We start from the raw sequence: 144,179 nt of genomic DNA, 5'->3' as shown, positions 1-144,179 counted from the left end.
TTATTGCATTAACGTGACATTTTCTAATCTTACATTATATGCAAATGCTGCAGCTTCTGGTTCGTTTTGAGGAAAAAATGATTACTAATGTCTATTTCACACAGAATTAAGACTCAAAAATTCACTTTTTGCCTTAAAAATACGATGCAAGAAAATATTTAGTAATATTTACAAATGTTTTTGATGTGCTCTAGCAAATGTGCTTAGAGAGGCACAAAGGATGTGCACCCTTCTTACACTGTTTACAAATGTATCTGGTCTTTTTTTCCATTTACCACCTTGACTAGTACTAATCTTTCTGAATATGGAGCAGTTGCGTTCTTTTTTTCGGTAAAATATTAAGGGGTTCGTTACCCGCCCGCGGGAGATGAATTGCCGCTTGGCCACCAAGCCACTTTTCAGCAAATTCCTCAACTAAGCTTATTGTATAAACTTGGAAAGTATTTTTCCGGTGTTTGTAGACTGAACCCCGAACATCAGATAAATCGCACTTTGGCGGTTAAAGGGTTAAGGCAGTCCAATCGGTGTGTTTCACACAGTGGTTGTACGACATGGATCCTTAATTGGATCAATGTGACCTGCGACTATGTCATGGACCGACATCTAAACTTCTAATTTACTTTACAGTCATTGTGGATGATGACCGCAAGTAAAATGATGCTATGGTGGCATATGGCCTTAATCTCAGTCACTAAGGTTGATGACCCCATGACCATCCAAGTTTCTAAGCTGAAGGCTAAACCCAATTAAGTTACATCGGTTGATGACCAAAGTTTCCACTTTACTAATCCCAGCACATTTAATGCTCAATCAATCAAAGTCAACTAATACAACAAAAACAACAACAACGCTCACAATACTTTGTGGCAGTAAAATCTATTACCTTCGGACTTGTCCCCATAAGCGTTACGTTAATATTTGAACTTTCCCAGAAAAATAAACTAAGATTTCCAGAATGCACCTTCAAGTTATTCACTTGGTTTTAAGTTATTTCACAAATACGGTTTCCACTGAGTTTAATAATTTAATAGATTTAAATGATTTTATGAATCTTAATTAACAACAAATTCTATCTCCGCAAACGAATGGTTTCTTTAACAAGTCCCTACTCAAATTTTAACGTAATTAATTTTAATTCCTTCAATTTTTATCGTCGTTTGTTATCGTGCAGCATGAAGAAAATTTACATAATTTATTTCCAGTATTATAGAGTGTTTCATGACATCACACTGTAAGTTTACTCTAACACAAGCAATTATTAATACTTGGATAACCCTAACAATTAAGTACAAAACAAAAATCTGCATAAGAAACTCGCCGTAAAATGTAAGCCAATTACTACGTCATATCCCACCATGACATTTTCATAAAGCTTTGCGCACCCCTCAAAAATAAATCAATCACTACTACCAACATTATATTTTGGATACCCTGAAATTGGCTAGCTTCGCTCATTATACTCTATTTTAGTGGTTTCAAATGTACATTCAGACCTCGGTTAAACGAATTAAAATTACCGAATAACCTACACGTTGCTCCCGGATAAAAATTTCAAATAGTTCTCGCACATTTAAAATCTCCTATCTAAAGAATAGAATCTCATTTTCAACATGTAAAGGGCAGCACAAATAGCGCTATCTTCGCGCAGCAAACCTGAATCACCTGGCGGCATCGGACACAAGCGACCCTCCTTGTCAGCTTTCGTTCACGCTTAACTGGTGTTGAAAGAATGAAATCTTCGACTTTGCAAATAGAATTATAAATACAACATTCCTAACACAAACAGATATGCACAGAGATTTACTTTTAAGATGTCATTCAAATTATACACATCGCAAATTAACACTTACGTGGATTCTCTCACACTTTTCCATCTCAAACATTATACAAATATCTTCCTCGGGCTCACGCAGAAATCCCGACATCATTACAGGCTTCCAATCACCTGACTCACAAATCCTACCCGATTGAAACTGTGTAACCACGGATATCTTGCACCACCTCCATCAATTCAAACATAACATTTTTACGTCAGATAAAAACATCTTAACTTGACACAACAAAATACAGGCAATACATTCACGGAAAAGACGATCTACTTTGGACGTGATATCACTTCGTAACCCTCATTATTGACAATTTACAACACGTTACATGGCACTCGTAATAATTTATAAAATTTATCCAAGCGGAAAAAGAAAACAAATAATCCTTCGTCATATTTCTGTCATTCACGAAACAAATGGGTGATCAAACTACGTCATAAATACCATTTACAAATACATATAAGTATGACATCATAAAACATATACCTAAAGGCGGCGAGATGCATTACACCTACCTTAACTGCGCGTCAGCTTCCATTTTTGGCTCACCAGCAACCCTCGGATATTTATTTAGACATTTTAATACTCCCGGGATCACATTTGGTTTCACTCATGTTTCTTTCCTGAAAAATAAAGCCAAAAAATGCCCTTCACTCAGTGTTTTCGCAAATCGCACTCGAATGAATGGATTTGTTGCCCGCACACGAAATAATTTTTTACAGCACTGTATTATATTATAATTTCACCAATACTACTTTGGTGTCTTGACTGTCTTTACATCAGATTAATTCTGTGATGAACAACTACCTCCACTTGGAGTCAAGACCCCGGCCACATCGGCCAATAATCTATGTTTGCTGGACTTAGTCTGTTTCTCGACGATCGATTTACTCAACAATACAACCCTCTCTCGTTAGCTTCAATCATACAATATAGGGTGATTTCAATATGGCGTCCCCTTTTACTTATAGATTCTGTCCCCCCTCTCAGGCATTTTTTCTTGCCGCCAAGAAAATTTGCGTACTTTTTCCGACTTTGTGGAAATGTATTTAAAACAGTTTTTGCTGTAACCAAGTACTTGCTAACCTGCTAGTGACATCGCTCATGATAATTTAAAATTATCTCATACCAAATTAACTGGTTAATTGACCTCAATTGATAGGCACTATATTCTGACGAGTCGGCGTGGGTAAAATCGACACGCGCGTCCTTCATGAAATATCCACGGAATGGCTTAGCAATCTCAAATCTGTCTTCCTAAAGACCAATTGTCTTACAGATACTTAGAGGACAGTCATTACACTACGTTCAGTGCTAATTCCTTTATTTAAATATACTTATTTAACCAAAACGTTTTCTGTATCCATCCACCTTCGACACGTGCGGATGACGTCACATCTCATAGCGTGGGAAAGAAAGCAGCCATCTTCTTGCCTCGTGTCGCCGCTTATCACTTCATATAAGACTGTACACACGCTTAAAGTGTGGTGGCCGTGAGCGACATAAGTTCGGCTGAGGCAGCTACAGTAGCTCAGAGTACAAACACCGAGCGTTCGATCTTAGTTTATTAGAGAGACCCTGTAGTGTAGATAGTATGCAATAATATTCACACATTTCCTATTATAGTCTACTTAGATTTCTGAAAATGTACATTTCCAAATATTGAGAATTTTACTTTTTTAAATGAACATGTCCCTTACCTAGGAGCGTTAATTATTCAATGGAAGCAATTTTGGCTCTCACTTCGGTAATTATTGACAGTGGAATAGTGCGTTGTAGTGAGAAGTACTTTACGTTGATCGGTATTTTGGGGGCTTATATATATCAGTATCGCATCGGTAGATTTATCTGCATGCAAAAGTACCCTTGTGGAGCAAAATTCTGACACCTTGGAGTCTCCGAAAACCGTAAAAGCCGGTTGAGGCGCTGACCTTCTGACCCCAACTTGGCAGGTTCGATCCTGGCTCAGTCTAGTGGTAATTGAAGGGGCTCAAATACGTCAGCCTCGTGTCGGTAGATTTATTGGCGCTTAAAAGAACTCCTGCGGGACTAAATTCCTGCACCTTGGCGTTCCCAAAATCCATAAAAGTAGAGAGTGGGCCGTAAAGAAAAGAACATTATTATTATTATTATTATTATTATTATTATTATTATTATTATTATTATTATTATTATTATTATTATTATTATTATTATTATTATTATTATTATTATTATTATTGAAGCACTTCGGGGAATGGTTGTATATTTACACTAAGATGTAACTAGCACGTATCACTAATATTAACTATGCAGACAAAAGTAATTTCAGCCTAAAGCAAGTTTATAAAACAATTTGCGTATTTGAAAGAGGATTTACTTTAAATATATTTTGTTTATTTAGGGCGCTTATGAAAAGCTGCACATTCAGTATGCAGGCCTTCGCGTACGTAAAGAAACACGAAACCTAAGCAATCTCTGGTACCACATAAAATGGTCATTATATTCTAAGTTTTTATACGATTACAATAAAACAGAAGCAATCAGCAAACAGAAGGTTATTGACAATAAAATACGTAACCTAAGGAATAAACAGAAAATTTCAGTAAACAATAACCGAGAAAAACTCGCTAATTTTCACCCTAGATTAATTAACAGATCAGACATTATATATATCAGTATCGCATCGGTAGATTTATCTGCATGCGAAAGTACCCTTGTGGAGCAAAATTCTGACATCTCGGAGTCTGTATTATTATTGTTGCTGTAGTTTTAAGGTAAAATAGAACTATATGGTCATCTTACCTGTAATCGAGTCCACCGGGCTGAGAGGCTCAGACGGTTGAGGCGCTGACCTTCTGACCCCAACTTGGCAGGTTCGATCCTGGCTCAGTCTAGTGGTAATTGAAGGGGCTCAAATACGTCAGCCTCGTGGCGGTAGATTTATTGGCACGTAAAAGAACTCCTGCGGGACAAATTCCTGCACCTCGGCATCCCCAAAAACCATAAAAGTAGAGAGTGGGCCGTAAAGAAAAGAACATTATTATTATTATTATTATTATTATTATTATTATTATTATTATTATTATTATTATTATTATCATTATTAATGAAGCACTTCGGGGAATGGTTGTATATTTACACTAAGATGTAACTAACACTTATCACTAATAGTAACAAAAATAAATATTTAAGCCTAAAGCAAGTTTATAAAGCAATCCGCGTATTTGAGAGAGGACTAAATTTAAATATATTTTGTTTATTTAGGGCGCTTATGAAAAGCTGCACATTTAGTATACAGGCCTTCGCGTACATAAAGAAACAGGAAACCTAAGCAATTTCTGGTACCACATACAATGGCCATTATACTCCAAGTTTTTATACGATTACAAAAAAACAGAGGCAATCAGCAAACAGAAGGTCATTGACAATAAAATGCGTAAACAAATGAATAAACAGAAAATTTCAGTAAACAATAACCGAGAAAAACTCGCTAATTTTCACCCTAGATTAATTAACAGTTCAGACACTAACTTTCCAAAGAATGAAATAAATCTCCTAGAGAAGGGCCTCAAATAAAAATTGCCAGGAACGACATAACTAAAACAACACAAAACAGCTCATCACTGACGTAGAATTTACTTGCGACAAAATCTACTCTCCACAACTAGAATAAAAAACGTAGCCACCAACGAAGCCTTAAAGATAATCGCACAAGAAAATTCCATCTAACAACCGAATTGTGACACTCAATACTCGATATTAAAAACAGTTAAGAACAAAACTAAACACAACAACAACCTAATCGTCACGAAAGTGGATAAAGGGAAAAAACAGTCATAATGAAGAAAGACGTGTACATAGAAAAAACAATACAATTCATCAACATCAGCGGAATTCAAGAACTACAACGCGACCCTACAAATAAATGTCAAAATGGAATAAAGCAAGCTATCCAGGAAACTGACTTTATTCTCAAGAAACAAGAAAAAGAAAGCCTCACAATCAAAAATACCAATCACTCTACACTAAGAGCCCTCCACAAAATACACAAAAACTCGTGTCCCATTAGATCAATAGTAAATTTTAGAGATGCGCCAAGTTAAAATTTAAGCAAACAATCCAGCCAAATTCTAAAAGAGAAAATCTCACTTAAAGAAGACAGATCAATTAAAAACGGCCTAGAACGAATTAAAAAAATTAACTTAAAATAACAGATTGCTTTACGTTCAACGACAAGATTCATTGTCAAAAATAAAGGGTTAGTCATGGGGTCAACATTGTCAGGTTTAATAGCGACACATCACTAACATGTACACCAACATACAAATAGATGAATCCATTAAAATTATCGCAAAACTTCTTAAAGAAAATACTTCACTACAAGAAACCAAAAAAATTATTGGCCTTCTTAGAACAACGCTACACTAAAATTGCTTTACGTTCAACGACAAGATACATTGTCAAAAATAAAGGGTTAGTCATGGGGTCAACATTGTCAGGTTTAATAGCGAACATTTTTCTGAATAACTCCGGGAACATCTTCTTAACAGACCAGCCTTCGAAAGGAATCATTCATTGGAGCAGATACGTAGATGACGTGATATGCATATATGATAATGACATCACTAATGCACACCAGTTATTAAACGCACTTAATTCTTTACACAAGTCTATCAGGTTCACAATGGAGCCAGAAACTAACAAGGAAAGAAATTATTTACAAATCACAATCAATAGGAATAATGACAACCTGTCTTACGAGATATACAGACAGCCCACTCAGACGTCGCACACTATTGACAAGAGAGTCGAACCACGAATACAAACACAAGATAGCAGGACTAAATACAATGGTACGCAGAGCTATTTCCATATCAATGAGAACAAGGATTTCAATGAAGAGATATAAATCATTAAACATATAGCGAAAGAAAAACAACCACCCTCCGGGCACAGTAGATGAGCTATTCAATAAACGTAAGAAAAATTCCCGGAAAACCACCACACATGACAAGGAAAAATGCGTGGTTCTCAACTACGTTAACAAGAACAAATAAAAAGTAGCCAATATTCTAAAGAATTAAGGTTTAAAAGTAGCCTTTAGAACTAACAACACACTGCAGAGACACATCGGCAAGTGCAACCTAAACAAACAGTACCCTTTCTCAAAGTCAGGAGTCTATGAACTCAAGTGCCACGAATCTATCTGCAATCAAATACAGTAGAGACAATACGCGAAACTTTCGGATTTAGCATTGTTAAAATGGGAGACAATTCGCAAGAGGCGCTCCTAGTGGCGTGACCTGAAAATTCGCGCTAAATTCAAATATCATTGGAAATTTATATATGGAAATGGATAAATAAATTACGTCTGGTAAGAAAGTGTTGCTAAAATATTAACTTCAAAGTTGCTAAAGCAATTCTGGATACATGAACGAAGAATTATTGAACAGGTTATTATTTAAAGACTGAAATTAGACATATAATCAAGATGTGAAATGGACTGCTGTGAAAGGGCTTGATCTTTAATTTATGGATTACTTTTATAGCTTTAGCATACCTGCCTAAACTTTCACGGCTAGATTTGTCTTTTTTCTCATTTAAAAGCATTGTACGTCACATTCGCACACTTGTCAATAAAAATATTGGCACATTCCGTGCACACATGATTCAATGAATTTATATTTAAGAGCTGGATAATTTTCCTTTTAATTTGAAGCCTACTAACAGAAAGAAAATCTATAAATTTAGCCGCAAAAACATTCAAAATTTCCCTATAAACAGTACTTGCCATTATATTAGGGTAAAGCTAATTTGCATCATCATCACATTTCTTAAATCACCCATATTTTCTTCAGTCCTTGACAACGCATTACGGCATTCCAAATCGGGTAACATGGAACACAACCAGCCACAAACATATGAACATGCATTTTCCTGAATTAAATCAAAACCCACAGATCACACCTACAACAGCACATCGGTATTGAAGGTTAACTGCTGCACTAATACAATAAAATATGCATAATATATTTTAAGCCAGTTAAAATACGGGTCGCGCAGGTCAGAAGTTTAGGAAGTAGGCCTTTTATAAAAATTTCTTTGTAACTGGAAATATATATATGCAAACTCAGTATTTACTTACATTTTCTTGTCACGAAGGAAACGGAAGGCCGTGAATCCTTCTGCACTTCGTAGTTATTGCAGCCAAACAAGCACATATCTTTCCACTCGTATTGACAGGAGATATAAAAGAAAGACACACGCTACTATTTACTTATGTCAACTTAATGCAAAGGCATAAATAACCCCATAACTTTCACAAACAAATACACGTGCTCTTTTGGCAGAATCAGTAACTCTCAGGTCACTCCGCTAGACAGAGCTCTAATCGCTGCACGTCGATATCTCGCAGAGTGTCGCGTATTGTCTCTACTGTATTTGCAGCAATGCCACATGTATAGGTCAAACAAAACGTAATTTTCATCCAAGATACAAAGAACACTAAACTCGATCAGATATAATCAGCATTCAGCCTTCGGGAAGCACATATACGACAGTTCACACCATTTCAGAGACATCAACACTGAAGTAAAAATTTCACACGTCGAAAATAAAAGTAAATCTTTGAATATAAAGGAAGCGTGCAATATCGTGTGCATATTATCAAGGCATTCTCGCTCTTCATAATGTATGTGCTGCGGGTCAGTATATCTCCAAAACATATTATCACACAGGAGGTTCTGTCCCGGCATCGACGATATATTCTCTACTTCAATTCCATGCTTTATTTACCTAAATTCATTAACTTGCATTTATCCAGGTTAATAACCTTCTCTCCCCTCTCTCGTGTTGAAAGAACGTTCCACAGAGCTCCATTAACTCATTCCTAATTCCCCCCTCCTCTCCACAGTACAGTATACTAGATTATAACATCCAACAGGAAGGATGCACAAGGTTCCACACGCTCCTCTCGTGCTTCTCCTCCCCTCTCCGCGAGCAGTTTGCTATTCCCAAAACTTTCCATTTGCCTCTCTATGACCACAGTCCTGAAATAGTGTTTGGTAACAACGGCCTTAGCATCGGCAGTCTAGATAAGTACAGAAGTTTCTTCATTATGTTAATAGTCGTAAATTCATTATTTGTCAATATAATTGTTCATATTATTACTAAACTCTCCATCATTGACAAGTTTACGCAACGTAAACAATACTGTAGATATATACCCATGTTTAAAGTGATTTGATATAATCTGAGGATGTTCTTGCAGAACAAAATATGCCTTTCTTCGTATAATAGTATATACGTTTTAATGGTATGTTTATGGTGTTGTAATTTACATTGAAATTGTTGTGTGTTTGACAGACTGGAAAGTTTTTATGTTACATTTAACTCTGTCGACAGTGGAAAGAATGTCATCATTCTTAACAAGAAAAAAAGAATGAAATGGCTCAATTTGAAAAATTGGACGAAATAGTTAGGGAACAAATGGGGTGAGACTAAAGGTCACTCTGTACCCTGAATATAGTGGATGAGTCCGATAAATGAGGCGAGTTTTGAAGTGGACGACAAGGATTGGTCCAAATGTACTGTAACAACGATATGCCTGAAAATGACAGATTCTTAAGCCTTGCAAGCCGAATACCGTCGGGGTCAAATGTGAAAAAGAATTGATCAAACATGGTCGGACAGTAAAGGTGAGAGCAAGTAGCCTAACGAATAAATGGAAGTAAAACCCCATTACTCTTCCAGTATGAGAATACCTCGTTGTAATTACAGACTGACGAAGTAATGAATTCTAATGCTATTGAGTTCAGGAGTTTAGTCTTACTGAGCTGCAGGGGATACTCAGGTCTTAAATGTGAGTCGAAGTTACATTATATGATACTTGACGAATGATGGAATGCCTTTCTTCAATTGACAAAAACGAGATTTTCAGAGTAAGAATGTGTTCCTTTAACAAAATGTTAGGCTCTATATTAATAAACTTCATTTTAAATTCGTTAAACGAAAGCCACCCGTCTAGAAAGCAAAGAATAACGGCCGAGAGAATTAGTCGTGCTGACTACACGACACCTCATAATCTGCAGGCCTTCGGGCTTAGCGGCTGTCGCTAGGTAGGCCATGACCCTTCCAGTCTGTTGCGTAATGGGTTTAAAGAAAAATGAAAGCCAACATTAAGAGTGGAAGAGAGCTTAGCAAGCTCCGAAGAGGCCTGGTGCAGGTCTTCCGAGTAGACGCCGTTTAGGTGACCTGAGCATCTCTGAGGATGGAGCCCTACTTAAGATGAATGCTAATGATGAAGACGGCATACACGTTCAGCCCCCGAGCCATCGGAGTTAACCAATTAACCCGACCCAGCCGGGAATTGAACTCGGGACCCGTGGACCAAAGGCCAGCACGCTAACCATTTAGCCATGGAGCCAGACACTTGAGGGAGAAATGAATGTTTATGATATTTAAGAATTAACAGATCTTCAGACGCTGAGGGAAAAACACCTTTCAATATTGTTACGTACACTTCAGTAAATTAAGTTATTCTCTTACACGGTGTAACTCACGTTAAGAGATTAAACATTTCCTGTTACTGCATGAGCTGAAGATTGAAAGGCGATGAAGGAATAAATCTCAGATACAAAGAATGTACGGCTTCTTTGTGTTCCCACATATTTTAGAAAATTATGTAAGATCAGAGCGTGGGATTAAATAAGCGGCAGAGCCTCAGGGCTGGACGAGGTATTTAAGAGAAAAACAGCAAGTCAAAATTTGATAGATTAATTAATGAAATATAAATATTTAACAATAACAATTCATTAATCATCTGAATAGAATAACATTTAAATAAAATGACGTCAAGATTATCAAGAACAGAATATTCGCCAATATTAATTTGGAGGTTCAGCAACCCGCCTTACAACAAATCAAAATAAGAATGCGAAACTAAAGCTCACAGAGAGATAAAAGGTCTGGTAAGAAGAAAACATTAACATGAAGTGGGCCCTCCTAGTAGAACTGGTATATTCATGTACGGGAAGTGAGGTTCAAGTATCAAATTTTCGGTAGTTTCAACAGGGAATCATGAAACTAGTTCCAGGTCACATGAATCCTAATTGGGATCTGAACCGAAGAAACGAGAGCTAATCTCAGTCTATATTCCTGACCAGAGGAAAATTTAACATCAAACTAGAATAAAGGCCGAAAATATCAAAAGTATAAGGGTTTAATATCAAATGAAATCCCCAAAGAGAGACATGAGAAAATAAATCAATGGGGCAGAAGCGTCCAACAGAATCACGGGATACGTTTTCAGCAATTGAGAGAAGGATGGTTAAACTCCAAAACGGTTAATGAAGGTTCAAATGTTTAAAATGCCACTGTAGTTGCAGTAAAAGAAAGGTGGTGTGAATACCGACGGTAAACCACTGAAACATGCGGTTCAAATCCTAGCACCTACATTTAGGGACGCATGGCAACGATAAATTTGCCCCACTATTTCCTAAATAGCATGCATATTTTCTACATAAGTTTATTTTAAAAACTCTAATGTCTACGTGATTACTACAAATTTTAAAGTCCATAAAAATATTTCTCAACTAAGGGAGGAGTCACGTCGAACGTAGAAGTTCTTACATTTTGAAGTTCGCGTTTCTGTTTCACATGAAGAAGAAACCGAGAAGATGACCACAGAGTCAATGGTTCAGGCTACAGCCGATTGGACACAGTTAGTGCCATCTTAATAATGTATAAAGAGGGGGCACCAAACTCATATCAAATATAGCGTTCGGAAAATCGCTGTTAGATGGCGTGTCTGATCACTCAATATCTGAGGAGTTACTAACGTTGTGACAGCGGTAACACGTTAGAAACTCGGAAATAAAGGCCTAAGGGATTATTTCCGTTGACCACGCGTCACCTTGCAACATGCAGGCTTTTGCGCTGAACAGCAGTCGTCTGGAAAGCCAAAGTCAATAAAGCTGTAGCACCATACAGTGGTTTAAATGTTTAAAAATCTGTATTAAACACCACATGTTCAAATTCGTTGCCGACAATGAACACACGTATAGATTTCTCTTCATATTTCCTACCGATCGACTTGGCCATGTGGTTAGGGGCGCGCAGCTGTGAGGCTGGATCCGGAAGATAGTAGGTTCGAACCCCATTGTCAGTGGCCCTAAATATGGTGGATTCCCATTTTCACACCAGGCCACGGCCACTTCCTTCTCACTCCTAAGCCTTTCCTGTCCCATCGTCGCCATTAGACCTATCTGTGTCGGTGCGACGTAAAGCAACTAGCAAAAAAAAGAATCAGATTTTAAGAAAAGGCTTCATATTTCCGGGAATCATGCAGCACCAATTATGTTTAAATTATGTCTACTGTTTTTAGGCTTTGTGAGACATGGTCCATTTTAGCATACGAATAATCTTTTGGTTTATTATTTAGACTAAGGACATGTTTGTTCTTGGCTCATATTATATTACAAATAAATATAAATGAGTTTAAATCCTCGATTCCTGTAGATTTTTGTACCCAATAACCTCTTTCGTACCTGACAAGTCATGTATTGTGGAGCGGTCGGCTATTTGTTCATGGGCTGCCAATATCTTTCAACTCGCTATCTTGTCCGGGCGCCCACGAATTTCTTCATACGTCTTCTTTTTGTTTCCTTATTGGGAACAATTTTCCTGTGGAGAGCTGACCTACTTTCTCGAATGTAAGAACCATGAAAACTAAAACTACTGCGTCGTATGTACTGCTGGGATTCACATCAATATGGACTTAAGGTAGAATTGATCGTGATAATTGTCAGTATAATTGCAATGAAAATGGCTAGCACTTTATTATTTTACCTTCTACGAGGTATATGTGATAAGTTATTCTTCAGTGTGCAGTTGACTGCGTAATAATAATAATAATAATAATAATAATAATAATAATAATAATAATAATAATAATAATAATAAGCGAATAAGCCCATGAAGACTACGCAAAGTACTTGGAGGCATGCATTTGTCTTCCTTTATGTCCATAATCCTTTTATTCTTTTACTGTGGGCTTCCTTTCTGCCCTCACACCAGGTTTCTCCAGTCTTCTTCTTTGGTCTTTCCTTTTGGTGATTTTGCCATTCGTGAATTTTGTATCTGTCGATTACCCTGTTTAGGACATCTGCTTGTGTAATTCTTGCCTGTTTCAAATCGGTTTTTAATTCGCCAATTCATTTCATTGCGTCTGTTTTAGTTTTACTCGTGTTTTCATAGAATCCGACAATTTCTTTGGTAAGTCTGTCTGGATGAATTCTTTTAATATGTCCATAGAACCTTAGTCTGCGTTTTCTAATGTCAATGTGAATATTTGTGTATTGTTTGATTTCCTGTCTGCCTCTATGTCGGTATTGTCCATCACTGAGTTTTGGGCAAGCGCGGGGAGAAGGGAAACGTGCGGTGGCGAACCAATTGGAGCGTGGAGGGGAGGAGGTGCAGAGGCGTGTCTCCGAGTACGCAGTGTGCCAGCTTAGCATTGGCCAGCAGGTATTCATCGCTGATCGCGCGGAATTTGAAATGTCGCAACTTTCATGCCCCGTAGTTAACGCTCTAATGAATGTTGGCACCCAAAATTGATGCCGACATCATTTTTGCGTGTACCTCCATGTGTTTTTCAAGTTTCATCGCGATCGGCGACTTACCCATTGCCGATGTTCCCTTGTTAGTTTTTGTGCTTGGGTATACTTTTTTGTTATAAATATTTTAGGTTAGTCGATACCCAGTTTCCATCTTTTGGCATCTAATTTCATTGGTTTTTTGTTTCGAGCGAATTTTCCTGAATTGCTTCGACGAGATACTGAAATTTAGATACTCGTTTAATTTTGAAATATTTTGTCTCCATGAATTTTGGTGCTTGTTTTCTGCAGGTCATGTGTTCTGTCTTATCTGAAGATACTTGCAGGCCTACTTTTTCCGCAGCTTCTTTCAGAAGTTCAATCTGATCTTCGGCTGTTGAAATGTCTCGGGTTAATATTGCTACGTTGTCCGCAAATGCTAGGAAATCTATCGCTAATTTCTCCCTGCCTACAGTGATTGTTTGGTGAAATTTTAGGACCAATTTCTGTTTGTGCCATTCTTGTATCATTTTTACAAGGACGCAGTTGAAGAGTAGAGGTGAGAGTTCATCTCCTTGTCTTATTCCCGTTTTGATTTGAAAGGGATCTGATGTTTTCCCAATGAATTTAACCTTGGACTTCGTGTATGTCAGCGACTGTTTTATGATTGCTAGTGTTTTCAAGTCTAAATCTTTTTCCTTTAATATTTGGAAGAGTGGTTTACGATCAACTGAATCATAGGCTTCTTTGAAATCAATTAATGTGCTGACAAAATTTTTGCTACAATTTATCTGATGTCTTAGGATTACCTTTAGATCGAAGATTTGTTCTGGTCACGATCCGCCTGGTCTGAATCCTGCCTGATATTCCCCGATTTGTGGTTCTAGTTGTTGTTATTATTATTAGTACTAATAAGAGTATTTAACATTTAAAATTGGTTATACGCTCCGCGAACTTCCTTTACGAATTTTCGACCCGCCTAGGTGATGATAGTTTGTCCCACAGGATTTCTTTTACATTATTTTACATTTACCAACTCGTAGCTGGTATATATAAGCACCTTCAAATATCTTAGGACTGAGCCGAGATCTAATCCATCACCCTGGGTTTGTGTGTGTGCCGTCTTCGCCATTAGAATTCATCATAAGTAGGACACCATTCTCAGATAACTTACGCGCAGGGTGGCTATTAGGCATCAGCTCGAAAGACCTGAACCAGGCCTCTCTGGAGGCTACACGCATTAAATTGTATTATTATTATTATTATTATTATTATTATTATTATTATTATTATTATTATTATTATTATTATTATTATTATTGTTGTTGTTGTCCAGTTCCTTGGTTGAATGGTTAGCGTAGTCGCCTTCGGCTCATACGGCCGTGGATTCCTTCTTTTTCACAATTGGCTTTACGTTGCGCCGACATAGGTATGCTTAATGGCAATGAAAGGAGAGGAAAGGGCTAGGTGTGGGAGGCAAGCGGTCGGGAGTTTAATGAAGATACAGCCCCAGCATTTTCCTGTTCTGGAAATGGGAAACCACAGAAAAGCCTCTTCAGGGCTGCCGACAGTGGGGTTCGAACCTACTAAGTATTTCCCGAATGCAAGCTCACAGCTGCGCGCCCCTAATCGCCCGGCCAACTCACTCGACCCCGGGTTCAAGTGGCTGGATTTGTGTGATCGTCTTTATACACATAACACAACACACTACCAAACACAATAGAAACACATGCAAAATAAATAAATACACCTCTCCACATAGGGTTGGCATTAGAAAGGGCATCCAGACCATACCATTGTAGGATGTTGTTTGCATGGCGAATTTACGCATTCATACAGTATAATGAGTTTAAAGTTCAGTTTTCCTTACAAATTAACATAGGAAAATTACTTTGATGGACTACATATAGATATCGATGGCTTACTTCTAAAACCTCGTATGTCCCAATGCTCGTCCTATCCATTATATGCCTTAAGACTGGTCACGCCTCCCAGGATCATATTTATATGCAGTCCATCGGAATAATTTTCGTTGTGTTCATTTTCCTGTGCTAATGTGTAAAGGAAAATGGACCTTACCGTACCGTATTGTAGGGATGTTGATTGAAAGCGAAATTACGCACTCCTAGAGAATAATGTATTTAAGGTTAATTTTCCTTTACACACGCCCATAGGAAAATGAGCACAACGAAAATTGTTCTGGTGGGCTGCATATACATATGTGGCTGGGAGGCGTGACCGATCTTAAGGAATATAATAGATAGGAAAAGCACTGGGACATAGGCCTACGAGGTTTTAGAAGTAAGCCGTCGATATGTGGCTGGTAGGCGCGACCGGTCTTAAGGAATGGAATGGGTAGGAACAATACTTTATTGGGACATACGAGGTTTAAACGAAAGCCCTCGACGTGCTACTGCAAAACCTAAGCCGATGTATGTAGCTCCAATACTATTCTCTGTTAGCCAGGTTTCCGGCCGCTGCTCTTGAGTAAAAAACACACAAGGCCGAAATTTTTAACGATAGAAGAAAACTTCGACTATTGCTGCCTGGAATTATTACTACGTAACAAAACGTGTTCGATGTCATCTCTTGCCCGTTTGGTATTTGTTGAAAATATATTGTGTGTAATGCACGTTGAGAATTTACAGAAACATCTAATCTCGAATATAAGGAGAAACTTTGGGTAAGCAGTAGTTAAAGTGAGCACCGAAGGTCATTGTTGTATGTGTTTATCGAACTAAAATTCATATAGAATTCTGCTGTACAAAGGTAATCTAGTGCACTCTCTGTTATCACAGTCAGAAAGATTAGCCTCGTGAGGATCCGGTGCTGCTCATACTTCACGACAAACTAAGGTTACCTTACCGTCCACAAATCATTTCAAATTGACGTGATTTTATGGCAGAAATTATTATCGTTTCGGTATAAACTGTAGTCATCAGCAAACTCGTCTTCTTGTACTCAGTGTTTTATTTAGAATAGAATTTTTGCAGGTACTCACCTCACTATAGTATCGTATGTGCTGTCACCGTCTATTTCACATTTCAAGTGTACAGTTGCGTCTGCTGACCTCATTCTCTTTAAAAGTCACGTACGGACATAAGGGGCTGGATCGAAAGTAGTCATAGGAGGACCAACAATAAATCACTGGCTCTATCAATCTGAAATGGAACTCCTCGTTATCACTCCATTCATTGCAATGAACGACATTTCCCTTCCTGTAGTAGAAAACACAATTGTGTGAATATTATTTAGTAATGTTTCCCGGTCAAAGTATGAAGGCTTTCACGGCCGGTGTCAATGTAATAAAAATCTTCCGGGCTATTATGCCGTGGTCCACTCCCCTCAATTCGTCCAGACGTTTCGACTACTGCTTTGCGTTTGTTGTTTATGTTAATTCAGTCCTTAAAATAGATCATGAAAGCGATTTTACACAATTTGTTAGATGAATTTGAACAGCATATGTTACTATACGAATCTCGGCCCATGTTCAAACCATTCAAATTTTTCTATTAAGTATCAGCCGGCAAGTTGGAATCTTGGTCTCCGTAAGTCGTCAACATACATAAAAGCGAGTTGAAGTGGAACGTCTCCTAGAATAAGTGTTTTCAATGATTTTTGAAATGATGTTATTGATTTCGAAACTAATTCAGTGTACTCAGATTATTTCGGGAGACGTTATCGATGGCCTAATTAGAAAAGCTCGAATCTCCCAATGTTCTTCCTATCCATTATTTCCCTTAAGACTGCTCATGCCTCACAGCCACATAGGGATATGTAGTCCATCAGAACAATTTTCGTTGTGTTCATTTTCCTATGCTGGTGTGTAAAGGAAAATGAACCTTAAATACATAATATCGTCGTTGCCGGGACAAAACCTCCTATGTGATAATATTTTTGGAGATATACTGACCCGCAGCACATACATTATGAAGAGCAAGAATGCCTTGACGATATTCACACAATATTGCACCTTAGATGACAGAACCTTACCGGCCAAAGTTCTAAGCTTAAATATTTCACATAGGAGGTTTTGTCCCTGCAGCGACGATATGCACTGTAGGATTGCGTAAATACGTCATTCAAACATACATTCCTATAGTGAGATATGGCAGGGTTCATTTTCCTTTACACGTCGGCATAGGAAAATGCACCCAACGAAAATTGATCTGATGGAATGGTCATGCCTCATGACGGCTAGTTTTAAGGAAAATAATTGATAGGAAGAGCACTGGGATTTACGAGATTTTCTAGTTAGGCCACCGGGCTGAGTAAACCAGACGGTTAGGGTACTGGCCTTCTGACCCCAACTCGGCAGGTTCGAACCTGGCTCCGTCCGGTGGTATTCGAACGTGCTAAAATACGTCAGCCTCGTTTCGGTAGATTTACTGGCACATAAAAGAACTCCAGCGGGACTAAATTCCGGCAGAATTATTATTACTAATTAGGCTATCGTTATGTTGTACCGGTCAGCACCTTTGCCCCGATAATCTGAAGTAAAAATAAGTTCTTCCCTCCATGGCCTACCGCTCCGTACTGGCTCAACACAACTGCATTTTGTACACTTCCACACATATTTCTATTTTCATGTAGTATAATGAGGGGCAAAGGATATTTTATGATAAACCCCAAGTCACACGCACACAAACACACACATACAACGTGCACATGCTGAAATATCACTTTTCAATTTTCACAGTTATGGCTATGCACGGTGGCAAGACTGTCAGGACATTTGGTCGGACCTCCAACAAGTAGGAGCCACTTTACATTTCCAAGTGGCTCAACCAATGTTTTGCGATTCCAGTACTTGCACCACTTTAGGTAGCACTCAGTGTTCACAAGAAAAATATTTAGTTTACGGACAGTCATTTGGCCACCTAAACTGATTTATATTACCTCTCATTGCGCAGAAAAATTGCTGGCTGGACAATTAACAGTCCCGCGGAACTCGCGGTTTTACTCTTTCACTTGGTGTGTGGCTATTTTCGAAATCCTCTTTCGTCAACGCTCATACATCTCCGTCTCTCAGTGAACGTCGCCTGCCCGGACGTTGTTCTATTTCCATTGTACTTTCACCTTTCCACTTCAAAATCATGCCCTCGAAAGTCCAGCAGGCAACTTGAGAAGAATGAATTGAAATGTCCTTGACAAATCTATCACTGCTGCGGCATGAAAAAATGAAATGGCGTATGGCTTTTAGTGCCGGGAGTGTCCGAGGACAAGTTCGGCTCGCCAGATGCAGGTCTTTTAATTTGACTACCGTAGGCGACCTGCGCGTCGTGATGAGGATGAAATGATGATGAAGATGACACATACACCCAGTCCTCGTGCCAGTGAAATTAACCAATTATGGTCAAAATTCCCGACCCTGCCGGGAATCGAACCCGGCACCCCTGCGGCCAAAGACCAACAATCTAACCATTTAGCCATTGAGCCGTACACTCCTGTGGCAACCAAAAACTATTACACACTCGAAGTCACCGAGTTCTCGTAGTCCACTCGTTCTCATGAAACTTCTTATTGGAGAACAAAACACATTTCTCAGCATTTTCTATAGCAGTAATGGGGTCGTATTGGCACTAAAGCTCAGAGAAGTGTCTGGATACATCAAATCTGATATTGTACACGAGTTATACCGTAACGAACCACTTCAGTGCGTGGAAAATGGTAGTTTCTCTCTCCTTTATACTTTCCGGACCCACGTGAGAACAAGAAAAAAGAAGACACGTCTTCTCGCCGTTACTGTACGTGCTTGCCGCGACTCCTCTTTCCGGGATCGGAAATGCCGAGCCACCAAAGTTCAAATCGATCTCCAACTAACGGTCGAGATGAATTGAATTAGCCGAGAGGAGCCTGTAGAGGTATAATGGAAATGTTTCTTCATTGTGCACTTACAGTTTTGTAAAATATTTCAGCGTTAGTACTTGCCAGTTCAACGTGAAAAGTAAATTGCAATGTTAACAGATTACATCTTCTAAACGTACATCACTACGCTCAAAGTTTCCATTCTCTCTTAGGACGTAGATTACATCTCCAACTCTTCTATGGACAAATAATTGCTTAGTCCTTCCATTGTCACTTCCAATCTATATTTTAGCATACCGGACAAAAACAAATCCCATGGCACAAGAGCCCCGAAATGCCATAAGCCTACCAAGCGACAGCTGCACAACCCAAAAACGTGCAGATCACGTTGTGTCGTGCGGTCGGCACGACTAATCCTCTTGGCCATTACTCCTGGCTTTCTGAACCGGGGCTGCTATCTCAAGGTCAGATAACTCCTAAATTGTAATTACGTAGGCTGCGTGAATCTGAATACAGCCCTCAGATCCGGGTAAAACTCCCTGTCCTGACCGGTAATCGAACCCGGGGTTCCTGGTCGGCCTCTATTTTAGAATAACCACTGGTAAATACGTCAAATGTCAATGGTATGTGACATATTCATACATAATTATTAATATTTCAAATGTCATATTTGCACATAAATGTGTGGTCGGTAACGTCCTGTTGCACATACTACCGTATGGGCCATGGGGACGATTCTTGATCAACTAGATACGTATTGCTTCCATTTCCAAGAACAATTAGCCCAATTTCCATTTTGTCAACACATCACGTTCGTCCATTGCCTTTCTCATCCACTCCTAAATTTTCCCACACATTTCTTCATCCAATATAAATATTTTATTCGAAGTTTTCCACTGTTTAATTTTGAGTATGTTAGTAAGTTAATTATGTGACAGATTTCTGTCATTTTAAGCATGTGTATGCGAGTGAATGATTTCATTAGTCGCGGAGAGTGCGTTCTGAATTTCAGTTTTTCCACATCTCCAATACCTTATGTCCCCATTTTCACTTTTAAAGTCAGCATGGATTAATATAGTTTTGGCACATTGAGAGGCTCCTGCTGTAGCCGTATATTTAATCAAAGGACTATTTGTTGTGGTGAAAAGGTTGATCATTAACAATTTTTTTTTAATTTATAATATACTAGACATTCACCGTGGACCAATAAATGATATTCATAACGTGTAATCTCCATACAAACCATGAAAATGAATGTTGTTGTTCATGTTTCTATTATACGAATAAAGGGAATCGGGCAGTTCAGAACAGGAGACAAATGGGTAAATTTTAAGTAGACGAAATGTGTGAACCTATTGTCAGTGGAGGAAAAAAATTGGCAAAACGTTGTTTCCTGCACAAGCTCACATGGACAAAATACTACTACGGATGAATTTCACGTGGATTGAATGAAGTTGACATAATATCGGCGACATACAAAAAGTAACACGAAATGTCCCTGAGGCATTACTTCAGGTCATGACATTTCTCTGTAAAGGGCCGAATTCCGACAGAAATATATTGAGGACTAAGGATGTTGTATACTTTGTGTTAAATACTTATTATGGCTTCACCTCTCTATTCTTAAATATAAGTGATCTAGTAGAAATTCTATGAAAATTTAAGTCATCAAAGAACAATAACATGCAGATTCTTGAGACTGAATTTATACTATAGTATTTAATTGAATAATTTGTATTTATGATCAGAATGGTTCACACGGTTGAACATTTAGTACAATGTCACCAACCACTACTGTTTTACGTATATAGAGTAAAGCAATACCTACCGGTAGTTCAGGTCTCTAAAGCACAATCTACATATATATATAATAGCATGTCCTGCCTGCCTGCCTGCCTGACTGACTGACTGACTGACTGACTGACTGACTGACTGACTGACTGACTGACTGACTGACTGACTGACTCATCATCGCCGAGCAAAAACTACTGGATATGAAGAAATGAAATTTTGAGGATACATTTATAATAGAGCATAGGTGCTCACTGAGGGAGGAGTTTTTGATATTCCTTTGCTAAGGGGGTGAAAGGGAGGGGGTGAATTGTTTAAATGAGCGTATCTATATCTCAAAACATAAACATTGTTACAGATGTAATAAGTGGAATTTAGAATATCATTTAAAAATAAAGAAACCCGTATGTAGCGTAGGGATATGGCGGCCCCATCGCCCAGTGGAAAACAACTGCAATCAGCCACCCGGGCATTGGCGGGAAGACCATAGCTTGTTGGGTTTGGAGAAAATCCCAGTCCGAAACCAAGACCGTGAACATCTTCGGTAAACAATGGCCCAAAGCGTAGCGCCTGGCAAGAGTGGGGTGGACAGGGCTCCTTAGCTGTAGTGAAGGGGTGAAAACCCCGAATAATAAGCCTCCCAAGCTAACAGCTTGGGTAGTAGCTTGGACGGTGGCTCTCCACTGTCCCACGAAGAATGATCTTCCGCTGAGCATGGAGGAAAATTTCGCTGAATGCGCTACCCCAGGTGGTAAACAATCCACAGTCGCCCATCGTGACGTTGGCGGACCTTCGTATTCTGGGGAGTCCGCACCGACATGCTTTAAGGATGATCTGGAGCATCCTGAAATCACCGGAGGTAAACTCAGATCAAGACGGCAGGAGTTTCTTCGCAACATTTAAAGCAAACTCACTGCTAAAAGTGGGTAAACTGAAACATCTGACTGATTCACTAACACAACAAAACATAGTACTGACAGCAGTACAAGAAACCAGACTTACGGACGAGCATTCCTTCACAGAATACTCAAAGGAAACGTTGGTCAGCGGGTAATGAAGAACGTACCTCACTTAGGTACAGGATTTTTAATCAATCACAGGATACTGAATTCAGTCATCGACTTTACCTCCCCGAGCAGTCGTGTATTCATCCTCTCTCTCAAATGTGCTAATTAGGGCTACAGTGTGACAATGAACATGCCCCAACCAACCAGGATAACAGACGCCATCCAGACAGAACGGACAAATTCTGGGAAGACTTAGATGGCATTCTCCCTAAACTTACCGAGAGGCACACCGTCATACTGCTTGGTGACTTTAATGCCTAATTGGGAAGAGAGAGAAAATGCAGATGCATAGTGGGCAATTATCCAGCGCATAAGCGAACCAACCGCAACGGAGAACGCTTGGTGGATCTGTGTAGGACTTTTGAGTTGGTCATGAAGTTAACAGCCTTCAAACACCTGCCAAGTAAGCAGAAGACTTGGATTTCACCTAATACCAACCTGAATGAAATCCAGGTAGATCATGTGGCCATTTCACGAAAATCTCAAAAGGAAATACGAAACGTGAAGGTACTAAGAAGCGCCAATCTGGACTCAGACCACTACCTCTCTAAGGTCAAAATGAGACTCCAGCCTAGAAACACTAGATTACACAGGACCTCTAAGATGGTAAGATTTGACGTAAAGCGACCTAAGAACAGTCAAGAAGTAAGTCAGAGACTGAACAATACAGATCTCAACAGCTGGGACCAACTGAAGGAGACCCTTGCCAAGGCGGCCAATGAACTTTCCCCCTCACTAGAAGAAGGAAGCATCTGTGGTGGACTGAATACTGTGATAATGCAATAGCCCAAAGACAATCAGCCTGGGTGAAGTGGAATTCTAAAAATACAAGAAAAATTTGGAGAAATTTTTGAAACAAAGAAAGCCTACAGCCAAGATAATTCGAGGAACCAAACGGACCTTCACTCAAAGCCAACAAACCGAAATCGAAGAGAGCTTTGCTAAGAAGAACTCCAGAGATTTCTACAGAATCTTCAGCAGACACTCAGAAAATACACTCAGCAAAGCCTCCACTTCAGAGACCCAAAAGGCAAACTGTCTTTTAAGGAAAAGGAAAACTGCCACGTTTTAGCTCAGTACTTTAAACATCTACTAAACTTTGATCCACCCAGCAAAGACGTCGAATACAAACAATCCACACCAAACCAGGACTCGCTGCCTCCTTCATTGGCAGAAGTTGACCAAATCATTCAACTTCTTAAGAATAATAAGGCAGCTGGAGAAGACTAACGTTGCTGAAGTGTGGAAATGTGCTGGAAGGAATGCCGTGAGCAAGCTCACCGAGATCATCCAGGACATCTGGGAAACAGAGAAATTACCACCTGATTGGAAATCGGCTCCGATCCATCTGCTTCACAAAAAGGGAGATTTTGCTGATCTAAACAACTACCGAGGAATTTCCTTCGCCCCGGTGACATACAAGGTTCTCTCCAAGGCGTTACTAACAAGGACAGAAAACTAGCTGGATAGTCAACTGGGAGAGTATGAGGGAGGCTTCAGGAAAACCCGATCCTGTGCTGAACAGATCCTCAACCTTAAAACTGTACCTGCATACTGCCAGATGAGAAACCGCAAAGTGGTCGTCAGCTTTGTCGATTTTAGGAAGGCCTACGATTCCGTTGGTAGAGAAACGCTTAACAAAGTACCCAGGAACTAGGGCTAGACAACAAAACCCTCAGACTCATCCTAGAAACATTGACCAACACCCATTCCAAGGTTACATTTAGAGGCGAGATCTCAGAAGGCTTCGAAATAAAAACTGGAGTGAGACACGTGGATGGACTTTCCCCACTTTTCTTCAACTGTGTCCTTGCAAAGGTTGTGAGAGAATGGCGCAAGGAACTGATCAAGTTAGGTGTTCAGAGTGGTGTTTACTTGGGCCATAAGAACGAAGGACAGGTTGTAGATTGCCTGGCCTTTCCAGATGACGTGGCACTGAATGTTGATTCTCTTGAAATGGCAACAGTGTAGGTAAATTGCCTCAGGAAACAGGCTGCCAAATTGGGTCTTCAAGTATCGCTGGAGAAAACAAAATTATTCACCAACATCAAAGAAGATAACATCAAATGGACTGAGAAATTGAAATATTTCGGCGAATGGATTGAACCTAACTTATCAGAAAGAGCATCATTATCCATGAGAGACAACACGTTGGAAGTAGCCTATCGACTGACTAAGAACACTTAGAACGAGAAATTCCTGTCACGCAACCTTTAACTAAAACATTACACATCAGTCATACGACCAGAAGTCCTGTATGCCATGGACTGTCTTCCCTTGAACCGAAGAGGTCTGGTAGAGAAATTGGAAGTCAGAGAGAGGAGAATCCTCAGGAAGATCCTAGGCCCGGTAAAGGAAGCTGAAGAATTACGAAGGCGACATAACTCTGACCTCTACGAACATATCGTGAGTCTTTCTGACTGTGCAAGGAAAAGAAGGGTACCTTTCTATGGCCATATTGCAAGATTGCCTCTAAACCGACTGACCAACCGTCTGTTCACCTTCTGGCAAAACAAGAAGGTTCATACTGCTTGGTTGAAGAGACCGAGAAGGATATTAAAGAACCTGGAGTAACAGATCCCCAAAACAGACAGTCTGTGAGACGCACCTGGAAGGAAGTCCGTGGATTTCAGGAAAGACCCCGAAGGAATGGTACGCCCTGGACAGAAGGGAGAAAGGAGTTACACCAGCAGAAAATGCTGCAATATTGGACAAAGGTCAAAGCCCAACAGTTCAACAAGTGTGGTCCAAAGTAGGCCCATTCGAAAGGAGAAGAAGAAGAAGAAGATAGAAACATGCATTTCTTTGTTTTCAAAAATCCCCCTAATGAGGGTAAAAAAAGAAAAACCGTTTGAACACCTTTTATGAGGATAATTATATCTTTAAAAAACTGAAGATGTTACAGACATGAAAGTAGGTGTGTGGAATCTCCTTTGAAAATAAAGAAACACGCATTTTTGGTTTTTTGTAAAATCCAATTAGTGTAGGGTGAACAGGAGTGACAAAGGAGGTGAGTTTTTAAGATTACTACTGTGTATCTAAGTAACGTGGTGGTGGGGGGGGGGGTTAAAAAGGACTGTAAAAGTGGTTGAATTTTTTTATGTTGATACTTATATCTCGAAAATTGATGATATTACAGACATGAAAATTGGTATTTGGAATCTCCTTTATAATAAAGAAACACGTATATTTTGTTTTCTGAAAATCCACTTAAGGGGGTAGGGTGGGTGAAGAGAAGTGGACTTAGTTCAATTCTTTTATGGGGATAATTATACATCAAATACTGAAAATGTTGCAGACGTGAAAATTGGTATTTGGTATCTCCTTTAAAAAAAGGAAACAGTATTTTTTTGTTTTCGGAAAAATCCTGTAATGGGGGTGAAAATATGTGAGAAACGGAATACCTTTTTTGAGGATACTTATATCTCAAAAACTGAATATGTTACAGCCATGAAAAGTTTTATTTGGAATCTCCTTTAAAAATAAAGAAACTCTTATTTTTTGTTGTTTTTGGAAAACCTACTTAAGGAAGGGTGGATCGAACAGGACTAACAATGGAAGTGAATTTTTAAAATGAGCATATCTCAAAATCGGAACATGTTACAGACGTAAAAAATGGATACTTTTAATCTCTTTTAAATATAAAGTAACACATAAGTTATATCTTTATTTGATTTCGTAAAAATCACTTGGGGAAGTGGGGTAAAAAGGACTGAAAGATGGGTTGAAATATTTTCATTAGGATACTGCTATCTCAAAATCTGAAGATATTACAGACGTGAAAACTAGTATTTGGAATCTCCCTTAAAAATGAAGAAACAGTTTTTTCTTGTCTTCGTAAAACCCACTTAACGATGGTGCAAAAAGGACTGAAAAAGGGTTAATTTTTTTTTATGGGGATACTTACCTGTATATCTCAAAAACTGAAGATGTTGCAAACATGAAAATTTGTATTTGAAATCTTCTTTAAAAATAAAGACACATGCATTCTTTTGTTTTTCGGAAAATCCAATTAAGGGTGGGTAAATGAATTGAAAAATGAGGTTAATTATTTGTATGAGGATACTTATATCGCAAAAACGAAGGACATTACGGACGTGAAAATGGGTATTTGGAATCTCGTTTAAAAATAAAGAAATACGCATTTTTTGTTTCAGAGGGAGGGAATCAACTTAGTTTGTTGTTTCTTTGTTTTTTTGTTTGTTTGTTTGTTTGTTTGTTTGTTTGTTTGTTTGTTTGTTTGTTTGTTTGTTTGTTTGTTTGTTTGTTTGTTTGTTTGTTTAAAGGGGCCTAACAGCTAGATCATCGGTCAGGAAACAACTTAAGGGGGTGTAATAAGAGTTGAATTCTTTTTTATGATGATACAAATTAAAAGTGGGCTTAAAACATTACACCGCTAGGGGGTTTTTATTGTCGGATGAGGAATGATGAAAAAAATATACGTTTATATGAAACCGTTTGAATTACGAAGTTGAAATGTCTAATTATATTATAGGTGTTAAATAACGCAAGGTCTGGAACTTATTTAACCCCTCGATGAGTTGAATGGCAGTTATGATCCGAAAACAAATATATTCATTCCTTCCCCCGAAACGATTTAACATACGAAGACAAAATTCCAAATAGCGGTATATATTTTAAATCCTAGGTGTGATATAGGAAATATTTTTAAACGTTCCGCGGCTAAAGTGTCAAATGAGTTTAGCTCCGTAAACTAAATTTTTCATCCCTCCAAAGCCGTTGGGCGTACGAAGTTGTAATTTTACGAGAAGGGTCTTCTTTTATGTTCTAGTTTCAAAATACCGTATACTTCAAAACATTTCTCCCGTAAGATGTTTATATGGTAGTTGTCTTTCAAGAACACAATATCCATTCTTCCGAAACCGTTCCAGGCACGAACATACCTTTTTTTATAAAGAGTGGTCTTCTATATCCTAAATATTAATAAATATTTCAAAACATTCACACCTTTAAAATAAGTATTCATTCCTCCATTACTGTTCGACGTACAATATCAAAATTTCACGGGTTGGTCGCTTAAACGTCCTGGGTGTTAAATCAGATATGGTTTAAATCATTCAAATTCTTCCGTACGAGGGCCAAGTGATTGGTAGATTATAAAATAAATAATTATTCCCCCAAAACCGTTTGACGTACCAATTGAGGACGTATTTTACAGACTCAGCTGACAGTGGACTCTTCAAAACGTAAAATTTTGAATAATAACTTTAATTTTAAATCCATAACGAAGCACGGATATCTTGGTAGTATCAATGTATTGTCAAGGATATCTTCTAGACAATCTAATTCACAACGAACACAACAAAGTATTTGCGCATAAATAAGTTAATTATTTTTTAAGAATATAGTACTGAGAGGTCAGTTTTCATACCCCTTAGAGTGCTCAGGTGAAGTAGCTCACGTTTGCAGTGCATTAGTGCGAAAATAATGGGAAGTTATATGGAACATATTTATCGGACAATTAAATTAATATTTTGTCTCTGTACAGGAACTCTGGCAGCCGATTTGCAAGGTCACTGGTTTGCAACAGATATCAACGCTAGTGCGATATTTGAATGACTATACCATTCTTGAGATTCGAATTTTATTCCTCATAGCCATGCTTACGATATCAACAGTCACGTAAAACCAGAAGTTTCCACATTTTCATGTCTGAATAGTTATGACACTTGGAGATAATACTGTATATTCTAATCGTCTTTTAATTACTCCAACTACAACGGGATATGCGGTCGTTAACATACGAGCGTCCAAGGATTAGTCATTCACGAGTACCAATTCCCAAATTTCAATTTTTTGATACAATTTTCATTATTACATGTTATAAACTACAATTTTCCTGTTTGTCCAACCCGTGTCCCGTTTCCGTATAGGGACGGGTATGAGATGAGATGAATCTGACGTGGCGGGTCAGAGGAGTTAATGAAATGAAATGAATGGCGTGATATTATGATAGTAGGATGAGAGAGGTTGAAACCCGGTGTCGACACATAGCTTGCTCCTGTCGAATAGCACCAAGGGGTCTGCTCAAGGCTTAAGGTCCCAACCCGACGGACGAATCATCATCAACAGCATCATATACCCTCGTTCCACATGAGCACTGCGGAGAGGTTTGGAATTTAATCCCGGCTTTTGGCACGCAATCTAGTGATTATAAACTGTTTCCCACCTCCTACCCTAACTTGCCGTCCAACATTCTGATAGTGACTTTTTTTCGACCCACGGGACTCGAACCGACTAACCACTGTGTCAGACCTTTTAGACTTCAACGTCTTAACGAACAAGGTCACCAGGCGGACTCTTCTTCGAGACCTTCTATATTCAAAATTATTAACATATTTTCCTTTGTTTGTGCATCTTTAAAATCGACTTAATTTATATTTATGTTTTTCAAATATGTTGTAATTAAACAAAATATCGTACTTATGTCTCCTTCTTACCTTCAATGTTTCCTGGCTTCTCACTGCCCTTCCTGCTCATTCCATCAGTTTCTTCTACCCTTTCCTTCACAAGTTCCTAATTTCCTTCCACATTGCTTATTTTCCCTCCATTTCTTCCTGCATTTCCTTCCTCCATGTCTCACCTTCTGAACTTCATTCTAACATTGTATTCTTTTCCTTTCTTCCTTCCCTCCTCCTTATGTCAAATTCCCTTCTACTATATACACACATAATTGGATTAAAGTTGAAAACTCACAAGAAACAAACATTTAATCCCAACTTCCTTTCATTGGACATGGCGGAAATTTCGTGGCAACGGGGATTGTTATAAATGTGTAATGGTGTTTCCAGGGAAGTCTGCGCCAGTTTCGAAACATATTGTTGTCTGCGGGTATATATCTTCACGAGGCTCTTTCAGAGCAGAATGTGACGGTGGCACCATGAAATGTTAATACGGAAATAATCGATACTACTGCCGTCACAGCAGTTCGCAGTGGTGGAGTCGAGTAGCGGTCGCAAGAAGGTACAGAGCTCAGCTCGAAGATAAAACGAAAATGCATCCGTAACGCGGAACCTTCCTCACGCCATTCAAGAGCAGAAGGTGTATCATGAAAACTTTAGCCTTCAGTTTAATTAACGGAAATGCCAGGCATGAGGTAATACTTCCAAGTCAGGTGCAGAGAGTTCACCCTTCCAATAATATGATACAGTAATAATGATAATGATAATAATAATAATAATAATAATAATAATAATAATAATAATAATAATAATAATAATAATAATAATAATAATAATAGTAATAATAATAATAATAATAATAATAATAGGGGATTAATGCTGCTCCTCAGATATCAGAAACCATTGAACTTAGAAGGGGTGTATTTTAGGGATTTCCTCCGCCTGTAATCATTTAAATTTATCTAGTGATTTCATTATTATAGAAATGACTGTAAGACGCTGGGTAACGTTGTCCGCCTCTGAATCTACCTCTCGTAGGAGTGCAGATGAAATGGTCCAGGTGACCACCTGGTCACACTAGATGGTTTTTTGCTATGGGCTTTACGTCGCACCGACACAGATAGGTCTTATGGCGACGATGGGATAGGAAAGGCCTAGGAGTTGGAAGGAAGCGGCCGTGGCCTTAAGTAAGGTACAGCCCCAGCATTTGCCTGGTGTGAAAATGGGAAACCACGGAAAACCATTTTCAGGGCTGCCGATAGTGGGATTCGAACCTATCTCCCGGATGCAAGCGCACAGCCGCGCGCCTCTACACGCACGGCCAACTCGCCCGGTCACACTAGATGGACATGCCCCTGAAAACCGAGTATTGGCGGTATAACTATAATATTTGGAACTGAAGAAATGCTTTTCAAAGCCTGTCTTGAGGCTTCAAGGTGCCAACCCCACCACTAGACTTCGCTAGCCCCCAACTGCGACGACTAAAATTGCTTTCAAGTCCCAAAACGATAGTGTATAGCCGGACGGATTATGCAGATGACGAACTACGCATGTCTCAGATAAAGAACAGTAAATGGAAGAACAGAATATAGTACGATAAGGAACCTGGAATGTCCAAGGTATATCCTATTAAGACGAGCAGCTGGATGGCAACCTTGCCAATAATGGTGTTCCAATAGCAGCAATAACAGAAACCAAAAGAAAGTTTAAAGGATCCAAGGAAATAGTGAAGGATGTACGTTTCTACAGTGGAGTAGACGAAAATGTGTACGAACCAAATCGGGAACGATGTTGTGATGGTACATATCACATCCCTACGCTTTATTTATTACAGCATTTTATTGTTGTTGTTATTATTATTATTATTATTATTTTTATTATTATTATTATTATTATTATTATTATTATTATTATTATTATTATTGTCCGCCTCTGTGGTGTAATGGTTAGTGTGATTGGCTGCCACCTCCGTACTCCCAGGTTCGATTCCTGGTTCTGCCAGTGGTACGAGGACTGGAACAGGGTCCACTCACCATCGGGAGATCAGCTGAGTAGAGGGGGTTTCGATTTTCACTTCAGCCATCCTCGAAGTAATTTTCCCTGGTTTCCCACTCCTCCTCCAGGCAAATGCCGGGATGGTACCTAACTTAAGGCCACGGCCGCTTCCTTCCTCTTGCTTGCCTATCCCTTCCGATCTTCCCTTCCCCCGACAAGGATCCTGTTCAGCATAGCAGGTGAGGCCGCCAGTGCGAGATACTCGTCCGCCTTTTCAGTTGTATCCTCCCGACCCAAAATCTCACGCTCCAGGACACTGCTCTTGAGGTGGTAGAGGTGGGATCTCTAGCTGAGTCCGAGGGAAAAAAACAACACTGGAGGGTAAACGTATTAAGAAATAAAGATTATTATTATTATTATTATTATTATTATTATTATTATCATTATTATTATTTATATTATTATTATTATTGCGTATTAAGTAAAGAATATTTGAAGGTGAAAGGTCTAAATATTAGGTAGCAGTGATTTGTTTTGTAAAGGCAGTTCGGAAACACACAGCTATTTCCAGGCTTGGAATGACAACAAGGAACATTTTTTGAGTCATGCGGAGAATCCATCCTGAGACATAGACAGCCAGACATCAGACATTGGGCGTGGTTGAGTCACAGACACGTGTACAAATGTTACCATGGCACTGGATATACATCGCACATGACTGGACATACGGGCCGGCAGGAACTCGGATTTACGTGACGGAGTGGGGGAGAACGTAACATAGCAACGATCACGCTGAGACTACTACGATGACTCTGGAATATGACGGTGGACATTAACGAGTGTACGATTGATTATGGACGAACGGAGCAGTGTTGTTTGCTTGTTAATACTTATACAAATCTTGTGCTAAGGTACTGATCTTGATATTCATAAGTTATGGCAACTGTTGTTAATCTATGCTCCCGTTTCAAGGCACAGACCAACAGCGTGTGTTTGTGGAAGCGAAAGGGTCTCTAGAGCCAAGTGTTGTTATCAGTGAAAAGGAGGTGGAGTATTAAAGTGATATACCATCTGTGGATGGTGATAGCCGGAAATTTGTGTCAATACACAGAGATTGTGAAGGGAATTGATATATATATATTGTAGCTATTGGTCATCGGGCTCATTACAAGTGGTAGTTGAGGCCCTGCAGTCGTGTTCCCGCCGCTTTTCCTTTTTTTCTAGCATTGTTGAATGCAGTGGCGGTGGGCCCTTAGGGGCACAAGGGCACGTGCCCTGTCAAGTTTTTGCACTCAGAATTTCAGGAAATAATTTATAATTTAGTTGGGCTACAGCCGAACAACAGAATTATTTCTACAAATATTATCACGTCGAAATGTTATATTCTTAACTGGATTACGGATTTTGGTAGGTATTTAAACCCACCATGTCTTTAAGCACGAAGAGAGAATACCTTTTGTATTTAAAGAGACAAGCTGTTGCTGTTAGTGCGACAATAATAACTGCAGGAGTCTTGCGAAGCGAGTGGCAGGCGAAATGTGCAGCTCTGGGCACTAGACCGTCTTGTGCTCAAACGACGCGCCTGCGCATTAGAACACAGTATTCGAAGATGGTGAAAGTCCATGACAGCTATGGGCTTGTGCGGGTGAGCGGCCGACGGGGAGTACTTCTCGTTGGGCACTCAGATCCTTGAGGCCTTCTGCAGCGCATGCGCATAGAGCAAATAACAGATCACGAGAAATATCCGCGCTTTACAAACATCAGTGTAGCCAATTCACCAATTCTGTAACTAAAGTAAATCCAATAATATTTTAGTCTTGTTTATTTAAAAATGCGTTCATATCGCTCATGCAGGGATTCAGTTGTTTTCAGATGTTTTCTTTATTAAAATAAGTTATCTTAAATGAGGTTGCCGTGTTTCTAATAGACCATTTAGCATCTGCCAACCTTATTCGGGTATCAATTTTTGGAGAATTTTGTACTCTCTTTCCGGGAAAAAAATTCGTGTCAACCGTAAACAAGTACCCGAAAGTGAACAAAGCCAGGCTCAGGACCGAACTTGAAGTGTTATATTCCAGGGTAGACGTGCATGCGGCAGATGGTGCTGCGGCGCTTTTGCAACTTTTCCTGCGCAACAATATGCAAGACACTTTCAATGAATGCGTTAGGTTACTGAGCATCATTGTTACAAATCCGATGTCGACAGTGGAAAGTAAAAAGTTTTTCTCTACTCTAAATCGAATAAAGACCTTCTTGAGGAATACGATGAGCCAAGACAGACTAACGGCCCTGGCGATGCTTTCAATTGAAAGTAAAATGGTACGTTCGATTCCCGACTTCAACCAGCGAGTTATCGAAGTATTTGCTCAAGCAAAGGATCGAAGAATAGACTTAATCTAAAAATGAGAAGGTTAGTATATTCATTATTACTTGACTTGTAGGGGAACAGCTTATAAACGAAATGTGGATCAGCTTATCCCTTGCCATTTAGCTCAGTGAAATAACACTTGACCGGAAATGGAGAGGTCACGGGTTCGTGTCCCGTTTCCTTTGACCCCACATTTCACTGTCTTTTTCCTTGGTGTTAATATCTAACTGGCACCAACTGTAAACGGGATAAGCTGATTTACAAGTCAGTTGTTAGTGTATTTATTCACATGCGCATTATTGTTATATTTTGCAACCGATACCTTAAATATCTACTTGACTGTCCATATTATTTTATAAGTTGTGCCCCGCCGGATAATTTGGCCACGGGCCGCCACTGGTTGAATGTATATGGGGAGTCTTCCAGCAGTTGTAAGTATTTATTGAGTTTGTTGCTCTCTTATATATATTGTGTGGTGAGAGAGTGCTTATGTACAGATAACAGTTAGATCTGAATATAAATGCTTTATTTCCAATTAGTGGAGAAGTTATTGGAGAGCCTAGGTGCAGATCCTACCCGCTTATTCATTTTCAGGGGGTTATGTCAGGCCCAGTCAGCAGAATACCAGTTTACAACTCTGTGAACACGACCCGAGCAGTATCTTTTATACTCTACCATTTATTATTAGCTGTTATTAATATTCTAAAATGAACGACCCTATGCTGGCCTCTGGGGACCATTTACCTTCATTTTCTGCAAATTATATGATTATTATTACCAGTATCGTCATTCATTTATTTATTTATTCACTCATTTTGAGTTGTATTTCATTGGAAGTCACCAAGTAATATTTACACTCAATTATGCTAAATAAAAGTAATATTTTGACCAATGAAATAATATATTTTATTTATACTATAATCTAACGGTGGAGCAATAGTTAGAGATACGTATATATCAATGTTAATGGTGCACAAAAGATTGCTTGAAGACATTGACCACTATGTGTTCTGGAGTGAGAGGATAATAGAACTCAGAATCAAATGCCCTCCTGGACATTTAACGGTTATCGGTGTGTATGTCCCTGATGAGGACCGCGGTGCGAAAAATGAAAATTTTATAAAGAGTTTCAGAAAATAATCTGTAAAGTCAACAAAACTGATTTTAATTATTAATGGGGGATCTCAATGCGAGATTGGTAACACACCAGTAGATAGCTACGAGTACGTGGGAAAAATTGGAGAAAGCATTAAGAATAGAAATAGAACTAAACTAATCGATTTCAATGTGTACAACAAATTAATAATTACGAATACAAAATTTCAACACAAAGACAGTCACAAATACACTTGGTCTGCCAGAGTACTGAGATCCATATCATATGTAATGAGAAAGCTTCGGAACTGATGTTAGATGTTAGAGTCTTTCGAGGTCAGAACTAGAAACAGACTACTTTCAAGCAATAAGAAAGATACGATTCAAACCTACATTCTTGAAGAAGAAAATACTCCCTAAGAGAGAATACACTAGCTTCAAAATTCATCCCTTGGCGAGATCTATGCATTAAATGGCTATATCAATACCGCCTCTCTGAAACTGTTGCATAGATCACAGAAGATTAAGACATAGAAACTGAGTGGAAGAATCAACAAGCCATAATAAAGCAAGCTGCCTTCATGAAGAAGAAAAGGGTAACTTGGAAAGGTTACGACAGTGGAATAATGATATCAAACTAATTATAAATGATAAAACAGCTGATTATCAAAAATATCTATCTACTAAAAGATTAGAAGACAAATTGAATATCATCTTAAGAGGCCAATGCCAACTGTGAAGTCAGGAAACTAGAAAGATTTTCATGGAATGAATTCGTACTTAGCCTAGAAGCAGATCTCCATAGACCACAGCCACAAACATACAAAATCGTAAAGCAGCTGTTAACGACTCCAGAGAAAATGTTATAATAAATCTTATTTCACAGGACAAATTGCTCCAGAGTCTCCAGGACCTCAGGACATCGCACAAAATATCCACAACACCCTAAAGATCTGATAATAAAACTACAGTAGACTTTACATCAGCATAACTACACGCAGTTCTAAAGCAATTGAAACAAAATAAATCCTCAGGAGAAGACGGTCTGCACCTATGATTAATTAAATATTCAGAGAATAGCTTTAGTTGTAGGTTCCTTAGGCTTTTAAACAGAATTTGGCAAGGTATAAATCCTCTTGCGAGCTGGCACAGAGAACTTGTAGTACCCATACATAAGAAAGGTCACCTGAGAAATAATAGAGGTATAAACCTTCTCAACTCGGGCTATACGATACTTGCCAACATCTTAAAAAAATCAGTATAATCACTACTTAATCCTGACTGGTTAAGAACAGAATGGTTTTCGGAACGGAAGATCATGAGCAGATCGTTACTTTTGCCTCAAAATTATAATAGAGAAGCATAGGGAATTCAACATTCCCACACAGTAAGCATCCGTGGAATACAAAAAGGCCTTTGACAGAGTAAACAGTGCGAAATTATATGAAGTACCACAACAATTGATAGAAGCAGTATCAAAAATATATGAAAATAACTTGTAGATATTTCTAATAACATAGTGAAGTTCAACAAATCCGTAGGCACAGTGAACTCAATTAAAGCCATCCTTGGTACAGAGAGACACAAGACTTCGAGTCTACAAATCACTAGCGAGACCAGTCCTCACATATGGAAGCGAAGCATGTACAATCAGGAGACAAGATGAAACCAGGATCACAGCTGCTGAGATGAAATTTATGAGACGCACAGCAGGATACGCACGAGAGGATCATAAAAGGAATGAAGATGTGATGAAAGAACTAAAACTATAACCTGTATTAAATTACATAGGAACCTACAGGGAAAACTGGCGAGACCACATCAACCGAATGCCTAGTGAACGAGTTCCAAAGCAGATATTAGGGTACCAACCTAGGGGCACAAGATCTATTGGACATCCAGCTAAAAGATGGATTGAGACCGTATCAGGCCACTTGATTGGCAGATGACGACTGAAATATATATCTCTGATAAATGTGGTTTTGAGATTGCTTGAATTTAACATCACGAAATCAGCACAGATATTATAAACTATTTACGGCAATTTCTCGAAATTTTAACAATAACTCCAAGTGTTAAGGCCCAAACTAGAAACTCAACTTAGTAAATAATTATATTTGGCCCATACTAGTTTATCCATTGCAAATGACTCCTCTTCAACAGCTACCGTAAAATTACGGTACCTTGAAAATGTCGATAAAATCATCTGTAGTTCTACTAAAGGCTCTTCCTACCAGCGGACACTCAAAACAGTATAACACACTCAAATAAAAATTTCAGAGGTTTCGAGTTGATCCAAGCCTAGACTTCAACACACGGACGTGCAAAAAGTCATGGGGTAGGGATCTAGTTTCGAGTAGATGCCCCTTTAGCTCGGCCAAGTGTAGCAACTCATAGTGGCATCGAGTCGACAAGCGGAAGAATCACCTGTGGAGAGATTCTGACCCATGCCTTTAGGATAGCTACTCACAGCTTCCTTATATTTGTATGTGAAAACTCTTGGAAGTCAATGGACCTAATCACCACGTCCCATAAATGCTCGACGGGTTTCATATCAGGCAAACGCGGTGGCTACAGGAGTCGTTGAAACTCTCCTCGAACCGATTCTGGACAACTTGGGACCGATGACATAGTGTATTATTCTGCTGGAAAATCTCATCGTTGTAGGGGCACGACCACGTGGTCAACAAGCAGTACAAGGCAGCAGTCACTGGTCAACGAATTATTCAGGTGGATCAGCGGAACCAGCCCATGGCACTTGAACACACCCTATAATATTATGGAGCTGCCACCTGCCTCTATGATACCTTGTTGGCAACTGGGGTCCATGGCTTCATGAGACTTGCGCCATATCTGAAACGCAACATCAGCTCGAAAAGATTGGAGCAATGTCTGATTGTAACAAGCTACATGTCACCCATTCTCTAGGGTCCAACTAAAAAGCAGTCACCATTAGGGAAGGCCCTTGGCTGCGCAGAGAGAGTAGAGACGAGAGGTCTTACTCCTCCACTGACTGCGATGTTGCCAGCCCTCGAACCCTCGCCACATACAGACCGGAAAACGAAATGTCTGATAATGCAGTAAGCATGCGTGTTCAGCAAACATCACGAGTTTTTTTTTTACGGTAAGAACGAGTGGTTCGAAATCCGTCCATGGTGAGTTTTGGTGCCCATTCTATGTCAGACCTTTCCTAACCTACTTCAGGCAAGTGTTGAATTGATGTCTTGTTAGGGCTAACTTTAATAATAATAATAATAATAATAATAATAATAATAATAATAATAATAATAATAATAATAAACGGTAGCCATTGTTTTCCTGTTGATCAGTGTCAGTTTAAACATTTGGCTTGTTTGGAGGATGAATCTACTGCTTAGACTGTTGTTTGGTTTCTGGAGTGTCATACAGGACCCAAGTTTCATCGCCGCATTATTGTGGTAACGTGTGAGAAACACCACGACTAACATCATTCGCTGAGTTTTGTGGTCGTCATTTAAAACTGTTGGGACCCAATGTGAATAAAGTTTCCGGTATCCTGAGTGTTGAGTCACAATTGTGTACAGAAAAGATCTTGAAATGTCTGGGACTGCTGTAGAAAGTTCACTGATCACAAACCTCTATTTGTGGTGGACAAAGGAAGAACATCAGGAGGCTGTCCAGGCGCATATTACCTCACTGGCGGCAGACTTCTTTGCAGAGGGCATCGAAAAGCTGGTGTCACGATACGACGAATGCCTAAATCGTTTCGGCGATTATGTGGAAAAATAAGTATGAAACTACTAAATGTTTAGTGATGAAATCATTTAGTTATTCAACGTGTCTTTTTTTACAGCCCATCGGAGGTTGATAAAATAGCCTTCGTAATAATTTTGGCACGTTAAGCATCTACAATAAGCATGTTCCTCCTCGCAGGGACATTCTCTATCCAATAAATAAATACATAGATACATTATCGTTAAAGACTGTTATACCTTTCAGCGTTCAGTCTGCAAGCCAATGTGAATGTATTAAACGTCGCCACAATCCTCTATTTGCAGCTAGTGCTGTGGCCTCATTTAGTTCTATACCTCTTATCTCTAAATCGTTACAAACTAAGTCCAACCATCGTCGTCGTGGTCTCCCTCTACCTACCTTACCCTCCATAACAGAGTCCATTATTCTCCTAGGTAACCTATCCTGCTCCATTCGCCTCATATGACCCCACCACTGAAGCCGGTTTATGAGTACAGCTTCATCCATCAAGTTCATCCCTAAATTAGCCTTTATCTCTCATTCCGATTACCGTCCTGCCATTGTTCCCACCTGTATGTACCAGCAATCATTCTCGTTACTTTCATATCTGTTACTTCTAACTTACGAATAATATATCCTGAGTCCAGCCCGCTTTCGTTCCCATAAAGCAAAGTTGGTCTGAAAACAGACCGAAGGGAGATAGTTTTGTCTGGGAGCAGACTTCCTTCATGCAGAATACTGTTGATCGCAACTGCGAGCTCACTGCACTAGCTGTACTACACCATGATTCAATCTCACTTACTGTATTACCATCCTGGGAGAACACACAACCTAAATACTTGAAATTATCTACGTCTTCTAGCTTTGCATCACCAATCTGACATTCACTTCTGTTGAATTTCTTACCTACTGACATCAATTTAGTCTTCGATGGGCTAATTTTCATACCATACTCATTGCACCTATTTTCATGTTCCAAGATATTAAACTTCAGGCCTTCGGCACAATCAGCCATTAAGACCACGTCGTCAGCATAGGCCAGATTGCTTCCTAAATTTCCACCTAACTGTATCCTTCCCTGCCATGTTATACCTTTCAGCAGATGATCCATGTAAACTACGAACAGCAAAGGTGAAAGATTACAGCTTTGTCTATCCCCTGTAAGTACCCTGAACCAAGAACTCATTCTACGATCATTTCTCACTGCAGCCCAATTGTCAACATAAATGCCTTTTCCCTAGGTGCACTGTCATATGCTTTCTCTAGATCTACGAAGCATAAACACAACTGCCTATTCCCCTCGTAGCGTTTAGTAAATAAATAAGTAAAAAAATTAATAGATAAATAAATCGAATAACAATAGACTAATGACAATATTAGACGGTGGTCGCGAATTTGGGGAAATAATTGAAGCCACAGGGGAGAGACAAAATAGCATGTGAGATTTTTTCAACAGAGTCTTGAGTTAGAGACCAGTAGTTACTTACACGCTAATGTGTACCCATGAGAGCGTAAACCTTTTACATAACTTAGAACGAGCTTTATGGGTTCAAATACCAAGCATGGACAAACTCGGAAGAAAATGATATTTCGTTCTAGGTTTCTTCCAGACTCTCGAAAAGATCAAAATGGAAAGGGAAAATCTAACAGGTAATTCAAAAACGATTACTACAAATTTCAGCAATAGAAACAATGCTGCGTATTATCTGGAGACTCTTCGAAGTCCGACAGACTGTCGAAAATATCCAAATGGAAACAGAAAAACTAAGAGGTAAATCAAAATGATTGCTACTAATTTAAACATCGAATATGCGCATCGTCTGGAGACATTTTGAAGTCCAGTGGATCTAATTCGCAATGCCTTATTTTCTAATGAAATTATAAAAAATATAGATTACAATAAAATAAAGCATTGCCTTGAAGTACAGTGTTATATAATCATTCAAACTGGAAATTAAAATAACACATTAAAATACGCAAACACGAACTAAAATACAGTCAATGAGATAAAAAAAAAGTTAACAAAAAATCACTAATACAAAATACATTATTACACACGATAAAAAGTCCACTATCCCTCAAAAAACAGATGGTGATATCTGCTGACTGCTCGTCATCTCGTAGGATGAGGGAATGGCATTCGGGAGTTGTAAAACACGGCGAAGATCGGCCAGGTCCACGCACTCCGCAAGGATGTGTACCACGGTTAGATGACCGCCAGAAGTACACACAGGGGGAGGGTTCACCCTTCAGTAGGTAGGAGGTCGTTACCACGCCATGACCAATCCTAAGACGACATAATACCACTGCTTCCCTCGAAGAAGCCCGAAGCAAAGTCTTCCCTACCTTCGTAGTTCCTTTTATCGCTCTCAGCTTATTTGGGTTAATCGTGGTCTGCCACTCCATCTCCCAATGGGATATTACCAGACGCCTCTGCTGAGAGCGAATGTCACTGGCAGGAACCCTGTAAGGCAAAGAGGGCAAGGTGATAGCCTCCTTAGCAGCCTTGTCAGCTAACTCGTTTCCCTCTACACCCGCGTGGCTGCGGAGCCATATAAACGTAATTACGGTGCCGGCATCCGAACACCCAGCCAGCAGGTCCTGGATCTGCTGCGCCAGAGGGTGCCGTGGGAAACATGTATTTATAGATTTTAGCGCGCTCAAGGTGTCGGTACACATCAGAAATTGCCGGCGCTCATCGGACGGTGTGTACCACAGAGCTTCACAGATGGCATAGAGCTCTGCTGTGTACACACTACAGATTTTCGGTAGAGGAAAAATTAACCTGTTATTGTCAACAACAAACGCACAGCCTACTCCCGCTTCTGCCCACGAACCGTCCGTGAAAACAAAGACCGAATCAAGGTACCTGCCAACATCGGAGAGGAAGTGTATCCAATAAATGGAGGGGTCGGTGATTTCTTTCGGACCATTGTGCAGTTGTAGAATGATTGCAGGTCGTTGTACAATCCAAGGAGGTACCCTGTCGGCTGACAAGAAAAGGAACCGAGGGTACATCAAATAATCTGTGACTGCTATCCAAGCGTATTCCAACCGGCCGCGTTGCTCGAGGGTAAGCAGCGTACAGCCGACGGATTCTATTGTGGAATACGCAATGATAGCTCGGGTGAAGTGGCATCTGTCACAAATTTGCAGCATAGGACTGACGCATTTGCTGGCATCTCAGGTGTAACTGCGGCGCACCAGATTCAACGAGCAGGATAGCAATGGGGTTTGTACGAAAAGCTCCCGTTGCCAACATAATTCCGCTGTGGTGAACGCTATTCATTTGGACTAGGACGCTTTGCCTTGCTGATCCATATGCTTCACATCCGTAGTCTACCCTTGATAAAATATATACCCTATAAAATTGTAGGAGCACCGTGTGGTCTGTCCCCCAATAGTGTCGCCAAGAAACTTCAAGATATTGAGTTTCTTAGCGGATTTCGCTTTTAACTGCCACATGTGTGGCTCCCACGAAAATTTTCTATCGAAAAGGAGCCCAAGAAATCGGTATGTGTCAACTACCGGACGAGCGACATTCCCTAAATGATGCTCACGGTGGAAGTGAAGAGTGCGCTTCCGGCAAAAGTGTACAACAGAGGTCTTTGCAGTTGAAAACCGGAAGCGATGTTCTAAGGTCCACTGTTCCATTTTCCTAATTACTTGCTGTCATTGTCGCTCAGCGACGGCCACATTTTGTGAGCTATAATGCGGAGAAAAATCGTCTACATATAACGATGGTATTACTGCTGAACCAGCAGCAGCTACAGTACCATTTATGGCAATCGCGAACAGAGAGACACTAGGAACTGATCCCTGAGGGACTACATTTTCCAGAACGTGATATTGCGAATTTGCTCTTCCTCGTCGGACATGGAATAGGCGGAGGGACAAAAATTTTGCAATGAAAACCGGCAATTTACTTGGGAAATTTCGTTGATGGGGGAAGGAAAAGATGCCATATCTCGTTGTGGTGTCACCGTCTTTTTCTAAGTGAAATAAAACAGCCACTAAATACTGTTTTCGGAGAAAAGCGTCCTAGATAGAACTCTCCAGGCGTACCAAGAGGTCAGTGGTGGAGAGAGCGGATCGAAACCACATTGGTTTTCGGACAATAGTCCTCTTTCCTCCAGGCACCACACGAGTCGGCGATTCACCATCCGCTCAAGAAACTTACACAAGCGGTTTGTAAGACAAGTAGGTCTGTAACTTCCTGCATATTTAGGATTTTTGTCAGGCTTGAGGACAGCAATTACTATGCCCTCTTCCTATTGTGATGAAAATTCACCCTCTACGCACGAAGGAGATATAAAAGACTATCGTCACTAAGGTGTTTCAATATCTGGTTTTGGACATTATCTGGCACGGGAGCCATGTCCTTGCAAAGAACCAAGGTGCTGCGGAGTTCCCACTCCGTAAAGGGCACGTTATAGTTTTCTGAAGCCCGAGTTGCAAAGCTAAGGTGATTACGTTCTGCTCCCGCTTCAGAACGAGGAAATCGCGATTTTAATTCCCGGAGCCGGACACATCCGCGAAATGACTAGCTAGATGGTTAGCAAGCGAGAGCAATGGAAATTCTCGGTACAGAAGATGATCCTTGAATACTCGAAATACGTCGAAGTTTAGTCCACACTTGAGATGAGGGTGTATGTGACGTCATTGGCGACACACATCTCACCTTCGAAGCTTTCATACTCTGTCGAATAAGAACTCGCGCCTTAGCGCGGACTTTTTTAGATGTTACCAATTTGGCCAAAGTAGGCTGCCTACGATAACGTTTATGGGCGCGACGGCGATCATTTATAGCTACTGCAATTTCTTCGTTCCATCAAGGAACGAGTTTTCAGCGAGGAGTCCCTGAAAAGCAAGGAATGGACTCCTTACCAGCAGCAAGAATAAGTTGTGTTATGTAAGCTATATCGCCGACTACGCTCCGGCAAATTGCTTCGGTAAGGGTAGCGAATGCTGTGAACTTTGGCCAATCAGCACATTTAAGACTCTATCGAAGAGGAGCCTCGATAGATTTTTGTTTCTACAAAGTAAGAATAATAGGGAAATGGTCACTGTCACAGAGATCAGCGCGCACATTCCACCGAAGCATAGCAACCAGCGCTCAGCTGCATACACTAAGGTCTATGCGAGAGTATGTATCGTAACGCACGCTGAAATTAGTTGGTTCACCTGTATTCAAAATACATAAATCCAGCCCTCTTAGTAATATTTGCAACTCCCTTCCCCTGGGGCAAGGCGTATCAGCGCCCCATCTAGGGTGATGGTCGTTAAGATCGTCCAGTAAGAGGTATGGAGGCGGGAGCTGATCTATAAGATCAGTTACATCATTTGTATTAAGAGGCTGGACTCGTGGAAAATAAACATTACACACTGTTGCTATAACAGGCAGCGGTACCCGCACCGTAACTGCTTCCAGTGGGGTTCTTAGAGGAACCTATTCGCTATAGGTATCAGAACGAACAAAAATACCAACGCCATCGGACGTCCGGTGAGCATAATATCGTTCTGTTGTGTATAGTCTGAAAAATCTCAAGACCACATGATGGCCTGGTCTGAGATTGGATTCCTGAATACAGATTATACTCGCCACGAACTCACTAATGAGTTGGGGTAGCTCAGCAACATCCTTTTCACCGATGAAGATACAGAAATAAGACATACCTCATCGTGTACTTCGTGTTCTGAAGGCAAACATATGTCTATTTCAACAAATTCCATCAAGGCGTTCAAGATATAAGCCAGAAAGGAACCATATTTCTCCTAGTGACGTAGCGAGTAACCTTGGCCTTACGGAATATAAGCAGCGGACCGGACCGTAGCAAACCAGTTCAAATCCTTCACAGCTGTCTCGCCTGCCATGCTGATCGAGACGAGTGAAGTCGAACTCAGTGTTCATTCTGCCAGAACGTCGTAATACTTATATAAATTTCTACAGCAAGTTGACACTTAGTTTATGTGAATACCAGTGATTAACCTATAAATTATTGGACTTACAATTCGTCAGGGACAATCGAACTTCGGATATGAACGTGTTTATAACATCGAAGTCATAAGACTTGTAATATTTCGCCAATATTTGAACTTACCAAATATCTCGATTTTTGTGTGAATAACTTTAACAAACTTGAAGTTAGCACGACTACATTAAATTGTAATGGTCTTGAACTGTTTCATCCTAGAACATTGTGAGTGTAGATTGGCAAAAAATTGACTATTTTCAGTATTATAAAGCCTAAAACATTTTAACTTGTGCATAAAAACTGTTCGCTAATCATCGTAACAGACTGTACCATTGGAAACAACCCGTGTGAATACACTGTACAATGAACTGTGAATATGCCCTAATACATTACGCATACTTCGTAATTCAGTGGCATTGCGAATTATAAGATTCGTAGACGAATACTTGAGGAACTATGATATATTACGAGAGAGAGCTATTTATTTATTTCATTGCTGTGAAAGTGAGTCATATTAAACTGTGCTTCGAATGAGAGTAATTTTTGACAATACGAACAACGTGCAGTAAGTTTAAAAATGAACTTTGTATGGAAGTGTGTTTTCTCATTTTCCAACTATCGCAACTTACGAGAAGAAACAGTGCTTCGACACATTTCTCGTCTACTGAATGGTGAATTTTTCTGAGACAGTTATAATCAGTTCTAACAGCACAAATCAAATAGTGCACGTTTCCACGTAGGACACTCTATCAGTGGCCTAGTCAGATGGACTTTCCCGTGTTAAAGCCACTCTTTTATTAACATGAGAAATCCTGACTCAAGACGACGGAGAACGACGGAGATCGACGTAGATTTCATGCAGATCAACGAAAAATGTGGACTTGGTACTACGAGGGACAGTTCCAGGGACGTGGTATTATGGAACGTTGTGTTGCTTGCTGTTAGCTGGGTTCCAGATTGCTGCTTACGGAGCAGTATTCAACAGTTCGAGCTCAACAAGAAGACGTATGTCAGGTGATATAAGTGTCTTTTCAATCAGAAACATAATTCTGACTTTCAACAGAAATCTTCTAGACAGTGTCATTGCTGGCAAAGAGCATTAACTCTATTCATAAGCTCACTTAATATTTTTATAAACTTGGAAAATTAACGCTTTACAACACTTAAAATAAAGACAGACTTTCAGATGACAGTGCGCTCTCGTAATATCATATGTCCTCACTTGTTGGAACTTTAGAATTTCAATTCAGTGCTTCATTCATAGTGAAAGCGTACCATAAACCATAAAATTCGCAATATTCACGTTGAGTGTATAATAAAATTCGTAAAATAGGACAATACCCAGAACTTTCTACTAGAAGATCGGATTTAATTTCAAGTGTTTTGTATTTGAGTATAAATAGTTTGGTGTGTTCACAAGGAGAAATCATAAAATTTAATTTATTAATTTACGTAGAAAATACACTCTGAAATCACAATTTCTAAATAGAAAGGACTTCAGGATTTCTTACTTACTTACACCATGCTTTATTATTATTTACATCAAGAAAGTCATGATGGACATAACTAATTAAACAGAACATTATTCAGTTGGATTTTGCACAGTCAATTTTTTCGATATTGTGTTGTTGGAATTGGGTATATTTTCCAATAAACATCTATGATCACTACAAATCAGCGATATAATAGGGTAACTTTTCATAGATTGAATAAATGGAGCAAAATAATAACATCAATTATTTCGCCTTGCGATCATTCCTCTCTGTACCTTCTCCTAAGGACTAGGCACCCCTCAGAACCACCTCATGCCCTTTGAAATCAATTTTCCTGGTACAAGATAGAGGGCATGATTTCTCCTTCGTAGGAGAAGTGCGGGAGTGCCTGATAAGGGCTCTCCGCTTCTCCGTCTTTTCTTGTTTAGACATGCTGGGAAATATTTTCCCAGCCCCCTTGGGCGCAGCGATTGTAACAGGTTTAGATTATATAAATTACGAACCTGGAAGGCTCTGTGCTATCTTCGTGTAGTCTAACGTCTTGACTTGTGCATTCATAGGATTGAACTTACCGCACGCTTCCTGGAAGGGTCTTGATCTCCTGGATCTTCTTCTCAACGAGATATACCGGACTGTTCCGATCTCGGGGCCAATGAAGACCTGGGCAGTTGGTGCACCTGTAAGGATATTCACTCTTTCGTGCCGTGAGCACCTCTGCCACATGTACCACATATAGACTGATTCGAGCAAAGAGATACCATGTGCCCGAACGCTGGCATTGATAGCAGGGCATGAGATGCGGGATGTACGGCCTCACATCGCAGTGATAGGTTTGTTACCTTGACTTTTTCTGCTAACACTGACAATTTGAGGGAGACAATGAACGCATCCGTGGCAACGTCCTCGCCGTAGACTTTGCGCGTAATGCGCCGCACCTGTGTCACGCTACGGTTCTCCATGTCTTCCAGAACTCATCGCCAGTGTTCAAGATGGTGGAAGATAACTCCACGAACCAGATTCCAGGTGTTGTACTCCTCCACTTTGAGGGGAATATCGCCAAAGTGGTCACACTTGAGCAACCGATTAGCTTGCACGACAGTGCACGTCTTTAGCAACAAACTACCGTTGCTCATTTCTTCAGATCTTCCAGTTCGTCGTAGACACCTTCTATGTGCCTACTAAACAAAATAGATTTAACCAGCTTGAAGTCACTCCAATCATCTCTGATAGACACCAGAAACCTAGGAAAGCAGGATCCCACTCCTTCACGCTGCGCTTGTTCCCAGGGAGTTGAACCCCTCAAGGAATCAAAAGTAAAATCTTCGGTTGGTGACCACCTTGGGCAGACTGAAGACGTTTCGAATCCATGCCCATAATCATCCTTCCCGAATGCCACCCACTCTGATCAGGGGCCTCTGTAGCCGAACCAAGCAGCCAAGGCAATACCCACTTGGTCGTAGCAGGTACCGCTCGGTGTCTGATGTTGGATGATGCCTAATACGGAATGATTGAGGCAATAATCACTAGGACTCCCTCCCTCCAATCACCCGCAATAGCATGTACCCCAAAGCGTGCACAGAGTAATAAATATAGAGAAAATATTGAAAAACCAATTAATAATAATGAGTCCTTCAGGCATTCGGCTGTGCGGGGACCTGTTTTGTCAGGCGAATACTACTGCACGGGTACATGCCACTCACACCCGAAGGATTCCTGGACAGTCACGAGCGGGCAATTGGGCGTAGTCTCACACGTAAGAGGCCATCTCCGAGCAGCACGCACAAGAAGAATTTTGAATCGGTCTACTACTTACCCTCCGAAAAATAAAGAAGGAGCCGATGGCCACGTAACCCTTTTAGTCACCTTCTACGACAGGCAGGGATTACCTGTGAATGTATTCAGCCCCTGCCATCCACAGGGGAACCAACACATGATACCAAGTCGCAATGCATGTCCACGCCAAGGTCGCCCCTTTTTGTCGGCTCCTACGACAGGCAGGGGATACCGGGGGCGTATTCTACATCTGCGTCCCTCACCCGCTGGGGCGGTTAACCTTTTAGTCGCCTCTTACGACAGGCAGGGGATACTGTGGGTGTATTCTTCGTCTGCGTTCCCCACACATAGGGGGTGCCATCTGTTTTTTTTGCCCTTGAATCACAGCAGCTGTCACTCATAAGTAAGGTGAGGATTTGATATCTCTAAGCATCCCCAAAAGTAGGGGGGAAAATAAGCCCTTAAAATGATAAGTAAGAAAAGTCAGCCCTAAAGCTCCAGGTTAGAAGGAAACATATGCAAATCTTGACGCTTATTTTTAATAGATCATGGTTTTGTTTTACTAAAAGAGTCAACAATCCTCTTGAAAGTTCTCAGCCCTACTTCACACGCAAGTACTACGCGCACCGAAATTTTGGCAACATCGCCCACTGGTCCGCCAGCTTCCTTCTCAAGCAGGAAGTGCCTGAGTATCCTATATATTATCTCTCGCGTCTGTCGATGTAATACTGCGCAGCTCTGATCCTCTTCTGCCTTCTCACAGTTGATAAACAATAAGACCACAACACTCCAAAAAACGAAACATTCACTTAAAACTTGCAAAGTAGAGAAATATCACTGAAATTGAGACAGCACCTCACAGAGTGGTCACCAGGCCATTACTGCACGCTGTTGGTTGAAGGTCACGTGATTTCTCAATAGTCACACAAGGCCAAGGGCCTTCCGAAATAGTGACTGCTTTAGAAAGTGACGCGTTCACGTGGAACACTGTGTCCGACGTCGTGATGTTAACAAGGGTACTCTGGTACGTTTTATGCTCCTGCATACCACTGACGTTAAAAAACGCTTTTGGATATGCGTCTGGTACCTCCTGCATTGAATTTGGATGTGATATGAGGAAGTGTGGCATGCCTGTTACCACGAACAATTCTAGACAGACGCCGCTAATCGCGATCACTAATTATCCGTGGTCGGCCACTGCGCTGCTCACTAGATTGTGATGCCTTCCCTATACACACGTGATATAGCCGGTCTAGGAATGTTAAGTATCCGCACAACTTGACAGTGGTATGTTCCCTCATTTGGCTCCCACCATCATGCCCCGTTCGAAAGAAAAGTTAGCCCAAAGGCTCCAGGTTAAAAAGAAACATATGCCAATCTTGACGCTTCCTTTTGTAATATTAAACGAGTCAACAATTCAATTGACAGTTCTCAGCCCTAATTCACACGCACGTACTACGCGCTCCTGAACTTTTGCAACATCGTCCATTAGTCCACCAGCTTCCTTCTCAAAAAGGAACTTTTAATACTTAATAATACTGTAGGAGTGCGCAAATTCACCCTGGAAACAACATCCGTACAATACGGTGTGGTAAGGTCCATTTTCCTTTAAACATTAGCATAAGAAAATTAACGCAAGGAAAATTTTTCTGATGGACTGTATATGAATGTGCGGCTGGGAAGCGTGACCATTCTTATGTTATACAGTATGATGAGTAGGAAGAGCAGTGGGACAAACGAGGTTTTAAAAGAAAGCCATCGGTATCCTATAAGAGTCGATTATGTTCATCAGAATGGATCAAATATTTGAAATGAATATCAATATTGTTACAGGAAGACCTAACCATGGAAGGTCACAGTACGGTACCCAATGAAGATAAAGACACGTTCTAGTTGGGACCACGTTTAAAATAATCCCCTCCGGATTACAGTCTATCCCCGAAGGTTCGAGGTCTAGTTGCGCCCTTGTTCAATGGGGTACGTTTCTCCATTTGGCAATGTTCGGCTACTCGCTTGTATTTGGATTATCTCCTTAATACAAACAAGTATCACATACCCTTTAATATCAATTAAAGATAGTTATAGAAATCACCATTTAATGACTACCATAATAACGTCTGAATTAAAATGTATTTTTAACGAACATGATATAAGGTTAAATTTATTTTATTTATGAATAAATCATTAAGTGGTTCATGGTGTGGATTACTGTAGTCACGTCCTAGTTCGTGAACCATGGGCAACGGCTAAGTGGCCCGGTAAGTGGTCCTGAGAGTCGGGATACCAGTTGCTATGCACTGGGAGTGGGCACCTCGGATATATTCTGAGTCATGGCCCTCCTTGTGCTCACGCGGCTAGGACTACAGAATCCACCGGTGGTCCATAACCCGTTAGAGGAGAGATCCTCATTTGGACTATGTGTAAGTAGGGTAGCATCCTGCTTCATGAATGTACCGAGCTCAGAACAACTTAAGCAACCCTCGGATCTATGGGAGTAACGGAATCCCACTGCCATTTGACAGGCGAGGGACTCCTTGGAAACAACTTGGCGAACGAAATGGAATTCGATGGGAAGCTATCATATTAATGGGGCTTATGGAAGGAAGAAAGAAAGTAGAACTGGCTGAGTCAGCTAAGAGGATGCATCTGGATGTGGTAGGAGTAAGTGATATTTTGGTAAGGGGAGATAACAAGGAAGAGATAGGAGATTATAAAATGTACTAGACGGGTGTTAGAAAGGAAAGGGCAGAGTATGGGGTAGGGCAGTTTATCAGGAATAAAATTGCACGCAACATAGTTTGTGTTACGCACGTAAATGAGCGAATGATGTGGGTAGATCTGTCATTTGGAGGAATTAGGACGAGAATTGTCTCAGTGTATTCACCATATGAGGGTGCAGATGAGGATGAAGTTGACATATTTTATGAAGCATTGAGTGACATTGTGGTCAGGGTCAACAGCAACGACAGAATAGTGCTAATGGGAGATTTAAATGCGAGAGTTGGAAATAGAACTGAAAGATACGAAAGGTTGATTGGTAAATGTGGGGAAGATATGGAAGCTAATGGGAATGGGAAGCGTTTGCTCGACTTCTGTGCTAGTATGGGTTTAGCAGTTACGAATACATTCCTCAAGCATAAGGCTATTCACCGCTACACATGGGAGGCTAGGGGTGCAAGATCCATAATAGGCCATATCTTAACCGACTTCTAATTCAGGAAATGTGTTAGAAATGTATGGATTTTCCGGGCATATTTCGATTATACAGACCATTATCTGATCTGTAGTGAACTATGTATCTCTAGGCCTAGGGTAATGTGATATCTGACTGCAAACGAATAAGGGTAGAAAATCTCCAGGAGGAGGAAATTAGACAGAAGTACGTGGATATAATTGGTGAGAAGTTTCGAAAAGTAGACAGTAAGCAAGTTCAGGATATAGAAAGAGAATTGATGGCATACAGGGATGCTGTAGTAGAAACAGCAAGGGAATGCCTAGGAACAACTGTGTGTAAAGATGGGAAAAGGCGCATTTTGATGGAATGATGAAGTGAGAGCAGCTTGTAAACGTAAAAAGAAGGCTTACCATAAATGGCTCCAAACAAGGGCTGAGGCAGGCGGGGATTTGAACGTAGATGAAAGAAACAGAGCGAAACAAATAGTTGTTGAATCCAAAAAGAAGACGTGGGAAGAATGTGTTAATAACCTGGAAAGGCTAGGTCAAGTAGCAGGGAAACCTTTCTGGGCAGTTATAAAGAATCTTAGGAATGGACGGAAAAAGGAAATGAACAGTGTTTTGATGGAATCTTATGAGACTGATGTGGTGATAGGAGTAGAATCCTGGTTGAGAGAAGGGGTGGGTAATAGAGAAGTATTTTCAGAAGGGTATACAGTCTATCGTAGAGACCGAGGAGATAAAAAGGGCGGGGGGGGGGTTTATTCTGGTGAGGGAAACTTATTGTTCACATTAATGGTTTACCGATGAAAGGGATGAAATATTAGGGATAAAATTAGTTTGTGATAATATGAAGGAGGTGGGAATTATAGGAACATACAGGCCAGGAAGAGTGGAAAGAGGCATGAAAATATTTGAGAAAATAATAGAATATACTCATAAAAACAATAATAATGATATGGTAATAATTGGGGGAGATATAAACTTGCCTGAAATTGAATAGAATGGAGCTGCAAGTGAAGCCCATGAACAGAAACTGGCAAATAAGTTAATTTGTGAGGGGGGATTTACACAAGTAGTACAAGAACTGACTCGTCTCAACAACTTGCTAGATATATTCTTGGTTAAACCATGGGAAATTGTTGATAAAACTGAGATAATTGAAGGAATAGGTGACCATAAGGCTGTAATAATGGATGTAGGACTTGTACCAAAAATGCTTAATAAGAGGGTCACACAAGACAAGAAATTATACAGAAAAACTAAAGTTGATGAATTTGGGACTTACCTTAAATCACAATTCAGTTGTTGGATAAGTGAAGGGAGTAAGGTGGATATACAATGGGCTAAATTTAAAGGAATCATTTGGGAAGGAGAGAAGAGATTTGTACCTGTTTAGAAGGGTAAAATGACCTCAGATCCTGTTTATTATACAAGGGAAATAAGGAAATTAAAAAGAAAATATAGAATAGTAAACAGGAAAATCAAAGAGGGTAGGGAGATTAGAGAAACTAGAAAACAGCTAATGAGGGAATTGAATAGAGTGAAAAAGGAAGCAAAAGAGAAATATATGAATGGCATACTTCAAGAGGGTAATGACCACAAAGGGAAATGGAAAAAGCTGTATTCATATATTAGGAATCAAAAAGGAAAAGGAATCCAAATTCCTACAATGGTGGGAGAAGGGGTTGAACACTATTCAACAGATACTGAGAAAGCAAATCTATTTAGTAGGGAATTCAGAGATTCAGTAGAAGATTGTCAGGAGTTGGAAACAGTAACAGAAGATAGAGAGGGAGAGACACATAGGTAAACAAGAAGCTTCTCATTCACAAATGAAGATATTTTCAGAGAAATCCAACTGCTTCAGCAAGGAAAAGCAGCAGGAAGTGATCAAATTACTGGGGAGGTATTAAAGACAATGGGGTGGTACATAGTGCCTTATTTAAAATTTCTCTTTGACTATGTCATAAATAATAGTGTAATACCAAAAGAATGGAAGGAATCTATAATAATACCAATTTATAAAGGAAAGGGTGATAGAAGGAAACCGGAGATCTACAGACCAATCAGCCTGACCAGTATAGTTTTTAAAATACTGGAGAGTTTAATAGCAAAGTACATCAGAGGGATATGTGATGATAAAAATTGGTTCATGAGGAGCCAGTATGGATTTAGAAATAATTTTTCTTGTGAGGCACAAATGGTGGGATTTCAGCAGGACATATCAGATCAGTTGGATTGAGGAGGCCAGTTAGATTGCATAGCCATAGATTTTTCCAAAGCCTTTGATAGAGTGGAACATGGAATATTATTAAAGGAATTGGATGGAATAGGATTGGACATAAGGGTTGTACGTTGGATAAGAACATTTCTAAATTTAAGGGTTCAGAAAGTCAAAGTAGGAAATAATATATCACAGGAAGAGAAAGTTTGGAATGGAATCGCACAAGGTAGTATAATCGGTCCGTTACTTTTCTTAATATACACAAATGATTTAGGGAACAATATAACATCAAAAATAAGATTGTATGCAGATGATATAATTGTTTATAGGGAAATAAATAACATGGAGGAATGTTCAGAATTACAAAGAGACCTTGAAAGTATCCAACAGTGGGTTGAAGAAAATAATATGATGGTTAATGGAGGCAAATCAACTGTTACAACATTTACAAACAGGAGCTTTAAAACTGAATTTGAATATACTTTGGATGAGGTAGTTATCCCAAAAGATGGCAAGTGCAAATACTTAGGTGTGAGATTTGAAAGTAATTTGCACTGGAAGGGTCATGTTGATGACATTGTTGGGAAAGCATACAGATCGTTACATGTCATAAAGAGGCTACTTAAAGGATGCAACAAAGAATTAAAAGAAAAAAGTTACTTAAGTATGGTTCGTCCATTATTGGAATATGCAAACAGTGTTTGGGATCCTCACCAAGAATACCTAATAAAAGAAATAGATATTGAGCAGAGGAAAGCAGCAAGATTTGTAACAGAGGATTTCAGGAGAAACAGTAGTGTATCAGAAATGTTAGAGGAACTTGGATGGGAAACTTTAAGTAAGAGAAGGGAGAATACTAGACTTATAGGATTATATAGAGCCTATACAGGAGAAGAAGCATGGGGAGAAATCCGTGAGAGGCTTCAGTTGGAAAATAATTATATTGGCAGAACTGACCACAAGTATAAAATTAGAAGGGATTTTAGCAGAAGCGACTGGGGTAAATTTTCATTCATTGGGAAGGGCGTGAAGGAGTGGAACAGTTTACCAGGGGTAGTGTTTGATCCTTTTCCAAAATCTGTACAAGTATTCATGAAGAGAATAAACAGCAACAGGGAAAATAAATGAAATGTTAGAGGGCATTCGACCAGTGCAGGCTATTGTAAATAAAAAATGTGTGTTAAAAAAATTAATTCCATCCCCTGGTCCATGGAGTTTGGACAGCCAAAGTAGCGGAATGCCTGTTGGGGTGAAGTACAGTGGGGACTTCGAGGGCCCTGGGACCGCTAAGGTAGCTGTGAAGGCCCTTCAGGAACTCTAAAAAGTGGTGGCAAAAGTGGGCTCTGGTTAAGACGCAGCAGGTCGTTATGCTACTTAGGTTCCAAAATGGGTAAAGAAAAGTAAATAAATGCAATGTAAATTTTAATCTTATACCAGTTGCATAGTATTATTTGAAGTTATTCCACATACTGTATATGAGTTGACTATGATCGTAAGTATAGGAGATATTATAAGTAGAATTTTGTAAACAATATAAATTTATTAAGGATGATCTCTTGGTTTAATAGAAAAATATTGTTAGCATAAATTGTATATGATTGTATTCTAGAAAAAAAATCTTCTCTTGTTAATTTAAAATTTAGTGCTTGACAATAATGTATTTTAGTGTACCATTTGCCACCGAGGTAGACATCTCATTTGCAAATAAAGATTTTGATTTGATTTGATAATTCAGGTGAACTCATAACAGATCCCAGGGAATCATTGGAGAGGTGGAGGGAACATTTTGAACATATTCTCAACGTAAAAGGAAATATTCCTGGGTGTGTTACGAACAGCCAAGCTCATGGGGAGGAGGAAAATGGTATTGGTGAAATTACGCTTGAGGAAATGGAAAGGATGGTAAATAAACTCCATTGTCATAAAGCAGCAGCAATAGATGATTAGACCTGAAATGGTTAAGGGAAGAAACAGCTTCAATAGATTAGTAAGATTAGCATGGAGTGTTGGTATGGAACCTTCAAATTGGACACAAGCAGTAATTGCACCTATCTGTAAGCAAAGGAACAGAAAGGATTGCAACAACTATCGAGGTATCTCATTGATTAGTATACCAGTTAAAATGCATGCACCAAACCGACCCTATGAGCAACATTTTCACACCATTCATAGCAGGGACTGGCTGCATAAGGAATGGCATTACTAGCATCGCTCATACCTCAGTCACTTTCATATTGTCAAAGCCAACGATAAGACAGAGACAGATCTATGAAAGTAACAAAATTACTCTAGCCCCTACCAGAAGACATAGTGCACTGTAAACACTAGGTCATGCCAGCAAAGGCTTGTATGAGTTGAGTAACTCCAAATGTTAAGTATGCTACTCAACATATTGAGAACACGAAGTCAAGCTATTGCAGATCAATAATCGCACTGTAAGTCAAGCTACTGTTTTAAGGAACTATTTGTTATCACCACCAGGATTTGTTTGCAAAGCAGATTTCCTATCACCGTATGAATATCCTTGCCATCTAAATATGTGTTTATTCCAGTCACTATAGGCTTAGAGATTGTGAACAACTACATAAGTTGTAAATTAGATGATATCGTTCAATAACGTCTACTTCAATGTCATGCTTTTCTGTAAAGCATGTTTGTTTATTTCTTACACTAGCTGATGCACCCGTGTTTCGCTACGAAAGTCTCAGGAAGACTGTCTTTGCGGTTTTCCCAGCTGAAGTCAACATAGGTCATTACAATGACGCAGGAGGAATGTAGTGATTAAAAGCAATATTATCATATAAAGTACTCGATCAAATGAAATCCCGCACATTTTCTCACTTTTAACGAACGGTACTATGGTGCCGATCTAACAGTCCAAAATTCCAGTGCTGGAGTGACCTGGCAGCTGACAGCCGTGAACACTCCTCTGCCATTATTCCGTTAAATGTGCACACTGCTCATTCCAATTAGTGCCTCAGTGTAGGGATCCAGTAGTTGGAATACTGTGATAAACCAGTGAGTCACGTACCAGTAGTATCAGAAAATGTATGAACCAGAGGAACAGCATGCTAAAGAAGAGACAGATCTAATCCCCGAGCTACTTCCTGCCAATACTCAGGCAGGCTGTTACACTCGGTACGCAGCAGTAATCCCATCTGTCGGAGATGAGTGGCAACAGAAGACACAAAGCACATCATAACAAGCAATGGTTACTGATATGTTACTGTTTTTTTTTTTTTTTTTTGATCAATTTTATGAGCTTTCTATATTGTAGGCCTTCACATGTAATTTTCTTTCGACTCTGTGATATTAGGGCGTTTTATATAATTATTTATAACGTAGACTGTAGTTCCCTTTTCCCCGACTTTACATACCGATTTTCATTAAATTCTATTTGCCCATCTTCTCAGGACTCGGCACTGATATGGACTTGGCAACAAAAATTGGAATTCATGAATATCTCCCTTTTCATAGCCGGTACGGTAAAAATCTATGACAAATGATCTGAAATTTAACACTATATAACTTTAGATTGTAGCGAATTATTCCCCGAATTTACATACAGATGTTCATAAATTGTTTTCAGCCATTTTCTCGTAATGCGCGTACAGACAGACAGACAGGCAGACAGACAGACAGACAGACAGACAGACAGACAGACAGACAGACAGACAGACAGACAGACAGACAGACAGACAGATATTACGGACAATTAAAAAGTTAATTTCTTGTTACTGTGGCGCTACCGATACATAAATATCATTCTTTTATAAATTCTGAGCAATGTACAGACAAAATTCTTATTTTATATACATAGATTAAACTTTACTCCTACCCTCGAAAGGACGCTTGTAGGTATCGGTGAGGTGAAACACACTTGGAAAATGGATTCCTGAATCACTGGACACTGAGGTAAATGACCTGATTTGTAACTTATTTAGTTTAATTTCGAATTTATTCGTAATATAAAGGTTATTTTCCTGCCACTCCACATTTACTTCCTATTCTGTGGGATGATCGTACATCACTCTTTATACTGTTGAGGGACAACCGGGTGGGCTCTGAATATCATATTGCTGACTGTTTGGAACTGTGGCAGAATGGACTCAGCAATGATATTATGTACAACAGGAATGAGCACGTAAGATGAGTGGTTATGGATAAAATTACATGTTTGGTTCAAGATGGGTGATACAGAAGTTTACATCACCCAAGCGACCAATAGACACTGATGTAAATGGTAATAGAAGCAGAAGGAAAACTAGTATATGATAATTCGACACGATAGTTATTATTTACAAGTATGAGTCATGGGAGTACTAGTTGTCACTGTGTTTAGGGAAGTGCTTCGTTTGTTCACAGGTTTCCTTCCTGACAGAACACTGACATTTTCTCGTGTGTATGTTCTTATCATAGTTCTACTTTCAAGACTGTTTACAAATTTAGAAATTTACTGGACTCCAACATGAGCTTGGGTATATTCAGTAAGACGTCATTCTGTTAAAATCTACAACCATGAAGTTTATTGGGAGGAGAACAATGATGGCAGTAAAATTACACTCGAGGAAGTTAAAACGATAGCAAATAAAGTATAGTGTAATAAATAAGAAGAAATAGATGGAATTAGGCATAAAGGAGCTTCATAGAGTATAGTATTATGATGGAATGTACTGTAAGTACCTTATGATCGGACGAAAACTTTCACTGTACCTAAATGTAAGGAAGAGGACGGGAACGACTGCAACAATTTTTATAGTGTTATACAGTAGAATTGATCATTATAGTAGGCAAAGTTTTCACAGACTTTTTAAAACAGAGGATGTGATCATTGCTGAAGAGCAATTTGGATGAAAAACAGCGTTGTTTTCGACCACAGAGGGGATGTCAGAATGAGATTTTCAGTATCCATTGAGCTAGTGGGAAATGCTAAGGGAGGAATAGACAGACTGATTTATGTTTCGTAGAACTATAGAAGCTATATGACAGAGTATAAAGGAGAAATAGGCCTATATTAGCCGTGCTGTGGAATGACGGGATTAGAGATAGGTTACATCTTTACATTGACGTGCTTTTAGACTGAATTCGTTGTACGGCAGTGAAATCTCGGTAGTCTATTATGGAAGTAACGGACTTGAAGATAGCGAGAATGTTTGCTGGTACAAGGAGGTGTGAACAGTGACAAGACGGTTTTCTCAACGGAAAACATTCCTTCCCTGACATACTTGTTTTATTGTACTCATCGGTTCTTACATCACTTGAGAATCAAACAGAATGGAAGAGAACACCACAGTATGACGAAACGAGAACTTAAGAGAGGTGAACTTCAGAACGTATATCATTAAGATATGACACTCATAATCATACAAAGACTCGCTAACTATATGTCGAATTTTCGACTTTGGCACTTCAGAGTAGTCAGGTCTATCAAAAATGTTGACTCTTGGCCGTTGTTGGGATATAATATTACTTGACTGAACTAAACAGAACAGTCAACATTTCGGTATATACGATACGACAGATCGACAACGAATACAAGCAAACTTGACTTGCAGTCATGATCAAAACCCCAGGACCTCCAAATTTACATAGAATCGGAGGGACGTTTGGTTACATTTCTAAAGAACTATATGCAGTGTCCAAAATCCGGATTTTCATTGAATTGTAGAAACGACAGTGAGAATCTCAGTAACCTACCATACCCGAAAATATTAATTTATCATTGCCTCTTCGAGAGATTTGAAAGATCTAAAGATGTTATATTCCCCGTTTTGGTAGTATATTTCTCATGTAAAGTACCTCAGTAGTAGTAAAGCAGTCAATGATGTCACAAGGGAATAGGATTATCGTTGGCCGTCAGCTTCGTGCGCTGGATTGTCGCAGTTTTGCCTCGTAACACGTGACAGACCATTCAGTGGCATTCATATTACTAATTGATTACTAGAGAATATTAATTTATCTTACTCTCTTTTCCCGTCATCGGGCGTGAAATTATAGACTCCGTACTTGAGCCATTTATTTTACCTCAGATTACTTCTCTCCCTTGAAATACGAAAGCACAATTTGGGAGGGAGGAGAATGACAGACACTCTGGCGCAGAGCCATGCGGGCCGACCAGTGCCGCTCTGATTGCTCCTATACCGCGGTAACCCCGTACTTTGGCACGTTACCCTCTTCTCTAGCCATACCGACTCCAGTGAGACTAGAATCTTATCAGCTTCATTACGGGCACTTAGCGAACCATTAACAGTGGCACCATGTCTGAAGGCGCCACTTCCAGTAAACTTAACTCCCGAGTGACTGCTCTGGTGCAAATATGCTACCAAAGTAACTGGTTCACTCTTTGTTCGAACAACAGGAATAACCGGGCATTGTCTTCTTGGTTATTCCTTGAAAAGATTTTTACAGTAAGTTTCGTCATGTTCTGATTCCAGTGCATATGACAGTTTGTAGGGGGAGGGGCTAGACCTGGGGGTATGTAGTGTTTTTAAAATTTTGGAAGATGAATGGCGACCTGTATTCCACAGTAGAATAACACCCATGATATCCTCTTCCTGTTGGTGGGGGCGGTACTACAACTTCTACGTAATACTGACTTTTAAATCATTGTATTGAAAGAAAAACACCTGACTACATTAGATTTTTGCCTTTCCCTGTGAGCTAGAGGGGGCCCGTGCTCCAGTGAAGACATTAGCTCCTAGCAGACGTGAAAAGTGTATCTTGGATAAACTGTATAAATTGACAGGGAAATACTTTTTTGGAGGAAATATAGTAAGATGTTTGCCATCAGCCGATTAGCCTATTTGGTCTTAATAGCAGATTATGCTGAAAATCTCCAAACTGATGTTTGAAGTTTTAATTTCCTATGGGAGTTGCATTGGTAAATACATCACAGGCTCATGCGTCCCCTTGATACCTAGTAGTGTCCACAATTTTTGCTATTGGTAGAACATCACATGTTTTCAGATTATTTATGTTCATCGTCTCCTGTTGTTTGCAAGCCATGGTAAGAAGGTATCTTCTTTTATACAATTTGCTTTAGGTCGCATCAACATATATAGGGCTTATGGCGACAATAGATGGGAAACAGTTAGGAGTGGGCCGGAAGCGGCCGTGGCCTTAATTAAGGTAAAGCTGCCTGGTGTGAAAATGGGAAACCATGAAAACGATCTTCAGGGCTGCTGACAGTGGAGTTCGAACTCACTATCACCCGGATGCAAGCTCATAGCTGCGCGCCCCTAACTGCTCGGCCGACTCGCCCGGTGATAGTATCTTCAACATTCCATGATGTGTATTTCCAACCCTTGTTCCGTTTCTTTACCGGGTTAGATATGAAGTGAGATGACTCTTCGTAGCTAGGCTTTATAACCGGCTGCCGTTCCTGACGTAAAAGTTATTAGAAGAGTTAATGAGATGACGTGAATGACATAATATAATGTATGAAAGTAGGAAGGAGGGGGTGAAATCCGGCGCCGGTACATAGCCTACTCCTGTCGAGTAGCGTCAAGGTGTCTGCTCAACTCTTCAATGCCCCATCCGACGGACGAATCATAGGGCAACGCTCCGGATGAACAATACGGAGTGCTTTGGAGTTGAATCCAGGCTATTATCTCTCAATCTAGTTATTAGAAATTGTATACCGCCACCTTACGTACCCTGCCAGCTAAGGGGACCTGCACTTGCTAGCCACGATGTAAGAGCATATAGACTTGAGGATCATGTCCATCAGGCAAGTCAGATGATGTACAGAATTGTGAGCAACTGCAAAAGTACCTCGACATTGTTGTGAGACGGAGAGCAAAGAACGGTATGATTGTAAACGGGATGAAGCGTCAGGCTGTATGCTTCACCAAGGGGAAAAGTCTTCGCACTTTTAATTACTGATTTGATGGGGTGAAAGTGCCTTAAGAGGATCACTGTAATTACTTAGGTGTTAACATAAAGAAAGATCTTTACTGGGGGCAATCACATTGACGAGGTCGTAAACAAAGTTTACATTTTCCTTCATATGGTTATGAGGATATTCAACAGTTGTAGTAAGGAATTAAAGGAGAGGACGTATACTGTAAGTATCTTGTAAAACCCCAGTTATAGGGTGGTTCTAATGTATGGGACACTCTCCACGATTACTTGATACGGGAACGGGAAAATGTCCCAAGGAAAGCACCACGATATTTTCTAGGTGATTTATGACAAAAATATTGCCAACTTTGGGCTGGGAAGACAAGGAGGTAAGGAGACGAGCTGCTGGACTAAGCGTTATGTTCCGAGCTGTCAGTGAAGAGACAGGGGAATGACAACAGTAGGCGAATAAGTCTGAGTTGAACATTTACAGGTGGGAAAGATCATAACATGAAGTTAAAACTGGAATTCAAGAGACAAATTGGGACAAATCTGCATTTATAGGAAGAGAAATTAGGAAAAAATATAATTTTATCAAGGTAAATGTTCCCTGAATTTCGAAGTTCTCTGAAACAATTTAAGAAAAGACTAGGAAAACAACGGATAGGTAATCTGCCACCTGGGGTACAGTCATAAATGTACATCAAGATTGATTGATTGGCCATGAAGACGGGCTGTTGCAGACTTTGGTCGCTCCTTCCTGAGCGTAGGGCCTACTAACTGCAATCTAATATAGTGAAGCTTGAATAGAGATGAAGTGAATACAGGAAAATGTGCTTCTCAAAGACTAAAATATGTCGGTACGGAAGAAACCGAACAGCAATACAATACCGAAACAAATGGAATTTTTTCAAGTACTGAGTAAATGTATTCTCCCAGTAATGTTGTACAGTAAACGCAATTAAATGAAGATGTAAATTGATGGGATGACAACTCGTTTGCAATTAACGGTACTTCTTAAGAAAGAAATCAGCTCTTAGACGACATTATCTTTATATCGCTCTGGTTCAGGATGAGTGAAAGATCGGTGTACTCAAGATATCTTATTCATAAGTGTTAATTAATGGAAATGAAAGTAGGGAGAATTACTGCTGGTGCAGATTGGGACCATCGGCAGGGGGACACTTGGAATAGGGATACAGTTAGGTATGAACTAAATTCATGAAACTTTGTTTATAAAGTAGCTTCAGTAGTGGGGTCATTTGAGGCGAATAGAGGTGGATTGGTAACCTAGGAGAATGATGGACTGGTCCATGTAGTGAATGGCAAGCAGAGGAAGAACAAGGTGATAATGGTTTGCCTCATTTCTTAAGTGCGTTGTACTTTATAGACATTCCTAACAACACTGCACAAGGCGTATATTTCATCTACTGTATTTTTGGTAGCAGATCGCATCATATCTTCCATTACACTGTTCACATCGTTTGGGTGTGTCAGTGTAACGAGGTATAAAAATATAACAAATTCATTACCTTCTCCTAATAACAAGGAAGTTCCAACCAATTGACAATAGTCCATTATGTATTTCTCCCACCGTGGAAATACGCATCTCGTTTTACAATTTCACACCTTTCCTAATCAACCAAAACAATAGTTTTAATTGTAGCTCAACATAACATTTGAATAACTGTGTACCTTATCTGAATTGCGCATAAGGTTATCAAGTTAAAAATGTTAAATATTTTAAGTCAAAGAATGCAGAGAGAAGTATATTACTCTATCGATAAGTAAATAAAGTAACACAATGTATCTAGAGACAGTAAATTGTGCGCCATATAAGGAAGACTACACAAGATGCACATGAAGTTGTTTCAAACATGGCAGTTCTATTGTCCTATCAGAAGTCTCACATAACAAATACTTTCATCGAAGTTAAGAAAATATATAAATCAATCAATCAATCAATCAATCAATCAATCAATCAATCAATCAATCAATCAATCAATCAATCAATCAATCAATCAATCAATCAATCAATCAATCAATCACTACTTATCTGCATTGAGGGCAGTCGCCCATGTGGCAGATTCTCTGTCTGTTGTTTTCCTAGCCTTTCCTTAGATGATTGCAAAGAAATTGGAAATTTATTGAACAACTCCGTTGGTAAGTTATTCCAATCCCTAACTCCCCGTCCAATAAACGAATATCTGCCCCAATTTTTCCTCTTGATTTCCAACTTTATCTTCATATTGTGATCTTTCCTACTTTAAAAGACACAACTAAAACTTATTCGTCACTAATGTCAATCCCCGCCATTTCTGCGCTGACAGCTCGGACCATACCTTATAGTAGAGCAGCTCGTCTCCTTTCTTCCAAGTCTTCCCAGCCCAAAGTTTGCAGCATTTTTGTAACGCTACTCTTTTATCGGAAATCATCCAGAACAAATCGAGCTGCTTTTCTTTGGATTTTTCCAGTTCTCGAATCAAGTAATCCTGGTGAGGGTCCCATACACTGGAACCATACTCTAGTTGGGGTCATGCCAGAAACTTATATGCCCTCTCCTTTACATCCTTTCTATATCCGTAAATTCAACCATTTCATTGAAGAATTGCATTAGATTCGCCTGGTGAATTTATCAAAATTCTTTCATTCATCGTTTTCTTGAGACTTACGAGCATAAGAGGAACGAACTGTTAATATTCATACGAACAAAAATACGGAGAGTTTGACTATGTTCCCCTGATGTGCTGTATCTTTTCTCTCCGGTTTTTCTTCTTTGTTTCTGAAATAACCTCCTGTTTGGAAGGAACGTCAGTCTTGCTGGATTTACTGAAGGATATTGTTATTTCTTCCAACTTGTGGAGAGAACAGATTACCTATGGTTTGAAAAATCCAACTGGTAATGTCATGGTAACATATTCTGTATCTGTAAGACAAAATTTTTCCTTAAATGAAAGGATAGTGCAAACTTTCAGTAGATTATTGAGTAGAATTGGTCCTTTTATGACGAGTAATGGGGAGTGCTATTTGAGACTGCCGGACTTAATCTCGATGAAGGGATCAGATGATGACCCGAATATTATCAAGGATTTTTGATTGGTGTCTGAACTTAACATGACGTGTACTATTGCTGACGTAATCAACGCTCCTTCCTAAATCGTGAAGGTTCTGTGGATCAAAACCAATCAAGCGGAACAATATGTAATATGCATATTGTACCAGGAAAGCCTAGGTCCTGGTCCATATTAATTGAAAGAAACATTACTTCAGCATAAAAGATCCGACCGACGTACGAACATCTATGTAAAGAATGTTCCAGTATGTGCCAGACCCTACGAGTGCACTAGGCGGAGTCAAGTGACGTCACCTGTCGCTTGAAGCTCACCTCCCCTAGAGATATTTCTCGAAAGAATTTTTCTTTTACCAGCTTTTTAACGCCTTTACCAATTTCAACGGGACAAACGCTGAATTATAGCGGACGTCATAAAAGTTAATCCCTGTGAATTTCGAATTAATTCATCCCATGGTTGTTGAGTTATAATAATTTAAAGTTTCAACGAAATTACGTAATCACGGTCACATGGCCGAGAGAGATGCTACCCCTCCCAGCGCTGGTATCTATATATGCCAAGGCCAGCCAGCCAGCAGGCAGTACAAGGACGAGTAGACAGCTGTGTGAGTGAGACAGAGGAGAGACCGGCCCGCGTACAGTATGTTCGCGCAGTCACGGTGAAAGTACTTTCCGTCGTATTTCCGGAACGCGAAATTATATCGCCGACAGATTTATAAAAGACGTCGCACCATATTTAGTATATCGCGTCGCGACTACAGTCTAATCCTAAAGACATTTAAGAATGTAATACGAGTGAACTTATTGAAGTGCAAACATTAACTATTTTACGTTCACAGAATATGTCATTACGTGTAGACTTATGATTTTGAACTTCTGCAGAAACTAATGTGTAGAATCACCAGAACTCGTTTCTTTCCGAGTATTGAACTGTATTCCTTTATTCATGCCACGTCAGTATACGACTTACAGTAATTTGAGTGGAAATTAAGAACTTTTCTGAGGTAATATAACATTATAATAACAGGATAAGCAGAAAATAATTCTTAGTGACTTAATGACTGTGTTCAAAGACTGTGATTATCGACTTGCCTTTTCAAGTGTGAACTGTGCATTTATGAACGTTTCAATAACGACTGTAAATAGTAATTCATACAGGAAGGACTGTGATTCTTTCAATTACGCCATAAATAGTGTTCAACAGTCAATGACAGTGTCAGTGTTAACTACTCGCACTAAGTGAATTTTTCGTGTGCTCACCCTAACGAGCTGCAATTCTACATGATCCAGTTCCAGCCATCATCACCTCATCGGGAACGTCAACATGGTGTGTCAAGGGAACATCGCCGATCCTGATTCTCCACGGAACATTCCAGATGTCTATCCTTCGACATTTTGTAGCAACATTTCTTGCCATAAGTGAGTAGTAACAAACTGACTAAAATTTTTTTTCTTCATTAATTTGTGAACAGTGGAAACTTCAGTGCCGCGTGTGAACAAATATTTCAGAGTTCTCGTAATTTTTCAGAAGTGATTAATTTAATTTCAAATTTCAGTTTCATATCTCGTAGAAAGACTTTAGGCTTTTCAAGTGTGCTATATATCAAGGGTGACGAACTGAGAACTGAAAACTATTAACCAAAATTTAATTTCTCATATCAACTTACAATTATAAGTGTGCTTAGGTTTAGAAAGACTTTAGGTGGAAATTCAATACCTCATATTCTCACATATGAAAGACTTTGAAATCAGTAGTATTTATGCCATTTTCATGAACAGAATTCAGGAAGATTACTTTCAAACTTTTAATTTCAATGCCAGATTTGAATCAAAAATCATATCGCAGGGTGAAGAATTAATAAATTGTTTTGAAAAAGATTTTTTAACCATCTATTATTCGCTCTGCGAGTCTATCCTACTCTGTATCAGCTCCAAAACCAAGTTCCACTCCCTGAGGTCCTACTCATGCCCTTTGCCCACAACTTTTCCTGGTACAGAGAGGATAGTAAAATAATAGATGGCGCCGCAACTTTAGGGGCCCGATTTTGGAGCCGTGCTATAATAATAGATGACGTCGCAACTTCAAGGGCTTGATTTGGAGCCGTGTCATAATAATAGATGATGCGCCAGTAATAATCGCAACATTTAGGGTTCGACTCAAGTCATAATAAATTGCATTTTGAGTACAGGATCCGACTGCAATCATTACGAACACGAAGAACTTGTTGTATTTGACTTATTCGAATATTCCGGAAACATGGATAACTTACTTGCAGCAATCGAAGCTCTCAGGCTTAGCATGAACGATCAGAATGCCAAGATTGATCGAATTAATACGCAGATGGTAGGGTCTAATTCCCAATTGCAGGCTCAAATAAACACACAAATAACCGCACTACAATCACAAAGAGTTGACTCTAATTCTCAACTACAGGCGCAGATGGTAGAGTCTAATTCCCAACTACAGCAACAAATGCAGGCACAAAATACTCAACTTCAAGCGCAGTTAATTGAGTCAAATAGTAAGGTTGAAGACTTAACTTCTAAAATTGACAGGACCTTGGACACTAAGTTTGCTGAAGCGGATAAAGTCATTAATAAAAGGCTCACTGAATCTAGTGCCCTTATCGAGCAACGATTCCGTGAAGCTGGAACTCGCCTCGAAAAGAAACTTACTGATTCTAGTGCACAAGTCGAAGCCACATTGAAAAACATGCGGGATCAGTTTGTTGAAAACTTAGAGTCTATCAAGGAAGAAATAAAGACAGAGGTCGTCAAGTCTTTAGACAAAGATCTTAGAAATGTTCTTCCTTCCGTTCAAGCATTTTCCACTGAACTTAAAGATTTACGGACTGAATTTCAAGAATCCCATGGTAACATCTCACAAACTCAAGTAAAGCTAGCTCAAGTACAGGAAACCTTACGAGATGCATTAAAGAGCGACGTGGGTAAATTACGAAGCGAGATAGGATTAATTAAGAGCACGCAAGGAGAACTCGACAAGCGTATTACAGGACAGCTAGACAGCACGCATACCCAGATAGCTGCTTTCTGTAAAGACGTACAAGTCATTAAAACTGACTTGAGAAATGAAATAACAAATTTAGACACCTCAATTAATTCTAAAATTAAAAGTTTGTCTGAAGAAATGAATCAAATTAAACTCAAGGAACATACGACTGACGTCACAATTCCTGGTTCGTCGAGGGAAGTACACAGCACAACAACACTTATTAAAGTACCAGATGACAAACCAGTCAAATTTTCAGGACGTGACGAGTATACTGCTCGAGAATTTTTGTTAAATGTCGACGATTACCTGGAAGAGAATAGGGTAGATGACGATAGGAAACCTAGAGTAGTATCCAAACTTCTAGAAGGACGAGCCTTATCATGGTTCATAGCTTTTAAGAGCAACTTTAAAAACTATGACGACTTTAAAAAGGCACTTCTTAAACGCTTTTGGGATTCAGAAAGACAGCACCTTGTCAAGATGCAACTCTACTCTAGTAAATACAATACTTCAGTCAATACTTCCCGATATTCCGATTATTGCCTAATGCAATTAAAGAAGCTCCAGTTTTTAGATCCACCTTTGCCAGATATCGAACTTATTCAGATCCTGACACTTCAATATCCGCCTCATGTTCAAGAAATACTAGTCGCTGCCAACATTAAAACATTGGAACATTTTGACGCTACTTTGCGTAGGTTAGATACGGCTAATATCCAATCTAGTCCGAAAACTAACAGGAGTCGAGAAATAAATACGAATTCTGCGGAAATAAAACCGCCGGAGAGAGAGGAACCCAGGACACGTGAAGAAGGCAGATTAAGCCCTACCAACCCAACCAGATTCCGGAATTTCAGACGTCAGAGGAATCAGGATAGACACCCTTACCAACCTAGGAATTTATGGAGACAGCACGAAAGCACTCCTGAAGAAAATCGTGAGTCCAGACGACGAGAACTTGAAAATAGATGGAAGGATACACGGGAATACATCAGGGAGAGAAATCGTAATCCTGATGATCCTGGAGCTACATCCCTGGAATACCAACGTCAATTCGGACCAAGAGAACAAAGATCACCTGATCCTGAATCAACAGGCGCTATAAAAAAAACGCCGATCTCGCAATAGGGAGATTAACTACAGAACACGATGAGGACGAAATTTCAAATTATTGTATTGCTGTTATCAATTACTGGCATATTGACGATTCCGAATTACTATTCGAAGACGCACAAACACTAAGGCCAATTATTACACGTTCACTACCTGTCATAACAGTACGCACAGGCAACCTACAGGTGATTACGCTCATCGATTCTGGAGCGCAAGCTTCTTTAATTTCTGATAAGCTTGTAGACTCGCTTAAAGATCAGAACAATGTTTTGTTATTGCCTGCAGCTCAGATTAAAGTAAGAGGGATAGTTCCTGATAAAATTATTAAATGTAAATCCCAGGCATTTTTAGAGTTTAAAATTAACAGTCAGACATTCGAACACATATTTTTAGTAGTATCACGTCTTAACTTCAACTTAATACTTGGATCAGATTTTATGATCAAATACAAAGGAACCATTGACTATGATGCCAACCTCGTAAGATTCAAGAATAATTCCGTAGGACTACAGCTGGTAGGACGAAGTGACCTGGAAGTTCAAGAGAAGGGAGCCCGTTTCGAAGAAGCCGGTGGTGACATTATTAAGCCCGCTGTAAGTGAGGTTGCGCCAGCCGTAGCGGAAAGTAGAAAGGGTGACCAAAGTGAGGACGATGCAGAGTCCCTATTTAATGAGAACTCCATCATAGGTTCGGACTATATAATGTCAATAGCCAGTGTGGTTGAAGACCCGGAAATTAAATTAAAATTGGAGGAGGCTAAAAATGACGTTCTACAGAAATTTGCATGTGTATTCGATGACAAGCCTGGAGAGATAGCTGGCTATGAATATCATCTTGATGTAAATTACTTGTCCCCTTATCAGAAGAAACCATATCCCGTACCCGAGAAATATCGAGAAGAAGTTCGCAACTTAATTCATAAAATGACAGATGATGGGATAATTTCGCCTTGCGTAACTAAGTACTTGAATCCATTGGCCATAGTGCGTAAGCCTAACGGCAGTATCAGAATTTGCCTCGACGCAAGGGTCCTAAATGACCGACTGACCTTAGAATATGACCGTCCTCCATTACTTAAGGATATTATCAGAAGATTCCACGGCATGAATTTCTTTAGTTGCCTTGACGGAACTTCTTCATACTATCACATAAAATTGGATGCTGAAAGTAGGCTATTCACAGGCTTCTTATTTGAAAATAGGACCTATGTTTTCAACAAAATGCCCTTTGGCATTAAGAACTCGGGAGCTGTTTTGATCAGAGCCTTGGAAAAACACTTATCAGATGATGTAAAGGATATAACTACGATTTATGTTGACGACATTTTGATTGCCTCGAGAACTTTCGACGAGCACGTGAGAGATGTCAATCTGGTCCTGCAGGAATTGGAGAAGAAGAATTTCAAGATAAATGCCCAGAAAAGTCAACTTTTTCAAACATCAGTATTATTCTTAGGACATGTAATTAGTGGTGATGGAATTCAACCCAACCCTGCCAAGATTAAGAGTATCATTGACTTTCCTAGACCTCAGCGCATTAGAAACGTGAGACAGTTCCTAGGACTTTGTCAGTTCTTTTCTCAACACTGTCCAGATTACACTGAGACGGTAGCTCCTCTTCAGCAACTGCTACTTAAGAATAATAGATGGAAGTGGACCGAAGAATGTGAACGAGCTTTCCTTGCCACCAAGGACATGTTAAAAAACTCTGTTAAACTAGTGTATCCGGATTTTTCTCTTCCATTCTTCATAGAGTGTGATGCCAGCTCTGTAGGAATAGGCGCAGTGCTGTATCAAGCGAGACCTGAAGATCCCGATTACAGACTTTTCATCTCGTTTCTAGGTAGAAAACTACGACCTCACGAAAAGTCTTATACTATAACTGAACTCGAAGCTCTGGCTGTTGTTTTTTCTCTCCAGTATTGGAAGAAAATCATCTACGGCTATCCCATTACGATTTACACAGACCATAAAGCTCTGACATTCATACTCTCATCTGACATGACGAATGAGAGAGTTTCCCGATGGGCTCTTTTTATTCAACAGTTTGACCTCACAGTAATACATAGGCCTGGCCGGAAGAATGCATTAGCAGATGCCCTCAGCCGCAACCCTGCTGAAGTTATAGAAGTTCACGAGGTCAACATCATGACTGATGATGACGAAGAATGTCTTCGCAAACTTCGTTACCTTGCCCAGATGCAACGAAGAGACGCCAATTGTAGGGAATTAATTCGATTTTTATCAGGTTCGATTCCCGCCGATGATGATGAATTCCCACGTCTCCAACGACTCTCTTCAAATTTCTGTTTACGAGATGGGATTCTTATGAAATACATTGACTTAGCCAAGACGCAATGCAGGATTTATGCACCTGTTAAAATCAGGAAGGCTATCATATGGCATTGTCACTCAATTTCAGGTCATGCTGGTACGGATAAAGTTCTCAACCTTATTAAGGAAAGGTTTACACGGGAATATCTTAGGCGAGACATTAGGAGAATTTTACGGTCCTGTGATTTATGCCAGCGGATCAAGTCGAATAATTATCTCCTCAAGGAATTTCCCAAACCGTTGATTCCGGAAAAGCCCAGAGAAATAATGGCAATCGATCTGTACGGCCCTTTGCCAAAGGCGACCAGGGGGAACAGACATGTCATTGTAGTTGTGGATGTCTTTTCCAAATATACTATGTTATTGCCTATCCAGAAAGCTAACGCCGGTAACATCTTAAGGAGGCTGAAAAAGAACATCATCCCTGAGATGGGAAAGCCTGAATACATACTGACGGATCACGGAACGCAATTCACTTCCGTAGAATTCCAACAGGCTTTGGAAGAACTTAACATTCGACATATCATGAATTCTATTAGGCATCCGGAAGCTAACCCTGCTGAAAGAATAATGAGAGAACTCGCCAAATTCTGTCGAATTTATTGTAGTGAACATCACTGGAAGTGGATCGAGGTCTTGCCAGTAATGCAAAAAATTATGAACTCTATTGTGCATGAATCTACTAATGACATTCCTCTTAGCCTACATCATGGGTCAAAACCAGAGCGACCTTGGGACAGAATTTTACCAGCTCTACCAAATGTTATTGTGCCGCAGCAAGTTAAGATCAACGACGCGCTGACCAGGTTAAGACATGCAGCCGCCCTCAGAGAACGACGCCAGCGTAATAGGAAGTTCAGGAGACCATTGAATCCTGGAGACCTTGTTTTAATACGGAGACCAGCTACTTCCAACCCTGAGAGAAGGATTTACGCTAAGTTCTGTCCACTATTCGTAGGTCCTTACCGTGTCCGCACTGTATTGAGAAACGGGGCTTATGAAATTGTGAAACTGGACGGCACTTTCGAGGGTATTTATAACTCAGCCAATTTAAAACAATATGTACCACAGGAAGAGTAAAGCCTGGAAAAGAAAATCCTGCGTATTTTCTTTTCGTCCAACCAAGGGGAAGATGTACCAGGAAAGCCTAGGTCCTGGTCCATATTAATTGAAAGAAACATTACTTCAGCATAAAAGATCCGACCGACGTACGAACATCTATGTAAAGAATGTTCCAGTATGTGCCAGACCCTACGAGTGCACTAGGCGGAGTCAAGTGACGTCACCTGTCGCTTGAAGCTCACCTCCCCTAGAGATATTTCTCGAAAGAATTTTTCTTTTACCAGCTTTTTAACGCCTTAACCAATTTCAACGGGACAAACGCTGAATTATAGCGGACGTCATAAAAGTTAATCCCTGTGAATTTCGAATTAATTCATCCCATGGTTGTTGAGTTATAATAATTTAAAGTTTCAACGAAATTACGTAATCACGGTCACATGGCCGAGAGAGGTGCTACCCCTCCCAGCGCTGGTATCTATATATGCCAAGGCCAGCCAGCCAGCAGGCAGTACAAGGACGAGTAGACAGCTGTGTGAGTGAGACAGAGGAGAGACCGGCCCGCGTACAGTATGTTCGCGCAGTCACGGTGAAAGTACTTTCCGTCGTATTTCCGGAACGCGAAATTATATCGCCGACAGATTTATAAAAGACGTCGCACCATATTTAGTATATCGCGTCGCGACTACAGTCTAATCCTAAAGACATTTAAGAATGTAATACGAGTGAACTTATTGAAGTGCAAACATTAACTATTTTACGTTCACAGAATATGTCATTACGTGTAGACTTATGATTTTGAACTTCTGCAGAAACTAATGTGTAGAATCACCAGAACTCGTTTCTTTCCGAGTATTGAACTGTATTCCTTTATTCATGCCACGTCAGTATACGACTTACAGTAATTTGAGTGGAAATTAAGAACTTTTCTGAGGTAATATAACATTATAATAACAGGATAAGCAGAAAATAATTCTTAGTGACTTAATGACTGTGTTCAAAGACTGTGATTATCGACTTGCCTTTTCAAGTGTGAACTGTGCATTTATGAACGTTTCAATAACGACTGTAAATAGTAATTCATACAGGAAGGACTGTGATTCTTTCAATTACGCCATAAATAGTGTTCAACAGTCAATGACAGTGTCAGTGTTAACTACTCGCACTAAGTGAATTTTTCGTGTGCTCACCCTAACGAGCTGCAATTCTACATGATCCAGTTCCAGCCATCATCACCTCATCGGGAACGTCAACATGGTGTGTCAAGGGAACATCGCCGATCCTGATTCTCCACGGAACATTCCAGATGTCTATCCTTCGACATTTTGTAGCAACATTTCTTGCCATAAGTGAGTAGTAACAAACTGACTAAAATTTTTTTTCTTCATTAATTTGTGAACAGTGGAAACTTCAGTGCCGCGTGTGAACAAATATTTCAGAGTTCTCGTAATTTTTCAGAAGTGATTAATTTAATTTCAAATTTCAGTTTCATATCTCGTAGAAAGACTTTAGGCTTTTCAAGTGTGCTATATATCAAGGGTGACGAACTGAGAACTGAAAACTATTAACCAAAATTTAATTTCTCATATCAACTTACAATTATAAGTGTGCTTAGGTTTAGAAAGACTTTAGGTGGAAATTCAATACCTCATATTCTCACATATGAAAGACTTTGAAATCAGTAGTATTTATGCCATTTTCATGAACAGAATTCAGGAAGATTACTTTCAAACTTTTAATTTCAATGCCAGATTTGAATCAAAAATCATATCGCAGGGTGAAGAATTAATAAATTGTTTTGAAAAAGATTTTTTAACCATCTATTATTCGCTCTGCGAGTCTATCCTACTCTGTATCAGCTCCAAAACCAAGTTCCACTCCCTGAGGTCCTACTCATGCCCTTTGCCCACAACTTTTCCTGGTACAGAGAGGATAGTAAAATAATAGATGGCGCCGCAACTTTAGGGGCCCGATTTTGGAGCCGTGCTATAATAATAGATGACGTCGCAACTTCAAGGGCTTGATTTGGAGCCGTGTCATAATAATAGATGATGCGCCAGTAATAATCGCAACATTTAGGGTTCGACTCAAGTCATAATAAATTGCATTTTGAGTACAGGATCCGACTGCAATCATTACGAACACGAAGAACTTGTTGTATTTGACTTATTCGAATATTCCGGAAACATGGATAACTTACTTGCAGCAATCGAAGCTCTCAGGCTTAGCATGAACGATCAGAATGCCAAGATTGATCGAATTAATACGCAGATGGTAGGGTCTAATTCCCAATTGCAGGCTCAAATAAACACACAAATAACCGCACTACAATCACAAAGAGTTGACTCTAATTCTCAACTACAGGCGCAGATGGTAGAGTCTAATTCCCAACTACAGCAACAAATGCAGGCACAAAATACTCAACTTCAAGCGCAGTTAATTGAGTCAAATAGTAAGGTTGAAGACTTAACTTCTAAAATTGACAGGACCTTGGACACTAAGTTTGCTGAAGCGGATAAAGTCATTAATAAAAGGCTCACTGAATCTAGTGCCCTTATCGAGCAACGATTCCGTGAAGCTGGAACTCGCCTCGAAAAGAAACTTACTGATTCTAGTGCACAAGTCGAAGCCACATTGAAAAACATGCGGGATCAGTTTGTTGAAAACTTAGAGTCTATCAAGGAAGAAATAAAGACAGAGGTCGTCAAGTCTTTAGACAAAGATCTTAGAAATGTTCTTCCTTCCGTTCAAGCATTTTCCACTGAACTTAAAGATTTACGGACTGAATTTCAAGAATCCCATGGTAACATCTCACAAACTCAAGTAAAGCTAGCTCAAGTACAGGAAACCTTACGAGATGCATTAAAGAGCGACGTGGGTAAATTACGAAGCGAGATAGGATTAATTAAGAGCACGCAAGGAGAACTCGACAAGCGTATTACAGGACAGCTAGACAGCACGCATACCCAGATAGCTGCTTTCTGTAAAGACGTACAAGTCATTAAAACTGACTTGAGAAATGAAATAACAAATTTAGACACCTCAATTAATTCTAAAATTAAAAGTTTGTCTGAAGAAATGAATCAAATTAAACTCAAGGAACATACGACTGACGTCACAATTCCTGGTTCGTCGAGGGAAGTACACAGCACAACAACACTTATTAAAGTACCAGATGACAAACCAGTCAAATTTTCAGGACGTGACGAGTATACTGCTCGAGAATTTTTGTTAAATGTCGACGATTACCTGGAAGAGAATAGGGTAGATGACGATAGGAAACTTAGAGTAGTATCCAAACTTCTAGAAGGACGAGCCTTATCATGGTTCATAGCTTTTAAGAGCAACTTTAAAAACTATGACGACTTTAAAAAGGCACTTCTTAAACGCTTTTGGGATTCAGAAAGACAGCACCTTGTCAAGATGCAACTCTACTCTAGTAAATACAATACTTCAGTCAATACTTCCCGATATTCCGATTATTGCCTAATGCAATTAAAGAAGCTCCAGTTTTTAGATCCACCTTTGCCAGATATCGAACTTATTCAGATCCTGACACTTCAATATCCGCCTCATGTTCAAGAAATACTAGTCGCTGCCAACATTAAAACATTGGAACATTTTGACGCTACTTTGCGTAGGTTAGATACGGCTAATATCCAATCTAGTCCGAAAACTAACAGGAGTCGAGAAATAAATACGAATTCTGCGGAAATAAAACCGCCGGAGAGAGAGGAACCCAGGACACGTGAAGAAGGCAGATTAAGCCCTACCAACCCAACCAGATTCCGGAATTTCAGACGTCAGAGGAATCAGGATAGACACCCTTACCAACCTAGGAATTTATGGAGACAGCACGAAAGCACTCCTGAAGAAAATCGTGAGTCCAGACGACGAGAACTTGAAAATAGATGGAAGGATACACGGGAATACATCAGGGAGAGAAATCGTAATCCTGATGAGCCTGGAGCTACATCCCTGGAATACCAACGTCAATTCGGACCAAGAGAACAAAGATCACCTGATCCTGAATCAACAGGCGCTATAAAAAAAAACGCCGATCTCGCAATAGGGAGATTAACTACAGAACACGATGAGGACGAAATTTCAAATTATTGTATTGCTGTTATCAATTACTGGCATATTGACGATTCCGAATTACTATTCGAAGACGCACAAACACTAAGGCCAATTATTACACGTTCACTACCTGTCATAACAGTACGCACAGGCAACCTACAGGTGATTACGCTCATCGATTCTGGAGCGCAAGCTTCTTTAATTTCTGATAAGCTTGTAGACTCGCTTAAAGATCAGAACAATGTTTTGTTATTGCCTGCAGCTCAGATTAAAGTAAGAGGGATAGTTCCTGATAAAATTATTAAATGTAAATCCCAGGCATTTTTAGAGTTTAAAATTAACAGTCAGACATTCGAACACATATTTTTAGTAGTATCACGTCTTAACTTCAACTTAATACTTGGATCAGATTTTATGATCAAATACAAAGGAACCATTGACTATGATGCCAACCTCGTAAGATTCAAGAATACTTCCGTAGGACTACAGCTGGTAGGACGAAGTGACCTGAAGTTCAAGAGAAGGGAGCCCGTTTCGAAGAAGCCGGTGGTGACATTATTAAGCCCGCTGTAAGTGAGGTTGCGCCAGCCGTAGCGGAAAGTAGAAAGGGTGACCAAAGTGAGGACGATGCAGAGTCCCTATTTAATGAGAACTCCATCATAGGTTCGGACTATATAATGTCAATAGCCAGTGTGGTTGAAGACCCGGAAATTAAATTAAAATTGGAGGAGGCTAAAAATGACGTTCTACAGAAATTTGCATGTGTATTCGATGACAAGCCTGGAGAGATAGCTGGCTATGAATATCATCTTGATGTAAATTACTTGTCCCCTTATCAGAAGAAACCATATCCCGTACCCGAGAAATATCGAGAAGAAGTTCGCAACTTAATTCATAAAATGACAGATGATGGGATAATTTCGCCTTGCGTAACTAAGTACTTGAATCCATTGGCCATAGTGCGCAAGCCTAACGGCAGTATCAGAATTTGCCTCGACGCAAGGGTCCTAAATGACCGACTGACCTTAGAATATGACCGTCCTCCATTACTTAAGGATATTATCAGAAGATTCCACGGCATGAATTTCTTTAGTTGCCTTGACGGAACTTCTTCATACTATCACATAAAATTGGATGCTGAAAGTAGGCTATTCACGGGCTTCTTATTTGAAAATAGGACCTATGTTTTCAACAAAATGCCCTTTGGCATTAAGAACTCGGGAGCTGTTTTGATCAGAGCCTTGGAAAAACACTTATCAGATGATGTAAAGGATATAACTACGATTTATGTTGACGACATTTTGATTGCCTCGAGAACTTTCGACGAGCACGTGAGAGATGTCAATCTGGTCCTGCAGGAATTGGAGAAGAAGAATTTCAAGATAAATGCCCAGAAAAGTCAACTTTTTCAAACATCAGTATTATTCTTAGGACATGTAATTAGTGGTGATGGAATTTTTTTTTTTTTTGCCAGTTGCTTTACGTCGCACCGACTCAGATAGGTCTTATGGCGACGGTGGGACAGGGAAGGGCTAGGAGTGGGAAGGAAGCGTCCGTGGCCTTAATTAAGGTACAGCCCCAGCATTTGCCTGGTGTGAAAATGGGAAACCACGGAAAACCATTTTCAGGGCTGCCGACAGTGGGGTTCGAACCTACTATCTCCCGAATACTGGATACTGGCCGCACTTAAGCGACTGCAGCTATCGAGCTCGGTAGGTGATGGAATTCAACCCAACCCTGCCAAGATTAAGAGTATCATTGACTTTCCTAGACCTCAGCGCATTAGAAACGTGAGACAGTTCCTAGGACTTTGTCAGTTCTTTTCTCAACACTGTCCAGATTACACTGAGACGGTAGCTCCTCTTCAGCAACTGCTACTTAAGAATAATAGATGGAAGTGGACCGAAGAATGTGAACGAGCTTTCCTTGCCACCAAGGACATGTTAAAAAACTCTGTTAAACTAGTGTATCCGGATTTTTCTCTTCCATTCTTCATAGAGTGTGATGCCAGCTCTGTAGGAATAGGCGCAGTGCTGTATCAAGCGAGACCTGAAGATCCCGATTACAGACTTTTCATCTCGTTTCTAGGTAGAAAACTACGACCTCACGAAAAGTCTTATACTATAACTGAACTCGAAGCTCTGGCTGTTGTTTTTTCTCTCCAGTATTGGAAGAAAATCATCTACGGCTATCCCATTACGATTTACACAGACCATAAAGCTCTGACATTCATACTCTCATCTGACATGACGAATGAGAGAGTTTCCCGATGGGCTCTTTTTATTCAACAGTTTGACCTCACAGTAATACATAGGCCTGGCCGGAAGAATGCATTAGCAGATGCCCTCAGCCGCAACCCTGCTGAAGTTATAGAAGTTCACGAGGTCAACATCATGACTGATGATGACGAAGAATGTCTTCGCAAACTTCGTTACCTTGCCCAGATGCAACGAAGAGACGCCAATTGTAGGGAATTAATTCGATTTTTATCAGGTTCGATTCCCGCCGATGATGATGAATTCCCACGTCTCCAACGACTCTCTTCAAATTTCTGTTTACGAGATGGGATTCTTATGAAATACATTGACTTAGCCAAGACGCAATGCAGGATTTATGCACCTGTTAAAATCAGGAAGGCTATCATATGGCATTGTCACTCAATTTCAGGTCATGCTGGTACGGATAAAGTTCTCAACCTTATTAAGGAAAGGTTTACACGGGAATATCTTAGGCGAGACATTAGGAGAATTTTACGGTCCTGTGATTTATGCCAGCGGATCAAGTCGAATAATTATCTCCTCAAGGAATTTCCCAAACCGTTGATTCCGGAAAAGCCCAGAGAAATAATGGCAATCGATCTGTACGGCCCTTTGCCAAAGGCGACCAGGGGGAACAGACATGTCATTGTAGTTGTGGATGTCTTTTCCAAATATACTATGTTATTGCCTATCCAGAAAGCTAACGCCGGTAACATCTTAAGGAGGCTGAAAAAGAACATCATCCCTGAGATGGGAAAGCCTGAATACATACTGACGGATCACGGAACGCAATTCACTTCCGTAGAATTCCAACAGGCTTTGGAAGAACTTAACATTCGACATATCATGAATTCTATTAGGCATCCGGAAGCTAACCCTGCTGAAAGAATAATGAGAGAACTCGCCAAATTCTGTCGAATTTATTGTAGTGAACATCACTGGAAGTGGATCGAGGTCTTGCCAGTAATGCAAAAAATTATGAACTCTATTGTGCATGAATCTACTAATGACATTCCTCTTAGCCTACATCATGGGTCAAAACCAGAGCGACCTTGGGACAGAATTTTACCAGCTCTACCAAATGTTATTGTGCCGCAGCAAGTTAAGATCAACGACGCGCTGACCAGGTTAAGACATGCAGCCGCCCTCAGAGAACGACGCCAGCGTAATAGGAAGTTCAGGAGACCATTGAATCCTGGAGACCTTGTTTTAATACGGAGACCAGCTACTTCCAACCCTGAGAGAAGGATTTACGCTAAGTTCTGTCCACTATTCGTAGGTCCTTACCGTGTCCGCACTGTATTGAGAAACGGGGCTTATGAAATTGTGAAACTGGACGGCACTTTCGAGGGTATTTATAACTCAGCCAATTTAAAACAATATGTACCACAGGAAGAGTAAAGCCTGGAAAAGAAAATCCTGCGTATTTTCTTTTCGTCCAACCAAGGGGAAGATGTACCAGGAAAGCCTAGGTCCTGGTCCATATTAATTGAAAGAAACATTACTTCAGCATAAAAGATCCGACCGACGTACGAACATCTATGTAAAGAATGTTCCAGTATGTGCCAGACCCTACGAGTGCACTAGGCGGAGTCAAGTGACGTCACCTGTCGCTTGAAGCTCACCTCCCCTAGAGATATTTCTCGAAAGAATTTTTCTTTTACCAGCTTTTTAACGCCTTAACCAATTTCAACGGGACAAACGCTGAATTATAGCGGACGTCATAAAAGTTAATCCCTGTGAATTTCGAATTAATTCATCCCATGGTTGTTGAGTTATAATAATTTAAAGTTTCAACGAAATTACGTAATCACGGTCACATGGCCGAGAGAGATGCTACCCCTCCCAGCGCTGGTATCTATATATGCCAAGGCCAGCCAGCCAGCAGGCAGTACAAGGACGAGTAGACAGCTGTGTGAGTGAGACAGAGGAGAGACCGGCCCGCGTACAGTATGTTCGCGCAGTCACGGTGAAAGTACTTTCCGTCGTATTTCCGGAACGCGAAATTATATCGCCGACAGATTTATAAAAGACGTCGCACCATATTTAGTATATCGCGTCGCGACTACAGTCTAATCCTAAAGACATTTAAGAATGTAATACGAGTGAACTTATTGAAGTGCAAACATTAACTATTTTACGTTCACAGAATATGTCATTACGTGTAGACTTATGATTTTGAACTTCTGCAGAAACTAATGTGTAGAATCACCAGAACTCGTTTCTTTCCGAGTATTGAACTGTATTCCTTTATTCATGCCACGTCAGTATACGACTTACAGTAATTTGAGTGGAAATTAAGAACTTTTCTGAGGTAATATAACATTATAATAACAGGATAAGCAGAAAATAATTCTTAGTGACTTAATGACTGTGTTCAAAGACTGTGATTATCGACTTGCCTTTTCAAGTGTGAACTGTGCATTTATGAACGTTTCAATAACGACTGTAAATAGTAATTCATACAGGAAGGACTGTGATTCTTTCAATTACGCCATAAATAGTGTTCAACAGTCAATGACAGTGTCAGTGTTAACTACTCGCACTAAGTGAATTTTTCGTGTGCTCACCCTAACGAGCTGCAATTCTACATGATCCAGTTCCAGCCATCATCACCTCATCGGGAACGTCAACATGGTGTGTCAAGGGAACATCGCCGATCCTGATTCTCCACGGAACATTCCAGATGTCTATCCTTCGACATTTTGTAGCAACATTTCTTGCCATAAGTGAGTAGTAACAAACTGACTAAAATTTTTTTCTTCATTAATTTGTGAACAGTGGAAACTTCAGTGCCGCGTGTGAACAAATATTTCAGAGTTCTCGTAATTTTTCAGAAGTGATTAATTTAATTTCAAATTTCAGTTTCATATCTCGTAGAAAGACTTTAGGCTTTTCAAGTGTGCTATATATCAAGGGTGACGAACTGAGAACTGAAAACTATTAACCAAAATTTAATTTCTCATATCAACTTACAATTATAAGTGTGCTTAGGTTTAGAAAGACTTTAGGTGGAAATTCAATACCTCATATTCTCACATATGAAAGACTTTGAAATCAGTAGTATTTATGCCATTTTCATGAACAGAATTCAGGAAGATTACTTTCAAACTTTTAATTTCAATGCCAGATTTGAATCAAAAATCATATCGCAGGGTGAAGAACTAATAAATTGTTTTGAAAAAGATTTTTTAACCATCTATTATTCGCTCTGCGAGTCTATCCTACTCTGTATCAGCTCCAAAACCAAGTTCCACTCCCTGAGGTCCTACTCATGCCCTTTGCCCACAACTTTTCCTGGTACAATATGGAGGTTGACAAACAGTGAAGTACGTAACGAATTTGGATCAAATTAACGTTACCAGCTTACCTGTGGTCCTTTGCGGTGGTTGAGGATCCCATGTCAGTGCGTAAGCCAGCCAAAAATTTAGCTTAGTGATAAATTGACAGAAGTCATATTGTTAGCATGAAAGAGTGTAATGTATCGTTCCGCAAAACTGCACGTTAGACAGACCGCAGTGCTTCTATTGAACTAAAATGATTAGATGAGGGGCGTTCTTTGAACAAATATCGTTACTACTCACGTTCGACGCCAGCTTGCTCTTAAAATACCCAAGGATGAAGTTATAAAATCTTCGTAGTGCGACTGGAATGCAAGAGTTCTAGTCTCACCTTCCAGAAAATTCACGGAGGCACCAGACGAAAGTGACACGTACTGCGGGCTGGCCGGGAGCGCCCCAGGCAGACTCACTCATTCATTATAGGAATTGCTGACGTTGGCGTCCGAATTACCACGCAACAGTATAATATGGTTAGGAGGGATTTATCTGGGTGAAAATATAGTAATTAGTTTGGCCAAAACCTATGGTTCGGTCTAACGCCAGGCTGGGTTGAAAGCCAGTGAGTAAGATATAAAAATATGTAGGCTATTTCAAAGACTAAAGTGATTTCAGTATTGCAGGTGGGCATACAATACTGCAGCAGGTAGGCCACGTCAAGGTAGCTCGACGTGTATTCCTCCAAGATAATATTATACTATGGGAAATCGAATCAAGTTGCAGGAAACCTATTGTAGAGATCGTGTGGATGCAATCAGTTTTACTCTGCCTGAAATAAATTTCGGACGAAATTATCTTTCCATCGGTGTGTTTTCAGAGAAACTTTATTATATGTGGGTGAAAACTGGGTGGACTCTGCATGTCTCATACATAAGTTACAAACAACAGGCAATAAAATATCGAGAACGATCGGTAGGACAAACAGTTGGGAACGGTATTTTTTACACCTTATGAAGTCGAGGGTGCAATCATGAGGGCTTGGACGAGGTTAATAGTCTGTTACCATTCCTGCTATTCAGCTATTCTATGGTTAATGGAGAGGTGTCTGGTGTGTTGTGTGCATTGAATAAGAGTGATTTAGGATATACACAAATACCCAGTAGTCGTGGCACAGGAATTAACTGGACGTGGTTAGAATAAAAGCCGAGAATCCCTACAATGAAGGGTAATACGCGGGAAATATATTATTATAATAACAATAAAAATTGCTACCGAATTTTTGTGGTAGGTAGAGGTAAAAGAAGGTGCGGGGGTGAACGGGTCTCAAACTACGAAATTAAAGTTAATGTAAAATTTAACAAGGTTATATTTTCTTTTCAAAATTCAGAAATAACACGAATGGCAGGTACAGAGTAGCAAGGCAACAAAAGAGCAACAACAGTATTTACAGGCTTTGGGCTTCGAGGCCCAAACTCACAATTCTTGAGCAGTTAGCCCAAGCTTACATGTACATAAGGTTTAACAAAGGGGCAGAAAACCCCAATCACGCCCAGGAGCACTTGCTCCAAATTACACCGTAAGACCTCCTAGAGGCACGCAGAAACAAATTTCAAAAGAGCGATCCGCTCTCAAAATTTTAAGCCTATCAAAAGGCCACACCTAACTCGACCTTCAAGCTGTCCTCTAAGGACGTAAACACAGGGGTAAAATACCCAACCTACTGAGGCCTATTAAGCGAGAAAAGGATAATTACATGGCCTCTAAAATACCAATGTGAGAGGAGGCGATCTGCACTCCTAATACATTTTGTTTTAAAACCTAATCTGGCTCTAGGCCACAAATGCAAGGGCTAATCCCATACTAAAGAGGTGACTTTAGAAAAAAAACAATTTACATTACGTTAAAGAAGAATAGGTTGTGAAAAAGTAAGTTCACCTCAAAACAATATGAGTGGGAGCTCGAGATGGTTAAGCACTCTCTATCCCAATATGAAGCTTAAAAGAGAATAGATACTAAGAGTCTTTACATTTTAGGGAAAAGTTACATGGTGGAAAAGCTTCGGACCCGCCCCGAGAGTTAAACTGCTGAGCTAGCAAGAAAAGAAGTTATTATACGGCCATTACCTGGTTGTTGAACTGCTGTCCGAAGAAAGAGGCGCTTCCCGCCCCCTGCTATGTACTTTACACACTGAAAGATGGTAGAGAAGTGGCGCAGAGACCCTAAAATCAGCAGTTTATATACTCTCGCGGAAAGTTCGAGGCGTTTCAGGAAAGAAAACACCCGCCCACAATCATTTATTGGTTAGGGTTAAGCAGCATATCCAATTTGAAGAAGAAACACCTTATTGGTCGTAAATTAATTCAAGAAATGCGGGATTGGCTAAATTCAAAACAAGGGGAAAGAAAGGGGTATACAGCCAACTTAAACAATACCAGAAAGAAATTTAACAAGAAACAAACTTTTGAAATAAAAATTTCTCCAAAAAAAACAGTTCTTTCACCTTGCACCAGGGTGCACTATAGTAGTTCTTCAGTAGTGTCCTCTAGAAGAGAAAGTTCACACTTCTTACTACAAGCAAAACAAGCATACGTCGAAAACGACCCAGTTCAGAAACTTCAAAATTTCCAAGTAGTGACATCTTCTGGGTAACTTGAAAATTAATACATTAGAAAAGTTCGGACTTCCTCCAGCAGAGGATTTTCAACTGGCGCAAGGTTTGAATTAGCGGCGTGGAGGTGTACCGCCCGTTACAAAAATTATTGTTATTATATGGCACCGGCTACATTTGCTTGCGAATTTTGATCAATTTTATGGACGAACCAGAGATGTTTCAGAATACTGCTTTAAGAGATATATAGGTAATTCGATTCTTGTACATCACAAGAATACATAGGAAACTAATTGCAACTGGTTCTCTAAATTGTGACTTCCGGCTATATGAACCAGCTGGGTAGATAGGAGGAAACTATATCTTCCTTTATGTAACATGGGGATTGAATTACGACGTTTCCTGCTGAGAAGTTTCCAAACAATCTCATCGCTTTGAATTTAAGTTACAGTATTAGATTTGACGACTTCTTGGTAAACCTCCCTAAACTTCTGAACGCATATATTTAAGACCTAGGATATTCTAGGTTCATAGGTATGTATCGTCGTTGTCGTTACTGTAATACTCCTTCTGACACGAATGACGGTAAATCGTTAGGATTTTCTTTACACATAGACAATGGCGGGATGGAACAGGGCTGGGACTTGTAAGGAAGCACCGTGTCCTTCATTAAGGTGTACACGTAGTATTTTCCTGATATAAAAGGAGAAAAACCATCGTCAGACGTTCTGAGTGGGATTAGAAACTACAGTTTCACTGTTTCAAATTTTCTCATAGGGATTTTTTTTCCAAATGGCTTCACGTCGCACCGACACAGATATGTCTTGTGACGACGATGGGATAGAAAAGAGCTAGGAGTCCGAAGAAAGCAGCCGTGGCCATAGTTAAGGCACATCCTCACCATTTGTCTGGTGTGAAAATAGGAAATCACGGAAAACCATCTTCAGGGCTGTCGACAGTAGCGTTCGAACTCACTATCTCCCGAATGGAAGTTCAGAACAGCGCGCCCATAACTTAATGGCCAACTCACTCGGTAGCGAAAATATTATACTGTGCCATAATACGTCACGGTGCCGTCTTTCCCTGCTTTCTCTCCAAGATGGCCGCTGTTCAAATCCTGGTGAATACATGCAGAACTTTTGAAATGAAATTAAGTTCTTATTCCACATAAAGGTTATGGTCCCGTGGATACACTCGAACTAAAGTTTGCTTGGATGCTCTTTTCTTCCTTCCCTGTCCTAGTTTATTCCCAATCTATTGATGAAGACTGAATACCAGGTTTTTTATATGACATGGGGGTGAAATTATATTTGGTAAACCGGGCGAGGTGGCCGTGCTGTTAGGATCGCGCAGCTGTGAGCTTGCATCCGGGAGATTGTGGGTTCGAATCCCACTGCCGGCAGCCCTGAAGGTGGTTTTAATTGGTTTCTCATTTTTACATCAGGCACATGCTGGGCTTGTCCCTTAATTAAGGCCATGGCCGCTTCTTTCCAACTCCTGGACCTTTCCTATTCCATCGTCGAAATAAGACCTATCTGTGTCGGTGCGACGCAAAGCCACTATAAAAACATATATATTTGGTAAGTAAGGGTGTGTTTCACCTAGGTCAGCAGTATATGAGAAGAACAGATTCAGAATATTGGAGAAGAAAGTTTGACAGTATTATTTGTAACACGAAAGTGAATTCAGAGAATACTCATCTTTGAAGCCGACCCTTTGGCGTGTCAAATGCTTGGGGATTGGTACCTGTCAGTATTTACCAGCAGAGGACGTGAGATTACACTGCTCTAGGAATGCACTTGGCCCTCTTATAATACTGCATGAATTCTAAAGGCATTTTGATCCATTGTGTACCGCCTACGGTCGAGACGCAGTTTGGTGATTATCTGCGTTATCATAACAACTAAAACTGTAAAAGTTCACGTTCACGAAAAGTTATGTTGTCTAATTAGTTCCAAAAACAGGTAGTCCATCCCAGAGCCCAAATCTTCATCCCAAAGACCAAGTTCGGGATGAATTAGAACACCGCTTTCGCCCCTAACCCCAAACGATTCACATCACCAACTGTTCTTTCTACGGTTCTTCAAGAAGAATGCCCTGCCGTTCGAAGGAGACGTTCAGACACTTCATAAGAAATCTCGAAGGTGAAGTTAGGATTGCCCTGTAGGCTAAACAGTATCATTAAAGTCTACTAAGGAACGCCATTTAAGCAAACGACTCACGTTGTTTTAATGTCCTCCTTTGAGAAGTGTTCACAGGAAAAATCCCATTGCCTCTTCGAATACGTTTCCGCATACCACTGACGATAGGCTTTAGTGTATTGTTTCAAAATATGTATTCTGAAGGCAATTATTAGACAGGATGAATTAGCTTGCGTCTCTCTCAAATCTACAGCCTGAATTTTCCAGGTTTAGTGGAAATTAAATGCGGTTTCATCATTTAAGAACCTATTTTAACAATTCATGATAATACAGCTGTGTTTGAATCTTTCTACCAGGTGAAGGGGAGATGATGTAATTTACTTCGGTACACAGGTTTTATGTCGGAATCTTGTCTATATACAATTGAGATGTACCGTAACTGGTTTAAGATTCATATTTTCATTATAGTGATGCTTTATTATATATATGAAGTAGTTCAGTGGATAAACGACCTTGTCTCCAACACAAGATGCAAGGACTGTGGGTTTGATCCCTGCCAATGGAGTCAATTTATTAAGATGTAAAGGAATCGTGCCAATTCTTAATCTTTGGCTTGTTAAAGAACCCTGGTCGCACGCTCAGTGTCCACCAGACTAAATACACCACTAAGTAGGAAAAATCGCGTAAAGGACGTTCATTTCACTCCCGGATTGCAGTCTATTTGAAACTAAAATGGTTCACCTACTATGTTATATCACATTAAATTAACTGCACTCATGCGCTTCTTATGACAGGCATTTGTAGATTTAAACAGGCGGGTGCCCTTTTTAGTCGAACTAGAACAACTTTCATTCAGTGCTGGTTCGGTGAACAAATGCCATCCTAGTTCCTTATAATGGCAGCAAAGTGGTTTGGGTTTTTCTGGGACTTAGTCAATATCACTAACGATATCGTAAGTACTATACATTACTCAGGTAAACTATGAATCATCACTGACTAAAGAAGAGACACCTTACCACCGAATAAACCCTTACTTCTCAGTATAGAATACTCTGTAACTAGATTTTATGATGTGGATTGTCTTTCTATTTATTCCTGATTCGTTTATAGTTTCGTTATTCAGGAAGAACATATAACACATATGTCTAAGAGGTTTCATAATTTCAAACTAAACTTCTAACTTGGAACTTAATTTCCCTTTCAGAAGATATCATACTTTTCAACAAATACTTTCACGTTACAGACAAACTTTGAAAATAAGAGGATGCATTTAAAGTATACCTTTGTTTTATGTGAGTCTATAAAGCTTGAAGAATCTCTCAACGAAGTTGATAATGCTCGTATATCTTTCAAACTGTGGGAGAGGCACTCCTTGCTGTACTGTGATAAGGAAACACCAGAGACAAATATTTTAATCTTTACAATTCAGAACAATTCCTTATTCATAACTGCAGTAGTAGCATATTCAGGAAGGTTTCGTTAAACGTCCACATAGAGAACTCATTGCTCTACGAAGATATCAAGAGAGGGTGAGGTGTTAGGTAATACATTTTCACCTCGGGAAATCTATGCTAGCCACACTCTTAACGCATCAATGTGCATATATTAATTGAGTAAACAACTTTCAGAAAATAGTTACATGCGAATATACTGGAAAGTATAATGGTTAGATTAATGTCACTAGTGAGACCATTATTCGTGGGCTATCGACACACGGAGAATGGAAGGGCACTCCATATGTACTTGTTGTTTTGAAGTTGAAGAATGTATAATTGACTATTTTCCCTAATTAGCTAAAAACACTAACAAGAAGAGAATGATACAACATGTTTACAGTGCCTGAGAAATGGAGATTGATTTGAAGTATGTCAAGCAATTTTAAGATAAATAGTCAGATGAAGTTACAGCGATACATTATTTTATGTATTATTTTATGTATCAGTTTAAATACTTGTCGTCATGAAAAATATACCTACAAGGTCAGAAATCTCTTCCCTGCTGAGTTTCCCAATTTACCGCACGACAAAATACGGCAACTCATTCATACCTGAAACCTACGCTGCTGGAATTCCTTTCTGGCTGTAATTAGAGACATACATAGCAGAAATGTATTTAGAAAGAGATGTAGTAAATGGTACATAAATTAAAAATACGTATATAATATAATGTTTCTTTACAGTAACTCTCAGAAATGTTCCTTTCGTTTATAACTATTATTTAAGTTTAATTTCATAATTAATTATGTGTAACTATGAACCTTAAAACTCTGTAGTTTGTGTTTGTACAATGTAACTCATTAGGATGGTTTAGCATAAAAGAATCCTTCATAACCTGAGCCTCACCATATAAAATAAGTAAACACTTCCTAATCATAATAATAATAATAATAATAATAATAATAATAATAATAATAATAATAATAATAATAATAGTAATAATAAATAATTGATCTCTTGAAACTCAACGACTTAACACACGAGGACAATGGTGCCTATTGGAATGGCTGCAGAAATCCCTCGTAGCTCCAGTGGCAGATTTCTACTTCCCATTTATCAAATCGTTGTCCCTATATTTAACAGGAGTTGTAATGTGCAATATTGTCAACCCTAAAATTGTCAAATTAATCCCTCTGAATCCCTGGCATTTTTTCAGAATTAACATCAAAATATTTGGCCTTGTAGGTTTATTTTTTAATGACGACAAGTATTTAAACTGATACTTAAAACAATACATTAAGTAATGTATCGCAATGACTTCATAATTCGCCAGCGGGATACAGGAGCGAGTACCTACACGACGCCACAGATGATGACTACCGCAGCAGTAGTCGAAACGTCTGGACGAAATGAGAGAAGTGGACCACGGTATAATAGCCGGAAATATTTTTATTATACTGACACCGGCCGTGAAAGCCTTCATACTTTGATGGTATCATGGTTGTTAGAAAATTTAGAGAAGACTACTTATATCATTACATTCGTTTGCCATTTTTGGATGTAAATTAAAATTCGCTCACTTAACAATCGTCCCCACAACCTTAATTATTCAGAGAGACCAGTTATGTGAATAAATTTCATTGTTTCATATTTTAATTGCACCAAGAGTCATTAGTTCATGACCTTATCATTCTTTCATTGGATCCACATTCATTTTGGTAACATTTACATTATAAGTGACATACATTACATAACTTATTATTTGTTAGTGGACTGAGCACCTTTGGGAAGACTCATGAATGAACTAAACCGAGACAATACGTACATACATACATACATACATACATACATACATACATACATACATACATACATACATACATACATACATACATACATACATACATACTATACCAGTAACTGTTTTAGCCAGGAACATTATTTTAAAGTTGCCGGAATATTTGGAAAAGGTCGGCAGTAATACGAGTTCATTTCCCCGATATCTTATGTGAGCTCGATACGAAGTTCCTCGTGACGAGCAGGACGCGTCACGAGCGATGAACCTGCGGGTGACATCAGTGCCACATCTTGTATGCCTTTCTCTCGAATGTACTAGAAAGAAAAATTTCTAACTTTTTAACCGATGAAGATACAGAAATGAGACATACTTCATCGTGTAGCTAGTATTCTGAAGGCAAACACATTTCAATCTCAATAAGTTCCAGCAAGGCGTTCAAGAGATATAAGCGAGAAAGAAACCACCTTTCTCCTAGTGACGTGACGAGTCACCTTGGCCTTACGGAATAAAACCAGCGGACCAGACCGTAGCAAACCAGTTCAAATCCCTCACAGCTGGCTCGCTTATCATGCTGATCGTGACGAGTGAAGTCGAACTCAGTATTCATTCTGCCGGAATGTCGTAATACTTCTATAAATTTCGACAGCAAGTTGACACTTAGTTTCTGTGAATACCAGTGATAACCTGTAAATTGTTGGACTTACAATTCGTCAGGGACATTCGAACTTGGGAAATTAACGTGTTTACAACATCGAAATCATAAGACTTGTAATATTTCGCCAATATTTTAACTTACCAAATATCTCGATTTTCGTGTGAATAACTTTAACAAACTTGAAGTTAGCACGCCTACTTTAAATTGTAATGGTCTTGAACTTGAACTGTTTCAACCTAGGACATCGTGAGTGTAGGATTGCAACACATTGACTATTTTGAGTATTAGCAAACCCTAAAACACTTGTGCATAAAGACTGTTCGCTAATCATTGTACCATTGGAAACAACCCATGTGAATAGACTGTATAATGAACTGTCAATATGCCGTAATACATTACGCATATTCCTAATTCAGTGACCTTGTGAATTATAAGATTCGTACACGAATACTTGAGGAACTATGATGGTGAGAAGGAACATTACGATATATTACGAGAGAGAGCTATTTATTTATTCCTTTGCTGTGAAAGTAAGTCATGATAAACTTTGCTTCGAATGAGAGTTATTTGTGACAATACGAACGCTGTGCAGTAAGTGTAAAAATGATCTGTGCATGGAAGTGTGTTTTCTCATTTTCCAATTATCGCAACTTACGAGAAGAAACAGTGCTTCGACATATTTCTCATCCAGTGAATGGTGATTATTTCTGAGACAGTTATAAACAGTTCTAACTGCACAAATCAAATGGTGCACGTTTCAACATAGGACACTATCAGTGGCCTAGTCAGATGGACTTTCTCGTGTTAAAGCCACTCTTTTATTAACGTGAGAAATCCTGACTCGAGACGACAGAGGTCGACGACGGAGAACAACATAGATCGACGGATAACGACAGAGATCGACGGAGATTTGATGCAGATCAACGCATAACGTGGACTTGGTACTATGAGGGACGTGGTAATATGGAACATCGTGGTGCTTGCTGTTAGCTGTGTTCCAGATTGCTGCTTGCAGAGCAGTATTCAACAGTTCGAGCTCAACAAAAAGACATATGTCAGGTGATATAAGTGTCTTTTCATTCAGAAACATAATTCTGTCTTTCAACACAATTCTTATAGACAGTGTCATTGCTGGCAAAGAACATTAACTCAATTCAAAAGCTCACTTATTTATTATTTTTATAAACTTGGAAAATTAACGCTTTACAACACTTAAAAGTAAAGACAGACTTTTAGAAGACAGTGTGCTCTCGTAATATCGTATGTTCTCACTTGTTGGAACTTTATAATTTCAATTCAGTGCTTCATTCATAGTGTAAGCGTACCATAAACTCTTAATTTGTAATATTCACATAAAGTGTATATTAAGTTACGTAAAAATAGGACAATACTTAGAACTTTATACCAGAAGATCGGATTTAATTTCAAGTGTTTTGTATTTGAGTATAAATAGTTAGGTGTGTTCACAAGGAGAAATCATAAAATTTACTTTATTTCATTTACATAAAAAATACACTCTGAAATCACAAGTGCTAATAGAACGGACTTTAGGATTTCTTACTTACTTACTACATGCTTTATTATTATTTACATCAAGAACGTTATGATGGACATAACTAATTGAAAAGAACATTATTTAGTTTGGTTTTATACTATCAACATAATTTCTTCGATATTTTGTTGATGGAATTGAGGTATATGTTCCAATAAATATCTATGATCACTACAATTCAGCGATATAATAGGGCAACTTTTCATAGATTGAATAAATGGAAGAAAATTATAATACCTATTATTTCGCCTTGCGATCCTCCCTCCCTGTACCTTCTCCTAAGGACTAGGCACCCATCAGAACAACCTCATGCTCTTTGAAATCAACTTTTCCTGGTAAAATACATACATACATACATACATACATACATACATACATACATACATACCTACATACATACATACATATGTTGAAACAGGAACGCCCGTACTTCAGTTTTGCGGAGAGCATGGATAACGCTAAGGCGTGTACGGTTCATGCTTTAGAGAGTATGAGAGAAGGGTAGTGAAATAAGTTCATATTTAAAGTGGAACTTGCAATTTATTCAAAAGAAATGCATAGAAATTATATTGCCTTTTACAGACGAATAGTTAGAATGCCCTTGAAGATGTGGAGGAGGCGTCGTTCTGCAGCGTCAGCGTCGTCTCCAGTCGTCGGCGCCGGCGTCTTCCCATGTCGTCGAAGTCGTCCCACGTTGTCGAAGTTGACCCACGGCTGTTGTCAGCCCTTGATGTTGACGGAGACTCGAACCTGGGGCGGTCGTCTGATGACAGTGCAGCGTGGAATAGTTGTTAAGTTTGTATTCCACATAGTCCTATGAAAGGAGCAGAGAAATGTAGAACTTTCGCACAGAATGTCAATGGAATCTGATACGACACTTCTCTACCACACTGCACTGTGAATTAAGGTGAGACACTGTTAACTGGTCGAATAGGTTCCACTGTAAATGGTGTTGGACGCACTTTCGAAAAAAGACGAATTCAAAGTCACAGTTCTGTGAGAATAATGAAGTAGGCACTATCGAACTTGAAATAATAAGCAATGAAAATAATCTGGAACTTTCCGAGATGCGATAGTTTAGCACTTCACTCAATCTCAAAAGAAAATAAATAAAGTTCTTTGGACACAGTCTCTGCACTGTTTGCCACGAGTACATGCAATGTCCTAGCAAACACACTCGTAGAACTAAATTAAAGTCTTTGCGAAGACAGAAACAGTTTTATGACAGTCTTGTGAAAGGGAACCAAGTTCTGTTACGACTCAGTCTTAAATAGTCTCGTAACTTCTCAGAGGTAAACTTAATCACTGAGGCATAATATTACACGTAAATTCAGACATAGTCTTTATGAGAGGAACTGACATAGTCCCTCGAAAAGAAATAAAGGTACCGTTTTCCACGAATCAGCACTGCCCTTGAAAGGAAATATCGGCACTGTTTTATGAAAGTAAATATTAGCACAGTTCTGTGAAATGGATTGACACAGTCTTTGAAAGACGTGAAGATTGGCACGGTTTTATGCAAAGGAAATGTTGACACTGTTTTTCTCACGGAGTGATTGACAGTCTTTGAAAGAAAAGTAAGCACTGTCTTTACAAAATAAAGCGGCACTGTCCGTAAAGAATTGTTATGTCGCTAGGACACAATTTTTACGAAATAGCCAAACACAGTCTCTTGTAGAGGGAACAACTAAAACACAGTCTTTATGCCCTAAGTCCTTTAAACACAGTTTCAAAATGTACAGTCTCTTCAATTACACAATTCACAAATGAAATGAAGTTACACGGCTCGACAGACTGATATTAACAAGAATAAGCTTTCGCTTACACCCGAAGATAGAGTCCACAGAGAAGGCTTTCAACACTAGTATTACGTACTTTCGAACCCCGGTCCTCAGCCGGAGTGAGTAACGAACCGTATCACATAGCGAGGCGATTGGTTCATTACGATGTGCTCGCTCGCACACACACACACACAGACACATCCTGTGACACACTGACCAACTCAAGGCTGGCGACTTCCTTTTATTACCGAAGGTCGGACGGCGCGACTGTAAATGTGAGCATCTTAAAAAGAATCATATCTCGGCCACCCTTCCGCCGATTTTAATGAAATTTTGGTTAGCAGCATTTATTGTCCAAGCCTACTAGGTGACGTTCTCTAAATTATGATTTAACCTTCCGTTCGTGATTAAATGCCATAGAACAGAAGAGAACATTCGGTGTGACGTCACTTGGCCTTGGCTGGCGCTCTGGAGCAGCGCTTGCTTGCATGCTGTCCCCCACAATGCCTGCGCGCTCGGCGCTCGTTTTGAACGCATACAGCCGGGTGTTAGCGAGTTCCTCTCAAGAAATACATGAACGTGAATGCTCGCAGGGCATTCCCGTTTCAATATACATACATACATACATACATACATACATACATACATACATACATACATACATACATACATACATACATACATAATCTTCAGTGAGGTATTGTGTTTACAGTCCATTGTCGCCCGGTGTGAGATAGAAAAGTTTATTACTTCATCAATCTGCCACAGTGGAAATATTGGCTATGATAATATGAAAGTGCTTTTTCAGTGTGATGTTCATCAATTCTACAATTGAGATCACCCCTAACATCATAGGTTTCTCATCAACCACTTGTACAATGGCTCTATTAATTTCTTGAATGATCTCAAAAGGATTCCATTCTGTGTTAAAAATATACACTGATTATCCAAAAAATGGATGTCTTAATAATCAATAAATTGTATTTTTATGTACAGCTATGAACGGGCATAATTCGGGTATCATAACGCAGGATATTCCTCCTTTAGGACGTCCTGCATCTCCTTGAGATTCTATATATTGCATATTTGTTTGTCATATTCGCATCTGAAGTCAGAAATATTTCAGTAAGTAATACTACGTTGTATGCATTAAACATACCTTCAGGCACTATACTTAATGCACTTTTGAGTCCTTACACATTCAACACAAGGCATTTTATTTCCTTAGGTTTCACTGGTCGACTTGCAATCGATCAAATCTGGGATAGTCGAAGTGAATATACCTGCATTTATCGTTTTATTTGAAACGAAAACGAAAAATGTTTCCTTCTGGCTAGAAGTCTTCGTTATACACGTTCTCTTCCAGAGAAATGGATTCCTGTTTTAAATGTTCTGCTATAGGTAAAGTAACACAGTCTGTCACCTCACTAGCACCGTTTTCTTATAAGTCCTAATGTCCCCTACAGTCGTTGACCGTTCAAACTTTTCCGTATATATATGCTGTTTTTTCTGCTGCACACAGTTATCCAGAATCCTTTTTCTTTCTCAATTGTTGCATCTTCCTTCTATGTCCCGTCTACCCTCCTGACGTTTCTCCCTCGGTCCCTTTCATTTGGCGATTGGCTGCAATAATACCTTAATTATATGAAAGTGACTGAGGCCTGAGCAATGCTAGTAACTTTATGTTTTACGCAGCCTGTAGTTGCGATGACTAATATAAAAGTTGATTTTTAGGGTCGCTAGTGTGCACATTTTAAGATTCTTGGCAAACGGATATAATAGCACCATCTGACTCAATCAGAAAGACAAAGGGGAACTATCTCAATCGTCATTCCCCTCCGACAGATGATGTGGAATATAGGGCATCCGGCCAAACTTCACGCTGACGACCAACTTAAATGGTTACATGTATTCATATACACACTGTACTTTTCCATGTCTCTGATAAGGTCTCGCTATCAACCCAGTAGAGCGAGTAACATCACCACCGCCGAAAACACATTGGAACGGAGGGAAGAGCCAGCTGACTTCACCAATATATTTAAGATCAACTAACGCCTGTGTAAAGTTTCTTTCCTTGCGTGTGTTAAGAATAGTTAGGAATGGCTTAAGCAAGGTAATCGGTACGGACATGTTAGTTCGTGTCAAATTTAGTCCGTCAGTTCATCTTGACTTACATTTCCTTTAATAATTTCAACATGGGAGATTGATATGAATAATGACGAAGATAATCATGATAAATTAAATATATTACCATCTGACCAGCCTTCGTTACCACAATGATCATGTGTAATTCCTTATTAAAGTTGATGATACTCGTATATGTCAGGGTTTGTTCTCAAACATTCCGTGTTGATTTGTGCGAACTGAGTTAAACTGTTGGAATAAACAGTCAGGACGTTGAGCTTATTATAGCACTGAGGTGGAATTATTTCAGAGCACTAATTAACAAGAAGCATTTGTTCATCATGTTGAGTATCATGTTAGCCTACTTAATTCAGGTAGTACTGAATACTCAATCAATAAAGCCACGTTGTTATAGCAATAGTGCCTGTCCATCATAAAACACAGCTAGGAATTCTGATACTATTATTCAGCTCATGTTATTGATTTATTTGAGTTAACCTGACATCACTCTGCTGATTAGTATATTCTTACGAGCGTTCTGATTGAGTTAGACCTTCTACGTGGCTGTAGTTATTTCAGTCACAAACTAATTGTAAAAGAAGTTCAGTAGTTCAGACTCAAATTTCACATGATTTTCAATTGTATGCGATTATTACGGACGTCAAGTTATTACCTAAAATAATCACATATATTGTTCTGCTCATCAGTCTATATACCGGTTTATGCAGCTATAACGTTCCCCCGAAAGATTATTCAAAATTCTACGCCATTTATATTTTTCTTCGACTCCATACATCGTTCCAGTTCACCAACATCTCGCTCTGCTTGTCGTCATACAACTGGACGTTGCAAGTTTCCTATCAACTGCTCACCGCGCCATCAATGCGTCAATGCTACGTCAACCTCTGTCTAGAAGTTCTCGCGTACAATCTAGTCCGTGCGCTACCTGTGTGGAGCTAAGGTAACAACTGAGAGCTACCGGGGAAGGGACGGGCCTTTCCAGTGCTATAAATGCCAAAGACTGGGCAACACAGGCAACTAATGTCACCTGACCCCTATATGTGTCAAATGTGACGATAATCACTTTCCTGCTGCCTGCCCGCTTGCGCCGGGGGCAACAGCCAAGTGTTTAAAATGACAGTGGACCATCCGGCTTCCTGGCGAGGGTGCAATGTTTTTAAGGTTGCCATTGGAAAGAAACAAGCTGCCGAGCACTTAAAAGCTCAGAAAAATAGTGCTCTCCCGCCCTCTCGCCTAGTCACCTAGCAATTTTCATTTGCGAATATTATGGGTGGGTCTGCCGCTCCCAACGCAGCTTCCTCCACTCACTTCCCCCCATCACACTAACACTGGGACGACCACTTCTGACCCACTGGGTTTGGAGGAAATTGTTGATTTGGTTCGCCTGGTCAACCTTCCAAAACTTTTGCCCCTTATTATGGATATAGCGACTACAATACGCCAATGTACCACGACTTTAGATAAGGTAACAGTTCTCATTGTTGCTGTAGTACAGTATTTCTCAGAACCTTAGACAGCGTGACTGAATGTTTTTTATGGACATTACGTCGTGTGAATGGAAATGTCAAAGTGTTATCGGTGAGAAATACGAGCTTGAAGCGTTTATTTCTTACCATAATACAGACGTCGTGCTACTGGGTGAAACATGGTTAAAAGAACATCATATATTTTGAATAAAAACATGACAGTGTACTGCAAGGACAAGGGGCGTGTTTAAGACAAGGGGCCTGGCAGTGTTAAGTCAAGTCTTCATCACCACGTGCTGGGTCCCCTCCCTTATTCTGTACTTCAAACCACCAGTCTTGAAATTCAACATCGTAACTTCCATTACCGCACATTTGTGATCGTACATACCGCCTTCAGCGCCACTTAACCCAGTTGAATTTGTTCGTATACAAACCAGCTCACGTGCCTACCTTAGGGAGGGGATCAAATGAGGTGGGTAGGGGTGAGGCTCATGTCATGGGGGATTCCATCGTTAGACATGTCGAGAAAGTATGTGGAGGAAATGGTACCAGGGTAGAGTGTTAACCAGAAATTAGCTTAAGGCAGATGTTGAGGAAAGTAGAAGAGAAGGAGGAGGGAAAGGAGAAGGTGGTAGTGTTTCACGTTGGTACTAACAACGTAAGACAAGCAGGTATAAGTACCAACATAGTTGAGGATGTGTGGGACCTGGTAAATGCAGCACGGGTGAAGTGTAAGGAAGCGGAGATTGTTATCAGTGGAATACTGTGTAGTAGGGATACTGACTGGAAGGTGATTGGGGATTTAAATGAGACTACGGAGTGGGTATGTGGGAAATTGGGAGTGATATTTAGAGATCCTAATGGGTTGGTAGGAGATAGGGATCTGCGCTCAGATGGCCTTCACTTAAACCTAAGTGGTACATTTAACTTAGGAAATTTGTTTAGAAGTGTTATAGGGAGATGTATTCAGGGAAACAGGGTGATCTAGGGAGCGGTGTTAAGGGAACAGGGAACAGGAAATCAAGTAGGGATGACATAAAAGTGTTGGTGCTCAACTGTAGAAGTATTGTAAAGAAAGGAATAGAATTAAGTAGTTTAATAGATATATACTTAGCAGATATTATAATAGGAGTTGAATCATGACTGAGAAATGATATAATGGATGCAGAAATTTTATCACGGAACTGGAGGGTGTATCGTAGAGATAGGATAGGAATGGTAGGAGGGGGAGTATTCATTCTGGTGAAAGAAGAATTTATAAGCTACGAAAAGGTTAGGATGACAAACACGAAATTTTGGGGTAAGGCTCATCTCTAAAGATAACAGGAAACTTTATGCCTTTGGAGTGATGATTCAGAATTATTTGATAAGATAATCAGCTATGTGGGAAACGATAAGGAAAGGAACGTGATGGTAGCGGATGATCTAAACTTATCAAATGCCGATTGGGAAGGAAATGCGAATGACAGGAGACATGAACAACAAATGGCAAATAAGTTAATATGGGAAGGGCACCTGATCCAGAAAGTGATGGAACCAACTAGAGGGAAGAATATTCTGGATGTGGTTCTGGTAAAACCAGATGAGTTCTATAGTGAAACCGAAGTAATAGATGGTATTAATGATCACGTACTTGTTTTTGCGGTAATTAAGAATAAATGTGAAAGAAACGTAGATATTAAAATTAGGACTATTAGGCAGTACCATATGGCTTATAAAACAGGCATGAGGGTGTTTTTAATAAGTAACTATGATCGGAGGAAAACGGTAAATAAAATTGTAAACAGGCTTTGGGATGGGTTTAAAGCAATTATTGAGGAATGTAAAAATAGGTTTGTACCTTTAAAGGTGGTAAGGAATGGTAAAGATCCACTTTATTATAACAGAGAAGTAAGGAGACTAAGAAGGAGGTGCAGGTTGGAAGGAAATAGAGTTGAAATTGAAGAAATTGTTGGAACTTACTAGGAAATTGAATCTAGCAAGGAAGTCAGCTAAGGATAGCATGGTGGGAAGCATAATTGGCAGCCATACAAATTTTAATGAAAAAAGAGTATGTATAGGTACTGTACCAGGAAGGCATAGGCCCTGGCACATACGAGTTATAAATTTTATTTCTGAGCGTACTGTTAAGTTCCACTGCATGAACTGCTGTGTGAGAGAATGTTCTCGTCTCACTGCGCTGCGTGAGGAAGAGCGCAAGTCGAGCAAGGTCAAGTGACGTCACCACTGCCTGTAGCTTCCCTCCCCTTCAGAATTCTCTCGAAAATTATTTTATGAACTTTTAACGCCTGGACCAATTAACATGAGATCAACGTTGAATTGTAGCCAATATTCTGGAAGTGAAACCCAGCAAATTTCAGATTAATCCGTCCAGTGGTTTTCGAAATATAAAACGTTAACATTTGGAAGGAATTATCTCCCCCTCATCACCTGATTCCGAGCGCTGCTCGCAGACAGGTATAAATAGGTCAGTGAACCAAGGTTATAGCCGGTGTGTGAGTTCTGCAATTATGAAGGACAGTATGCTCCGTCGCGATCCGTCGCTAGTAAAGTTTCTGCCGCGTCGCGACGAAGGAAATATTCTAAAAGTTTCTCCGACTAAATCGTCATTAGATAATACTCAGAAGTGTGTTAACTGGGTAAAGTTATAATAGAAATTGTGAACTGAAGTGTCAAGTATTTCATATGTCAGTAAATGACATCGTGAACTTTGCCAATTTCACGTAATTCTGAACTGTATTTTTGAAATGTGACAATATTCTAAGTCATTGCGTGTGGTGAACTAAAATCCTAATTTGGGACCATTTCAATCATTACTCCTACAATAATACAATTATGAACTGTGTGAGACATTCCTGTAACACATTCGTCCAATAACAGGGCTAGAATTGACTATTATTTGTGTGCATTTTCTCGATTTTTCGATCGCTACTACGAGAAACTCAGTGAACATTAAGAACTTTTTATGACAATATTAAGTAGTACAGACTCTTGTGTTATAAATCCAGCCATAAAATCGTCTTAATTTATGAACAGTGTTATTTCAGAGACTGTTGTAGATACTGTTGTCAGCAACATTTTTAAGTGCTTATGGATTGTGATTATTATTCTACGGTCGAACCTCAGAAATAATTAGCGACAATTATGAACTGTGACAGTGTTAAATCTTAATTCCATAAACTGTGTGTATATAGAAACTGTGTTTTCCGTAGTGAAAACGATCGTAAGTCCTTACTCCATTAACCTGACTTACAAACCATACGGTAGCATGAATTGAGAACTCTAAGTCACACATTCAACACCGTAGACTAATATGAGAATAGAACTGTGCATTACAACTTGGGTCGGTGTATAATATTGATATTAGTGATATTTGTGAGCTCTATAGTGCCAATTGAACTTTCAGTGTTCCGACATTACCTCAAAGAACAACGGAAATCTTGGCAATGTGCTGTGAGATTCTGCAGCATCGAACGTCGCTTCCAACGTGGGATTTACGTGGTTTCTTCTGTTATGGTACCCATCGAGGGACGTCGACGAGCGAGATTAACGTGGTATCTTCACTGAACACCGCGGTTGCTGTGTTCAAGCCTTTGTTGCACGCTGCAGAAAGTTCCAAGCACCGAGCCGCAGTACAGCACAACACCAAAACTTATAAGCAGATTCCAGGTGATCTTCTCATATTCAGAGTGAGTAATCCTACGGAATGACTTTTAACAAATCACTCAGTTAATTACAGTCCTCCAACAAGTGCTTCGTGTGAATTTCAGCTTTTAATTTGCAGTAATTCGAGAAAGGTTCATATTTTGATTTTAAACCGTAAATTCGTTTTTAAAATCATTCAGAAATTGAATTAATTTCACATAGATGAACTTTAGGATTTGCAAATGCACTACACTACTTTGCTTTATTTTCAACTTGAATGAACTGTAAAGACATGCAGCAAGTGATAACATATTTTCATTTCAACTATCACCTTATTCATGACAGTGTGTGTGTTCATTTTGTGTTCAAAATATTAAAAAAACTGTAAGTCAGCATCATAAGTGATGAACTTGATGAAATTTAAGGTGCAAAGTGATATTTTTGTATTGGAATACATATTAGATGAACTGTAGGGTGTATATGGTCTACAGAAGAGTGATAGTTGTTTTGGACGTACTTAAGCAAATAGACGCCGCAGAAGATAATGACATCGATTTTTATTTTGCACTTTGTGGAAAATATTAGCTGGAAATTTGAGTTTGAAATTCCAATTGCAGGGTGATTTTTCTGTGAATATTTTAAATCAATTCTATCAAAACGTTTTACCACCTATTATTCGCCCTGCGATACTATCCATCTCTGTACCTGCTCCAATAAGGAACCGAACACTACCTGAGATCCTTCCCATGCTCTGGCCCCACAATCATTTCCTGGTAGTACAGTATATTAAGGCAGAAAAAGGTTCCAAGAAGGACATTCCAGGGATCATTAATGAGCAAGGGGAGTGTGTATGCAAGGATCTTCAAAAGGCAGAAGTATTCAGTCAGCAGTATATAAAGATTGTTGGTTAAAAGGATAATACCGGGCGAGTTGGCCGTGCGCGTAGAGGCGCGCGGCTGTGAGCTTGCATCCGGGAGATAGTAGGTTCGAATCCCACTACCGGCAGCCCTGAAGATGGTTTTCCGTAGTTTCCCATTTTCACACCAGGCAAATGCTGGGGCTGTACCTTAATTAAGGCCACGGCCGCTTCCTTCCAACTCCTAGGCCTTTGCCATCCCATCGTCGCCATAAGATCTATCTGTGTCGGTGCGACGTAAAGCCCCTAGCAAAAAAAGTTTAAAAAATAAAAGGATAATGTCCAGATAGGAGAGGTGACTAATACTAAAGAAGTATTACAGTTTACCTATGACAGCAAAGATATTTACAGTAGGATACAAAAGTTGAAAACTAGAAAAGCAGCTGGAATTGATAAAGTTTCGGGGGATATACTAAAGACAATGGGTTGGGATATAGTACCATATCTGAAGTACTTATTTGATTATTGTTTGCATGAAGGAACTTTACCGAATGAATGGAGAGTTGCTATAGTAGCCCCTGTATATAAAGGAAAGGGTGAAAGACATAAAGCTGAAAATTACAGGCCAGTCAGTTTGACATGCATTGCATGTTAGCTTTGGGAAAGCATTCTTTCTGATTAAATTAGACATGTTTGTGAAATTAATAACTGGTTCGATAGAAGGCATTTCGGTTTTAGGAAAGCTTATTTCACTGAAGCTCAAATTGTAGGATTCGAGCCAGATTTAGCAGATATCCTGAATTCAGGTGGTCAATTGGACTGTATCGTGATTGACCTGTCTAAGGCATTTGAAACGGTGGATCATGAGAGACTACTGGCAAAAATGAGTGCAATTGAACTTGACAAAAGAGTGACTGAATGGGTGGTTCTGTTTCCAGAAAATAGAACTCAGGCATTTGGAGTAGGTGAAGTTTTAGCTGACCCTGTAATAATTAAGAGGGGAAGTCCTCAAGGCAGTATTATTGGACCTTTATATTTTCTTATATATATCAATGATATGTGTAAAGAAAAGGAATCAGAGATAAGGCATTTCCAGATGATGTTATTCTGTGCAGAGTAATAAATAAGTTACAAGATTGTGAGCAACTACAAAATGACCTCGATAATGTTGTAACCGTCCAGGCTTCTCCAGCCAGACTAATTTAATATACTATCATTTTACGCGATATCATTCGATATCAAGCTTATCCGCCATCGGCAATTATTCGTAATAACATATTCATTCTACGTCAATCATTCGTAAACAAGGAATCATATTATATAGTTATAACAACATTTATTATTTAAATTATTATATTAGGTAGGATAGGAATTCATTATGTACTGTAAATATGGTCAATATGTTGAGACATAGTTGTTGTCATTTCATCTCATACTTGTGTGTACGGAAAAGGTTATTCTTATAGCGGGGGGAGAATTACATGAGTCATTGGGTTAAACTCATGAGGCAAGGCAGTAAACAGCAACCCGCGCGCGAGGCTTGCATACCAGCAGACTACATCATCGCCACGCCTACTGGTCTTGTCAAGAAGAAAGAAAAGGGAGATAATAATGCGATCTATGAATCAGATGCTTCGTTATATAGAGATCTGAGATTGAGCTGCTACCAAGAGTGGGGAGAGCCCGGTGATATTATCTAACACGGAGTCTCGGATACTGACTCACATCGCTACTTCTGCTGAGAAACTACCTATTATTAGAACTTCTACTGTGAACATCTACTTTGAACGACGTTATTGATTTTGAGACAGTGTGTTGTCTCTCCGAGACATAGTTATTTTTGTACAGTGTGTTGTCGCTTCGATACAGTACTTAGCTGCGGTTATGTTATCGGATCTGCGTGAGACGAAACAAGCTTACGGCTTGTTTTATATTCAGTAAATCTCCTGGACGAAGAATTATGTTAGTTCAAGTCCATGGAATTTGGTACAAGTTTGTACCGTATAAATAGTATAGCTCAGTTGGATTGAGATTTCTACTAACATGGAAAAATTCATATCTCTGAATTTTCTCCTCATACGATCACCGCCGATCAGTTTTTACAAGTATAGGGCCAATGTCTAATTTAAAGACTAGGCAATTAGGGAGTGCTAGTCCAGATAGCCCGTACAACATCCGAGAAGGAAGGATGTCCATGGAGTCAATTCTACATCGAGAAGAAGAGAACGAGTAACCACGGAAACCAGATGACTTCAACGGAAACTGCAATTGGTGAGCTTCAATTATATAAAGCAAGCAATAGTAATTTGAGTAACGTAAATTCTAAATCCCTCCACGCTTTAAGGAACTTTTCCGATTCATCTCATTTTTTGTATAATAAATTCATTTGTATTTTATATTGCGTTAATTTTCTTTCTCAAACGATACTTAATGGTTAATTATTTAAAATCCTACCCCTGTCATTTAAGTATAAGTCTCTATGCTAGTAAATATAAATTTTGCTTTTGGCGCCCATAAATCACATAGAGAAATGGGAAACCATGGAATGTTAATTGTTTCTATCTGCGTGGCAATTTGCGGGCAAGCCACATATAGTTTATTTGATATTCATGTGTCCCAAGGTAGTAACTTTCATCTCCCCAAGTGTCTTGATGAGGAGAGCGAACAGTTACAATATTTGAGATGGACAGTAGGCAATAGTATGTTGATAAACGGGAATAAAGGTCAGGTTGTGAGTTTCACAAATCGGAAAAGTCCTCTCAGTTTGAATTACTGCATTGATGGGGTGAACGTTCCCTTTGGGGATCATTGTAAATACCTAGGTATTAATATAAGGAAAGATCTTCATTGGGGAAATCATATAAATATGATTGTAAATAAAGGGTACAGATCTCTGCACATGGTTATGAGAGTATTTAGGGGCTGTAGTAAGGATGTTAAGGAGAGAGCATATTTGTCTCTGGTGAGATCCCAACTAGGGTACGTTTCCAGTGTTTGGGACCCTCACCAGGATTGCTTGATTCAGAAACTGGAAAAAATGCAAAGAACAGCCTCTCGATTTGTTCAGGGTGATTTCCGACAAATGAGTAGCGTTACAAAAATGTTGCAAAATTTTGGGCTGGGAAGACTTGGAAGAAAGGAAACGAGCTGCTCGATTAGGTGGTATGTTCCGAGCTGTCAGTGGAGAGATGGCATGGGAGGACGTCAGTAGACGAATACATTTGAGTGGTGTCTTTAAAAGTAGGAAAGATCAAAATATGAATATAAAGTTGGAATTCAAGAGGACAATTTGCGGCAAATATTCGTTTATAGGAAGGGGAGTTAGGGATTGGAATAACTTACCAAGGGAGATGTTCAATTAATTTCCAAATTCTTTGCAATCATTTTAGAAAAGGGCAGGAAAACAACAGATAGGGAATCTGCCACCTGGGCGACTGCCCTAAATGCAGATCAGTATTGATTGATTGATTGATTGATTGATTGATTTATTGATTGATTGATTGATTGACTGATTGATTGATTGATTGATTGATTGATTGATTGATTGATTGATTGATTGATTGATTGATTGATTGATTGATTGATTGATTGATTGATTGATTGATTGATTGATTGATTGATTGATTGATTGATTGATTGATTGATTGATTGATTGATTGATTGAAACATAGTGGCGGAATAGCTCAATGTTAAGCGGACAGCATGGAACTCTAGGATGTCTACTCCTGAGTGGAAAATTCTCGAACACTATATGAGAGAAAACGATTTCTTGGTTTGTGCCCTATGGAGCCAACCATCTACACAGCGAATGGTTTACCGGACGTCATAGATGTGACAGTTTCAAACACTATAAGAAAGTACTTTACTTCGAAGTGCCTCACTAATTAAATTCTGATGACAACCCCATTGCTTTCCATATCACTTGGGGCGGCCTAAGCGAGCTCCCTCGACCTATGCGGTTACATATCTTGGACTATCACAAGTTCACTTCACACGTGGACAACATTTTAAAGCCTTTTGATATCCACAGTAGGGATGATGTTGACAGGGCTGTTGGGCACTTTACTGTTAAGGTTCTCAATGCCAGGAGGCACATCCAAACTGCGGCAGGAAATTGTCACTTGCAACCAAAGTCAACCACCGAGCGAGGTTTATCTGATCTCCTTTTTGATTTGATTAAGATTAAAAACCACTATAGGAAACGATGGCAACTCTACGGTGACCCAGCTGACCGGTCTGAATACAAATAACTAGCAAAAGTCGTCCCCACGAGACTGCTGGAATATAGGATGGAAAAGTGGGACATTCTCTGTCCCACTCCCACAGGAAACGACACGGATAGCGAGTTTTTGCGGGCAACCTGGGAACTGTATCGTTCACATGAACCATGGCGTGCAATTCTGGTTCGTCGAGGCGTTCTACTTTCCCCTCCGGAAAAAGATGAGGCCTTCGCTGACTCGCTGGAGAGTCAGTGTACACCCCACAACACGAAATACGATGATGACGCAACTGAACTGCAGGTAGCCCGATAGGCTGCAGCTTTTAGACGAACTCACACACGACGTGACGTGGTGACCGTCATCGATCCTGCTGAGGTGCGCAGGATCTTTAAGGGACTCGACGAGAATAAGTCTCCAAAGGCTGATAGGATCTCTGTGAAGGATATAAAATCCCTACCCCACAGGGCTATAATTCTCATAGCTACAATTTTCACAGCCTGTCTCCAACTTGGATACTTCCCTACTGCTTGGAAGACAGACAAAGACTGTGCCATTCCAAAGCCGGGAAAGGACAGTCTCTTTCGACAGAATTACCCACCTATCAGCCTCCTTTCGCACCTGAGTAAAATTTGTTTGAGACTTATTCTCAAACGTCGTAATGCTTATGTTAATTGCAGTAGCATATTGCGATTGGAGCAATTTGGATTCCGTGCCAAAGGTTCCGCTCCTTTAGCAATTTTACGCGTCTTCCAATATGTTACGAGGTCGTTCAACTTAAGGCGGAGCGTACCAGCGGTCTTCATTGAGGAGAAGAAAGCATTCGACACGGTCTGGCATGACAATTTAATTGTTAAAGTGTTGGAACGTTACAAAATTCCACATTTGTTAGTCAAAATGATCCAAACTTACCTCCACAAACGACAACTTTTTGGTCACCTGTGATGGTGAAACAACCACCCCTCGGCACCTTCTCGCTGGGGTGCCTCATAGCGGTAACTGTCACCTGTGTGTACGCCCTATATGTGAATGACCTCCCTAGGATAGAGGGAATTGAAATTCAACAATATCCTGATGATATCGCTATTTATACCACTCAGCGGCGTCTATGCGATACTGTTTCGGAATTCAAGCCTGGATAAAAAACTATTGGCGTTGTTGTATTACCAACAAAATGAGATTTAACCCGGACAAAACCACGGCTATTCTCTTCAGTAGGAGAAGACCGAGGCTTAGTCATCTTAAGATTAGAAATGGCGAATTACCATGGGTGAGAAAAGTCAAGTATCTCGGCCATGCTCGGGACCAATTACCCAGGTGGCGATGGAATAAGAACCAGGCCCTCCAGCGTGCCAATGCCAGGTTGAGTGCCCTGAGGCCTCCCTTGTTTTGTAAACATCTCGGGGGCCGATGATCTTATATGTTAGGCCCCTTTAAAAACAAGCATCATCATCATCATCAGCATCATCGTAAACGTCTCGATGACAACAACAAGCGCAAGCTTTATCTGTGTTGCATGTGGCGCATCCTACTCTAGAGGTGTGAGGCCTGGGGCAATATTCCCAAGATACCTCTGAGACGACTCTATACATTTCAAATCACGCTACTGCGGCATATGACTCACCCCCATGGTACAAGTCCGACTACGATATTCCCAACATCGCTCCTTTATATCAACAAATTTTGAAACTCACTAACATGACAAAGTCTCGGATCCTAACGGATTTGATCCCTCATTGGAAATGCTACGAACACCAATAAGTAAAAGGGCACTTTTAGCACTGGGACTCCCATTGTCTCGCTCTCTCTGGAATAAACTATTCCTCAGTCCAGGTTCGATTGTGGTGTGTGTGGATGACTGAGGATCCAGTTACGCTGCACGCTGATTACGCGCTGTTTTCATCTCTATTATTGGATTTAACAAGTAGACACTCGGTGATGAATTTTTTTCTAAATTTCCAGGACTTGGATTCCCGTAGCCCGGTCAGGCTGTTATTATTCGCCTCTGCTCAAAATATGTGTAATGGCTGCGAGTGTTGTGATTGGAACTTTTTAATTTAAACTTCGGAAATTGAAACATCGCGATGACTGACTGTAGACATTTTCTAAGTATTATTTTTCGCCAACACTTCATGTACTATTATCACCAAGTGTTGATAGTTCCCTTTCCATATTTTTCCGCGTTTTTGTTCTGGCGGATAAATTCTTCGCTTCCCATTCCTGCCAGCGTCCAACGTTTCCTTCCATTCTATTGGATTCTTTTCTTTTTCAGGTGTCATGACTTGCTCAATTTTGTTAAATTGTGTTTTTGATTTCTTAACCTGGTTTGTTATCTTACTTCTTGTGACTCTTTATGGTCAGTGTTCTTTCACCCTTTAAGGCATTAAAATCAGCGTGTTGTTAATCATTATTTGCAACTTGTCGGTCCACCTTCGTTTCTTCTATTTGTATTTTACTGCTTTAAAATGCACTTGTTATCAATCTTCGTTTGAGATTCTCATTTGTGAGTACCTAGCTCGGAACCTCTGAGTATTCACACGCTCCCTTGACCTGTATGGGTGATATGTCCATATCATTACTATTATTATTATTATTATTATTATTATTATTATTATTATTATTATTATTATTATTATTACCAAACATTACCCACCCCTCTGTGACACGCTATCCTGTGCTAAGTATTTCATTATAGGCTATACAAAATTTCTTAATAAGGATTAACTTATAACTCGTCCACCTGTACAATACAATAAAATGTTACGACTTAAATTAACTATCCCGTTTAAATTTTATATCTTAGGACATGTTTCGACCTGTGCTAATGTCACCTTCAGCTCGACGGACAAAACATCTGACATATACCAGTATACATAAAACAGTAGTACATGAGAATAAAACTTTTAGGAGAGAAAAACTGTAACAGTGTATATAATACAAACTCAATTTGCTTAAAATATTTATCATTCTTCAGTCTTGCTGTGATTAAGATTAGTGCTGAAATGTCTAGAAATAAGTCCAGAGTTGAACAAAAACTGGTTTGTTGGAGGAGTATCGTTGAAATCATTTTGATTTCTACGAAACTACTACATCATACATCTACTCCAATTTGGTTGTCATATTCATACTGAACCCATGATCTTTGAGTCATAAGGAGCCAGAGTCATGCATGAGGCCCCATAAAAATTACAACTTATGACGAGCTCTAGCTACATTTTTATCTCTGACCATAGACGGCACGTGGAGAACAGGTGGTGATTCTCATTCTCGCGCTACAGAAATTACGTCAAACACACGTGTAGAATGTGCGGGGTTACGAACAAATTTGGTGAAACAATTTTTTAGTCAAAGTAGATTTTAAGAAGAATTGGCGACGAAACTGCAGTAGTAAACGTCAGGAAATCGTAAGCGAAACAATTTGGTTGTTAATGGTAAAGACCTTAGACCGCTAAATAGCTCCAGAAGGAATACTGTCGGAAGACGCTCCTGCTTGTTTCAACACTGTTACATCGACCATAATATAGTTCCTAGCTTATGAGTTAATACAACGACTCAGTTGTTAATAGAAATCCTTAATGTTTTTCATGAAATATGTAACTAAACTAAGCAACTATGTGTTATGTCGTAATCATCCATAATTGCATTTCAGTTGGGTGGAAATGTGTCTGTAAATTTTTGGCGGTAAATACAGATGGCATGGTAGTAGGAGTAAATTTTATAAAAGCACGCCGCGCCATTTGCAATCTCGCATTGTTTTCAATGAACTTGAGGCGACCGCACGGCGTTCAGACTAACATAAAAAATCTGTTGTGGAGGCTAAGTCCCCCAGAGGGGAAGGCGATTTTTGCCAACGTTGGCTATCTAACGTCATCTCCGAGTGGAGAATGATTATCAGTCAAATTAACGGTATTCCCATAAGGAACCGTCATGTAAATTCACATCAGGGCAACAGGCGGTCAATATAATGCCTAGGTCCTGTAGTTAAATTAGCTAATATCATTATTTTACTTTATTGCATGTGCGGATCGGTGATTTGACGAACATGTTCGGTTCGGGAGGAGGAGAACGTGTGAAGGGCTTTTTTGTTTATGTCATTATTTTCAAGTGAATGACGTCAAATATGAAGACGGGAAGAATATGTTTTGTAAAGTCACTATCTTTCGAGATGGCTGCATAAATAATGAGAGAGATTTGCGGGCCTGTTAAGATGTGATACCACGTACGTCTTCAGGTATGTAGACTACCTTCACATAAACTGGATTTTATTTATTTCATGATGTCACCATTTTATTGTATTTGTTTGTCTGTGACGCATTTTAGTCACCATTTTAGTTCGTAAAAATGTCAGAGGAATACGAAAAAAGGTCATTCTTATGTTTTTTGGATGATCGGAAAGTCGCGAAACTAGCGTGTGAAATGTTGTACCGGTATAACAGTAAATTTGATGGCTTTAAAACGAATATGATGTCTAGAACAAAGTATCATTTTCGCACGCTCATTTTCTCCATTTGTTGTTTGCCAAAGTTAAGACGTTAATTTATCATGAAGTCCTGTTCAGTGTAAAGATAAATTCCTGTAAGTGTAATCCATGGTTTAAAATTTATAGCGAATGCGCAATAATGATGGAATGCTAGCTGTTGCGGAAGGCAAATCGTCATGTGTTAGGTGCTGTAAATTTTTTCAAGGGATGGTACAAGGCGAGACCAGTGTGTAATTTGTGAAAGGGGAGTGTTATTCCAAAAGATCTGTTAAAATCTGTACAGAGTTGATGAGAAGAATATAACGGTAAACATTTTGTAAATCAAGTTGTGAGTTTCGGTTTTGGAAATACAGTGTTGTCAAATTCAGATATGCGAGGAGAGATGGTTAGTTTGTCACAGTCTTGTTTTATGTGACAACTTAGTGGATCACACAAGAGAGATATTCCATATTATTGTCGTGTACAGAATTTGTAGTAGCAAGTGGTGCAAGTCTTGCAAAGATGGGAAGAAATGTGGATCAAAATGTTGAAATCTTGTAATGTTGAAGAGACTTTATGCAAGGATTTTTATTGTAGGGAACCAAAGGAATTATTTTATGATGTAATTATATGGGAATAGGGTCATTCCATAGATAGGATTCCATGTGGAACCGTAGGACCGTGACGGATAAGAATATTTCAAGTGACGTTTTAAATTAAAACTCTTCGCATAGTCTATGTTGGCCAAGAATCGTATTCCATGCGAATTGTCAGAGAGGCGAGGTTTTTATTTGATACAGGTCAAGATATCGTATGTGTTTTTTAAGAGATAGCGATTCCCGTTATTAAGCCAGCTGTTGGGCGGTCGAATCAGTTTATTGTTAGAAAGAAACTGTAACTGAGATTTTGGCATTTTGTAGTAAATTTTGGAATTAGATTTCATTATTTTAGAAGAGAGTCGTTTAGTAGAGACTTGAGATTCATTATCGAAGCGACGGAAATGACACGATGATATGTTATGTTGGAAATAACCATTTTCAGGGATGTCAAAATTTGAGAATCTGTAATAATGTTGTTTCGTAGTGTTCAGGATTGTCCAAAGTTTTGCGATTATTTTATTTGAACGTCACGATAGCTGTCAATCCATAGAGTTCGTGATGGATGATTGTGTTGTTGTTATTGTTGGTTTCCAGGGCACAAGTGTAAGTTCTTGTGATAGAGGTCATGCCTGTGGAGCACATGGGATGCAATAGTCCATCCGCCCGAGAATTGGGTGAGGTTCATTACGACACTTGAATTTCATCGACCTGAAATCGTATCCAAGGAGGTGTCTGAATTAGTGCAAGGGATAAGCGTAGGCGTTATAAGGGATTTGACATGACTTGTTTTATTTTGCGTTTTGTATAAAGTTATGCAGATTATAAGATGTGAGATTAGGGTTAACCAAGCTAGTTTCTTAATAATTATTAGTGTCATAATGTAAACTTGTTGAGTGACGTCATGAAATAAATAAATGGTACTGGTAGTTATGACAATGTATTTCGCTTTCCAGCTGAAGAAAACATTGAGCATAAACAATAGCGGATCAATATTTCCCGTCAAAGGAATTTTTCTGGCAAGCAGGTCCGAGTGATAACAAAAATGTTTGTATTAACAGATAGGGAGTTTAAAGAAACCAATTCGTCCTGGATATATAAAATTTGTTGTTAATTAGGAGTATGAGATTACTTCATTTATTGATTTACTAAATTCAGTGGAATCGTATTTTGAGTATCCAAGTAACTAACTTGAAAATTTATTATGGAAATCTTAGTTTTATGTGCTGGGAAATTTCATCTTATTAACGTAACGATCAAGGGGACATGTCGGATGGCAAGGGACTTTACTGGCATAAGTGTTGTGAACGTTTGTTGTTGTTGTTGTTGTTGTTGTTGTTATTTTATATTGATTTGTTGAGCTTCAGATTTGTTGGGATTTATTAATGTGGAAACCTTGGTCATCAACTACTGTAACGTAATTGTATTCAGCCTTCAGCTTTGAAGTTGGATGGTCATGGGGTCATCAAACTCAGTGTCTTAGATTAGGACCATGTGTCATCATAGCATCATTTTTCTTGCGGTCGTCATCCACAAAGTAAGACGGTGGTTTCTATTAAGGATGCCCCTCAGGCAGTTGAGTTAAGGTCTCCAAAGCCATCGTCTCGCATCATCGTTATTGTTCTTATACTGGTATTATTATTTTATTCAACGGACAAGACTGAGTTCGTTGATTTGAGGTGTTGTAATATCACAAGTTTCTTCCACTTTATCGCATATGGTCAATAAACATCATTTCTTTAGACTCGACACCTCCCATTGTAGACATTAACTTTAATTACTGAAACCCGCCTCTTACCTAAGCAAGTGACGAAGAACCCGTCAGCGACTCCAGAGAAAGGTCTTATGCCGATTTATTGATAGGTAAGGAAGGTAGATATCCTACGATGGTCATTAAAGGGTTCAATATCTTGACGCATCCCTGCTGCTCTTACCTCCAGCAACACCCTCGGAAACGAACTGAACAATTCCTAGGTGCCTTAAGATGTGTCCTATCATTCTATTTCTTCTTTTCATCAAATTTCGCCAAATCGTTCTCCTCTCACCAACTCGATTCATTATCACTTATTTCCGGATTCGATCTACCTATCTCACCTTCAGCTATAACACTAAATTTTAAACTCCTCTCTCTCTTTATTTCTGAGCTAATTATCGTCCATGTTTAACTTCCATGCAATGCCACGCTCCAGACGAAAGTATTCAAAGCAATCTTTGTAATTCCTTTCTCGATGTTCGAAGTGAACAAATTTCTTTTCTTAAGAAAGACTTTCCTTGCTCGTTCTAGTCTGTATTTTATGTCCTGCTTACTTCTGACACTATTAGTTATTCTACGACCCAAGCAGCAATATTCATATACTTCCTTTAGGACTTCATTTCCTAATCTAGTATTACCTGCACCACCCTATTTCGTTCATCTGTACGCCAGTACATTTGATTTCGATTTATTTATTTTCAACTTGCACTCCTACAAGACTGAGCCCATACCATTCAGCAATTTCTCCAGATCTACTTCAGACTCAGACAAAATGACAATTTTCTTCTTCTTCTTCTTCTTCTTCTTCTTCTACCACTTTTCCCACATCTGTGGGGTCGCGGGTGCGAACTGTGTCGCAAATCTTGACTTTGCCCTGTTTTACGGCTGGATGTCCTTCCTGACGCAACCCTATATAGAGGGATGTAATCACTACTATTGCGTGTTTTTGTGGTCATTGGTAGTGTAGCGCGTTCTCAGACAAAATCACAATATCCTTGGCAAATTTCAGAGTTTTGATTTCCCCTCCATGGATTGTGATTTCCTTTCCAAGTTCCTCTTTTATTTCCTTTACCGCCTTTTGTAAGTAAATACTGAAATGGTGAAGAGACAAACAACAGATTTGCCTCACTCCTCCCCGGATTACTGCTTATTTTTCATAGCCCTCGATTCTTATCACTGCAAACAGATTTTGGTGCAGATGTAGATAATTCTTCCTTTCTGGTATCTGATCGCTATCACCTTCAGAATCCCAAACAGCTCGGCCCAATTAACGTTGTCGAATGTCTTTTCTAGATTTACTAATGCCATGTACGTGGGCCTGTCCTTCCTAAATCGAACCGCTTAAGATCAGAAGGAAAGTCATAATTGCTTCACGTCTTCCTATGTTTCTTCTGAAGCCAAACTGATCTCCCAACTCAGCTTCAAGTTGTCTTTCCACTCTTCTGTAAATAATATGTGTTAACATTTTGCAAGCATGAGATTCTAAACTAATGGTGTTTTCACACTTGTCGGAACCTGATTTCCCTGGGAATAGGTATAACAACATTCTGTCTAAACTCAGATGGCCTTTTCCTCTTTAATATATCTTACGTACTATATGGAATAACACCGCCATGCTGGTTTTTCCTACGCCAGTCAGTAATTCTGAGAGTATATCATCAATTCCGTGTGCCTTGCTCCTATTTAGGTCTCTTAAAGGTCTGCCAAACTCTGGCTTCAAATTTGGGTCTCCCATTTCACCAGCATCAGCCTCTTCTTGTTTCAGAACCTTATCATCACATTCTTTCCCCTCATACAGCTGTTCCTGCCACCTTTCTGCCTTGTCTTCTTTCACTGGAAGTGGTTTTACAACTGAACTCTTAATATTCACACACCTAGTTTTCCTTTCTGCAAATGTCTTCTTGATTTTACTGTATCCAGAACCTACCTTGACTACAACTATACAACCTTCAACATCATTACACTTCTCTTTCAGCCATTCTTCTTTAGCTGTCTTGCACATTTTATCTGCTTCACTCTTTAATCGCCTGAATTCTTTTCTGCCCTCCATATTTTTGGTATTCTTGTATTTTCGTTTTTCATTAGCCAGTTCTAATATCACCCTAACAATAATAAACGAGGTTAGAATATGTAATTTTAATTTCTGTAAATAATGTGTACAAATTGCGTGTTCTGGATTTAATTTGTGTAGTGACTAGATGTGATTTGAGATTTCTTTCGCCACGTCGCTTTGATTTACATTTTTAAAATGTATATTTGCTCGTGTTAAAATCATTTTCCGTATTTTTTTTTTTTTTTTGCTCTTTGCTTTACGTCGCACCGACACAGATAGGACTTATGGCTACGATGGGATAGGAAAGGCCTAGTAAGTGGAAGGAAGCGGCCATGGCCTTAATTAAGGTACAGCCCCGGCATTTGCCTGGTGTGACAATGGGAAACCACGGAAAACCATCTTCAGGGCTGCCGACAGCGGGGCTCGAACCCACTATCTCCCGATTACTGGATACTGGCCGCACTTAAGCGACTGCAGCTATCGAGCTCGGTCATTTTCCGTAATGACGAATGTGGTTCTTTGTTGAGACATGCCACAATTATAATTTTGTTGTGGCGTTGAAATAATTTCCGCTGGAATTGAGAGATATTATCATGTTAATATATTTTCTTGTTGATTTAAATGTCGGAGTGTTAATCAAGCGTGAGCGAAACATCTGTAATTGCTTTTTGACGTTCTAATAATCGTTTCTTAGTTAATTTCAAGTAACTGAGATTTCTTCGAGGATTAAAGTTTATTAATGATTAAGTACTCCAGTTACCCGAAATAAACTTAGAATTTTGCTTCTTTGAAGAGTAATGTTTAACTACGAGTGTTACCGACAGTTCAATAAAATGAATTTTGTGTGTTCGCTGGTGATGTTTACTTCATTTCAGAAAATTGTTGAAGGATCTATACATTTTTAAAGTGAGTATTAAATATCAATGACGAATTTAAATTCAATTTTGAATTCGATGAATTATGACAGATTGACTTGCTCGGACAATATTTATTTTAGTGTACTTGTGTAATAATTGAAATTGCGTAATTGATATTTAAGGCGTATTTACAAGTGATAACATTTTGTTAGCGATATCTAATTTAATAATTTCAGATTTCGTTGAATATATTTTGATTCCATAAAAATATATCTTATAACCCGTTATTTCTTTCTTTGTTAAAATGAATATGTTCCATATCCATGTAGAATGTCAATAAATATAATCACGAACGATCCACCCTCGTGGATCCTCATACACCACTCGACTGATTGGACACAAATACACACATACTGCTCCCGTATTACCTCCACTGGTGAGCACTGAGATACGCAGCGGTGCTTCACCCTAAATGACGTCGATTATTTCTCAATATATTAAAAGGATAAATACTACAGAAATCTGAATGAAAATAGGTGGTGCAATAAACCTAAAGAAATCAAAACAATATTCGGAAATAAACACTATCTTCACTAGCTGAGGTTACTCGTATCTCTGATTTCGATTCAACCTTAATTATTACGAAAATCATCCCAAAAATTACAATTCGATTCTAAAAACAAATGGTGTGGTTTACCAAATTAAACCATACAATTTACAAATGACTAAACTTCAAATTCTTCACACTATCTGATATTAAAGTTAAACTTAAATTTACTGAAGGTGAAATGTTCAATGAAAAAGAAATTCTCAAAAGAAATCTGTCGAAAATAATAAAATTAACAACTATCATAAAATGCAAAATCCATCTCCAATGATATTTGGAAAGACATGAACATGAAATTTTAAGTTAACATTAGTTATGACATCTTCATAATAAATAATCATACACTTATATAAGTCGAACGAAAACGTGATTGACTTCTGTTAATAAAATAAAAATCGCTCTTCCTAATAAATTAATCAGTCAACCTTATTTTCTCCACACTCTCACATGATTAAAACACTATCAAACGTAAATCGCCTGGCTCAGTGGCTCAAACTGTCGAGGTGCTGGCCTTCTCAACCCAACTTAGCAGGCTTGATCCTGGTGTTCAAATACATCTGCCCATTGTCGGTAGATGTACGAGCACGTAAAAGAACTCCTGAGGGACAAACTTCCAGCACCGTCAAAATTTAGTTGAACTTGGACATATAATAATAATAATAATAATTATTATTATTATTGTTATTGTTATTATTATTATTATTATTATTATTATTATTATTATTATTATTATTATTATTATTATTATTATTATTATTATTATTATTATTATTATTATTACATCGTTATGCCCGACTAAGGTGCGTGGTTGAAGATTCTAGCTTCTTCTCCCACAATTGTCAAGTCATCAGGAAAAGGCTAGACACTTCAGTTCAATTCTGTCTTCGAGTAGTCTGCCAAGAGCCACTTTAACTTCCTTTTGCCAGGTTCTGATTATTGCTTCAAGTACAAGATTGAACAAGAGAGGGGATAATTCATTTCCTGAACCCCACTGTCGCCAGCCCTGAAAATGCTTTTCCGTGGTTTCTCATTTTCACACCAGGCAAATGCTGGGGCTGTATCTTAACTAAGACCACGGCCGCTTCCTTCCCATTCCTAGCCCTTTCCTGTCCCATCGTCGCCGTAAGACCTATCTGTGTCGGTGCGACGTAAAACAAGTAGCAAAAAAATCCATTTCCTTGTCCGAATCCTATGTTAATAGTAAAAGGCTCAGATACTGCACTTAGGAATTTAAAATTTGAAGTAGTATCAGTTAATGTTTGTGTGATAAGTTATCTTGTTCTATTAACTTTGAATTATTCTAGTATACTGAAAAGTTAATATCGGCCTATATAGTCATACTCTTTCCTGAAGTCAACAAAAGTGATTACTGTTTGCATGGTTTTAAGTATTTGTAAGACAGTTTTGAGATTCAGAATTTGTTCTGCACAGGATCTGCCCTTTCTAAAACCTGCCCGATATTCATCTTTTTTGTTAGTTGCTTTACGTCGCACCGACTCAGATAGGTCTTATGGCGACGGTGGGACAGGGAAGGGCTAGGAGTGGGAAGGAAGCGGCCGTGGCCTTAATTAAGGTACAGCCCCAGCATTTGCCTGGTGTGAAAATGGGAAACCACGGAAAACCATTTTCAGGGCTGCCGACAGTGGGGTTCGAACCTACTATCTCCCGAATACTGGATACTGGCCGCACTTAAGCGACTGCAGCTATCGAGCTCGGTCGATATTCATCTCTTACAGGACCTGTTTGTATTTAAAATCTTATGGTCTGGGCTTTGGAGAGAATTTTGTAAGTAAGTGGTATCAAGGAATTCCCTCTGTAGTTAATTATGTCTCTTTTATCACCTTTCTTGTGCAGTCGATGGATTAGTGCACATTTCCAATTTCCAGGGATTTCTTCTATGATCGAGATATTCTCAAGTTCGTGGATTTTTTGGGCTAGGCATTCACCTCCTATCTTGAGCATTTCGGCAGTTATACAATTTTACCCTGGTTTTGTGTTATTTTTAAGTTCACGGATCATTTGATTATCTTTTTCCAATGTGGGAGACTCTGAGTCTAGATTGAGAGTATGGTTTTCAATGGTGAGTTGATCTGTGGGCGATTCAAGTTCGAAAGTCCCTTGAAGTGATGTGCTAAGAACTTACAGTTTTCTTGATTATTCGTTTCTAGACTTACTGTACATGCGGACGTTTGAAGCATAGGCTAGTTGCCTGATAATTTGATAATTCTTTTCTGAACGTTTTATCGAAGTTCTTCCTATTGTGTTTAAAATTATTATTCAATATCTTGCAGTTTGTGATAACCATTTTTACGTATTTGAGACATAATGAAGTTTGAAGTTCGTTTTTGGATTTTGGTGAAATCGTGCCAATTTTATTAAATTTTAAAGGAATTCCAAATTTTCCTGGCTCTAATTCTAAAGTTTATGACCTTGCCACATATTCAGTTTCACCATCTATGTTTATGTTATCTGGGGAATATGCCAACCTTTCCAGAAGTTTTCAAAAGCATATCTTTGAGTACAAAACAGTTGGAAGGATTTTGGTTAGGAATACAGTATTTTCAAGGAATGTACTTGTATTTTGTTTTAAAAATTCCAGATGGACTCGTAGCTTTCTGGCTAATATTGATTTGCATCTGTTAGGTTGAAATTTTACTTTTAATAGATGTGAATGGTTGTCGGAGTCAGTTACTCCTTCCTTAAACTTTAAAGTTCAGAAATTCTTTTTTATTTTTCTTGCAAATAACTACATCAATTACTTGAAATTCTCCTAAAAGAACATTTGTTCATCTTCAAGAATTTTCTTGTGTAGAAGTGCAAAGAAATTTGCTGACATCAATTTCAGATCAAAAATCGGGTAGACATCGATTAATCCTTCTCGATTTCTTTTAGTTTCCTTGTGAGCTGGGTAGTATCCTACGGTGGTTCTAAATGTCTTTTCTCTTCCAATTTTGGCGTTGAAGTCTTCCAATAGAATTTTAATATGATGTTTTGGAATTTTAATAATTGGTTTTATTTTTATTATTATTATCATTATTATTATTATTATTATTATTATTATTATTATTATTATTATTATTATTATTATTATTATTAATACGATCTTACGTGACCACGTTGATAAAGAACGCACAACCAAAACGTAGACCATCTTCTCTAACACGGATGATGAAAATTCAACTTCTAAAAAAATACAACCGAAAGAAGCACAAAACAACAAGTCCTATAAACCGTCATTATTATGTTACATCCAAAAATCGGGAAATAAATATGTCACATTCAGAAACTTAATTTCCAGTTCAAAATCTGAAGTTCACACGCTAAAAATTGCGTCGTACTCTTCAGTGGATTTTGGGCAGAGAACGTATGAAATGTGGTCACTAGCTTTGGACTATATTCGTAAAATATCAGAGAGGAAATGATCACATTAAAATATCAAATTAGTGAGAAAATACTGTACACACGATGATAAACACACCTAAGCTCTGTTGAAAATAGTGTCATGAAATATATCTCCTGAAATACAGTCAGCTCACTTGAGGACGCATCGTGTAACTAATTAGAAGAGTGCATGGTGTATTAAATAACATTATTATCATGCAATAATATGCACAAAATTCGCAAATAATCCGAAATATACTCACTAAACACACATTTATGTTGAAAATTGAATAGAATGCTAAAAGGAAACTGCATTATAGACAGAAAATATCACCAATTCACAATAAAACGTGGGAGCACACACATATTTCAACGCCAGTATCATGGAACTCTTCCCAAATTCAAATACATTAAGCCCAGAACTCATTTTATCATATAATTAATCATAATAGTAAATGATGCGCGATGCATAATTTTTTATATATATGCTGTACACTATTAAGTATAATTTAAAACCACTTATTACCCTTCCTAAGGTCAAAAGATAAGGGTGGTGTGGCAGCTTTATTTATGCTACCCGTTAAACCTATGACACGCCTTCTGCTTTAAAACAGTGCCGTGACGTGCACTACCCGATCAAAAGTACCCAGACACTTAGACTTTATCCGTGCCACGTTCCTTATTATTGGACATTACAGTAATATGCGGTGAATCCACCCCTCGCCTTTATGACGGCATTAACTCTAGTGGGGACACTTTCAGTGAGGTCTCTGAATGTCGTTGGAGGAATGGCAGCCCATTCTTCCTCAAGGGCCAAAACCGGAGGAGGTAGTGATGACGGACGCTGGGGTCTGGAGCGAAGTATTCCAAAGGTAATTCATTGGTTTCAGGTCGGGACTCTGGGCAGGCCAGCTCATTTCAGGAAACCACAGCCACAGAAATGCAGCTTTTTGACTGGGTACATTGTCATCCTGATGCGAACAATCATCGTCTCCGAACTGGTCCTCTACTGTACGTAGTGCCCAATGCTTTAAAATGTGTCCATATCCTTCCGCATTTAAAGTTTTCTTAAGAGCAATAACACACCCTAAACAAGAAGAACAACTCCATACCACAAAACCACCTCCTAGGCTCTCTAGGCTTTCACCAAACCCAAACTCTTCCATCGAATAGCCACAGGGCATAGCGTGATTCATAATTCCGAATCACTCGTTTCGAGACATCCACTGTCCAGTGGCGTCGCTCTTTACATCACCTGAAGCGTCGCTTAGCGTCGTTTGGCTCATGAGCAGCAGCTCGACAATTGTACTTACTCTTTTTAACTCCCGACGCACAATCATTGTACTGGCTTTACTGCCAGTAACACTTTGGAACTCACCACTGATTTCTTGCGATTTTCTGCATCCACCCTCCCCAATGCTCGACAGTCCCTTCCCGTCATTAAATGAGTTGTGCCTGGTCTTGGTTTACATGTACTTGTTGAGCTTTAGAAGGGAGGAAATGAGCCTGATGGATTTAATACTCAGGTGGTAGTGGTACCTATGATCAGCCCACGTTTGAAGTCATCGAGCTCTCCTCACCAACCCATTCTGCTGTTACTGCTTCTCTACTGAAAACACAATATCCCCCGCCTGCTTTTATACTGGCGGGTCTGCCTATCATGACACCTACGGTACAATTCTGTATTATACATGGGTTTTGAGATACATTTTATCAGGTAGTGTATGTTCGCATGTGTATTTTTCTTATCATTGCATCATCTTCTCCACTTCCCACCCCACGAAACTAGCAACCGCTGCTTTGTGTGCATGTTCTCGAAGTGGTAACATCGGCGAAGGTAGGTCTCCTTCCCTTCCTTAGGAGAAGATCCTTTACATTCTTTCAGAGGCCTGTGGGCAAGAGATGTCACGTTTCCTGTAGACATGGTAGGGCCATTAACAACAATAACAACAAGGATTTGATTCATTTCTACACTACAAGTTAGAAATTCCGTCCTTCTCTTCATCGAGTAGTGGAAAATGAGTGTATGAAATGTATTCAAACTAACCTAGCAGCTGACTTCGGCTTAATGGTGGCGTTCTTCAGGAATCTCATAGTTACTTGATGAAAAAGTTTATTTTTTTACACTAGCGTAGGGACGTGGCGACGTCATCGCCCAGTGGGACACCACTGCAATCAGCTACCTGAGTATTGGCGGGAAAACCATACCTCATTCGGTTAGGAGGAAATGCCAACCCAGAACCCTGAACATCTGGGGTTGTCCCTCTGCGGTTAACAACCGTATTTGTAAATCGGACCTTGTTCCACCCAAGGTTAACTACCTTCGAAAGTCAACCATGGAAAGGTCTTTTAGGAAAAAAATCCACCTTCCTGTCCAAGAAAGTAGGAGAAGGCTACATCGGACTCGGTGGGTAGCCACCTGGAAGGCGTCAACGAGTCGGAGCGTTGGCAATCACCCATTCCTATGCCAGCACATAAGAACGGGGTCAAAGAAGATCAGTTAAACTACATTGCAACTCATAATATTAATTCTCTACTTAAAGCAGGAAAACTAAAAAACTTGGCGGACGAATTAGATAAACAGAAAATTTTAGTAGCAGGACGCCAGGAGATGAGAAATACTACAGAAGAACCATTCGAATCTCAAGGCTACAGAATTTACAACGGGAAAACTTGACTAAGGGTTATGAAACAATGTCCCCAACTTGGAACAGGGTTTATAGTCAATGTGAAAATAATATATTCATTAATCGATTTTCAAGCCATCTCACCTAGAATTGCAACGTTGAGTTTAAAAGCATCCAACAAAATTTACACCATCATAAATGCCCATGCCCCTACTAATGAAAAGAATTTTCTAACAAAGACTAGGAAAGAAGTGGAAAAGCTTTGGGATCTCCTTGACCAAACTGTAAACCAAATAAATATTAGCAACGTTAAGATCCTGTTAGGGGACTTCAATGCCCAACTCGGAAGAGAAAAGAAATACCGAGATATCATTGGGAAATGGGCTTCATATAAACATACAAATAAGAATGATCAAAGACTTGTTGAACTCTGCAAAGAACACAAACTGAACTCAAAGTCCACATACTTCAAAAGGAGGCCCAACAAACTTAAAACTTGGAAACATCCTGATTGTAGAAAAGGGGAATGGCAGCTGGATCACGTATTTATGGACAAAACCTTCCACAGATAAATCTACAAAGTTGAAGTATTAAGAGGAGTAGATATAGGTTCAGATCATCACATAGTCAAAATCAACATTAAGTTCACACCACTAAAAACTAAACCAAAATGCAATTAACGAAAGAGGAACTTTCATCAACTCCAATTAATTAGAAATGATAAATATAAAGGAGTCACACAAAACATAAAACTGACAGATAACTTAGAAGAACTGGTTCCAATTCTCAGGCAACAAGGTGAAAATTTAGCCCCATTGATTGAAACACATAAAAAAGACATGCCTGGTGGATCTCAGAATGTGACAAAATTTATGAAGAAAGACATTAGGCATGGTTAAAATTTCAAACACACGAAACAGAATAAAGTGCAACCAACCTCAAAAATATCAGGAAAAAGTTCACACAAATTATCAGGCAAACCAAGAGACAATCACAGAGAGATCTAATCAACTCAATAGAAGAAAATTACCACAAAACCAATTCCAGAGACTTTTACAAAATGTTTGGAAGACAAGTACAAAAATTTGCCCTCCCATGTTAATGCTTAAAAGTGAGGATGAAGAAACGACACATAATGACAAAGAAAATGCCGAAATCATGGCAAAAGCATTCATTAAACTTTTAAATTGTGAAGAACCCAAGAACATTTAGCAATTAATACAGACACGCCCATGAAAACCCAGCCTGAACTCATAAACCCCCAACAATCCAAGAGGTGGAAACAGCACTCAGATAATTGAATAATTATAAAGCATGCGGAGAAGACCAAGTTTTCGCAGAAATGTGGAAATATGCCAGTGATACAGTTCGAACATCCCTACAGATGGACCTAACAAAAATCTGGATAACAGAAAAGATCCCCGAACATTGGAACACAGCCATCATCTACCCACTCCACAAAAATGGAGATAAAAGCAATCCAGATAATTACAGAGTTATCTCTCTGAGACTGCACCTACAAGATTTTCTCCATAATCCTATACAGGAGGATCAAATAGCAACTATAGGAACAATTAGGTGAATACCAAGGAGACTTCAGACCTTGGAGAAGCTGTGCAGAACAAATCATCACTTTAAAATTAGCCATAGCATATTACAAGAAGCAAAACAAACCTTTTGCAAAAACCTTCGTGGACTTTAAAAAAGCTTACGACTGTATCCATAGACCTTCAATGTTGAAAATTTTAAGAAATTTCGGGCTCCATCCCAAATTAATCTAATTGATATAACTCACCATAACCAACACTAAATCAAAAGTCAAGTTCAGAGGGGAATTCTCTGAGCCATTCATCATAAAAACAGGCATAAGACAAGGAGATTGCTTGTCACCACTGCTGTTCAACTGTGCTTTGGAATATATAATGAGGGAATGGTGCAAGATTAACCTAAAGAACATCCGAATTGGAAGACCCAAAGACAACATAATTTTAAATTGACTAGGATTTACCGATGACCTTGCTCTCTTGTCCAGCAATATTCAGCAAACCAGACAACAAGTTATATCACTACAGTGAATAGCACAGAAAATTGGTATTGGAATATCTTTTGAAAAGACAGTAATCCTGTTTACTGACCCACAACTCATACACAAAATTGCCATAGGAAACCAAGAAATCAAAATTGTAGATAAATTTAAATATCTGGGAGAAAACATAACATACAACCTCAATGAAAAGCCAGCATGGCATAACAGAATAAATAAATTGACCAGAGCACAATATGTCACCAAGAATACCTACAACAAAAAAGGGCCTGTCAATAGCAACAAATTTAAAACACTACAGAACAGTCACTCAACCAGAAATAACATACGCATGTGAAACCATCTTCAAAACAACTAACACTGCACAAATAGACAAAATACTCAATATAGAGAGAAGAATCATTAGAACGTGCGTCAACAAATCATACCAAAAAGATGGACACTGGAGAGTAGCTTCTAATAAAACAGTCTACAAAGAAATAGAACCAGTAATGAGCATAATCAGGAAGAAACCCATTTCATTTTTTGGACATCTAATCAGGACACCAGAGAACAGTATCATCAGGAGAATAATAGAAAAATTATGGAATAGTAAGTGCAACATTAAGTGGATCACAGAAATCGAGGAAGACATGGATGAACTATAAATTACAATGGAAGACCTAAGAAACAAAACCGACAAAATCAGGAAACTCACAGACAAGCAAACCAGACGGCAAACCAGAATCAACAAACAGACAATAGGAAGGGTGATTTCCGATTAAGAAAGAAGGATAAGATCAGAGAGAATGAAGAAGTACTGGGCAGACAGGGAACTGAAAAATTCTTTGTATAAAGTTGGCTAGAGTGGTCGAATGAAGACCATAAAATGTAAATAATAACACTAGCTGATATGTCAGTATCAATAAACTCCATTGGTTAATTCTTTTTGGTCTAGTTAAATTGTATCGATCGACGTCATAACAGAGAAGCGACATCTTCTCTCTTTCAGCACACGTTTCATATATTCAGGAATGTGGTTCCAAATTTGAAGGTATTTCCATTCTGAGGTATATTAAGTCAGCATGAGTTACTCGCGTGTACGGTCTTAAACATTTTCCATTTTATTTCTACGGAAAACATTTCCTTTCTCACTTCACGGGCTGAATCTGTCGGCTTCAACAGACGAAATGATGGAAATACCTTGCGAAATATCATTAATCTCTTGTAGTTTTACGCCGAACAACCTCTGAGTGAGAATTCGAAGAGTAATGGATATCTGTGAGAAAGAACTGGTTGGAGTTACATTCTCCATCTGAGAGGAATGGGTGAACTTGACGTCAGTAATGATGGAGGACTTAAATAAAATAACAAGACAGGCAGTGAACTTCTACTAAAACTGAGCGTGTTATTAGCGAAATAATAATAGAAAATGCAAACTTTGGATGATCCAATCCCCGAGGGCCTTTCACCACTATGTTACATAATGTTGGTGTTACTGAGTCGCTAGAAGTGCCCGGGGTAAGATCCCAATATATCTCATAACGTATTGCGTTATAATGTAAGGTATTTGAGATCATGAATGTGATCGAGATCAGATACTGTAAACGAAGAATTATCTACAATCAGCATAAAAATCAAACTGCAGTGATGAGAATCGAGGATTTTGTAAAAAAAGGAGCGATGTGGTGACACAACATGGAGTAACACTACATTCCGGCAGTATCGTTCCATTACACAGTAAAATTCTATTAGATCTAGATTAGAAATAGATATGGACACAAGAGATCCTGACTAGCTCTAAATTCAATTGGTTCAACGACTAAGTTAAGAGAAAAACGTTCAGGTCGGTTAATGGTAGATTCTAACTAACGTTGAAAGACGTCTCTTGCCCGTTACTAGTTAGATACCATACTCTTATTAGCTCATAGAGAAGTTGTCGTCAACCGAAGATACCACTATCTTATAACTAATACTTATTCTAGGAACACATAGAAAGAATGCTGAGGTTATACTATCTCACATTTATTTAAATATTAATTTAGACATTATAAGAAAAATCATCTTAAATTCGACCAATGAAAACTTCTTGAAGTGAGTAATTCATTGTTATCCCAACATCTCAGAAAAATCATATCCTCCGAACTCACAGTAAATAAACGCATTCTACGATTCTACCATTTCATTTCATGAGTCCATTGATCTCTCAAAATTATAGAATATTAGAAGAAATATTACATAACATTTGGGAATTATAAAGAAACATATGGTTTCATTCGTAGGCAATTCACTTACGAAGTTGGGCGATAACGAATTAAACTAATATGAATGAAATTAATTATATTTACATGTGCCGTACTGGCAAGAAAATAAACATTAAAATCAAGAATATTAACAGTGTTGGATGCATCCTTTAAGAAGAAAAAGAAATAAAAAATTGTATCAATTACTATTTACAATATATCTGATTAAACTTTCTTGAGAAATAAAGAACGCTTATGGAATCATCGAGTTGGTGTTCAGATAAGAATTGGAGTTCAAATTGTCTGAATATCAGTTCTTCTTCGAATAAATATGAAATTCAGTTCGTTGCTACCTATTCCTTACTCATAGGACTGACACATATTTCAATTTACACTAACTGTCTGTCTCGATGCAGGTGTAAAATTCTCAATAAAAAACTATCTCAAAACTTCTCCTGATTTTGAATTGACAAGTACACTCACGTATGTTTCACGGTTTAAATATTCACATTCGCATGCTCAATTGCCTCTTAGTTACTCATATTTCCCTATGTCACTCACCATGTTGTTTGAGTCATCAGTCCATAGACTGGTTTGATGCAGCTCTCCATGCCACTCTATCCTGCGCTAACCTTTTCATTTCTACGTAACTATTGCATCCTACATCTGCTCTAATCTGCTTGTCATATTCATACCTTGGTCTACCCCTACCGTTCTTACCACCTACACTTCCTTCAAAAACCAACTGAACAAGTCCTGGGTGTCTTAAGATGTGTCCTATCATTCTATCTCTTCTTTTCGTCAAATTTAGCCAAATCGATCTCCTCTCACCAATTCGATTCAGTATCTCTTCATTCGTGATTCGATCTATCCATCTCACCTTCAGCATTCTTCTGTAACACCACATTTCAAAAGCTTCTATTCTCTTTCTTTCTGAGCTAGTTATCGTCCATGTTTCACTTCCATACAATGCCACACTCCACACGAAAGTCTTCAAAAACATCTTTCTAACTCCGATATCAATGTTTGAAGTGAGCAAATTTCTTTTCTTAAGAAAGCTCTTCCTTGATTGTGCTAGTCTGCATTTTATGTCCTCCTTACTTCTGTCATCGTTTGTTATTTTACTACCCAAGTAACAATATTCATCTACTTCCTTTAAGGCTTCATTTCCTAATCTAATATTTCCTACATCAGCTGCCTTCGTTCGACTGCACTCCATTACTTTTGTTTTGGACTTATTTATTTTCATCTTGTACTCCTTACCCAAGACTTCATCCATACCATTCAGCAACTTCTCGAGATCTTCTGCAGTCTCAGATAAACTCACCATAAGCTAAGCTATGTCCAGTGTAAGTCGTAATCACCCTCCAAGTAACGTTATCATAAGATTTAACTTATAAACTTAAGGTAATGTGACCTTAATTTTAGTGATACGTATTAGTCTACGTGCGTATTTGGTTGTAAGAAACGTCATCATACATACCCTATGAAATTATCATCACACCTACTACCAACGGAAAATCTACTTGGTCAGAAGACACTATCTTCGACTAAAAATAATCCTTTTTGAATAGCTATGTCACCAGTGATTAGTCTGGTAGGTTGAATATTGTTCAGAATAATGTTATACACAGTGAGAGTTTCAAAATCATCCGAAATAACTCAGTGAAGGCTTAAATATTATCATGACTACATGTATGACTCTCTAGACAATCCTAACATGGATACAAACATTGCTCTATCAATCTCGAGATCGTATCCTAAGCTATGTGAAAATGCATAGGATTAAGAATTATCATATGGAATTGGCAGGAATTCACTGACACTCTCAGAAACATGATTTGAAAATCATATCGTCTCACTTAGAACAACTATGACTATCTCTCTCGAAGAAATAATAAATATGACCATCAAAAATCACTATCATCCTTATACCATATCTATAACGCGTCAATTATTACTCACATTTCACGTACAATAAATCTCTCTCTTCATCATATGCAAATCACTTCATTAAACTGCACGTCAACGTGCCGTGGCATTCTTAAAATGCCCTCTTTACTTCCTATCGTCATAGTGCCAAATTTAACATCATAACTCTGAGTAATCTACTGCCTTATTCCTTCATAAACACTTCCTATATACGATCTCGCACCGAGTGACTTTGATTAAAATAGTATACACTGGTGTTAATGTCAACTTCACACTTTACTCTTCACTGATAATAACAATAACACTAACTATTTACTCTCACATATCACTGGAAACATTACGATCGGAATATCACTTGGTGACCACGCCTACTAATGAAAATGACATTTCATGTAGATGAATACCTACTTCCAATAATCTCATCTAGACGTTTATCTACGCACTGTCTTCGCACAAATACACATATCAACATATAATTATAAAAGGTAATATTCTCTTACTTACGAAAACGACTCAGATAATGGACTTAGCTTTGCTCAAGGTGGTCTCGATGTCTTCTCATCTCCGGTCATCTGAGATTAGGATCTCGTCATCTGGTTCCTCCACGAGTGATCGGGTTCATCGTAGCTCTCCACAATTGATTACTGGTCATCTGGGATGATCAACATCGTATCGCCTCATCAGGATCCAAATAGCGTTGCCTTGCTTCTTTACAGGCTCATAGTGGAATCTCGTACGTATGTAACAGAATAATAACAAAATATGTGATTCATTGCTGTCATTCTTCAACTAATATATCTCTTGTGAAGCTCAAATTGTATGGATTTTGCTATGGTACAGTTAGTCCAATATGCTAGCTCCAAATCGACTAGGATAATTATTAAGTATTTATTCCAATTTGAAAAGGAACTTCTTTCCTCTATATTTTTATTTGTGCGAACGCACTCAACAGCTGATCAGTACGTATCTTTTACTATTAAGCGGTATCGGGCAAATTTATTTAACCTCTGCGCCACTTCGTGACGTAGCTCTATTGTAATCTGGTTTATCTCCTTTTATAGTATTTTATCTTTCGCGCAGCGATTAAATCTTGATAACAAGTGTTGGGCGTGTAGCCGCGAATTATATTTCCTTCCAAATTACGGTATTTACTCCAGATGAATAATCTCTTTCAGTCTAGTCCTACGTCTTCTTAATGCTTAAAGGTCTGATTATATAGTGAGTGATGAGCAAATTTTTTCTTAAATAATAGGTTTAAATAATGTCCATTTGTCATTCTTTCCCTGCGCCGTCTATACATGGTTCTTTCCATAACTGACTGATGAAAATAATTACATTTCGGCCCGTATTGACGTTAAATGCATTTATTTTAACATTTTGATCGCAGAGACTCCATGTTTGTTCCTACCAGCTCGTATAAAGAACTGTGAAACGGCACAATATATTAGATCTAGCAAAGGAATTCGATAATGTTGATTGGACCAAGCTATTTGAGATCCTGAATGTGATTGGGATCAGATACCGAGAACGAAGAATTATCTACACTCTATATAAAAATCAGTCTGCAGTGATAAGAATTGAGGGCTTTGTAAAATAAGCGCAATCTAGAAAGGAGTCAGGAAAGACTGCAGTTTGTTCAAACCCCTCCTTTTCACTGTTTATATAGAACAGGTGGTAAATGAAATCAAAGAGAAATTTGGAAAGGAAATCACAATCCAAGGAGATGATTTTAAAAACCTGACATTTGCGTATGATATTGTTATTTTATCTCAGGCTGCAGAAGATCTGGAGGAACTGCTGAATGGCACGGACAGTCTTGGGGAAGAAGTACAAGATGAAAATCAATAAGTCCAAAACAAAAATAATGGAGCGCAGTCGACCGAAGTTAGGTGATGCAGGAAATATTAAATTAGGAAATGAAGTTTTAAAAGAAGATTAATATTGTTATTTTTGTACTAAAATACACTGACTGACAGAGCAAATGCAACACCAAGAAGAAGTGGTTCGAAAGGGATGAAAGTTGGGGAAAAACAGAGACGGCACGGACGAATAATTGATGTTTATTTCAAACCGATATGCAGGTTACACAATGCGCACGGCATCGACTCAGTAGGATGTAGGACCACCGCGAGCGGCGATGCACGCAGAAACACGTCGAGGTACAGAGTCAATAAGAGTGCGGATGGTGTCCTGAGGGATGGTTCTCCATTCTCTGTCAACCATTTGCCACAGTTGGTCGTCCGTACGAGGCTGGGGCAGAGTTTGCAAACGGCGTCCAATGAGATCCCACACGTATTCGATTGGTGAGAGATCCGGAGAGTACGCTGGCCACGGAAGCATCTGTACACCTCGTAGAGCCTGTTGGGAGATGCGAGCAGTGTGTGGGCGGGCATTATCCTGCTGAAACAGAGCATTGGGCAGCCCCTGAAGGTACGGGAGTGCCACCGGCCGCAGCACGTAGCGGTGGGCATTTAACGTGCCTTGAATACGCACTAGAGGTGACGTGGAATCATACGCAATAGCACCCCAAACCATGATGCCGCGTTGTCTAGCGGTAGGGCGCTCCACAGTTACTGCCGGATTTGACCTTTCTCCACGCCGACGCCACACTCGTCTGCGGTGACTACCAATGACAGAACAGAAGCGTGACTCATCGGAGAACACGACGTTCCGCCATTCCCTCATCCAAGTCGCTCTAGCCCGGCACCATGCCAGGCGTGCACGTCTATGCTGTGGAGTCAATGGTAGTCTTCTGAGCGGACGCCGGGAGTGCAGGCCTCCTTCAACCAATCGACGGGAAATTGTTCTGGTCGATATTGGAACAGCCAGGGTGTCTTGCACATGCTGAAGAATGGCGGTTGACGTGGCGTGCGGGGCTGCCACCGCTTGGCGGTGGATGCGCCGATCCTCGCGTACTGACGTCACTCGGGCTGCGCCTGGACCCCTCGCACGTGCCACATGTCCCTGCGCCAACCATCTTCGCCACATCCCTATGGGTATCGGCTGCGATTTGACGAAGCGACCAACCTGCCCTTCTCAGCCCGATCACCATACCCCTCGTAAAGTCGTCTGTCTGCTGGAAATGCCTCCGTTGACGGCGGCCTGGCATTCTTAGCTATACACGTGTCCTGTGGCACACGACAACACGTTCTACAATGACTGTCGGCTGAGAAATCACGGTACGAAGTGGGCCATTCGCCAACGCCGTGTCCCATTTATCGTTCGCTACGTGCGCAGCACAGCGGCGCATTTCACATCATGAGCATACCTCAGTGACGTCAGTCTACCCTGCAATTGGCATATAGTTCTGACCACTCCTTCTTGGTGTTGCATTTGCTCTGTCAGTCAGTGTAAATAACGATGGCAGAAGTATGGAGAACATAAAATGCAGACTAGCACAAACAAGGAAAGCTTTGCCGGGCGAGTTATCCGTGTGGTTAGGGGCGCGCAGCTGTGAGCTTGCATCCAGGATATAGTGGGCTCGAACCCCGGTTTTGGCAGCCCTGAAGATGGTTTTCCGTAATTTACAATTTTCACACCAGAAAAATGCTGGCTCTGTACCTTAAAAGGGCCAGCGCCGCTTTCTCCCCACTCCTAGGCCCTTCCTATCCCATCGTCGCCATGAGACCAATCTGTTTCGGTGCGACCCAAAGCAAACTGTAAAACAAAATAGCAAAGCTTATCCTAAGAAAAGAAATGGGCTCACTTCGAACACTCATATAGGAATTTAAAAAATCTTTTTGAAGTCTTTCGTCTGGAGCGTGGCATTGTATGGAAGTGAAACACGGACGATAAGTCGCTCAGAAAGAAAGAGAATAGAAGTTTTTGAAGTGTAGTGTTTCAGAAGAACGTTGAAGGTTGAATGGATAGATCCAAGAGATACTTAATCGAACTGGTGAGAACAGTTTGCCAATGTTTGTCCAGAAGGTGGGATAGAATTATAGGGCACATCATAAGACACATAGGGCTTGTTAAGTTGATTTTTTAGGGAAGTGTAGGTGGTAAAAGCTGTACCGTTTAACCAAGGTATCAATATGACAAGCATATTAGAGCAGATGTAGGATGCAGCAGTTCTGTAGATGTAAAAATGATAGCACACGATAAGGTGGCATGGTAACCAGTTTATGGACTGATGTGTGCTGATATGTGTGGAAGTAGGAGGAAGGGAAAAGTTAGGAAAGGGAAATATAGTGTTGTGGAAAGGAAAATAAGGGTGGAACAGGGTCATGGGAGGGAGAAAAGTGAGGAGGAAGTAGCTTCTGCAGCAGTGAGAGAAGATAGGGCTGACAGGGAGGGGAGGGTTTCAAATGAGGTAGGTAGGGTTGAGGCTCTAGTCATGGTGGATTCCATCGTTAGACATGTGGGGAAAGCGTGTGGAGGAAAGGGAACCAGGGTAGAGTGTTATCCAGGAATTAGGTTGAGGCAGATGTTGAGGAAAGTAGAAGAGAAGGAAGAGGGAAAGGAGAAGGTGGTAGTGTTTCACGTTGGTACTAACAACGTAAGGCAAGCAGGTATGAGTACCAACACAGTTGGGGATGTGTGGGATCTGGTAAATGCATCACGGATGAAGTTTAAGGGAGCGGAGATTGTTATCAGTGGAATGCTGTGTAGGAGGGATACTGACTGGAATGTGATTGGGGATTTAAATGAGACTATGGAGTGGGTATGTGGGAAATTGGGAGTGAGATTTCTGGATCCTAATGGGTGGGTAGGAGACAGGGATCTGCCCTCAGATGGCCTTCATTTAAACAGCAGTGGTCCATATAAATTAGGAAACTTGTTTAGAGGGGTTATAGGCAGGTACATTCAGGGAAACGGGGTGGCATAGGGAGCGGTGTTAAGCGAACTGGGAACTGGAAATCAAGTAGGGATGACATAAAAAAGTTAGTGCTCAATTGTAGAAGCATTGTAAACAAAGGAATCGAATTAAGTAAGTTAATAGATATATACTCACCAGATATTGTAATAGGAGTTGAATCATGGCTGAGAAATGATATAATGGATGCAGAAATATTCTCACTGAACTGGAGTGTGTATCGTAGAGATAGGATAGGAATGATAGGAGGGGAGTATTCATTCTGGTGAAAGAAGAATTTGTAAGTTACGAAAAAGTGAGGTATAAAAACATGAAATTCTGGTGGTAAGGCTCATTTCTCAAGATAATAGGCAACTTGATGTATTTGGAGTGTACACACCGGGAAAGGGCAGCGCTGACGCTTTCAGAATTATTTGATAAGATTATCAGCTATGTGGGAAACGATAAGGAATGGAACGTGATTGTAGCGGGTGATCTCAACTTACCAAATGTCAATTTGGAAGGTAATGAGAACGACAGGAAGCATGAACAACAAATGGCAAATAAGTTAATATGGGAAGGGCAGCTGATTCAGAAATTGATGGAACCAACTAGAAGGAAGGATATATTCGATGTGGTGCTGATAAAACCAGATGAGCTCTATAGAGAAACCGAAGTAATGGATGGTGTTAGTGACCACGAAGCTGTTTTTGTCAAAGTTAAAAATAAATGTGAAGGAAAGGAAGGTATTAAAATTAGGACTCTTATGCAGTACCATATGGCTGATAAAACAGGCATGATGGAGTTTTTAAAAAGTAACTATGATCGCTGGAAAATGGTAAATAAAAATGTAAACAGACTCTGGGATGGATTTAAAGCAATTGTTGAGGAATGTGAAAATAGGTTTGTACCTTTAAAGGTGGTAAGGAATGGTAAAGATACGCTATATGATAACAAAGAAGTAAAGAGACTAAGAAGGAGGTGCAGGTTAGAACGAAATAAGGTTAGAAATGGTTTTGGAGGCAAGGAGAAATCGAAGGAACTTACTAGGAAATTGAATCTAGCAAAGAAGTCAGCTAAGGATAACATGATGGCAAGCATAATAGGTGGTCATACAAATTTTAGTGAAAAATGGATGGGTATGTATGGGTTCTTTAAGGCAGAAAGAGGTTCAATGAAGGACATTCCAGGAATCATTAATGAACAATGGGAGTGTGTATGCAAGGATCTTCAAAAGGCAGAAGTATTCAGTCATCAGTACGTAAAGATTGTTGGTTACAAGGATAATGTCCAGGTAGGGGATGTGAGTAATACTAAAGAAGTATTAAAATTTACCTATGATAACAACGACATTTACAGTAAAATACAAAAGTTGAAAACCAGAAAAGCAGCTGGAATTGATAAGATTTCTGGGGCTCTACTAAAGGCAATGGGTTGGGATTGAGTATCATATCTGAAATTCTTATTTGATTATTGTTTGGTTAAAGATCTATACCAAATGAATGAAGAGTTGCTGTAGTAGCCCCTGTGTATAACTGAAAGGGTGATAGACATAAAGCTGAAAATTACAGGCTAGTCAATTTGACAGGCATTGCATGTAAGCTTTGGGAAAGCATTCTTTCTGATTATATTAGACATGTTTGCGAAATTAAAAACGGGTTTGACAAAAGGCCGCTTGGGTTTAGGACAGGTTATTTCACTGAAGCTCATCTTGTAGGATTTCAGCAAAATATAGCAGATATCCCTGATTCAGGGGGCCAAAAGGCATTTGATAGGGTAGATCATGGAAGACTACTGGAAAAAAATGAGTGCTATGAGACTGAAAAAAAGAGTGACTGAGTGGGTGGCTATATTTCTAGAAAATAGAACTCAGAGAATTAGATTAGGCGAAGCTTTATCTGACCCTGTAATAATTAAGAGGGGAATTCCTCTAGGCAGTATTATTGGAACTTTATGTTTTCTTATATATATCAATGATATGTGTGAAGAAGTGGAATCAGAGATATGGCTGTTTGCAGATGATTTTATTTTGTACAGAGTAATAAATAAGTTACAAGATTGTGAGCGGCTGCAGGGTGACCTCGATAGTGTTGTGAGATGGACGGTGGACAATGGTATGGTGATAAACCGGGTAATCACATAAATATGGTTGCTAATATAGGGTACAGATCTCTGCACATGGTTATGAGGGTATTTAGGGGTTGTAGTAAGGATGTAAAGGAGAGGGCATATAAGTCTCTGGTGAGACCCCAACTAGATTGTGGTTCCAGTGTATGGGACCCTCACCAGGATTACTTGATTCATGAACTGAAAAAATCCAAATAAAAGCAGCTCGATTTGTTCTAGGTGATTTCCGACAAAAGAGTAGCGTTACAAAAATGTTGCAAAGTTTGGGCGGGGAAGACTTGGGAGAAAGGAGACGAGCTGCTCGATTAAGTGGTATGTTTCGAGCTGTCAGTGGAGAGATGGCGTGGGGGGACATTAGTAGACGAATACGTTTGAGTGGTGTCTTTAAATGTAGGAAAGATCACAATATGAAGGTAAAGGTGGTATTCAAGAGGAAAAATTGGGGGAAATATTCGTTTATAGGAAGGGAAGTTAGGGATTGGAATAACTTACCAAGGGAAATGTTCGATGATTTTCCAATTTCTTTGCGATCATTTAAGAAAAGGCTAGGAAAACAACAGATAGGGAGTCTGCCACCTGGGCGACTGCTCTAAATGCAGATCAGTAGTGATTTATGTCTCAAACACAAACAACAATTGCATAAAAAGGTCAACCATCTTAATCCTACATTATTGTTCGTCGGTTTTCCTAAATATCTGACGGATTCTGAATACAGTGCTTGGTCTAGCACTGTTATACTCGTATTAGCACGTTAGGTGCCATATGCCATCCTATGGTGCCACGCAATTCCTGAAGTCTGTGTTGGCGTGACGCCATATTGTACCGGTAACGGCGGTACAGACTAAGTCCCCGTTATGAAAATCTTAAACTTACGTGTTATGCTCCGGAACGCTTACGAAGAACTGACTAGGCAGCGAGCAACGGCTGCGCGCGGGTGACGTAGTGAGCGGGTGACGTCACAGCATGCCTCGCTGCACTACGAAGCCTGGATTGATGTAGAATGTTCTACGAGTTTCGGATCAAATATAAATACGTGCTGCTTCGCTCAGCAGATCAGTGAAAGGGAATGTGAGTGTGTATTGCAGCATGTTATAGTGAGCAGCAGTGCGCTGCAGAATGTGATACCAGTTCGTGGCCGGGATTTCTATAAGCACATTAGACTGTAGTATTCGCACCGTCAGTTCGCGGGTGTGGTAATCGAGCGTGAAGCCGCTGCTAAGTTTCAAGTTCGTGGACTTTAATATAGTCACGTTGAATGTGGACTTATTCAGATTTCCTTATATTGTGACAACCTTTTACTCCGATAGGACGTGAGGTGAATTGTGTATCGTCTGGACATTATTTATTGACTGTTACTCTATACGAGTGTCCGAGACCCGCAAACATTTTCGAGTGTTCGAAATTGAAATTTTATGGACTTGAATCTGATTGCTCCTTGCCGAGGACTCGATACTTTAAGTTATAAACTGTGTTTAATCCAAATTTAATTTACCAATCCGTAAGCTGTGGTCATGAACTGTGAACTGTGCAGGTGTGAACAGCGCATCTCTATTTTAATGAACAGTGCATTTCCATTCTAATGAACAGTGTACATTTAGTTTACGAACAGTCAAAACCAAGGACTGTCAGTACTCAGTTAATTTCGTCTTTTGGTTTCAACACGTGAACGAGTTTGATTCACGAGCGGAACATCTTTATTTCATTTAAATTGAACAGTGCTTCAATGAACTTACTTCATGTTGTCATAGGTGCAACAAACTTTAAGTAACTTTAAACTGGACAATCAGTTCCGAGTGGACTTTATTTTGTGAATGTTTCTTTCACTTGACACGTGATAAAGTTAAGTGACATTTCACCGAGACATTTGTGTTTGGACTTTGTTAAAGCATTTATAAACATTCTATCATCTGTGCAGAAGCAGCCTTTGCACTAACTCGCCCCAGAGCTGAACGATGTTCATTCATGTTCACCATTTACAAGGACTACCTCGACGCCACGGATCTTCAAAACACCGAATAGATCTTCTAGAACTTCCATCGGGGGACGAATGGTGGTTCGCTGCTATGGAAAATGGAGCTACCGGAATCTAGGGATATCGCCAGCCATAAGACGAGGAACGTTTTCAACTGTATACGCTGTACAGAGGTGATATTAATTTCAATTTTTAATAAACTCTGAAACAAAAGTTTTTAGGATTTCTTTTAAACAAAACCCTCTCCCTCTGTATGCACTTCAACGACTGGTACACGCCCTGCGTCTCATCTCTACCAAAGTACCAAATTTACTGTTACAGAGGAGAGGGGTAGAAATTGGCGCCCCAGTCGTATCGGGGCCGATTTGGAGTGCAGTAAAATTAGAAATTAGCGCTTCAGCAATATCAGAACTTAATTATGAGTGCAGTAGACATTAAATTGACACTTAACCATTCTAAACTCAATTTTGAAGTACAAGTAATAATTAAGAAGTGCAGTGATAGACAAAATCGCACTAAAATCGTGTGACTTAGTAATTTAATTCAGATACATTTCCAGTGCTTTATGTGGAATAACTATTAATATTACAGTGAACTCTCTAACAAGATTTAACTTCTCTTTTATAAGAAGTGTTATTAATGATATGGGATCATTTTTGTGTGTTAAATGTCTTGGAAATTTTTCTCTTTGAATGACTTTGAACATGAACTTTAACCATTGGACAATAATGGTGATATCTGAATTCTTTTCAAGTGATTTATGATTTTCTTGTTGCTTGGTTTAAATACATTACCGTCAAAATGGAAAATATTTTAGCTGCTATTGAAGCTCTTAAGATTAGCTTAAATGAACGTATCGCCAAATCGCATGCTCAAGTAGGTGCTGATTTACAAGCTCGTATTACTGAGGCCAATGCTGCAACTGCTCAAGTAGGTGCTGATTTACAAGCTCGTATTACTGAGGCCAATGCTGCAACTGCTCAATTAGGTGCTGATTTACAAGCCCGTATTAACGAGGCCAATGCCGTAACTGCTCAATTAGGTACTACTTTAGAATCTCGTATTACTGAGATTAACACTCGTATTAATGAGATTAACACTCGTATTAATGAGACCAGTACCGCAACTACAGCCAACTTAGAAAGTCGTATTACACAAGTAACTAAAATAATTAATACCAAGTTTACCGAAGTTAATGCTAATTTGGAAAATAGGCTTACTAAAGCTGGTTCCGAGATTGAAAAACGATTCTCAGAAACTAATGCGAAGATTAATTCTAAGTTTACGGAAATAAACGAACGCCTCACCCATGACTTAGAAACAGTAAAACAGGACCTTAAACTACAAATAGTTGAAGACTTAAAAGCTTCTTTTCCCACCTCACATCAATTGATTAAGGAAGTTGAAAGCCTAAAGGCAGAATTTAAAGAATCTCATGGTCAGTTATCACAGGCACAAGCAAAAATAGCCTCTATTCAGGATAACATCCATGAATCTTTTAAGACTAACTTTCAGAAAATAAGTAATGAAGTCAATTTACTTAAAACAAGGCAGGAGGAAACAGATAAGCATGTAAAAAACCAATTAGATAGCGCACATACTCAAATCATTCGCATAGGCCGCGATGTAAATGAAGTGAAGCAGGACCTCGAAAAGGAAGTCCAGAGCGTGGAAAACTCCATCCGTGGGCAAGTTAAGACTATCAAGGTCGAATTGCAAGGAAAAATAGAGACGATTGATAATAGAATCTCTCAGGTGGAGAAGGAGGTGTCTACACACCAGTGTCAAGGGTCTAGTGGAGATACTTCTAGCATTTCCACAGTTTTAAAATTATCAGACGATAAACCTGCAAAATTTTCCGGAAAGGAAGAGTACACAGCGAAAGAATTCCTTCTCAATATTGAAGAGTACTTTCAAGAGAATAAAGTACGATCCGATCATCAATTGAGGATAGCTTCTAGATTATTGGAGGGGAAAGCACTAAATTGGTACACAGCATTTAAATTTAACATTAAAACCTATGATGAGTTCAAGGAAGCCTTGTTGAAGAGGTTTTGGAATTCGGAAATTCAACACTTGATTAAGTTACAATTATACTCTAGGAGATACAACACAGCTATTAACTCTTCACGATATTCTGATTTTCTCATTTCCCAATTAAAGAAGATGCAATTCTTTGATCCTCCTTTGCCAGAACAGGAGTTAATACAGGTAATAACTTTACAATTTCCGGCGCATGTACAAGAAATTCTTGTGGCAGCCAATGTTCAAGACCTAGAACAACTTGATGATTTATTAAGGAAACTTGACACTGCCCATACACAAAATCTACCTAGGGTTACTAAGACGAAAGAGGTTGCAACTAACCATGTCGAAGTTAATAACCCGCCAAGATCGAATCCCGAACCCCGTGAGGAAGTAGAACCACGGAGAGATCCGTTATCTCATTTCCAACGATTCAGGAGACGTCCATACAGGCAAAGTGCGCCTTATAGACGTACTCAAACGTGGAAGAAACCTACCGGATCACTTACTCGAGATAGAGATTCGCCGAGAGCCGAGATCGAGAGAAGATGGAGAGAAACTCGCGAATATATCCAGAATCGAAACCGGGATGAAGGATTACCTGGCGCTACCTCTTTGGAATATCAAGAGCATGCCAGAAGACAGAACACGACGCCTGCGACCAACCCTGAATCGACAGGCGCAATTAAAAAAAAAACTTCGACAACACAACAATAAGATTGCCTGAAAACCGTAGTAGAGGGGAAATAATTTGTGTCACTAATATTAATTACTGGTACTTGGATGACTCAGATCTCTTGTATGAAGATCCCACTCCTACAACACCGAAGGTCCAGCGAAGTCTTCCAGTTATTAATATTACTTTGGATACCCTTTATGTAACTGCCTTAATCGATTCTGGAGCTCAAGCTTCGTTAATGTCTGAGAGGTTAATTGAAATGTTGAAGGGAGGAGAAGACATGTTATTGATACCAGTCGCACAGATTAAAATTAAAGGGATAGTACCGGACAAGCATATCAAATGTAAATTTCAAGCTTTTGTTACATTTGACATTGAAGGTGTCCAGTTCGAGCATATATTCCTAGTTATTTCGCCGATGAAATTCAACGTCATCCTAGGGTCAGATTTCCTAGCCAAGTATGGGGGAATCATTGATTATCCTGCCAACGTCATACGATTTTTTAATATCGACTCTGTAGAGTTGCAGCTGGTAGACTGTAATAATTTGAAGTGCCAAGGTCTGGGTACCCCATTCATAGAAGCCGGAGGCAAGATGAGCGATGCTTTGCCTGCCGATGAAATAGATTGCGAAGAGGGTAGACCCGGTCAAGAGGGACCCGTCGAGGGCCAGGAAGTGCCCATTGTCGAGGATGTGTTCGACGAAGGTCGTGATCACTTCATATTTCTCACCAGTGCGGCTGAAAGCCCAGAGTTCGATTCCCGCGTGGCAGAAGCAACTCGACAAATATTTGAGAAATTCCCTGAAGTTTTTGATGACAAACCCGGCGTTATTAGAGATTTTGAATACCAATTGAATGTCAAGGACACCTCTCCTTATAAAAAACGGCCCTATCCAGTTCCTGAGAAGTACCGAGAAGAAGCCAGGACTGTGATAAAGGAAATGGAAAATAATGGTATCATTTCTAAATGTGTCACTCCGTATCTAAACCCCTTGGCTATTGTAAAAAAACCGAATGGCAGTCTGCGTTTGTGCCTAGACGCGCGCATGCTCAATGACAGACTTGTATTGGAACATGACCACCCACCTTCACTCAGGGATGTCATCCGGAAATTTAGAGGCATGAAGCTCTTCTCTACTATGGATATGACGTCATCTTATTTTCACATCTTATTGGCAGAGGATAGCAGGAAATTCACAGGCTTTATTTTCGAAAACATTACATATGCATTCAATCGTCTCCCTTTCGGGATCAAGAATTCAGGGGCAGTTCTCATCAGGGCTCTTGAGAATCAATTATCCGATGAGATTAAAAAAATCGCAACTATTTATGTTGATGATATCCTGATAGCTTCGGAGTCCTTAGAGCAACACATTGAAGACGTTAATAAGGTACTCGACGAACTCAAAACCAAAAATTTTAAGATAAATGCCTGTAAAAGCCAGTTTTTTAAGACAGAGGTACTGTTCTTGGGTCACCTCATTAGTGGAGACGGGATCAGGCCTAATCCGGCCAAGATCCAAAGTATTTTGGATTTCCCGAAACCCACAAAAATTAAACATGTGAGACAATTTCTGGGACTATGTCAGTTCTTTGCACAGCATTGCCCAGATTACACCAAAACGGTAGCACCCTTGCAGCTGCTGCTCAAGAAAAATAATAAGTGGAAATGGTCAAAAGAATGCGAGGAGGCTTTTTCCGAAACAAAGAAGGTGCTTCAGGGAAGCGTACAGTTAGCATATCCTAACTTTGAATGGCCCTTTTGCCTTGAGTGCGACGCCAGCTCCGTAGGCATCGGTGCAGCGCTGTACCAAATCGATCCTGAGAAGCCTGATGTTCGCATCTTTATTTCATTCATGAGCAGGAAGTTGAGACCACATGAGAGGTCCTATACTATTACGGAACTTGAGGCTCTTGCTATTGTATATTCCTTGTTGTACTGGAGGAAGATTATATATGGGTATCCCGTGACCATCTACACGGATCACAAAGCCCTCACATTTATCATGTCTTCTGATCTAACTAGCGAGAGAGTAACCCGGTGGGCACTCTTTATTCAGCAGTTCAACATAACTGTTATCCACAGACCAGGAAGGAAGAACATCCTAGCTGATGCTTTAAGCCGCAATCCAGTCGATGTCGTCACTAGTCATCACATAGAAGTCATGAGCAACGAAGATGAGGAATTTCTTAGGAAATTACAGTACTTACCTCAAGCACAGGGGAGAGATAGGAAGTCCCGAGAATTGATTAGATTTTTTAAGGGTTTGATTCCTGCAAATGACGATGACTATTTTCGCATCTCAATGTTGGCTCAATCTTTTTGCTTTCATGATGGATTACTGTATAAGTATCTTGATCATGCCAAAACCAAACGCCGAATTTATGCTCCTCCACGCTTAAGGTCCAACATTATCTGGCACTGTCATTCAATATCTGGACATGCCGGCACGGATAAAGTAATGATGATCATAAAGGAAAAGTTCACTTGGGAGTACATGAGACGTGATATTAGAAACTTTCTCCGAACTTGTGATGTCTGCCAACGAACTAAGCCTAATAATAGATTGTTGAGGGAGTTTCCAAAGCCACTTCTTCCCGAAAAACCTGGTGAAATATTGGCTTTAGACCTATACGGGCCACTCCCCAAGGCGAACCGCGGCAACAGGCACATTGTGGTGGCAGTAGATGTCTTCTCTAAGTATACGATGCTACTGCCCATACAGAAGGCTAATGCTGGAAACATCCTCCGAAGGATCAAGAAAAACATTATTCCAGAGATGGGAAAACCGGAGTTCCTACTCACCGATCATGGACCCCAATTTACATCTATGGAGTTCCAAACAGTACTTGAAGAACTCGGTATAAGACACATTATGAATTCTATTCGACACCCAGAGGCTAATCCCGCTGAGAGAATCATGCGTGAGATTGCAAGGTTTTGCCGTTTGTATTGCAGAACTCAACACTGGAAATGGATCGAAGTCTTACCCGTGATGCAGCAATGTGTAAATTCAACTGTTCATGAGTCTACGCAGGACATCCCCATGACTGTACATAGAGATGTCATGCCTGACAGGCCATGGGACCAAGTATTACCATCACCTCAAGATCCAGCAATTACTCATCAGACTCGCGTGGACGCAACAAGGGAGAAGCTCAGACACGCTGCTAGAATCAGAGAGAACCGATACCGAAACCGCGCGTTTCGACAACCACTTAGGGTCAATGATTATGTTTTGATAAGAAAACCAGCTGTTTCGCATCCCGAACTTCGCATATATGCAAAGTTTTGCCCGCTTTATGTAGGACCATATAGGATTGCAGAGGTTCTCGAGAACGGGGCATACAAAATTAAGAAATTGGATGGAAGCATCGAGGGCATTTACAATGCAGCCAACCTAAAGAAATATTTCAGGAGAGAATATCATTAAAAGAAAATCCTATCGAATTTTCTTTTCCCCAGGAGGAGGGGGAGATGTACCGGTAACGGCGGTACAGACTAAGTCCCCGTTATGAAAATCTTAAACTTACGTGTTATGCTCCGGAACGCTTACGAAGAACTGACTAGGCAGCGAGCAACGGCTGCGCGCGGGTGACGTAGTGAGCGGGTGACGTCACAGCATGCCTCGCTGCACTACGAAGCCTGGATTGATGTAGAATGTTCTACGAGTTTCGGATCAAATATAAATACGTGCTGCTTCGCTCAGCAGATCAGTGAAAGGGAATGTGAGTGTGTATTGCAGCATGTTATAGTGAGCAGCAGTGCGCTGCAGAATGTGATACCAGTTCGTGGCCGGGATTTCTATAAGCACATTAGACTGTAGTATTCGCACCGTCAGTTCGCGGGTGTGGTAATCGAGCGTGAAGCCGCTGCTAAGTTTCAAGTTCGTGGACTTTAATATAGTCACGTTGAATGTGGACTTATTCAGATTTCCTTATATTGTGACAACCTTTTACTCCGATAGGACGTGAGGTGAATTGTGTATCGTCTGGACATTATTTATTGACTGTTACTCTATACGAGTGTCCGAGACCCGCAAACATTTTCGAGTGTTCGAAATTGAAATTTTATGGACTTGAATCTGATTGCTCCTTGCCGAGGACTCGATACTTTAAGTTATAAACTGTGTTTAATCCAAATTTAATTTACCAATCCGTAAGCTGTGGTCATGAACTGTGAACTGTGCAGGTGTGAACAGCGCATCTCTATTTTAATGAACAGTGCATTTCCATTCTAATGAACAGTGTACATTTAGTTTACGAACAGTCAAAACCAAGGACTGTCAGTACTCAGTTAATTTCGTCTTTTGGTTTCAACACGTGAACGAGTTTGATTCACGAGCGGAACATCTTTATTTCATTTAAATTGAACAGTGCTTCAATGAACTTACTTCATGTTGTCATAGGTGCAACAAACTTTAAGTAACTTTAAACTGGACAATCAGTTCCGAGTGGACTTTATTTTGTGAATGTTTCTTTCACTTGACACGTGATAAAGTTAAGTGACATTTCACCGAGACATTTGTGTTTGGACTTTGTTAAAAGCATTTATAAACATTCTATCATCTGTGCAGAAGCAGCCTTTGCACTAACTCGCCCCAGAGCTGAACGATGTTCATTCATGTTCACCATTTACAAGGACTACCTCGACGCCACGGATCTTCAAAACACCGAATAGATCTTCTAGAACTTCCATCGGGGGACGAATGGTGGTTCGCTGCTATGGAAAATGGAGCTACCGGAATCTAGGGATATCGCCAGCCATAAGACGAGGAACGTTTTCAACTGTATACGCTGTACAGAGGTGATATTAATTTCAATTTTTAATAAACTCTGAAACAAAAGTTTTTAGGATTTCTTTTAAACAAAACCCTCTCCCTCTGTATGCACTTCAACGACTGGTACACGCCCTGCGTCTCATCTCTACCAAAGTACCAAATTTACTGTTACAATATAGTGGCACAATAGAATTCCGGGCGATGTTTTGTTGAAGGTCAGCTGTGCCGTCTATGTACGTTGCATTGGTACTAAGAGCAAAATACATAGCAAATAATTTCTACTGTGTCTCATCATATGACGCTACAGTATTCTTCCACAGTCACTGATCGCCTAGTGACCATTCTCGCAAGGGCAAGAGTGTCAAACATTGCATATTCTTCGATTACGTACGAATTTCCATTCTAGTTAATCAGTTGAGAAAATATACAAAGAAAATGTACATATGGGTGATGTACTCCGTGAAAATAGTCAGCGACTTGCCAAGAAGAGAATTAATGAAGTGGATATTCGTGAAATGAAAATAATATTTATTATTATTATTATTATTATTATTATTATTATTATTATTATTATTGTTATTATTATTATTAACGAA

This window comes from Anabrus simplex, chromosome 2 (assembly GCF_040414725.1).
Source record: "Anabrus simplex isolate iqAnaSimp1 chromosome 2, ASM4041472v1, whole genome shotgun sequence".
NCBI lineage: Eukaryota > Metazoa > Arthropoda > Insecta > Orthoptera > Tettigoniidae > Anabrus > Anabrus simplex.
The sequence above is the reverse complement of the archived record's forward strand: the minus strand, read 5'-3'. Positions refer to the sequence as shown.